Here is a 112,907-nt window from a genome sequence, read left to right as displayed (position 1 = left end):
AGCTTGATTTCTATTTCCTCCTCAAGCTTAGATCCAATTAATATGCTACTGTTTTACGCAGACCTCATCTTGACTCAAGTCATCTGCACATTTCCCTCACTGCAGCTACCATCTGAAGAAAAACAAATCCATATGTTTCTTCGTCTTTTTAAGCAGTTCACGCAACAGTGTGCAACTTAGAATCTAAACTCTGTTTTCCGGTGCTACTCTGGGATGGCACCTTCCAGCAGTGGCCTTAAGGAAGAGATGCAATATTTCCTGGTCTTTGGGTTTTGGGTCTTTTTATTCAAGATGAAAATAATCAGTGCGAAGATACATGGATAGTGACTCAGGATCTAAAATTAACAGTCCTTAACAAAATGAAATCCCGGACAGAGAATGAACTATTGCTCCTGTACATCTTGGGCTGTTAACAATACTTTTCACTGTATCTCGGTACACGTAACAACAATAAATCAAACTCAAACTCAATGCAACACTTTCTGGGGAAGGAGAGTGATGTGAAGGGAAATGCACTTTCTGAATATTGCTGATAACGTATTGGTGGTGGTTATTGCAATAAAAGTATGTCTATTGCAAAGATTGTGGGTATAAGCAATACTCCAGAGACTTGAACACAGTTTAGGCCAACACTCCAATGCAGTTCTGAAGGAATTCTAAGTCAAAGATCTGGTCTTTTAGTTGTGATGTAACACTGAGGTCCTGCCTGTCTTTTTGGGTGGGCAGAAGTATTCTCGTGCCACTAGTTAAACAAGAGCAAATGAATTATCTTAGTGTTCTTTATATAGTCAATTTATCTCAGTCAAAAGGCAAAAAAACCAATGATTTCTTTATATATTTCATTGTATTTCGTGGCATCCTGCTATGTGTAGGTTAGTTGTCACATTTCATATGTTTGAACAGTGACAACATTAAAATGATTCAGTTGGTTATAAGATGATTTGAGAACCTTGAATTTGTGACCATTGCTATGCAAATACATGTTCTTTCTTCTTTTTAATGAAATTCCTTTCCTCAGGGTCACAATTGTTTGTCCAGTTCAGGTTTCAACCAATAATACCTCACCTGAAATGTCTATACACTTTCCAATTTGATGCCGCAAAGGCGCATTGGATTCAGATATTTCAGTATAAAAACAGTGACAGGTACAAATTGGCTGCTTTGCCCCTAGTAGCTGCTTCAGTTGAACATCTCAAAAGACTTGCTTCAATATTTTCTTTCTGAAGTGAACGGGTTGAAAACTTGAAGTCATGTTCAGCAGCTATGATGGTTTCTGAAGATGAACAGTTGGATGTTGACCCCACAGATGGATTTAGAAGCAGACCAGTTCCTCGGACTGAATGAAGATTTCTTTATTTCATTTTTATGGGATTACAGACTGCAGTTGTTGGTAGCCAGGTTCATTTCAGTGATTGTTTGACTGGTTTTTGATTTGAACACCTTTGATTAGTTGTCAGAGAGAAAATCTAACTCACATATGTTCTACACAAGTAGTTCAGCTGAGAATGATACTGTTTTCAAAGGTTCCAATGAGGTCTCCCCACAAAGTGTCTGTTTCCATCCGGACCTTTTATAGAGCTCAAAACTTAAAACTAGCTGCTTTCCCACATAACCGAATCATCTTCGATATTAGGTATGGGGTTTGCCCAGATCTGGAGCATCCAGACCCTTCCATTATCTTGTAGTTGAGATAATTATCCTTTTAACTGTCTCCTTCATTATTTTAAATGGCTCCAATTCTCACAGGTTTGATGAGATAGGAAGAGGGGAAGGCGTTGTCAATTAGTTTCTGTTTAGTTCCTGTAGAAATGTTTTTAAATTTCAAGAAGTCTTGTGATCCCTCATACGTATAGTTTGGTTCCATTCACAGTTGAATTTACTTGGAAATCAGGTGCTTTTTGCAAGTTATTTTGTATTGACTGTGTCCTTTTTAAAGACAGATTAGGATGCTTCCTGAAATATGTAACATTATAATGACCCATACATGGCAAAGGGTTAATCTTGAACTATGGTCCACAATAGAAATTCCAGCAAGATCCCAATGACAGGCACATCTGAGCATTGTGCTCTAATAATAGTTATAAATTGTCAGTTTCTGATTTTTATTCATCCATTGGAGGAGGCACTAAGTAGATAAAAAGAATTTTCCCCCAGAGTGAAGAAAGATTGATGAACAAATCTCTTTCAATACCAAATATAAATATGGGCAATAATAATGCATTTTATTTGTCTTACTTACTCTCATCTTGAAGTTGTTTTTACGCCTTTGTGAATTCTATCATTCAATTATCTCCTTTCCTCTGCCGAATTGCAGACCATTTCCTTCTCTCCAAGTCCACTTTTCCAAAGCTCTGTTATTGAATACAAACTCTTGGATAAAGTTTTCCACACCTGGCAAGACATTGTCTCAACAGATGCTGCCTGATCTAGTGGGTGTTTCCTCCACTTCCTATTTTTATTTCAGTTTTTGAGTCTGTGGTATTTTGTTTCTTGAAATGTTTGAACCAGTAAGTGATAAAAATATGTAGAAAGCATCTATGACGGTTTCAGTAATGAATAAGCTGAGATGCAGACTGTCACGAAGATGAAGGTGGATGAATAGTATGGCAAGATCAAAGTTCATCTCAACGTTAAACTTTAGATCAAGAATGAAAACCGTCTGATTCATCCTGAGAATGCATTTAATGAAGGGGTGAAGTGACTGACAAAGGGATTGGATTGTAGATAGATTTAAATGTGATGGCTTTTAGTATTCTGAATACAGAAGTGAAAGAAGTTATGATTAGTCTGAGACTTAGTATTCAATAAAGGGTCCAAATGTCATTTGAGAGCTCTGCAGAAATAATAAGAAATAGGAACAGCAATAGGTCATATGATTCCTTGACCTTATTCCATTTGTTAATCCGATTATGATGATCCCTGCCTCAACTCCAGTTTCCAGCACTATAGGAAAGGGAACAATGGATAGTATTGCCTTGAGACCAGTAAGGAGGGATTCCGTGATCAGGAGCGAGATGGGGAAAAGAAGCTGAGACTGAGGAGACTGAGAGAGTCTTGAAAAGTGAGTCTTGGGTGGGTGGGGAGTCTTATAAAAAGTCAGTGTGAGCTTTAGGCAAATATGATTTACCTGAAAATAAATAGATATTTGCACAAAGGTTTGGAAGATTACTTCTCTTTTAAATTGTAACTATTCTCCAGGCAGCGCTATTTCCTCTGTCAGCTCCCTGTGAAAAGTGAATAGAAACATATCAAAATGCATGCAGATGAGACATTTATTAAGGTGTCAATTGTTCTTTTATTAAGCTGAAACCTAAAAATACTTCAAATGATGATGCAGTTTAGATCCATATCATGCTTTTCAATTTAAGACTTAGCTAGGCAAACCTACATGCATTCAAGATGGGGTTTCACAAACACCCTGTAAAACTGAAGCATAACATCCTTACTTTTATGTTTAATTCCTCTTGAAATAAAGGTTAACATTCCATTAGCTTTCTTAATTTTATGCTGCACTTGTTTACTCACTTTTTTATAACTTGCATTACAACACCTAGACCACTCTGCACCTGTTCCCCTTTCAAATAATCCTCTGCTTTTCTATCCTTCCTGCAAAGTGAAAAAACTTCATATTCTCCCACATTATACTCCACCTATCAGATTTTTGTCCATTCAATCTACCTATATGTCCATCTGTTTTCTCTTTATACCTCTTCAGAACAGTTTTCTCCTTGTCTTTGTTCATCTGCAAAGTTAGCTGTCTGCCCTTTGCTCCCCTCATCTAACTCATTGATAAAAATTTGTGAAAAGATGAGACTTTAGCATAGACCCCTGCAGGACTTCACTTTTCCCTTTCCTGCTAATCAGAAAAAAAATTATGCATAATCAATATTTTCTACCAGTCAACGTTCTGTCCATGCTGATGTATCAACCTCTGCACCATGAGCAGAGGTTAATATGTTAGTTTACGTAATCATCTTTGATGAGGCAATTTGACAAATGGCTTCTTGAAATCTAAGTATGGTATGTCTACAGGTTGCTTTTAATGCTCACTGCATGTTATTCATAGAGTCATAGAGATGTACAGCGCAGAAAAAGACCCTTCGGTCCAACTTGTCCATGCCGACCAGCTATCCTAACCTAATCTAACCCCATTTGCTAGCACTTGGCCCATGTCTCTCTAAACCCTTCCTATTCATAAGCCCATCCAAGATGCCTTTTAAATATTGTAATTGTACGAGCTTCCACCACTTCCTCTGGCAGCTTATTCCATACATGTATCATCCTTTGTGTGAAAAAGTTGTCCCTTAGGTCCCTTCTATATCTTTCTGGATTAGTGGTGCTGGAAGAGCACAGCAGTTCAGGCAGCATCCGAGGAGCAGTAAAATCGACGTTTCGGACAAAAGCCCTTCATCAGGAATACAGGCAGAGAGCCTGAAGGGTGGAGAGATTAGTGAGAGGAGGATGGGAGTGGGGAGAAAGTAACATAGAGTACAATAGGTGAGTGGGGGAGGGGATGAAGGTGATAGGTCGGCGGGGGGGGGAGGGTGGAGTGGATAGGTGGAAAAGAAGATAGGGAGGTAGGACAAGTTATGGGGACAGTGCTGAGCTGGAAGTTTGGAACTGGGGTGAGGTGGGGGAAGGGAAAATGAGGAAACTGTTGAAGTCCACATTGGTGCCCTGGGGTTGAAGTGTTCCAAGGCGGAAGATGAGGTGTTCTTCCTCCAGGCGCCTGGTGGTGAGGGAGCGGTGGTGAAGGAGGCCCAGGACCTCCATGTGTGACAAATGGTAGTCTGTGACTACCTGGTCAGGTCCACGCCCCCCTACAACCCACCCTCCCATCCTGGCACCTTCCCCTGCCACCGCAGGAATTGCAAAACTTACGCCCACACCTCCTCCCTCGTCTCCATCCAAGGCCATAAAGGAGCCTTCCACACCCATCAAAGTTTTACCTGCACATCCACCAATATCATTTATTGTATCCATTGCTCCCGATGCGGTCTCCTCTACATTGTGGAGACTGCACGCCTCCTAGCAGAGCGCTTTAGGGAACATCTCTGGGACACCTGTACCAATCAACCACACCGCCCTGTGGCCCAACATTTCAACTTCCCCTCCCAATCTGCCGAGGACATGGAGGTCCTGGGCCTCCTTCACCGCCGCTCCCTCACCACCAGACGCTTGGAGGAAAAACACCTCATCTTCCGCCTCGGAACACTTCAACCCCAGGGCATCAATGTGCACTTCAACAATTTCCTCATTTCCCCTTCCCCCACCTCACCCCAGTTCCAAACTTCCAGCTCAGCACTGTCCCCTTGACTTGTCCTACCTGCCTATCTTCTTTTCCACCTATCCACTCCACCCTCCCCCCCCGACCTATCACCTTCATCCCCGCCCCCACTCACCTATTGTACTCTATGCTACTTGCTCCCCACCCCCATCCTCCTCTCACTTATCTCTCCACCCTTCAGGCTCTCTGCCTGTATTCCTGATGAAGGGCTTTTGCCCGAAACGTCGATTTTACTGCTCCTCGGATGCTGCCTGACCTGCTGTGCTCTTCCAGCACCACTAATCGAAAATCTGGTTTCCAGCATCTGCAGTCATTGTTTTTACCCTTCTATATCTTTCCCCACTCACCCTAAACCTATGCCCTCTAATTCTGGACTCTCCCACCCCAGGGAAAAGACCTTGTCCATTTACCCTATCCATGCTCCTCATGATTTTATACACCTCTGTAAGGTCACCCCTCAGCCTTCGATGCTCCAGGGAAAACAGCCCCAGCTTATTTTGTCTCTCCCGAAAACTCAAATCCTCCAACCCTGGCAACATCCTTGTAAATCTTTTCTGAACCCTTTCAAGTTTCACAACATCCTTCCAATAGAAGGGAGACTAGAATTATTCCCAATATTCCAAAGGTGGCCTAACCAATATCTGAGGGTTGACTGTAGGAAGTGCAGCTGTCAGGTTTATCTGAAAACCAAAGTGGCCACAACATGACCTCACAATGCCTATACTCAATGCTCAGTCCAATAAAGGAAGGCATACCAAAGGAAGGCATAATCCTATCTACCTACAACTCCACGTTCAAGGAGCTATGAACAACCTGCACTCTGAGGTCTCTTTATTCAGCAACACTCCTCAGGACCTTACCATTAAGTGTATAAGTCCTGCTTTGATTTGCCTTTCCAAAATGCACACCTCACATCTATCCTTCAAAGAACTCAAATAAATTGGTTAAACATGATTTTCCTTTCACAAAACTAGGGTGTCTCCTCCTGATTACCTTGAATTTTTCAAAGTGCCCAGCTATAACCTCTTAATGATCAATTCTAATACTATACACATGACAAAATAGCAAGCTTGTTGGCTTATAGTTTCCTATTTTCTGCCTCCTGCCTTTCTTGAATAGGGGATTTACACTAGCTCCTTTCCATTTCAGAGTTTAAAGGCTTTGCCAAGGTCCCTCAAGAAAGGTTAAAATTAAAACGTCTGATAGCGGGGTACTATATTGGCATGGATCTAGAGTTGATTCAAAGACAGAAAACAGTGAATGGGAATAAATGGGTCTTTGATGTTGACTCCTAGAGTACTGCGAGGATCCGTGTTTTGGCCTCGCTATTTGAAATATACAAAGGTGACCACAATGAGGAAAGCAAATACAAACATAGAATGGTTTTCAGATAATCCTGAGGCTGCACTTTCTACACTCCACTCTCAGATATTGAATAAGGCAATGGATTCCATTGATATACCAAGCATCTGCTACAGCAATGCCACAGTTACTCCTAGAGTCTACACAGAATCTTTGTATGTTTCTAAATCTCTGCTAGCAAGCTACATAATAGGATTCCTGAGATCATTATCCAAATGCTTTGCATTCACAGGTTGATATTATACAACCACACTAGCTCTACTTCCACATCTGCATTTTTTTGGTTTCCATGCACTGTTTTGCTAACAACATAATGATCCCTAATTTACATTGTCTGTTGTCTCTTGAATAATATGTCTATGCCGCTGAATCCACAGTAGAGTGGAAATGATTGGGCAGGAGAGTAATCAGCACTGTTGCAGGAGGCTGCAAGCATTGCACTGTCTTTCTCTATGGTATATTGATAATATATTGAAGAGACATAAACACCAGTAATACTATCAAAATTTATTTTCAGTTATATTGCAATTTTAATATTGCAAAATGTCACAAAATACTCCACAAAATCATAAGTCTAAGTAGATTGTCATTCTTGATGAAGGGCTTATACCCAAAATCTCGATTCTCCTGCTCCTCAGATGCTGCCTGACCTGCTGTGCTTTTCCAGCACCACACTCTCGACTCTGATCTCCAGCACCTGCAGTCCTCACTTTCTACTAAGTACATTATCAGCCAAAGGAAGAAATATTGTAAGAGGATGTAAATGGTTATGACTTTAAGAACTTTAAAGTGACATTTAGAGAAGGAATTTAGAGGATAAAATTGAGGAAACTATTAGTTGAACGACAGCAGGGGAATGCACTGTGCAAAAATGATGGTTGGTATCAGAGTTGTACATGTTTATAGAGATAAGGAAGGGAGTAGCCATGAAAGAATAAAAATTCGAGAATAAGAATATTTATTGTGAGGTATTTAGTGACAGGAAACGAATATAGGTCAGCTAATATGGGGTTAGCAGGATAGTATAAGACTGGATATAGATATAAAAGCTGAAATTTACAGAGCATGGAGGCTGTAAGATTGACCAGGAGAGCTTTGTAGATGACAAATTTGTGGATTATGGTTTCATCATTAGACTTATTAATGGAGGGATAAAGTCTGTTGATGTTACAGAGTTGGAAGTAGGTGTTTTTGCAATGTGGAAGATGTGAGGTCAGAGGATTGAGGCTTAAATGTAAATGAGATGCAGGCTATTTGATTCAACATAAGATGACTGCATAAGGAATGAAATTGTCGTGAAAGGCACAGGCTTGGTAGTCCTCTCAAATGCTAGCTCCTTAGCTGCAGGCACCTCATTATATCTTTGCTTTGCCTGTGCATTTTTGGATGGTCTGATAGATGCAGGCATTAAAAAATCGGTTGCAAAGCATAGTGGGAATTGCAAAGTCTTGAAAACAAACTTTCAAAGCAGCCTCTGCTCGCAAACAACATTGTAGCTGCTGTAGTGAGATTCAGAGGATTATCTGAGACCTCCAGATTGCTAATTTTGTGGAAGTAATACCACACTAACATCTCCCTGAAGCAGACTGTGCAAGTGCAGAAGTGCGTGAGTTAAGGGAAGGAGATTGGAGGAGTGTAGAGGGTATAGTGGAGGCAGCAGGATTAGGACATGATGAATGCAAGAGATTTGTCACACATAAAGAGGGTATGCAGGGAGAGTTGGTTGAGGAAATGAGAGTGAAGATGCAGGGAAGGTGGTTAGACAAGATGGTTAATGGGGAACAGGATAGGAAGAGAGCAAATATACATTACAGGTTGAATTTACTCTGCACCCACAACTGCTCTCTTCTTTATCAGGTTATTATTCCCTTCATTCTGAAGAAGTGGGAGAACTGGTGGTGTAGTCACATCAGCACTGGATTAGCAATCTGCAGTTTTAGCTTAATGGTCGAAAGACTGGATTCAAATTCCACTGTAGAAGATAATGACATCTTAATTTATGCAGATCTGGAATAAAAAACTAGCCTAAAGGTGACCATACCACTGTTGACTATTGTAAAACCCTATTTGGTTCACTGACCTCATTAGGGAAGGAAATCTGCTTTCCTTACCTGGCCTGACCTACATATGACTCCAGGCCCACAGCAATGTGGTTGATACTTAAATACCCTCTGGGCAATTAGGGATAGGCAATACAGTTTAGCTTAGCCAATGATGCCTATGTCCAATGAAAGAATAAAGTCAGAAGTCACATGGCACCAGGTTATCGTCCAGTAGGTTTATTTGAAGTCTTCACCTGACAGCAAACAATGCTGTAGGTAAGGATAAAGCTCTCAGTTACAGCCATATACCAGTCATGTTTGGTAAATGCAAACATCTAATTCAGATCTCTGGAAACCCTCAAATGTGCATATGATAGATGCAAAACCAGAAGCTAATGTTATCAAGCAGAAACATCAAGTGTTGTACTTAGTATGATGACAAGAAAATAGCTCATGGAGGTGAACAGAAAAGATTTCATAATGAAAAGAATACTTTTAGTTTTCAGACTGTGGACTTGAAAAAGGGAAACAATACTAGTTTATGACAAGAGATTGTGGAAGAAATTGTTGCAGTTTTAAAAGATGAGCTACTGAAATTCATTGTGTATTGTATCTTACAATGTTGACTTGTACAAGTGGTGGGGACATTGTTAGCCACCTCAGTTCTGTGTGTGAGTGTCCAGGGGCTGTCTTGCCCAGTGTCAGATCTTTTTCAACCAGGACTATTTGTACGCATTCAGGAGTACTAACAGTTATAATCTCTTGACTGGCTCCTCAGTCAAGTGGCTGCAGCTTTATATTTGGACAGTATGGCAGGAATCATCCAGTCTGTGCAGGAAAACAAAATCTTTCTCTCCCTCTCTCCCCCACCTTTTGTGAGTAGAGAAGTAAAAGTATATTCCATGCAGCGAGCTACTCTCTCTCTGCAAATACCCTCTTGAAAGGAAAAAGGGATAACCATCTCTCAGTGGTTAGCACTACTGCCTCACAGCTCCAGGGTCCCAGGTTCGATTCCAGCCTCGGGCGTTGGCTGTGTGGAGTTTGCACATTCTCGCCGTGTCTGCGTGGGTTTTCTCTGGGTACTCCGGTTTCCTCCCACAGTCCAAAGATGTGCAGGTCAGGTGAATTGACCATGCTAAATTGCCCATTGTATTAGGTGTATTAGTTAGAGGGGAATGGGTCTGGGTGGGTTACCCTTCGGAGGGTCGGTGTGGACTGGTTGGGTCTGTTTCCACACTATAGGGAATCTAATCTCCAAAAACACTGAAAAGACAAATTTGCAACTGGCAAATGGAAAGTTGAGAATCAATGTGTCCACAACCTTGCATTCTCCTTGAAAAGTGGACAGGAATCAAATGGGAATTGAGATAAATGCCTCATCGATGGTGCCAGAATTGTGCTTCACTGACATTCTTTTCTTTCAGTCTTCCCACCTGTAATATTTGTGCCCCGTTGTGTCTCTTTGTGTAACTGTTTGAATGTGTGTGGGATTTTTTTTCATTTTTAGGGGTAGAATTTGAGTTCAAATGTTAGAAGTTAGTAACTTGTATTCCTTTTCTGCTATCAGTTAAAAACAAATTTTGCAATAAATTGCTGTTTTCTTGTTGAGTAGAGATAAGTGATATATTTTAACGTGGGTTCATGGTCAGGCAACTGGAAATTTTAGATAGTTTGATTAAGTCTTTGCACATCTGTGATGGGAACAATGGAGTTTGATTTCCAGGTGCACTGTCAATATTCCCTTATTACTTTTTTTGGCCCATGGACCTTTGTGCACTACATTGATTTCCAAAACTAGATGTCAGTGCATCGGCACATTGAGTAGCATGTGCAGAACCTTGACCACATGACTGAACAGCTTAGAGGCAATATTTTGCATCACCCCTGTGAATAGTGACAATATGAACAGGTAAACAAGGTGCAGGACTAGGCCATTTGGCTCCTCAAGCCTGCTCCACCATTTACTAAGATTGTAGCTGATCTGATTATAGCCTCAAATACATATTCCCAACTACTCTGATATTCTTGCACTCCCTTGTTTAGCAAGACTCAATCCACCCCTATCTTAAAAATATTCAAAACACGCAAAGATATTTTGAAAATAAAAATATTCCATTACCTTTTCAGGAAGAATGTTCTGAAGACTCACAACTCTCTGTGAGAAAAGAAAAATCATCTCAGCTCTGTTTTAAATCAATGGTCATTTAAAAAAACTAATTAATGGGTTGTGGACATCGCTGGTTGGGCCACAATTTATTTCCCATCTCTAGTTGCTCTTTAAAAAGTATTTTTAAACAGCAATGGCCTAGGTTATTAACCCAGATAATGTTCCAGGGTCCCAGGTTCGAACTCCACCATGGCAAATGGTAGAATTCAAATTCAATAAAAATCTGGAATTAAGAGTCTAATGATAACCATGAACCCATTGCCAATTGTTGGGAAAATCCCATTTGCTTCACTAATGTCCTGTAAGGGAGCAAACTGCCATCCTTACCTGGTCTGGCCTATAACAGATTCCAGACCCACAGCAATGTGATTGTCTCTTAATTGCCCTCTGGGTAATTAGGGATGCCCACATCTTGAGAAATGAATAAACAAAAGTCTAAATTCTCCACAATCTCTCCAAATCTACTCTGTCACGTTTCCTCAGGATCTTTTGTGTTTCAATCAAGTTGTGTTTTACTCTTCTGAGCTCCAGTGAATACAAGCCTGGCCTATCCCACCTTTCTTCATAAAACAACCCACCCATTCCAGGTATTAGTCTGGAATGTTCTCTGAACTGTTTCCATAATGTTTACAACCTCCCTTACACAGGGTGACCAATACTGCACACATAATTACAATATCCACAGTAAAAAATGTGAGTCTGAGATTCATAGCTTACTTTCATCATTGATAAAGCTGTAGCAATTTCTGTCATCCCAGAAGGACAACATGAGAAATCACAAAGTCAAACTCCCTTTTGCAAAATGGCAGTGGAACTGAATAGTTATTCCAATAACAGTATTCCTGTGTTTGGTGAAGTTAGTGTTCGGGTGGAGTATGATACTACATCTTTTTTCTTGTAATTGGAGCAAACAAAATCTCTTCCTAATTAGAAGAAATTTACTTCAAAAGATTGTGCTTTAAATTGAGCTGAGTTATTTACAGTACAAATCAGCAAGAATATGTTTGGCTTTGAGAAAGTGCTAAGAGAGCACAAAGTGGTCTTTGAGCATTGAGGATCAAATGATAAAATTGGGATCACAAGTTCAAGGGCAAGATAAAGTGTAATTTACAACTGACATTTTACAAGGCTAGGCTAGTGTCTTATGTACAGTTAGAAGCAGTTAATAAAGAACTGAATAGATTAGAAAGAACATGGGAATTCTAAAATAAAGAGAATTAATTGAGCCCCATGTATTGTCAGATTTAAAGAAGCAGACTATTCCATTCTGATTTTTGGAGGTTGCAAGCAAATGATAAGTGAATTGAGAATAACACCCACTGTTTACCAATTAAGACTTATTTGTATTTTAGCCAAGGATGGCACGGTGGCCCAATGGTTAGCACTGCTACCTCACAACACCAAGGACCTAGGTTTGATTCCAACCTTGGGTGATTATCTGTGTGGAGTTTGCACATTCTCCCTGTGTCTGCATGGGTTTGCTCTTACTCTCCAAAGATGTACAAGTTAGGTGGATTAGCCATGGGAAATGTAGGTTACAGGGATAGGGTAGGGGGGTGAGGTTGGGTGGATCCTTGGAGAGTTGGTGTGAACTCGATAGCCCAAATGGACACTGGGAATTCTGTGATATAGATAGTGTTCAGTAAGATAGATTTATGAAGTGTATATTTGCAATTAGAATTAACTGGCAAGAGCAAGGAATTGATGCAGGGTTTGTTGTTTCCTATATGTTAGCCCACATAATATGTACCACAGATAGTCAAGTTCTCATTGAGTTAAATTGTTTGAAGTTTACTTACCACACTCACTATTTATAAACCTACAGTATCACATCCTTGTCTGGCTTCTGTGCTTACATGCAATTGTACATTACACAGACATACCTAATTGACTGAAAACAGTTGACTGACTTAATCACACAGAAAGAAAGAGTCTGAAAGTGAAGTGGGTGCCTTTAGACAAGAACATCACATGCTGATGTTATGTAACTGCCTTATAGCTGAAGCTTTGCCTGGCCACTTGTTATTTCCTGCGATCGTGAAAACCATTTGTATGTGGTCTATCATATTTTGATATAGATCTTGCAGAGTTACAACTTGCTTGCCTTTGAAGATTGCATTCTTGGAGAGGACCAGCTCATCTGAGTGACAAGAACAAATGTAACCACTCAGGAAGCTGTTGGATGCGTTCAGGCCACCCGCTGATGATGATCTTTTTGAGCTGTTGCAGCTGGCCACTCCTTGGTTGCTGAATTTGCTCTGCCCAGCTACAACCAGAATATGTGAAATCAGTGTTGTTTTCTGGAATCTTGATTGTTGCAATTGATAAATTTGTTACCTCTTGACTTTGCTGCTGTGCTTACAAGCCATGGGCAAAACCTTGGCAACTTCTTCAGCACTGTTTCTTGATTGATTTTTCTTCACACGCTGCTTTGGGAAGGAAAGAATGTTTTTTTCTTCTGGTTGATAGCTACAGCAAGTGGAAAAGTCTCATCCAAGCCCTCTACCAAACTGCCAAACTTATTAAATTTTGAGAAGTTAGTTTGAAATTTATGGGTTTCCAGAGCTATTTGTGTCTGATAAACATTTACACATTGTAGCTGAAGAGTTTGAAATATTTCTAACTAAGAATGGAGTCAAACACGTTTTGAATGAAATTATCACCCAGCATCAAATGGCGCTGTCAAAGGATGTGTGCAGATCATGAAAAAGGTGTTTGTTCAGTGACAAACTAGACAGTCATTTCTATGTATCCCTTCAATGCAGGGTAAACGAGAATCACCACGCAGCCCAACTTATATATTAGTCATACACAACTTAGGTATTAATGGTTAAACATACTCCTCGGTTAAGATTTATTTTGCTCAAACCTGACATCAATAGAAAATAAGAAAAGTACCCAAGTGAAGACATGTCACAATGTTCAAAGCATGAAACCTAAAGAGTTCAGTACTAGTTGGAAGGTCATTATGAAAATAAAACTGAGATAGTAAGGAGAAATATGTGATCAGAGCTTTTGTAACGAAGTAGCATTCACATATCTAATGAAGATTGGAGGGAGACTTCATAATTGTCATTCAGCAGGTCTGGCAGTTATCTGTGGAGAGAGAAACTAGCAGTTTTGAAGAAGACTCATACTAGACTTGAATGTGAACTCTGTTTCTCTCTCCACAGATGCTGCTTTCTCAAGTATTTTCTTTCTCCTGTATTTTCTGTTTTATTTCAGGTTTTGAACATCCACAGCATGTTTGCTTCTACAAGTGCCATGTAGCTCGTATGCTTGGCGAAGGAAATATGACAAAGGGGAAGCAAGTGAAAATTCTTATAATCCAAATTATCACCTTCAACTTATCTATTAAGCATGAGTATCCGACTGAAGGTCAATTACCTGTTCAGAATTTTCCTTAAACTTTTCAAACCTGAATTAATCCTTTGTGCAGAAATCCACAGAAAGTCGAGTAATTTTTAAGTAAGTATTTTACAGTGAATCAGTTTCCATTGTCTTTATAAAATCACTTCTTAAAAAAAATTCTAAACTCTCGAGAAATAGACTATGTTTTTCATTAGGTATGATATCTTGTATTCTTGGAGTCAATGTGCATGCATTATTTTACCTCTTAATGTGTGTGTTATATTTTAAGTGAGGAGGGAGTGTAGTTTGTTTCAAAATTTGGACTTTGTGTTTTGTTAGTCCTTTTTCTGTCTTCTATGACAGAGAGGTGTAAATGACGTTCATTTAATAATAGCTTCCTGCTGTTATATGTAAGTTAATCTCACTCAGTGCAATATAGAGTCATACAGCACAAAACAGACTCTTCAGTCCAATTGGCCCATGCCAACCAAGTTTGCTGAACCAAACTAGTCCCACCTGCTTGCGTTTGGCCCATATCCTCCTAAATCTCTCTTATTATATAGGCCCCCATGTACCTATCCACATGTTTTTTAAATGTTGTAGCTGTACCTGCATCTATCAGTTCCTCTGGCAGTTCACTTTCACATAAATACCACCCTCTGTGTGAAAAGGTTGTCCTTCAGGTCCCTTTTAAATCCTTCTCCTCTCACCTTAAAAATGTGTCCCCTAGTTTTGAGCTCCCCCACCCTCCGGAAAAGACCTTTGTTATTCACCCCCTCATGATTTTGTAAATCTCTCAACCTCTTACGCTCTAGAGAAAGACATTCCCAGTCTTTCCTTATAACTCAAACCTCCAGTCCTGGTAAACCTTTTCTGAATCCTCTCCAATTAAATAATCTCCTTCCTACAGAAATTGCTGGAAAAGCTCAGCAGTTCTGGCAGCATCTGTGGAGAGAGGTTAGAATTAACGTTTCAGGTTGAGTGAGGAAGGGTCACCTGACCCGAAACATTAACTTTGATTTCTCTGCACTGATGCTGCCAGACCATTTGAGTGTTTTCCAACAATTTCTGTTTTGTTTCTGATTTACAGCATCCACAGTTTTGGTTTTAATATTTGTTCTATAGCAGGGCAACCAGAACAGTACACTGTACTCCAATGCCCTGTACAATCTCAATGTGATGTCCCAGCTCCTATACTCAAAGGTCTGAGCTAGGAAGCCAAGGATGCCAAATCCCTTCTTAACCATGCTGTGTACCTGTGACACAACTTTTAAAGAACTATGTGTCTGACCCCTCGGTGTTTTTGTTCGATAACACTACCCAGGGTCTTACTATTAACTGCATGATTCCCTCCCTTGTTTGTTTTACCAAAATGCAATACTTCACATTTATTCAAAGTAAACTCTCTCTCATAGTCCTCAACCAATTGGTCCAATTGTTCAAGATCCCTTTGTAATTTTAATATACATTAATTATCAAATAAATTGCTTTGTCCTGATACCAGGCTGCATGATGGTTAATGCATCTGTACGCATTCGGTCAACACTCCTGATGGGTGCCTTGTAGGTAATGAGTTAGTTTATTTGTGGAATTTGGAAATTAACCACTCATGGTAGCCTTTGAATAGTTAAAATAACTCTGGCATTTACATGATTGCACCAGTTGTATGATTATAGAAGACTCAGTGATAGATGATAATGCCATTGATTGTCATGCACAGGTGGCTAGAGTCCCTCTTGCTGGTGATGCTCACTGCCTGATGTTTTTATGACATGAATATCAACTCTATCTGGACATGGTCTTGCTTCAGGTGGGTGTGGACTGCTTTGTTTTATGAAGAAATATTAATGGAACTTAACATGAGCAAATGGCTGCATTTCTGATCTTACACTTATAGGCCATTAACCTAACAGGTGAAAAAAAATGGGAATAGGACACTTCTCTGAGGAATTCCTGCTGTGTTGTCCTGAGACTGAGATTATTGGTTCTCCAACAATCACAACCATATGCAAAATGAAAAACGTAGAAGGAATTGAGAATGACTATGAACACATTTCTTCGAGTTAAGAAAGGATAGCAACACTTTAACTTTGTCTTTTGTTCTCATATAGAAGGTCCACCATAATTAAGAATGAAGCAGCATAGAAACCTTCTTCCTCTCATTAGTTGCTTTATTATCCAACACCATTCACGTAGCACTGTAGCATTTTCCTCATCGGTGATTCAGTAGTTAGCGCTACTACCTCACAGTGCCAATGACCCAGGTTTGATTCCACCATCGAACAACTGTCTGTGTGGAGTTGCACATTCTCCCCTTGTCTGCGTAGGTTTCCACCAGGTGCTCTGGTTTCTTCCCACAGTCCATAGATGTGCAAGTTAGGTGGGTTATCCATGAGAAATGCAGGGTTACAGGGATAGGGTAGGGATATGGGTCTGGGCAGGATTCTCTTTGGAGCGTAAGAATGGATGGGCCGAATGGCTTGCTTCCAAACTGTAGGGAGTCTATGAATTCTCTGGTTGTGGGATCATAAGAACAATAGCTTGTGTTCATGTAGCTCCTTTAATGTAATAGAACATTTCAAGGCACACACAAAGAGGAAAGAGAGGTGGAAAGGGCTCAAAAGGGAATTCCAATTTAGGTCCTTGACATCTGAAGGCATTGTCACCAATGCTAGACCAATTAAAATCAGGGATGGTTAAGTGATCACAATTGGAGGAGTGTCATTATCTGGATGGTGGCAAGCGTGGGGACACTTCCAAACTTATGGCTTTGCCTTCAAAATGCATTAATTGAAACTAGGCGTAGACTTACAAAAAAATTTGGTGAAAGGAAATTTCTGATTCCTTTGTCAATCTATGAAAGCATTAGCCAGTTAGTGACTGTGTCCACTTTCCAGCAGTCTTTAAAGTTGTGAATCAAAGCCACCAGCTCTGGTTGGAACCTGTTTGCAGGTGATTTTCAACCTCTCCACCGCTGCCCCTGAAGCAAAGATACCAGCTCTCTGGTCAGAAATATATTAAACCAAATTCCCATTCGTTAATATTAAACGCTTGACAATGTCAAAGATTTGTGTTTGCAAATTAACAGTTCAAAGTTGATGGCCTAATTACTACTTCAGACAGTTATTGCGTGAATCACAAAACACTAAAACTTTCAAACATCTTTCATAGCTAATTTAGTTGTTTTCACCTACTGACAAAATATTTTGTGCCATCTTGGCAGTCACTCCGAAAAGCTGGCAAATATTTTTAGCAGAGACAGTATGTTTTTGTCATGCACCTTTCTGGAATCAAAAAGAAGGTAAAATCACAATGGTCTTACCAGACCATAGGGCTGCTCTCTCATTGGAGAGAGAGAGAGAGAGAGAGAGAGAGAGAGAGAGAGAGATGACTGGTGATGGTTTACGCTGAGGGTTACCATGCCTCAGGAAAATGGGAAGGTTGAGAAGGAGAATACTTCATGGTAACCTTAACTGGTGTGGGAATTGAGCCAATGCTGTTGGCATCATGTTGCTTTGCAATCTAGCCATCCAGCCAACTGAGCTAATTGATCCCCAGAACATAATTTTGCTGCAGAACTGGAGAATGCTGTGATTTCTGATTGTGCTGCCAACTTTCAATGTCTGCAAGATCAGTGTTTCCTCAATTGGCAAGATGTTATCCCAAAGATTTTTGTTTGTGGCACTGAGAGATTGACCACAGTTTGCCTGTCATTGAGTGACACGTTCTTTGTGGAAAAACATAATCCAAGCGATCTGGTAGCAGATACCTCCTTAACAATTTTATTTTTCATGAATGAATTTCTTTGCAGAAGTGACAAAGTGCTGACTGAAACCCCAGCTGTTAACTTCAAAAGAATAGAGTGCATTTGAATTCTTTGAGAAAGTGATCGAACAGGTGGATGAGGGTAAAGCGGTTGATGTGGTGTATATGGATTTCAGTAAGGCGTTTGATAGGGTTTCCCATGGTAGGCTATTGCACAAAGTACGGAGGCATGGGATTGAGGGTGATTTAGTAGTTTGGATCAGAAATTGGTTAGCTGAAAGAAGACAGAGGATGGTACTTGATGGGAAATACTCATCCTGGACTTTAATTACTAGTGGGGTAATGCAAGAATCTATTTTGGGTCCACTGTTGTTTGACATTTATATAAATGACCTGGATAAGGGCATAGAAGGATGAGTTAGTAAATTTGCGGATTACACTAAGGTTGGTAGAGTTGTGGTTAGTGACAAAGGATGTTGTAGGTTACAGAGCGACATAGATAAGCTGCAGAGCTAGGCTGAGAGGTGGCAAATGGAGTTTAGTGCGGAACAGTGTGAGGTGATGGAAGGAGTAACAGGAATACAGACTATTGGACTAATGGTAAGATTCTTGTAGTGTAGATGAGCAGGGATATATCGGTGTCCAGGTACATAGATCTTTGAAAGTTGCCACCCAGGTTGATAGGGTTGTTAAGAAGACATATGGTGTGTTAGTTTTTATTGAGAGAGGGATTGAGTTTTGGAACTATGAGATCATTCTGCAGCTGTACAAAACTCTGGTGCGGCCACATTTGGAGTATTGTGTAGAGTTTTGTTCACCATGTTATAGTGAGGAAGTGGAAGCTTTGGAAAGGGTTCAGAGGAGATTTACTAGGATGTTGCCTGGTATGGAGGGAAGGTCTTACGAGGAAAGGCTGAGGGACTTGAGGCTGTTTTCATTAGAGAGAAGAAGGTTGAGAGGCAACTTAATTGAGACATATAAGATAATAAGAGAGTTATATAGGGTGGACAGTGAGAACCTTTTTCCATGGATGTTGATGGCTAGCATGAGCTTTAAATTGAGGGGTGATAGATTTAGGACAGATGTCAGAGGTAGTTTCTTTACTTGGAGAGTAGTAGGGGCATGGAACGCACTGCTTGTAACAGTAGTAGACTCACCAAACTTAAGGGCATTTAAATGGTCATTGAATAGGCATATGGAGGAGAATGGAATAGTGTAGGTGAAATGGGTTTCAGATTGGTTTCACGGGTCGGCGCAACATTGAGGGGCGAAGGGGCTATACTGCGCTGTAGTCTTCTATGTTTGTATGCATTCGGTCAAACTAACACAGAACTAAAGGTAGTCCACAAAAATATGACTCACTGTCAGTAGGTGCATCAATAAACAACTATTAAACTGTGGAGAAGTAAGGAAATCTATAATCCTCAAGTACACCAGGAAATGTCATTATTAAACCTTCAGAAATATAAAAAACCTACTTTGTTGTGTTCAGGAAGAAAATGAGAAGGAATTAAGGAACAGGTGAAGGGGAGCGTGGAAGACAATGAGAAATAGCTGAAAAAAAAGCTTGTGAGAAATAGACTTTAATCATGAATGATTATGTCCTCCTCCATCATACATTTTATGAGTTTTTACTTGAAGTTGCATGATATTCCTCCATTGCACATTGCATTCATATTCTGAAAGGTTGACAGCTGATCAGTCTCACAGTTGCACTTGAGTCAGCTATAGGGCCTGTAATTTGGATTGAAGCTCTGCTGTGAATGATGTAATACCAGATGGAGAAGATCAAATTCCTGTGGTGTAGTGCTGGGAGGGTGGGTTGATAAAACATTGGCTGGACATAATCTGCTTTACTCTTCCAGGATTTCACCTGCTGCCATTTTCACTCCAGGTTTTTTGGAAGTGTAGAGAGTACAGGCATGAGGCATCTTCGTAAACATCAAGGTGATCTATTTGGACTTCAGTAAGGCGTTCGACAAGGTTCCCCATGGGAGACTGATTAGCAAGGTTAGAGCTCATGGAATACAGGGAGAACTAGCCATTTGGATACAGAACTGGCTCAAAGGTGGAAGACAGAGGGTGGTGGTGGAGGGTTGTTTTTCAGACTGGAGGCCTGTGACCAGTGGAGTGCCACAAGGATCGGTGCTAGGTCCTCTACTTTTTGTCATTTACATAAATGATTTGGATGCGAGCATGAAAGGTACAGTTAGTAAGTTTGCAGATGACACCAAAATTGGAGGTGTAGTGGACAGCGAAGAGGGTAACCTCAGATTACAACAGGATCTGGATCAGATGGGCCAATGGGCTGAGAAATGGGAGTTTAATTCAGATAAATGCGAGGTGCTGCATTTTGAGAAAGCAAATCTTAGCAGGACTTATACACTTAATGGTAAGGTCTTAGGGAGTGTTGCTGAACAAAGAGACCTTAGAGTGCAGGTTCATAGCTCCTTGAAAGTGGAGTCGCAGGTAGATAGGATAGTGAAGAAGTCGTTTGGTATGCTTTCCTTTATTGGTCAGAGTATTAAGTACAGAAGTTGGGAGGTCATGTTGCGGATGCACAGGACATTGGTTAGGCCACTGTTGGAATATTGCATACAATTCTGGTCTCCTTCCTATTGGAAAGATGTTGTGAAATTGAAAGGGTTCAGAAAAGATTTACAAGGATGTTGCCAGGGTTGGAGGATTTGAGATACAGGGAGAGGCTGAACAGGCTGGGGCTGTTTTCCCTACAGCGTCAAAGGCTGAGGGGTGACCTTATAGAGGTTTACAAAATTATGAGGGGCATGGATAGGATAAATAGACAAAGTCTTTTCCCTGTGGTCGGGGAGTCCAGAACTAGAGGGCATAGCTTAAGCGTGAGAGGGGAAAGATATAAAAGAGACCAAAGGGGCAACTTTTTCACGAAGAGGGTGGTACATGTATGGAATAAGCTGCCAGAGGAAGTGGTGGAGGCTGGTACAATTGCAACACTTAAAAGGCATTTGGATGGGTATATGAATAGGAAGGGTTTGGAGGGATATGGGCCGGGTGCTGGCAGGTGGGACTAGATTGGGTTGGGATATCTGGTCGGCATGGACGGGTTGGACCGAAGGGTCTGTTTCCATGCTGTACATCTCTATGACTCTATAACTCTGAGAAGATCCAATCAATTAATTGATATCTCAACATGGCTTTAATTAAAAAGAGGTGAGTGTATTGCCGCAAGTTACGAGCAAAAGCTGTCAATGAACTGTAGAGGCATGTTACAGCATGTACAGGGTGTAAAAACATTATGTTATCATGGATTAGGCATTGGCTGGAGGTGATCCAATTGAAACAAACAGGAATCTTAAGGGGCTTGACAGAGTAAATGCTGGAAGAGTAGCAGACCTAAGGGCATAGTCTCAGAATTAAGGGGAGCAAATTTAAGATTGAAATAAGGAGGAATTTCTTCTCCAAAGGTGAAGTGTTGAAACTCTTTGCTACAGAGTGCTGTGGGAGCAGAGACCTTGTGTATATTAATGCTGAGATAGACAGATGCTTCATCAGTATGGGATTCAAGGATTATGGGGAAAGGATAAGAAAGTGGATGTGGGGAATGGCAGGTCATCCATGGTCCAATTGAATGGTGGAGTGGCTTGAAGGGCCAAACAGCATACATCAACTCCTATTTCTTATGTTCTTTCCTTTAAACATTGAACTCAAAACATGAAATGTTTCTCTATCCACAGAAGCTGCTGGATCGGAGTTTCTCCAGATTTTGCTGTATTTATTTCAGTTTTTCCTTTTAATTCACATGGGATTATGGGTGTCCCTAGCCCAAACAGCATTTATTGTCTATCCCTAATTGCCCAGAGGGCAGTTGAGAGTTACTGTGGGTCTGGGGTCACATGTAGGCCACACCAGGTAAGGACTGCACCTTCCTTTCCTCAAGGACATAAGTGAACCAAATGGATGTTGATTTCCCCAACAATAATTTCATAGTCATCATTACGTTCTTAATTCCCAATTTTTTTTTTAATTGATTTCAAATTCCACCAACTGCCGTGGCAGGATTTGAACCATGATTCACTGGAATATAACCTTGGTCTCATGGATAATAATGATAATACCATTAGGCTTACATCTGCAGTACTCAGCTTTTGTTTGAGGTTTGCCCACAACTGTGCCTGGCCTTGGTGAGACAACATCTGAAGTACTGTATACTATTTTATCTCATTTGAAAATGGACGTAGTTATGCTAAAAGCAGTTCAGAGAAGGTTCACTCGTCTCATTCCTGGGATGAAATGATTATCTTCTGAAGAACTCATTTAAATTTAGGAGAATAAATAATGATCTTATTGAAACTTATGAGATCCTGATAGGATGGATAGTGTAAGAATATTTCCTGTTGTGGCAGTGAAACCTAGAGGATGTAATTTAAACATAAGAGGCCTCCCTCCCTGAGATGGGGATGAGGATAATTCATTCTCTCAGAGAGTTATTAATCTGTAAAATTCTCTTCCCTGGAAAATAGCGGAGGCCAGGCCACTGAAATTTTTCAAAGCAGATTTTGACAGACAAGAGAGTCAATGACAGTGGTGGGGGAAGGGAGTAGTGACAGGCAGGAAAATGGAGTTGAGATCACATCTTAATCAGCCATGACCTTATGGAATAGTGGAGTAGGCTCAATGTGTCAAATGGCTTACTCCTTTTCCTATATCTATATTCTCAAATGGCAATCCTTTTCTGAAAGTTTCCCACAGCCTGGAAGAGTGGGATTGCATTTCCCTGTCCACTAGGGACTGCTGGAGCCTCCAATAAGATACCAGCCACACCCCTCCATCTTGCTCCAGTGGTGACTGGTTCAAACCTCCAACCTTGGCCCTGGTTGGTGCCCTACAGTTGTGTGCTTTTCCACTCTCGCCTGCTTGCAAGACCCCACATTATACCCATTGGTTTAGAACAGGAGCCAGTGTGGAGAAGTGCTAATGAGACCTGGGCAGTCTACCAGCTTCAGCGCTAATATCAGTTCCAATTAGGGGCAGCATGGTGGCTCAGTGGTTAGGGGCGGCATGGTAGCTCAGTGGTTAGCACTGCTGCCTCACAGCACCAGGGTCCCAGGTTTGATTACAGCCTCGGGCGACTGTCTGTGTGGAGTTTGCACATTCTTCCCTTGTCTGCGTGGGTTTCCTCTGGGTGCTCCGGTTTCCTCCCACAGTCACAAAGATGTGCAGGTCAGGTGAATTGGCCATGCTAAATTGCCCATAGTGTTAGGTGCATTAGTCAGAGGGAAATGGATCTGGGTGGGTTACTCTTCGGAGGGTCGATGTGGACTGGCTGAGGGAATCTAATCTAATCTAAAATTACAACCAAAGCTTCCTGTGCACCTTGTACCATAATAGTCTTAGTTCCCTAGTTCTGACCATCGTGCATTCATGCAATGATCATCATGTCATATCCTTCAAGTTGAATTTGAGCCTGCAATTCATGCATTTGTATTAAGAGCACTTATTTGGTCATGTGCTAAACTGTTCTTCAGCTTAAATGTATTCCTCACAGACACAGTAATTCCCTCTATTATCTTAATAGTTTTACAGCTTCCACTTAACCTTTTATGCCAAAAGCATACGTTTTAAACTTTATCTCTCGTCTGTTCCCTTTTTTCAACTATTGTCCAGATTACCTCTACTTTCGTAGCCCTTTCCATATGCTAAAAGTTGTGAGCTTGTACTTGTCCTTTCCACTGGCTCTCTGATCCCAGCCCAATTCAGCCTGTCCCAACCATGCATTTTGTTCCCTTCTTACCACTCTGCAAAGAAATGGAATACCTCTTTCCACAACACTCCTTTGGTCACCTGTGCACTTCACTAATATCCTGCACTAATTTTCACATAACTTGGTTAATAACTCTTAATTCTTGATTTTAGCTCCTAGATCCTGATACTCTCCAAATGGGGCCTCAAACTTCTATATGCTATTCATCCCAACGTGAATCACAAAGATTGGATCTTTGTCCTTCTGTTAAATATCCTTTCAAATCAGTCTCCTATCAGACAAGTAACATATCAAATAGAATCCTTTGTGAACAGGCTGATGAATCCTACCTGTCCCCTGAATTCTTATGTCTACCATATTATTCTTCTCCTATGTTTCCCCTGTTTGGAGAACTTGCAGCTTCAACATTCCAAGGCCTGTACTCAGCTGTCCCTTTGATAATCTTTATCCTTATCTTCACAGGTAACATGGGCATTGTATCTGTTGGAAAAGCAATAATTTTAGTGGAATAAATCATACTTCTGCAGCTGTACCAAGATGGTATTTTGTCTTCCTGCTGCCAGGGTTAAGGCTGTTACTGAAAGGCTGCGGGGCACTCTTAAGGAATAAGGATAAACAAGCCACAGCCCTGATCCACACCAGTATTAATGACATCGGTAGAAAGGAGGAGATTGTCCTTCAGCCAATATTTAGGGAAACAGGAAGGAAACTCACATGCAGGACCTCAAACGTTATTCTCTGATCGATGAGCTAGTGAATACAGAAATAAGAAAATAGAGTAGTTCAACGCATGGCTGAAAAGATGTCGTAGAATTTAAGGATTCCTGGGACTTTGGGACCAGTTCTGGAAAAGATGGGTCCTGTATGGGCCAGGCAGTTTGCACATAAATATAGCACAGACAGATTTCCTCTGGGGCGATTTACATGTGCAAGTTAAACTAACATATGGAAACCGGGAGGCAATATTAGATAGGAACTTCAAGGTACACAGAGAATTGGGAGGCACAAATAGCCCCAGAGTAGGAGACAGTAATGTATTTAATGGGATCAAAAGAGGATGTCGCAAAGTCTGAATCTAGGGTTAGTGGGCATTTAGGTAAAGATATGAAGTATGGTGACATGGAAATATGATGTAGCAATAACCAATACCCGACTCAGAGAAGGGTAGAATTGAGTGCTAAATTTTCCTGGATACAAGGTGTTCAGGAAAGGTTGGAAAGGAGGGATAGTTATATTGGTTAAGGAGAACATTGCAGGCTGCAGAGAGAGAGAGACACCGAGAGAGAGAGAGGGGTGGGTGGGGGGCAGGGATTTCTCAAGGGTGACATAGTATCAAGGATAGATCTAATGGCCAGTGCAAGTAAACAATAGATGCATCTTTTCATTGCCACCAGCTGTTGGGAAAGACATTAAGGAATGAATTTACGAGGAATTCTTGCAGAGAAGTGCAAAAGTTATTGTGTAGAAGTGGGTGAATTTAACCCAAGTGTACAGAGCAGGAAAGTGCAAGCATTTTTTGAGTGTGCTCAGAAGAATTTTCTAAATTGATATTTTGAGTTCAACAAGAAAGTAGGGATCACTGGAATGGAGGCATCAAGGGTATGGCTCATAATGCTTAAGGGGATCCTGAAATTTATAGATTGGACCATAGCGCACAAAAGAAAGGAAGTCATGGGCCTGCACTGAGGAAGGATAAAAAAACTTCATTGGTGCAGAAAAATGTCCTGGCTCTACGGATGAAGCATTTCAGTTACACAACCAAATTGAAGACACTGAGCCTATTGACCCTTGGAAAAGAGATCATTGACTGGAGATTGGATGGAAGCATTCAAAATTCTGAGGGATGAAATTATGAGACAGGAAGAAACTAATCAGACTTGTGGAAGGACTGAGAATCAGAAGATCCTGATCTTAAGATGATTATGAAGAGGAGGAATGGTGACATGAGGAAAGGTTTATTTATGTAGTGAGTTGTTTGAATCAAGAGTGCATTGACTTCAGGCTTGTTCTGTAATTTAATAGAATCATAACTGATTGAATTATGGCTTCTACTTTCCTATATCCTTTGACTGCCATGTCAATCAAGAATACATTACAGAGAGTAAGGCAGCAGTGGTGAGTGTAGTGGCCATCCCTAAGCAGAAGGTGCGGGGGAATCTAAAAGGACCGATGGTGGATAAATCATTCGGACCAGATGGATACACCCTCGAGTCCTGCAGGAGATAGCTGTGCAGACTGTGGAGGTATCGATGGTAATTTCAGGAATTACTGGAATCAAGGTGGGTCCCAGAGGACTGGAAAATAGCTAATGTAACAGCCCCGTTTAAGAAAGAAGGGAGGCAGAAGTCAGGAAACTATTGGCTGCTTGATCTGACCTTGGTCATTGGTTTTATTTTAAAGTTCAGTATTAAGGAGGAGATTGTGGAATATTTGGAAGTGCAGCATAAAATGGGGCACAGTTTCATTAAGGGGAGGTCATGCCTGACAAATCTGTTGGAATTCTTTGAGGACGTAACACGCAGGTTAGAAAAGGAGACCCAGTGGATGCGATCGATTTTGATTTCCAGAAGGTCTTTGACAAAGTGCACCATAGCAGGCTGCTGAATTAGATAAGAGCCCATGGTGTTACAGGCAAGAAATTGACAATGGATAGAGGATTGACTAATTGGCAGAAGGCAGAGAGCGGAGATAAGGGGGTCTTTTTCAGGATGGCAACAAGTGACTAGTGGAGTTCCACAGGGGGCAATATTGGGACCACAACTATTCATGTTATACAATTATGATCTGATCATAGGAACTGAGGACATTGTTGCTAAGTTTGCAGATGACACAAAGATAGGTGGAGGGATAGTTCATGTTTCGGAAATGGGGAGGCTGCAGAAGAGACTTGGACAGTCTAGTAGAGTGGACAAAGAAGTGGCAGAAGAAATACAATGTGGGAAAGTGTGAGGTTATACACTTTGGTTGGAAGAGTAGAGGTGCAGACTATTTTCTAAACGAGGAAAGGCTTAGGAAATCTGAAGAACAAAGGATCTTAGGAGTCCTAGTTCAAGATTCTCTTAAGGTTAACATCCAGGTTCAGTTGGCAGTTAGGAAGACAAATGCAATTCTAGACATACTGGCACTGGAACGTGTCCAGCGGAGATTCACACGGATGATCCCTGGAATGACAGGTCTAACATATGAGGAACGGCTGAGGATACTGGGATTGTATTCGTTGGAGTTTAGAAGATTAAGGGGAGACTTAATAGAGACGTACAAAATAATACATGGCTTGGAAAAGGTGGATGCTAGGAAATTGTTTCAGTTAAACGAGGAGACTAGGACCCGTGGACACAGCCTTAGAATTAGAGGGGGTCATTTCAGAACAGAAATGCGGAGGCATTTCTTCAGCCAGAGAGTGGTGGGCCTGTGGAATTCATTGCCACGGAGTGCAGTGGAAGCCGGGACGCTAAATGTCTTCAAGGCCGAGATTGATAGATTCTTGTTGTCTCGAGGAATTAAGGGCTACGGGGAGAACGCTGGTAAGTGGAGCTGAAATGCGCATCAGCCATGATTGAATGGCGGAGTGGACTTGATGGGCCGAATGGCCTTACTTCCACTCCTATGTCTTATGGTCTTATGGTCTATAGTGTTCATTTCATGAGGGCTAGAATACAAGAACAGAAATGTACTGCTGAGGCTGTAACAGATTGCATTTGGAACATTGTGAGCAGTTTTAGGCTCCATATCTAAGGAAGGGCTTGCTGGAGTTGGGGAGGGTCCAGGGGAGGTTTACAAGAATGATCCCCAGGATGAAGAAGGGCTTGTCATATGAGGAATGGTTGATCACTCTGGGTCTCTACTCAATTGAGTTTACAAAGATGCGGGGGAATCTGATTGAAATTTATAGAATACCGAGTGTCCTGGATAGAGTGGAAGTGGAGAAGATATTTCCACTAGTCGGAGAGACTAGGACCCGAGGACATAACTCAGTTCTAAAGGGTCGTCCCTTCACTCTGAGGCTGAGGGGGAATTTCTTCACCAAGAGGCTGGTAAATCTGTGGAACTTATTGCTGCAGAGGGTGGTGGAAACTAAGTCATTATTTGTATTTAAGACAGAGCTGGATAGGGTCTTGACTAGTTAGGGGATCAAGGATTATGGAAAGAAGGCAGGAGAATGGAGTTAAGAAACATAATTGGCCATGATCGAATGGTGGAGCGGACCAGATAGCCTGAATGGCCTAATTACGTCTCTATCTTATGGTTTTAGAATATTAGTTGTTAGTTAATTTTTAAATCAACTTGTTTATACACACCTCTGGCACAGGTGGGACAAACCTAGGTCTTCTGGCTGAGAATCAGGGACACTATCACTGCACCTCAAGAGCTCTCATTCATGAATACACAACAAATGGGTAATCAGTTCCAGCCAATTAACAATTAACTACAACTGACAATTTCTGCTAAGTATCTCACATGCTCTTTTATTTCTTAAAAGTTTTAAATTAAATTCAAAGTGTTAAACTAAATTTGAGTCTGAGATACACATGTTTACCTGAGAATTTCTACCCCAACTATATTACCAAGTGTTGGATTCTGTTCATAAAGCACTTCTTTAATCCCTAATCGGCGCAGTCATACAAACGAGGAAATGTAGAATTTGCTTCCCCAAAAGATGGTAGGTACTGGGCTTATTGAATGTTTAAAGACTGTCATTATTTGACATTCATTAAATATAAATATTGTTAGACGTATCACAAGATATGATATAAAGTGCCGGTAACTGAAGGTAAGGTACAGATGATCTAATAAGATCGTACAGTAGGCTGAAAAGGTCAAATAGTCTATTTCCCTTTGGTTATATTAGAAAAAAAGAACCACATTTGTACAAATTATGTAGCTCAAAGCTCATTGAATTCTACATTTGGATTTGAGTTTCCTGAAATCAATTTCAATAGACTTTTGCAATCTCACCCATTCAATGCCAGATTTATACCGAAATGGTACAAATTTATTGATAGCCAAATGGATTATATCTGTGTTTCTAAGGCTGCCTGGAACATGAATTGCAGACAAGGCACTTTCCGTCTGCATCAGTTCCAATGTAAACACATCTGAAGGTCTCGCAGGAAGCAGCTCAGAGTTAAAGGCTTCCCTTAAGGCAAAACAAAACATTAGAGCGCAGGTGCTCCAGATGAACCCAGTTATAATGCAGGGGAAAAGTAACCAAAGCAATTTTTTTTCCAAAAATGTAGGAGTACCAAAAGATTTTTGGGGACAGATGTTCATCTCATGGCCAACTGTTCAACTCTTGTGAACTTGTATTTGTGGAACTACAGGAATCCAATTGATACCCAAGGCCTGCCTTCCTCTATCACGAAAAGCCAGTAGATAAAAGAAACCTGGAGCTAATCTTTACACAGTTTCATCTTTATTTATAAAGCTACACAATATAAGCATAGATTTCGGAACTCAACAACCGTTGTTTTAGTCTTTTTTTATAGAGGCCTCAGATGAATATCCAGTTAAATACCCTTCATCAACAATTTTTTAAAAATATGGATAATATGTAATTAACAAGTCTGATTCAATCTAGCCACGAAACATTCACAGTACTTCTTAAACATGCAAATGTTGGCCTTATGCCAACTTTCAGAAACATATTAAAAAATGGGCAGAGAATATATCACTTCATCCAAGTGTGCCATATTTGACTGGCTTTAAAGGGACCATGGAAGGGTACTCAAAAGCAGTCCCATGAAAACACCAAAATATTTGAAAAGAATTCAGAAGTAGTGAATTCATACAGAGCGTCATGTTATGTTACAAATGCAAAGTTTCTAAGTATAAAAGATCTTATTAGTTTCAGACTGTGTTTACATTTATATGGATTTCAACAAGGCCTTTGATAAGGGCTAACATGGGAAACTGACAAGCAAGACAAAAGTTCATGGGATTCAGGTTAACTTGACACGGTGGATCCAAACAAAACAAAAATGATGGATGATGGAAATCAGGAGCAAAATCAGAAATCGGCAGAAAATCTCAGCAAGTTTGGAAGCATCTATAGAGAGAAAGCACAGTTAACGATTTGAGTTAGTTCAGAACTGATGGATCCAATACTGGTTTAGTGACTGGAGACAGAAGGTCGTGGTTGAAGGCTGTTTGTGTGACTGGACCCTGGTGGGCAGTGGTGTACCACAGGGATTAGTGCTGGGTCCCTTATTGTTTGTGATATTCATAAATGATGTAGATTAGAATATGGGAGGGATAATAAATAAGTTCTGGATGACACAAAGATTGGCCGGGTGTTGACCATGAGGAAGAACCTGTTATAATACAGAAGGATATAAATGAATTGTTTAGATGGTATTTAATCCTGATAACTGGGAGATGATACACTTGGCAAAAAAGAACAAGGCAAGAGAGTACTCAGTGAAAGGCAAGACACTAGGAAGCTCAGAGAAACAGAGGGATAAGGAGGCACTGCTCCATGGATTCCTGAAGGTGACAGACAGCTAACAGGGTAGTTGAGAAGGCATATAGGTGTTACCGTTATTAGTCATGGCATTGATTATAAGAGCAGGGAGGTCATGTTGGAGCTTTGATTAGGCCAGAGCTGGAGTACTGTGTGCAGTTCTGGTCACCGTACTATTGGAAGGATGTGAGGGGGTGCAGAGGAGATTCACCAGGATGTTGCCTGGAATGAAGCATTTCAGCTCTGAAGAGAGGTTGGATAAGCTTGGGTTTGTTTCCTTTGTAGCAGAGAAGGTTGAGGGGAGACCTGATTGGAGTGTATAAGATCAACAGGGACATTGCTAGGTTGAATAGAGAGCAGCTATTCCCCTCAGTCGAAGGGTCAATAAGGGGATATAATCTTAAAGTGAAATGCAGGAGGTTTAGAGGGGGTTGAGGAAAAACACCTTATCACCCAAATGTGGAGAGAGTTTGGAATGTGCTGCCTGGGAGGGTAGTTGAGGCAGGAAGCCTCACAACCTCAAAGTACTTGGAATAGCCCTTGAAGTCATTACGTTCAAGACTATAGTCTGAGTGGAGGTAAATTGGACTAATGCAGGTAGTGGTATATTTTGAGGGCACAGACTTGATGGGTCAAAAGGCCTCTACTGTACTGTTGGATACTATGACTATGTGTCATATTTTGGGCCTGCCTCTTTAGATTAAAATGGAGGAATACATGAGTTACATGACCTGTTCACATCCTGGCCCAACAACAGCTTGGGTGGCTTGGCTGTTAAATGCAAAGGGAGGGATTTCAAATTGCCTTATTGGGAAAAAGATGCAAGATATTTACTTATATACACAATAGCAAATGTTTCTGTGCTAATTACCAATAGATTCTTCTGCTCCTAGTCTCAGAGGTGTTAGAAATGTTAGGTTTTCTAAATGCTTATATTTCAAACTATTTGATTCCAAGATAGAGAGTGTGCGTGTGTGTGTATGTGTGTGCATGCACGCACGTGTCGGAGGAATGAAAGAAACAAATTGATATTTCTACCCAGATACAAGGTCCATGTGATTCAAGTTGCCCTGAGTCACTCCGTTCAGTGGCTATTAGGTTTGAGCAACAAATGTTAGTCTTGTCAGTGACACCCACAATTTCTGAAAGATTTAGTCTCTATTTTACGTGATGGAAAATGTGAATGGCAGCTCATGCATGGCTTGAATAAACTAAGTTTGTGAAATAGGCTAAAAGATATCATTTTCATTGAGAGGGAGGAATTGCAAGCGTACCTCTCCCCATGGTAGTTATTCTGGGGATTAGAAGTTAAAGGAAACAAGCCATTGGAAGCTGAGAATAATTTTATACTGGTTCCTGGACAATGATGTGTCCACTTAAGGGTGAAATGTAACAGCGGATTTTTGGTTATTTTAAAAGAGTTTAATGAAGGATCTTTTCTGTAGCTTAGAGTACAAATTTTCTACTGAATAACTTTTAGAACATGCCACTTTCAGTTTGCTTATTCCAATGAAAGTCTTAAAATCTTGTTGAGTGACTCTTTCAGCTGTTTACTGAAATTGAAGTATCTCTTTAAAAATTATTAGCTTTTACTGGGCTGGTAACAGTTTGAGCAAATAATGCTTGTTTACAACTCTGATTGCTCTGCTGCTAGTGGCTGAAATTCAGAATGTATATATACTCCGTCTGACAGATGGGCTGGCCAACCTCCCAACAGGAAGAAGTTGGACAAATGGACTCTTGAAAGGTGCTGCTGAAAATTCTGTTGAAGAAGCGCTGTTTGCTATTATTCATTGTCATGTTGTATTAAATGCCCAGATGGATTATATAAGTTCCTATCTCTTTTCACAGTGCGTAGTTAATAGAGCTGTTTATAGCTATAAAAATACAATAATACTTTCCTCAATTATGCCTAGCTGCTACAGCCATATGTTTGTAAACTGAGCTCCCGGAGCACATCAAAGAGGTCCCTGAGGTCATCAGGTTTCAGTCCATCTGTCATTAGAATTTTTTATTTGGTAACTTACTACCATCCCATTTCTGTTGGTGTATACTATTGAAACAGATTTTCTTCAACAGTAAGATTTTCTGTTGGCAGATTTCGGTGTGTAATGAATGGGCAGTGCATTAATATTTACAGGAAACATTTCCTTCACCCGTTAAAGAGAAAATTGCAAATCACTACAACAATAAAAAAACTGTCCTTTGTCAGACTGCTACAATGCTGGATTAGAGCCAGGGCCAAAGAGAAGTAAGGCACAGGAAAAATGTTTGGATTTCACAAAAGTTTCCAGCTGAGACAGAGGGATAGAGAAATGGGGAAAACAGAGGGACATAAATACATAGGCAGAGAGCGTGATTTTAACTGAACCTATCAAGTTGAAAACTGATCAAATTAGATGGGCTGCTCATTACATACCCTGCCCGATTTTACTTTCTATTGAAGTCAGGGGAAGTTAAAATTGGGCAGATGATCTGATTCCATCCATTTCCTGTCAGATCCATGAAAGTGAAAGGGATTCTTTGTTAATTTTAATCTAATTTAATACTTTGACAAGAAACTTCAATATCAAAAGCACGCAAAGCTTCTTTGAAGGATACGGATCAGAGTGGGTGTTGGAGACAGAAGCAGGTTGAGGATGGTGTTTCTCTGTCCTTCTGACAAAAGGCAAAGCACATGGGAGTAGGTCAAAGGTTAACAGTTATGTAAGTGAAAGCAGACTGAAACAGAGGGGAGGATGCAGAGTTGGATATGTCATTTGGGGGAGAAGAGCTCAGAGATAATAGTAAGAGTAAAAGGGTCAGAGAAGGAAGGGTAGTGGTAAGATTAACAGAATAGAGTTGTATGGGATCTAGGGGTTGAAGGGAAAAATGAGTGATTGGGTCGTGGGAATAAGAAGGAAATGACTGGGAAACATATTTTCCCATTGCCTTCATGTCACATGAAACTCCTTTCCTATCTTATTTATCCTCAGATGGTGATGGCTAACACAAGGGGACACAGTTCTAAATTGAGGGGTGATAGATTTAGGACAGCTATCGGGGTAGTTTCTTTACTCAGAGAGTAGTAGGAAGCATGGAACAGCCTGCCTGCAACAGTAGTAAACTTGCCAGCATTAAGGGCATTTAAATAGGCATTGGACATACATATGGTTAATAATAATGGAATGGTGTAGTTTAGATGGGCATCAGATTAATTTCACAGGTCAGCGCAACATCTGAGGGCCAAAGGGCCTGTACTGCGATGTAAAGTTCTATATTCTATATTCTATGAACCAACTCTAATTCAAAGAAGACAGAGTCTGAAAGAAGCACAAAAGAGTTAACAGAAGAAGAGGACGGGAGAACCAGACACTGGTTAGAATGGCTTACCTACATATGGATTTTTTTGTTTTTGAAATGTTGATCTGGGAAAGCTGCTCCCTCGGGTCCGGCCAGGTTGGCTATTAACAAATTGATTCAGGGGCCACAGAGGGGTATATTTTACACCTGACTGCCTGCCTCCCTTCCGCAACCATGGATTTGGAGTATGTTCTCTCTGCTCAAAACCAATTTTTAATATACATTTCGTAAATGTCTTTTGAGCATTTGATTTTCATTAAGTGGACCTTTAAATGGGATTTCAGTTCCTAATTGTGCCTTTGTCTCATTTATTTTTAAAGAATATAAAGAGAAATTTACAATACCCCTTTGAAGAGGATAGCACATATTTAGTTTGATAATTTAATTATTATTTCCCAAAAAGACTATGAAGAAGCACTCCTTTACTACAAGTGCTTGGTGTAGTGGCTGGATTCCTTTCATGAGATGTGCACAGTGCTAGTAAAGCCAGCATTTAGTGACCATTCCTAATTGCCCTTGAAGTGAGTGACTTGCTGGACCATTTCAGAGAGCTGTTTACAAGTTAAATGCCAGTCCAAGGATAGAAGATTTCCTTCCCTATAGGATATTCGTAAACCAGATCAGTTTTGACAATTGATGATAGTTTTCATGGTCACTGTTACTGAGGCTTGTTTTATATTCCATATTTATTAACTGATTTCAAAAAGTGTCAGCAGTTGGAATTTGAACTCATGTTCGCAGAGCCTGCCTCTTAGTAACCTTTGAGAATTGCTGACAACATAGAAAATGAGGTCCTTTGGATGTTAAGGCCATAATCTTTGGTGAAAATACAGATGAATGATCTGCAAGGATGAAACCAGAAATGGGATTTACAAGGATGGTACCAGAATAATATGGGTATGGTTATGAAGATTATGATTGAGAGGTTAAGTTCCTTTTTTTCTTGGGGAATGAAGGCTAAGAGATGATCTGATAGAGTTATTAAGATTATGAATACAATACTTACATTCAGAAGAGAATAGCTAGAAGCTATCAATATAAAATAGTCACCAAGAAATCCGATGGGAAGTTCAAATAAAATTTCTTCACTGAACAGTTGGTAAGAATCTGAAATGCATTATAACAGGGAGTGACTGAAATGTATAATATTAATACATTTTAGGGGAAACGAGTCAAGCATATGAGAGCACATTACAGGCTCAGTGGTTAGCACTGCAGTCTCACAGCGCCAGGGGCCAGGGTTTAATTTGAGCCTTGGGCAACTGTTTGTGTGGAATTTGCACATTCTCCCCGTGTCTGCATGGGTTTCCTCCGGGTGCTCTGATTTCCTCCCACAGTCCAAAGATGTGCAGGTTAGGTGAATTGGCCATGCTAAATTGCCCATAGTGCTCAGTGCATTAGTCAGGAGTAAATACAGGGTAGGGGAATGGGTCTGGGTGGGTGACTGTTCGGAGGGTTGGTGTGGACTTGTTGGGCCGAAGGGCCTGCTTCCATACTGTAGGGAATCTAATCTAATAAAATTGAGAATTATGTGATCAACTTAGAGCAAGAAAAATGGGTGGAATCTGAAGTGGAGCATAAATGCTGTCAGAGACTGGATGGCCTATTTCATTGCTGTATCTCCAATGTAATCCTATTTGAATATTCAAATGACTTCGCTACCAGCGACAGTGGAAAACCCCAATTGCTTTCAAACGTGCCTGGGTGAAATTCAGAAAGGAGCAGGATCATGTTGGGTTCCTGGCACAATGTCACTTTTAAGAGATTTTGCTGCCTGCACCCACCAAAGCTTGCCTTTCCTGCCTGTAACCATTGAGCCCAGATCTCTGTTTTGTTGTTTATTGAAAAATGTATAAAGTCATATGGTAGGAAATAAGGAATGAATTACATTTTACGCATCAATTATTGTCTACCTTCAATGCCACTTCACTTGAGGATTACACCGAGAATAGAGCCATGGGAGCTGGTCAACAGCTGTATAAACCTTCTCCTTCCCATCATCTTCTAATCAAGCACTTAAAATCAAAATAAATCATGAATGAAGCAACTTAATATGTCAAAGAAAGTTCCAAAGCATGGATGATAATTTATCTTTTGAATGTTTAAAACTACAATTTTAAAAATCTTTGCCTCATCAATTATAGCATCCGCCTTTGTTGTGCAGCAATGTATTGGTCTCTCATAAAAATTTAAAGTTCTTGATGTCTTACGCACGATTTGGATGTTGCCAGGTTTATTTTCGACCTGTTCACACCAATGTCTAATCACTCCTGAGTGTAAAACTTCCACTTTAAGATATTAATATTCACTTTCTCTTCTGAGTTCACAGCTCAAATAGTACTTAGCTCCCAAAAAGAAAGATGCTGTAACATACAAAAAGCAAGAGTCACTGGACTCAAAATGTTAACTCTGTTTTCTCTCCACAGATGCTGCCAGATTTGCTGAGTTTCTCCAGAAATTTCTGTTTATGCGTGTTTCAGATTTGCAACGTTTGTAGTTCATTATTTATTTTATGCTGTAATGTTTGGCTGTATTTTGTGAGGTATGGTAACCATCGTTATATTGCTGCTACATTCTGACTTTTGTATGTAAAGAATGATAGAGTCATAGAGTCATACAGCACAGAATGTAGACCCTTCAGTCCAACTTATCCATGTCAAAGAGGTTTCCCAAGCTAAACTAGTCCCGTTTTCCTTTGTTTGACCATATCCATCTAAACATTTCCTATTCATGTATCTGTGTATATCTGCACAGTTCTGATGGGAAACTCTGACCAGAGCTCCAACAGAAATGTGGAGTGAACTTTACATGGGTCAGGTCCCTCATACTGCAGGACAGATAGGGGAAATCAAACTATGCCACCTTATCACAGCAAATGTTGCTGTATTCTATCATTTAATGCCTAGCGCCACATTACAGTATGTTGAGGGCCAGTTTAATTGTTACCCAGGAGTTAGGAAAAGTTAAATAATTGAAACCTAGTCCAGATAACTGTTTACTTGATTGCAACAGAATCCTTCAAATTCTGATTTAAACAAATACTACTGGAGAGTTCCAGATATAGCAGAATTGCCCATCTGAATCTTCAACTTTCCAAGCACTTCCTTCAGAGTCTGCTAAGCTGGGAATTCTACAGGTCCCCACATGCAACTCCCATCTACAGTGCAAAAGCAATGATCCAGCCATTGGAAAATCTGAGCTGTTATCTCCAATTCAAAACATCCTTAGTAACTTCTGTTCTAGTCTGTGGCTTCTTGAATGTTGTGTCTGAGGACGAGCACAATCTTGTTAAGCAATTAACTAACATGTGTCTGGTGACTTTGTAAACTCCAGCAAATACAGGGCAAATGGATCTTACATATCTGTTACTTCAAGCTGTGCATTGTACAATTAGTCTTACAGTCACCTTTAATATTGCATGTACTTGCTTATCTGCATACTATTCATATTTCAGGAACACAGGAAAATAAATGTGATTTGCAATGTTAATTGTGTATTAATATTGTACAAGTGTAGACAGGCCTTAAAATTCACTTAAAATTGTGGCACGAGGGGCCTCCCGTGGTAGTGGCAGTGGTGGCAGTGTCGGTGGACTAGGAGACCCAGGTTCAATCTCATCTGCACAAGATGGTTGTAATAATGTTTTTGAACAGGTTGATTAGAAAAATAGGCTAAAACTGTGGCTATTGAAATATGAATAGAACTCATTTGGGTTATGTCATGTCAATCCCACAATCAGAAATATCTGGTATAGAGCTCGCTCAATTGCATAATCTTGCTTAAAATTCATAAGAAAGGTACTTAAGAAATAATCAATGAGGCATTATTAGATTAGTAACAGAATGCCTATCTGTTTTCCAAAATCTATGAAAGAACATAACTTGGATTTTAACAGATTGTGAGAATGATTAACAAATTTCAAGTTGTGGATCCTTGGATCAGTATTGATCAGTTTAAATTGTTTGATTGTGCAATATCTGAGCACAATGATAGGTCTCTGGTTCTAAATAACACTCGGTTCTCAGAGAGGAAGACTGTGTTAGGGGTCAGATGTTTCTTACCCTGAATAATATTCCTGGGAGACAATCAATTACTCCTGCCTTCTCAGAACAAATGTGATGTTCCATGGGCTCCATGACAATCTGCCAGACAACTTGCTAAGGCAAGTAGTTTTGGACAGACGGCAGATCTTGACTTTACCCAGTCAGAACATGATTGCATCCACTTCAGAAAGCCTAATACCTTTTGTCAGAATGTTAGCCAAGTATTTATGGCATCAGGTGATAAGAATCAGAGGGAGGAAGCAAATTATCTTTAAGCAACATCAACAACTCACCCATTCTATTTGTGAAATTCTGCCAAAAATGCTGGTGAGATCTTAAGATGTCATTGTCGCGGATCTCACGGTTTGAGACAAAAACATTCATATTTTCATACGACATTTTCGAGACCTGTTAACAGATTTAGTAATATTGTGAAAAGGATAAGTGTTATCATAGACAAAATTACAGAGAACTTGTTCAGGACTGGACTGGGGATACCAGCAAATTTTCTTATTTTCAAATGGAGGGGAATTTGCCGATTACTTCAAAGACGTGTGAAAATATGAATATTACAGCTGAAAGTCTTTTGAAAATAGATGCTGTGAAAGGAATAATGATCACAGATGCAAGTCATCATTTGATTCACTTAACATCAAAAGTGGCTGAAGAAACTGAATATTGCAAATGCAATGGGCACTGACAATATTTTGGGCAGGGTTTGGAGGGATATGGGCCGGGTGCTGGCAGGTGGGACTAGATTGGGTTGGGTTATCTGGTCGGCACAAACAGGTTGGACCTAAGGGTCTGTTTCTGTGCTGTACATCTCTATGACTCTATGTGCTCCAGAATTTGCTGTATTTTGAGGCAATCAGTTCCAATACATGTACAACATCGGTGGCTACCTGAAAAAATGGAAAATTGCCCAGGTATGGCCTGTCCAACAAATCAGGATGAATCCAATCTGGCCAATTACAACCCATCTGTCTACTCAATCATCAGCAAAGTGATGACAGGTATTGTCAACAGTGCTATCAAACAGCAATGACCTGCACAGATACACCCAGTTCATATCTTGCCAGGGTCTCTCCACTAAGGGCCTCATTACAGCCTTAGGATTTCAATCAAGTATAAAAAAGCTGAATTCAAGACATGAAGGGAAGAGTGACTGCTTTTGATATCAAGGCAGTAATTGTTCGATCATGACACCAAGGAACCCGAGAAAAACAGAGATCAATGAAAATTGAGGGAGAATTCTCCACTGGTCAGCGTCATTTTAAGCACAAAGGAAATGGTTTTGGATGTTGACGGTCTAGTATCTCAATCATGGGACATTACCCAGCAGAAAAACTTCAGTGTCCCAGGCCCAACCGACACAACTGCTTCACTAATGGCCTTTCCTTCATCATAAGGTCAAAATGCCAGTGGATGCATAATGTTCAGTTCAATTCATGTCTCTGCAAATACCAAAGAAATCTTGTCCACATGCAGAAAGACATGAACAATGTTCACAAATGGACTGATCGGTGGTAAGTGATATTTGTGCCACACAAGATCCTCCCAATGACCATTACGAAAAACATAGTAACCCTCTCCTCTTGACATTCAATAACATTGTCGTCCCTGAAATGCCAATATCAACAGCCTTGGAGTTACCACTGACCATTAACTGAATACTATGATTGTAAGTGCAGATCAGAGACTAGGAATACCGCAGTGAGTAACTCACCTCCTGACTCTCCAAAGCCTGTTCACCATCTACAAGGCACGAGTCATGAATGTGATGGAATATTCTCCACTTCTAAGATGAGTGCAGCTCCAACAACACTCAACGGGCTGGTCACCATCCAGGCCAAAACAGCCCATTTTATTTGGCCGGGCATCAGTTTAATCATCCCCTTCACCAGCAATACACAGTCGCAGCAGTTCACCCAGTCTGCTTCCAATTAAATGACCTCTACCACATAGAAGGTGCTTGGGAACACCACCACCTTCCAGTTTTCCTCCAAGGCACACACCATTCCTGACTTGTGACTAAATGATATTTCTTTACTTTTAAAGTGTCATGGGAAATAGAAACAGAAGTGGACAGTTCAGCCCATTGAGCCAGCTTCACCATTCAAAATTACCATGGCCAATTCTCTAGTTCAACACCATGTCATCTTCTCTCCTCATACCATTTGATACCTTTAGTGTCCAGGAATCTATTTCTTTCTTATACATATGTAGTGACTTGATCTCTGTGATATTCTGCCATAGAGACTTCCACATGTTCACTACTTCCTGATTAAAGGCATTGCTCATCATCTCAACCCAAAGTGGCTGAAAGCATATCCTGAGACTGTGACCCATTGTTCTGGATTCCCTAGCCAGATAAAACATGATCCCTTCATCCAGAATGTCCAGCCCGCTCAGAATTTTAATGTGTTTCAATGACGTCTCCTCACATTCTTCTCATACCCAGAGTTGACCCAATCTCTCCAGTCACCACAGGATCAGTCTGTTGAACTGGCTTACCATAATCTTCTCAAGGACAGCTGGGGATGTGCAACAAAATGACAGTGCTGCATATATTTTGTGAAAAGAAGTTAAAAACTAAAAGATTTCACTCTAGTTGTTTAGATGACTTTGTCCAATCAATGAGTGGGGACATTTCAAATTGCCCTTTTACTGTGTGATTGTCCTTCTGCTAGAAGGTTCTGCAATTCAATCAACATTTCTTGCACTTTTGAACATTTTGCATACTGGCAGATGAGTTTTCACTAAGACGAAGGCCTTAGAGAAAATCCTAAAAGCTCTGAGAAGTCATATGAGACTATGCAGGACAGAATTTAATTCAACAGATTTGGCATATTGTAGAAGACCGAGTCACAGGGAATGGGATGACCCAGGTAATAAAGGTCATGACCATAACAGAAAACGTATGAAACATCACAAGCAAAATGTTAAAGTTAATTCTTTGCAACTACTTAGAAGTAATTACAAAATCACGTGCTGACAAAAATAAACATGTTATTTTGTACCTCAAGTGCTCATGTGTCTTGTGATGAAGGTACTGAGGAACAAAATGCAATAGGTCAAAGTTTAGATAATGGTACTGTAAGAGGTCATGACACACAGAACAGCATCAGCACACCTAAAGACCAATTGCCCAGACTGGGTCCTCAAATTACATATTTAAATGAATGGATACGACAATGTGGGATGTATACGGATCATGGCCTGGTAATTTTACATATTGGTTAAATTCTCTGGCAGATGGCCCAGAAGCAAGTCACATGGACTGGCAGAATGATGTGGTAGCTGAGAATATGAAATTGCAGTGCAAATCTGTAGTGGATTAAGAAATTATACAAATTGTGTCAGAGAAAGACCATGTACCGGAAAGGATCCTTTGATTATAGTGGTAATGCTGATAGACATAAAAGTGCATTTAAAGGTCATGGCTTGGATAGGTTAAACAGTGAAACAAAGACTACTGAACAAGCTCAGAACCAGGAATAATAGATGACCTTGTGAAGTTTTGTTGGATAGATGCCAATAAATGTTAGGATAAACTAATAAAAGAGGCAAAAAAAAGGGAATTAGATTGTTGGAGAGAGTTTGCAGCTTATGCTGAGGTACAAAGGAAGGGACAATAAAGTGTTTCATACAGGTGGGTTTGGGTTGAAAAATCCTTATTGTTGAAAGTTAAAGCCACGGTGAGGATATTAACTAAGGATTTGAAGAATACACATGATTGAATGGACTGTCTTCCCACTGCTGATAAGGTAATCTTTCAAAGTGTTTTCAATCTTGTGGCCTCCAATACATGGGAAACATGGAAAATTAACAGAAAAGTCACATTTCTGCAGTGTGATACTTTTCTGAGGGATGAAGCAGTGTTCCCTGTAATTTTCTTCTTGGCTGTGCAGGCTGAGATCCCTGTGCAGAAGTGACTTCTCAAATGGGAAAGCTGGGTTTGGTACGTCAATGCCAATCTCAGTGCATAAAACCTTGGAACAGCTATGCACATACACACTTGAGGGGTTTCAAATATTTTGAATGATAGCAATTACATTTTTCAAAAAAACCGGAGTCAAAGCTGTAATAAATATTTATTTTATTTCAAGCATTCCAATCACACTATCAGTAATTTCCTTAATTACTGATTAAGGTAATTAGTTAAAAGAGAATGCTCTGCTTTAGGACAAACCAGCTGCACTCTAACAGTTGCTAACCTGATAACTTGCATCCAGAGCCTTAGTATTTTCCCAGTTGACTGTTCTATGTGCTGAGAATGCCCTTCCTCGGCTAAGGTCAACTATGTGGAACCTGGTCACATTGTATCAGGACATTATCAGCTACAAAAGAATTTCAAGCAATTCAACATGGGCCCTGAAGTCTATCTATGGTGAATAGGTCTGGATTGTTTAATGGCAAAGTGAGGTAGGTGAAATTCATGGGGGTCTATCGGGGCAATGGGAATGGGTGGGAGGCCATGGAGGATATCAGGCTTCTTTGTGGATTGGTGGGAGCAAAGGTCACCATGGACAATATGAGCCATCAGTTGGAGATATTGGGTTAGTATACATTGTCATGGATGGGATCTGGGGAATGGGTGGGGGTGAGTGGATTTGAGCTGTGGGGGATAGACTGTCTAATATTAGGCAAAACAACTTGGGTAAAAACTCAGAACAAAGGTGGACCTTTTAAACTGCCTGTCTGTCTTATTACTCAGAGGTCCCTGTGACAGCCTCTCTGTCCAGTGCCAGTGAGCTTGACTTCATTTTACACCCTTTCTGACCCCAAGGAGTGATGATTCTCCCACCTGAGTCGGTTTCTTCCATTTCAGCTGTGGTGAACCAGGAGATTTCCCAATTCCAACCACACGACCTGTGTGTGAAATTCCAGGCCTGTATGTTCGGTATTGTTCATTGTTGAGGCTTGAGACAGACTCAGTGCCTTAGCACCCTGCTACATATGGTGACACATCCTTTAAGACTGAAAATCAACTGAATACAAAATTCATCAACACCCTGGACTCCAAAGAAATTAAGGGAACGACTGAGAGTGATTGGAATGCCTGAAAACTACTGTGGGAGTTTAATGGATGTTTTGAGATAAAATCCCACCCTATTTCTCTTCTATGTAGGGTTTCATTTTATTGCTGGACTGTCTGTTGCTTAGCTCTGATTTGTTGTGAAGTGGAGGCTATTTCAATTGAAGCAAGTAGTTAAAAGAGAATGCTCTGCTTTAGGACAAACCAGCTGCACTTTAACAGTTGCTGTACTGATAACCTGCACCCACAGCCTTAGTATCTTCCCTGTTGACTGTGCTATGTGCTGGGAATGCTCTTTCTTGGTTAAGGTCAACTATGTGGAGCACGGTCACATTGTATCAGGGCATTATCAGCTACAAAAGAATTTCAAGCAATTCTTTCAGATCAAAACATGAAATGAAGGAATTTGCACTTTAACTGTATCCTCTGAACTCTGCTGAAGAAATGAATGAGCAACTTATCTATTTTGAGCAAGCAAACTAAAGTAATTAACAATAAAGCTGTTTCCTCCTTTTTGTAATGAAACGTTTAAAGTTGTTGCTGTAATAGGCTTTGTCATGAATTCATGGCATGTTCATGCCCATAATTTCAGATGTAGCCACTTCTAGGTTTGCAGAGTGTTATTCAAGGAATCTCAAGTAAAGAACTGAATAAGCTGCCAAATGGAAAGAGTGATAGTGGGGAAAACCAGCAGCTCTTTCAATCTATGCACTCACAGGTCAAATCGGTGGGGGCAGAAATCCTATGAATCAACAAGAAACTGAGAAAGAAACTAACAAAAATGACCCCAGATAACGGTAACTTTTTTCTGTGCTGTAAATATTTTTAGATATTGGATTGTAGAACTATAACAGCAGTTTGAAATAGAATAGTGTTGGGGCATAGGGGATAGGACACTTAAAGATCACAGAATATATAGATTTTTTAAAAACAGCTAAAGGAAGTATAACAAAGGAAGGTAACATGAGAAATTTTAGAAACAGGAAATGCCCATTTGTCCTAACAAGTATAATCTGACCGGCAATTGAACTCCAGATGTTGCAGTGATAGCACCAATCATTGTACCATCATGAAGTTATAGCACTAATTACATTTTTTAATAAAGTAATTCTTTCAAACATTTAGTAACAGTGATCTTCCACTTATTTGCCTTTGTATTGGTTACTAGTTTGAGATATTTGGAGCTTTGGAAATTGGAAAACATGAACTTTGACCATTAGAAACATGTCCTCATTATTCACTGGCTTGATCTCAGAGGGAAGCTACAATAATGATGTGTACCTTCACCATACTAATCATTCAGGTTTTGGGAAGAAGTCTCACCCAACTATCCATATATTACAAATACATTACAAAGGGAAACTGCTTATACTTGCAGGTGAAAAGTACCTAAGAAACCAAAAACATTTCTAAAGTAGTTTTAGAAAGTATTTCCTGAACTAATTTAAAAATTTTGAAATTAATGTGTATTAATGTGTATTAATGTGGGCCTGAAAAATAAGAAGCATAAAATCCCTACAGCGTGGAAGTAGGCCACTTAGTCCATCCTGACCCTCTGAAGATCATCCCACCCAGGCCCACCACCCCATCCCTATAATCTGCCTAACCTACACATCCCTGGACACAATGGGCAATTCAGCATGGCCAATCCACCTAACCTGCACATCCTTGGACTGCAGGAGAAATCTAGAGTGTCGGGAGGAAACCCACACAGACACAGGGAGAATGTGCAATCTCCACACAGACAGACATCTGAGACTGGAATTGAACCCAGGTCCCTGGCGCTGTGAAGCAACAGTGTTGACCACTAAGCCACCATGCCACCCTAAGAGCTCATGGGATCCAGGGGAAAACAGCAATTCTGATTCAAAATTAGCTCAGTGTCAATTCATAGAAATTAATCAGAGTTTTTGTTACAGGAAGGCTGTTTCCAATGCAGATCTATGTAGCCTAGGTTTTTGTGATGCATCACAATGATTTACATTTAATTCATTGTGGACATGATTACAAAGTTTTGAGATAATTCAAAAATTAGAAAAATGTGGTAGATAGTGGAGAAGAAAGTTATAGAATGCAGTAAGATATCAGTAGTCTGGTCAGATGTGCAGAGAAGTGGCAAATGGAATGGAATGCAGCCAAGTGGGAGCTGACATTTTTGTTGGGGGAGGTGAAAGCAAACAGCCAAGAGTACATAATAAATGGTAGGTTCTGGGAAGTGTATGGGAGTGTATGAAGTCCATATCCATTCATCCCTGAAGGCATCTGGGCAAGTCAATAAGGTGGTTAAGAAATCATACAAAATACATGCCTTAACTAATTTCTTCTGCTTCTGTAAATTTCTAGGATTCAATAAATTCTATGATATTAGTAAGAAAAATGTGTCAATTAAATGTTTGACAATTATGTGAAGCAGATTGCATTAAGAAGCATTTCAGTCTGAAATTTGGTGGAGTGGGGTGTTATATTGCTCACTGACCATTACATAGTTTGCCTGCAATTCCAGGGTAAGCTTTTAGTCCCTGGATAAAGGTTGGACTGGCGCAGGGAGAGGAAAATGAATTCCATGCCACACTCAGACGCTTCTGGTTGTTACTCACAGTTTAATCACTTTGGGGTCTCCAACCAGGTGAAGACCGATGTTGTTTTGATTTTGTATTGAACATGTTGGAATATTAACGTAATAAATCAATATCTTCCAGAAAAAGGAAATGAAACTTTTCACATCAGAATGGATCATTATAATGGCTCAACATGCGATGAGGCTCAGGAAGTAAGATTAGCACTGCTGCCTCACAGTGTCAAGGATGCAGGTTCGATTCCAGCCTTGGGCGACTATGTGTATACATATTGCATGTTCTCTCTGTGTCTGGGTGTGTTTTCTCCGGGTGCTCTGGTTTCCAGTCCAAAGATACGCAGGCTTGGTGGGTTAGCAATGGTTAAGAATCTTGTGAAGGTTCCCAGGGATCGAGTGGGTCTTTGCAGACTCGATGGGCTGAATGGTATCGTTCTGCACAGTAGGGAGTCTGTGAGTTTGTGAAAATGCCTGTCGAGCAACAATGACTTGCAAATGCTTCAGCAGCAAAGTTTAAAATAATAAAAAAAAGACTTTTCAATATTAACCTTGTTTCTTTCCAGGAAATCGCAATATTTTTCCAATGTATACATTCTGGAAAGGGAGAGAAAAATAGCAGGGAGGAGAAAAGAAAGTAAGATGTTACGAAAAATCATTGCATGTTTTCAAAATCTCAAATGTCAACAATTTACTATGTGTTCGGCTGTATCTCCACTGCCTTTCTGAACCAGAAAAATTGATCACATTGCATAAATCTAGATCTTCTTATTACGTGGTATTTATGACATATTATGTTAACTTTAACTTTCTCTGGGATTATTAACGTGCACACATGCAGCAATATCTAGAAACTCATGAGGTTAGGAAAGGTTAGGAAACAATGAAAATGCATACATCTTCTAGTTATTAATGGCAACTGGCAAATCACAGAGTATACCATCCTTTTCAAAAGTTGATGGATGGTTTTCATTTTAAGGATTAATATTTTTAATCTTCTGCAGCAAATTTCGTGTCATCATGTCAAATTAATACCGAGTATATTTTCAATTCAAATAGCCCATTCATTCACCCATTTGTTTATGAAACACAGAAAATCCATTAATACTGAGAGTTGACACTACTATATCTGTAAGGATATATGTTTCTTTTGTGTTACAGCATGCTGGCTGGGTGGTTTCACATTTCTAATTGGAAATACTTGATAATTAAGCAAGCTGGGGTAACAGAAACCAACTAATACTGGAACCATTTCAGCATTAAGGAGAAAGCTGTGTCAGCTTACAAGTAGTAATGTAGGTCGGAGTATTTATAGAGTCATACAGCACAGAAACAGACCCTGTGGTCCAACCAGTCCATGTGTAGTCCCAAATTAATTTAGTCCAACCTAACCCATATCCCTTCAAACATTTCTTATTTATGTAATTATCCAAATGTCTTTTAAATGTTCTAAGTGTGCCCGTATCCACCACTCCCTTGAGAAGTTCATTCCACACATGAACCATTGTTAAAAACGTTACCCCGAAAGAAATTTTTTATACAACTTTTTAATTCACAGCTAGTCTGCTCATATCATCTAGATCTGTCCAAGAGCTAAAGGCCAAAATGGAGTAATTGATGACATCTTCATAGCTTCTGAAGTGACCTCTACTATATAATTAGAATAAAAAGACATTAATAGGGTTCAAGAAGGATGAAGTATCAACTCCAAGAGAATTGAACAGTCTGTGTATTTCTTTTTACTGAGAGCTATTCATCTTTACTGATACATATCAGCTGCAGACTGTCAACCCACTGGAGTGCAGATTTTTATTGTTGTTTATAGGATTTAAGTGTCATTAGCATGGTCAGCATTTATTATTCATCTGTAGTTAGCTTTAGGAAGGTAACGGTGAGCCACTTTCTTGAACTGCTGAAACCTATGTAGTGCAGACATAGCAGTGATGTTAGCAAGTGAGTTCCAGGATCTTGAACCAGTGACACTGAAGGAGCAGTAGTAGCTTTCCAAGTCAGGTTGGTGCATGACTTGGATGGGAACTTGTAGATGATGGTGTTCCCGTGTGTATGCTGTGCTTGTCCTTCTTGAGGCTAGAGCTTGTGGGTTTGGAAGGCACTGTTGAAAGGCCCTTGGCAAACTTCTGCAGTACACTTTGCAAATGATGCAAATTGTTGCCATTGTGCAGCAGTGAAGAAATGAAGGTTTAATGTGCTGCCACTCTATCCTGCATGGTGCTGAGTACCTTGAATGTTTTTGAGAATTCACTTATGTAGATAAGTGGAGAGAATTCCAACGGACTCAGACTTATGTCTTGCAAATGGCGGACAGACTGAAGAGTCAGGAAGTTACTTGCTAAGAATTCCATGTGATGAAAATGCCCCTGGACATCAAGGGGAAACGGCTAAATGTGATCTTGTTGGAGATGGTCATCGCTTGCCACTTCTGTTGTGCAAATGTTATTTGCAAATTACTAACACAAGATTGATTCATGTACAATACTTGCTACAGACCAGTACAAACTGCTTCAGTGTATGAGGAGCTGTAAATGGCACCAAAGACTCTGCAATTATAATCAAATATCTCTACCTTTGGCTGTTTTGTGGAGGAAGTTCAATGATGAAAGAACTGAAGATAGCTACATCTAGAACACCACCCTGAGGAAGAGCCTGTGGCGATACACTGGGACTCAGATGACTGACCTCCAAAAATCATAAGCATCTACTTTTGTTCTTGGTGTGATCCAACTAGTGGAAAGCTTGTTTTCCTTGATTCCCATTAGATTAAATCTTGCTAGTGCATGACCCAATCAGTGCCATTTTGGGGTGGCTGCCCTCATTCTCTGACATACTCTACTCATTATTTCCCTGCCCCACTCTTCTGCTTCACTGTTTTATTTGCATCCTCCCTCTTGCTGAATACCTTCGAACCCCTCAGTCAAACCCAGGTTTCAGGAGAGAAAGCAGCAAAATGGTGAGTGAGCGAGTTGGACAGGGAAGCAATGAGGAGTAGTATTGGGCAGAATGTGAGCAACAGAGTGTTCTAAAGACTCATCACCTGCTGTGAAAAGTGTCATTTCTTTACTAAATATCATGGACTGTCACTTTAAGAATCTGACCATGTGATGTCATGATGACATCATTGGCCGTTCTGGGTAGGAAGCAGTTGAGCCAAACCTTGTTGTTAGTAGACGGAACACCTCCATAATAAAACTCCTGCTCTTGTTCCTGGTGTTCTCAAATGTAATAATAAGAATTCCACAACAAAAACAGTTCTAAACAAAACAAAATGAATTCCACTTTGTCTCTGTTTTAAATAGGCAACCATATTATTTTTAAACAGTGACCTCCGTAAGATGAAACATCCTCTTCACATCTAACTACTCCTTTTGCGAGATCTTTGCCAACTCACTAAACTTACCTAAAACCCTTGGTAGCTTCTTTGTGTTCTCTTCACATTTACTTTCCGAGCTATCTTAGTGTCATTAGCAAATTGGCAACAATACCTTCCACTGCTTCATCTGGGCAATTTGTGTAAACTATAAACAGTTGACATCCCAACACTAATCCCTTTGACACACCACTTCAGTTCCTGGAGGCAGTCGGCGAGGTCACGAGGTTACATATTTGGGTGGTTGCTTTACCTGAAACACAACTCAGGTAGTGTCTCCCACCCATCCTCGTCTTCTAATAAAAAAAACGTTCTGTGCATCGGTTGGGAAGGTGACAAGTGTTTTCTTTTGTGTTTCATTTTTTTAGCTGTCTATTTGGGAATTTGGAATAGTGGGAATGGAGGTTAGGGCAGTTGAATGTTCCTCCTGCAGTATGTGGGAGGTAAGGGTCACCTATAGTGTCCCTGCTGACTTCATTTGTGGGCAGTGCACCCAACTCCAGCTCCTCGAGAATTGTGTTGGGGAACTGGAGCTGGAGCTGGATGAACTTCGGATCATTTGGGAGGCAGAGGGGGTTACTGAGAGGGGTTACAGGGAAGTAGTTACTCCACAGCCACGTGAAGAAGGTAGATGGGTTACCGTCAGGCATAGGAAAGGGAACCAGCAGGCAGTGCAGGGATCTCCTGTGGTGATTCCGCTCAACAACAAGTGTACAACTTTGGATACTGTTGGGGGGGGGGGAATCACCAGGGGTAAGCTATGGGGCACAGGTCTTTGCGCAGAGTCTGTCCCCATTGCGCAGAGGGGAAGGGGGAAGAGGAGTCACTAGGGACTCCACACTTAGGGGGACAGATAGGAAGTTTTGTGGGATTGAGAGAGTCTCACGATTGGTGTGTTGCCTTCGAGGTGTAGGGGGTCGTGATGTCTCTGATCATGTTTTCGGGATCCTTGAGGGGGAGGGGGAGTATCCCCAAGTTGTGGTCCACATAAGCACCAATGACATAGATAGGAAGAAAGGTGGTGATCTAAGGCAGAAATTCAGGAAGCTAGGGTGGAAGCTTAGAGCTAGCACAAACAGAGTTGTTATCTCTGGTTTGTTGCTCGTGCCATGTGCTTGTGAAGCGAGGAACAGGGAGAGAGCGGAGCTGAAAGCATGGGCTGCAGGGATGATGCAGGAGGGAAGGTTTTGGATTCCTGGATAATTGGAGCTCATTCTGGGGAAGATGGGACCTCTACAAACAGGATGGTCTTCACCTGAACCAGAGGGATACCAATATCCTGGGGGGGGATGTTTGCTAATGCTCTTTGGGGGTGTTTAAGCTAATACAGCAGGGGGATAGGAACCTGAATTGTAGAGGGATAGGTTTACAAGGTCGCAAGAAGGCACCAGCAATAAGGAGGTTGGCTCGAAACGTTTGTACTTCAATGCCAGGAGCATCCGGAGTAAGGTGGTTAACTTGCAGCGTGGATTGGTACCTGGGATATTGATGTTGTGGCCATTTCAGTGACATGGCTACAGGAGGGACAGGAATGTTTGTTGTAGATTCCAGGATTTAGATGTTTCAGCAAGAACGCAGAAGATGGTAAAAGAGGTGTGGGAGTGGCATTGTTAATCAAGGATAGTATTACAGCAGCTGAGATAATGTTTGAGGATTCATCCATTGAGGTAGTTTGGTCTGAGGTTAGAAACAAGAAAGGAGAGGTCACTCTGTTGGGAATTTTCTATAGGCCTCCGAATTGTTCCAGAGATGTAGAGGAAAGGATGGCAAAGATGATTCTTTGAACAGAGTGGCGAGGAGAGAGGGCAGAGAGAAGCGAGGGCTGCCTGGTAAGTCTGTTTTTTCCACTTAAAAAGGGACTTACCTCGAGAGTCAGGCCTCCATTTTGAACATAGCAGCGAGAAGAGAGGATGGAGAGAAGCGAGGGCTGCCAGGAAGTTTTTAAGTGGGTCCGGGATGTTGCTGATCGGGTTTACAAGATTCTGAAAGGGAAGAGTGAGCAGCCAGAAATCGTGGTACATATTGGCACCAATGATATAGCCAGGAAAGGGATTGAGGATCTGAAAAGTGACTATAGAGAGTTAGGTTGGAAGCTGAAGAGCAGGACAAGTAGAGTGGTAATCTCAGGTTTGTTACTGGTGCCACGAGACAGTGAGGTGAGGAACATGCAGTGAGTGCAGCTTAACACGTGGCTGCGAGGCTGGTGCAGGAGGGAGGGCTTCAGATACTTAGACCATTGGGATGCCTTCTGGGAAAGGTGGGACCTGTACATGAAGGACGGGTTGCACCTGAACTGGAGGGGCATAAATGTCCTGGGTTGGAGATTTGTTCGTGTGGTTCGAGAAGGTTTAAACTAGTTTTGCAGGGGGGGGGGGGGGGGGGGGGGGTGGGAACCAGAGCTAGATATCTGAGATGGGGGTAGTTGTAGATGGGCAGTGGCAGGATGTAGTGAATCTATCAGGAAGGTTTTTCACGTGGTGAAACAAAGAGATCGGTGAAAGTGTGTCTGCTTTAACGCAAGGAGTGTCAGAAATAAGAGTGATGAACTTAAGACATGGATCAGTATTTGGGACAATGATGTTGTGGCCATAACTGAGATGGGGGTTTCACAGGGGCAGGAGTGGTTGCTAGATGTTCCAGGGTTTAGAACATTTAAAAAGAACAGGGAGCGGAGAAAAAGGGGAGGGGGTGTAGCTTTGCTAATCAGACAGTGCATCACAGCTACAGAAACAAAGGTTGTCGAGGAAGGTTTGTCTGCTTAATCAGTATGGGTGGAAGTGAGGAACAGCAAGGGAGTAGCCACCTCATTGGGGGTTTTCAACAGACCCTCTAATAGCAGTAGGGAGATCGAAGAACTCATAGGCTGGCAGATTTTGGAAAAATGCAGATGTAGCAGGGTTGTTGTTATGGGTGACTTCAACTTTCCCAGTATTGACTGGAAGCTCCTTAGTACAGATGGTTTGGATGGAGCCATTTTTGTCAGGTGTGTTCAGGAGGATTTCCTTACTCAGTATGTAGGCAGGTCGACGAGGAGGGAGGCCATTTTGGATTTGGTGCTCGGCAATGAGCCAGGAGAGGTGTCAGATCTCACAGTGGGAGAACACTTTGGTGACAGTGACCATAACTGCCTCACATTTACTGTAGCCTTGGAGAGGGAAAGGAGCAGTTACCAAGGGAAGATATTTAATTGGGGAATATGAAATTATGATGCTATCAGACAGGAGTTGGGAAGTACAGATTGGGAGCAATTGTTCCACAGAAAGGGCTCAACAGAAAAGTGGAGGCTGCTAAGGAGCAGTTGTTGTGAGTGATGCACAAATTTGTTCCTCTGAGACAGACAAGAATGAGTAAGATTAAGGAGCCTTGATTACAAGAACAGAGGAGCTTCTCGTCAAAACGAAGAATACAGCTCATGTAAGGTGAAAGAAGCAAGGATCTAGGACAGCTTTAGACGATTACAGGCTTGCTAGAAAGGAACTCAGAAATGGACTGAGGAGAGCCAGGAGGGGGCACAAGAAAGGCTTGGCAGGAAGGATTAGGGAGAACCCAAAGGCATTTTACTCATACCTGAGGAATAAAAGAATGATCAGGGAGAAGGTCAGGCTGGTCAGGGATAGTGTAGGGAACGTGTGCTTGGAGTCTGAGCAGATAGTGGAAGCCCTAAAGGAGTTTTTTGCTTCAGTTTTCACTAATGAAAGGGACCTTGTTGTGAATGAGAACTTCAAGGAGCTGGGAAACAGGCTTGAATAGATCAAGATTGATGAAGTTGATGTGCTGGAAATTTTGGCAAACATTAAGATTGATAGGTCCCCAAGGCCAGACCAGATTTGTTCTAGGCTATTCTGGGAAGCAGGAAAGAAGGTTGCTAAGCCACTGGCAAAGATCTTTGCCTCCTCATTCTCCACGGGAGTCGTACTGGAGGATTGGAGGGAGGCGAATGTTGTTCTTCTTTTCAAGAGTAATAGGGAAATCCCTGGCAATTACAGACCAGTCAGTCGTGCGTCTATGGTCAGCAAAGTTTTGGAAAGAATTCTGAGGGATAGGATTTATGACTATTTGGAAGAGAATAGAGTGATTAAAGGCAGTCAGCATGGCTTTGTGAGGGGCAGGTCGTGCTTCACAAATCTTATTGAGTTCTTTGAGGAGGTGATGAGACAGGTTGACGAAGGTCGAGCAATGGATGTGGTGTATGTGGACTTCAGCAAGGCATTTGATAAGGTTCCCCATGGTAGGCTCATTCTTAAAGTCAAGAAGTATTGGATACAGGGAGATTTGGCTGTCTGGATTCAGAATTGGTTAGCTGACAGAAGGCAGAAAGTGGTTGTAGATGGAAAGTATTCTGCCTGGAGGACAGTGGTGAGTGGTGTCCCACAGGGCTCTGTTCTTGGGCCTCTGCTCTTTGTAGTTTTTATAAATGACTTGGATGAGGAGGTTGAGGGGTGGGTTAGTAAATTTGCTGATGACACAAAGGTAGGAGGTACCTTTGATAGTATAGAGGGCTATTGCAGGCTGCAGTGCGACATAGACAGGATGTAGAGCTGGGCTGAGAAATGGCAGATGGAATTCAACCTTGATAAATGTGAAGTGATGCATTTTGGAGGGTCGAACTTGAATGTTGAATATAGGATTAAAGACAGGATTCTTGGCAGTGTGGAGGAACAGAGGGATCTTGGTATTCAAGTGCATAGATCTCTCAAAGTTGCCACCCAAGTGGATAGGGTTGTTAAGAAAGCATTTGGTGTTTTGGCTTTCATTAACGGGGGATTGAGTTTAAGAGCCGCAAGGTTTTGCTGCAGCTCTACAAGACCCTGGTGAGACCACACTTGAAATACTGTGTCCAGTTCTGGTTGCCTTACTATAGGAAAGATAGAGGCTTTGGAGAGGGTGCAAAGAAGGTTTACCAGGATGTTGCCTGGACTGGAAGGCTTGTCTTATGAAGAGAAGTTGACCAATCTCGGATTTTTCTCTCTGGAGAGGAGGAGGAAGAGATGTGACCTGATCGAGGTAATGAGAGGCTTGGATAGAGTCAATAGCCAGACACTTTTCCCCAGGGCAGAATTGACTGGCACGTGGGGTCATCATTTTAAGATATTAGGAGGAAGGTATAGAGGAGACTTCAGAGGTATGTTCTTTATGCAGAGATTTGTCAATGCAGGGAATGCATTGCCAGCAGTCGTGGTGGAAGCAGAGTCATTAGGGACATTTAAGCGACTGCTGGACATGCACATGGATAGCAGTGAATTGAGGGATGCGTAGATTCGGTTATTTTATGTTAGATTAGGAATATTCCTTGGCACAGCATCGTGGGCCAAAGGGCCTGTTCTGTGCTGTACTTTTCTATGTTCTATGATTCTCAATAGGAACGTGAGTAACAGGGTAGTTGTTATGGGGGATTTTAACTTCACCAATATTTACTGGAATACTATAGTTCAGGTAGTTTAGATGGGTCAGTTTTTGTTCAATGTGTGCAGGAGGGTTTTCTGACACAATATATAGACATGCCAACAAGGGGCGATGCCATATTGGTACTGGGAAATAAATCCAGCCAAATGTTAGATTTGGAAGTAGGTGAGCACTTAGGTGATAGTGACCACAATTCGGTTATGTTTACAATAGCAATGGGCAGGGATATGTTTACACCACAGGGAAAGAGGTATAACTGGGGGAAAGGCAATTATGTTGTAATTAGGCAAGATTTGGGTTGCATAGGATAGGGAAGGAACCTCAAGGGATGGACACACTTGAAATGTGGAGCTTATTCAAGGAACAGCTTGATAAGTATATACCTACCAGGCAGGGAGGTAGTTGTTGAGAGAGGGAACCATGGTTTACTTAAGAAGTTGAAGCTCTTGTCAAGAAAAAGAAGAAGGTTTATGTGAGGATGAGGCATGAAGGCTCAGTTAGGGAGCTTGAGAGTTACAAGTTAGCCAGAAAAGATCTAAAGAGAGTGCTAAGAAGAGCAAGGAAGGGACATGAGAAGTTATTGGCAGATAGGATCAAAGAAAACCCTAAGGCCTTCTATAGGTATATCAGGAATAAAAGAATGACTAGAGTAAGACTAGGGCCAATCAAAGATAGTAATGGGAAGTTGTGTGTGAGCTCTGAGACATAGGGGTTAATGAATACTTTTTGTCAGTATTCACATTGGAAAAGAGCAATGTTCGTGAGAACATGGAGATCCAGACTAATAGATTAGATGGGATTGAGGTTGACAAAGAGAAGGTTTTAGGAATTTTGGAAGATCTGAAAATAGATAAGACCCTGGGCTGGATGGGATTTATCCTCAGATTCTCTGGGAAGTCAGGGAGGAGATTGCAGAGCCTTTGGTTTTGATCTTTATGTCATCATTGTCAACAGGAGTAGTGCCAGAAGACTGGATGTTAGCAAATGTTGTTCCCTTGTTTAAGAAGGGGAGCTGGGACAGCCCTGGTAATTATAGGCCAGTGAGCCATACCTCAGTTGTGGGTAAGGTGTTGGAAAAGGTGAAAAGAGATAGGATTTATAATTATCTGGAAAGGAATAATTTGATTAGAGATAGTCAACACAGGTTTGTGATGGGTAGGTCATACCTAACTAACCTTATTGAGTTCTTTGAGAAGGTGACAAAACAAGTGGATGAAGGTAAAGCGGTTGATGTAATGTATATGGACTTCAGTAAGGCATTTGATACGATTCCACATGGTAGGCTATTGCACAAAATATGGAGTTTTGGAATTGAAGGTTATTTTGCAGTTTGGATGAGAAATTGGGTAGCTGAAAGAAAACAGAGGGTGGTGGTTGATGGGAAATGTTCATCCTGGATCTCCGTTACCAGTGGTGTGCTGCAAGGATCAGTTTTGGGGCCAGTGCTGTTTGTCATTTTTATAAGTGATCTGGATGTGGGCATAGAAGGTTGGGTTAGTAAATTTGCAGATGACACTAAGGTCGGTAGAGTTGTGGATTATGCCGAAGGATGTTGTGGGTTATAGAGAGACATAGATAAGATGCAAAGCTGGGCTGAGAAGTGGCAAATGGAGTTTAATGCGGAGAAGTGTGAGGTAGTTCACTTCAGAAGAAGTAACAGGAATGCAGAGTACTGGGCTAAGGGTAAAATCCTTGGCAGTGTAGATGAACAGAGAGATGTCAGTGCCCAGGTGTATAAATCCCTGAAAGTTGCCACCCAGGTTGACAGCATTGTTAAGAAGGCAAATGGTGTGTTGCCATTCACTGGTAGGGAGGTTGAGTTTCAGAGCCACGAGGTCATGCTTCAGCTATACAAGACACTGGTAAGGCCGCACCTGGAGTATTGCATACAATTCTAATCACTGCATTATAGGAAGGATGTGCAAGCTTTGGAAAGAGTTCAGAGGAGATTTGCTAGGATGTTGCCTGGAATGGAAGGAAGATCTTATGAGGAAAGCCTGAGGGAATTGAGGCTGTTTTCATTGGAGAGAAGAAGTTTGAGAGGTGACTTAATCGAGACGTATTGGATAATCAGAGGGTTAGATAGGGTGGACAGTGAGAGCCTTTTTCCTCAGATGGTGAAGGCTAACATGGTATAGGTTAGATGGACATCAGATTAATTTCACAGATTGGCGCAACATCGAGGACTGAAGGGCCTGTACTGCGCTGCAACGTTCCATGTTCTATGTACTTGTTACACTCTGTCCACCTGAAAAAGACCCATTTTTGCCAACTCTTTGTATCTATTAACCAGCCAATCTTCTATCCAGTATGCTACCTTATACACAATGAGTGATAATTGTCTGCAATAACATTTGATGTACCACTTCATCAAATGACTTCTGGATTTGTGTTCACAATAGGATCAACCATGATCTTATTAAATGGTGAAGCAGTCTCAAGGGGCTTTGTATGTATGTATGCATTTGTTTTAGGCATTGCAGTTTGATTTATCCTGTCAACAACAGTGAAGACAAAAATGTCATATTGATAAAATAATGCAATGATGGTTAGGAATGGGGTTGGGAGCATGGTCTACATTTTTAAAAGACAGGAGGAGAATTGGACAGAGAAGAATTCAGCAGTATGTGTGAACATTTGAACATTGTAGCAATACACAAATCAGCAGGTAGTCCTTTTAGGAACATTATTTTGGAGAGAAAAATCAAGTTGTGATAAACAAATCTTTCAAATAATTTAGCTGACGAGCTGCATTGTATATTTTCAACTACTTTCGATTGGACACTACATACAAAAATCAAACAAATGACTGGTTGGAGTTTACAGAATGGAGGCAGAAAAATATTAAGGCAGAGGTTTCAGGAAAGATTGGTAGCGTTTTGTGGTATTGTAATAGGCCGTCAGAAAATAATTTTACTCGGGACATGAACAAGAAGGAAGGGAAGAAGGAAGGGCAAAACGAAAGAAGAGGGCCAGGGAAATGTATAGACGCTATTGGCAACACGATCTTCCGACTTGGTAATCAAGCCATTTCAGTAAATTCCACACAGCTGACTTGCCCTGATTACACATTGATGGAGCCTAAACGGACAGTGGGTATTGAAGGTGCACCATGCATTTTTCACATACATATGTTGGACTTTTATGGATAATAGGTTGTGGCAGACAATGGTTTAACAGGGAATGGACCAAGTGAATGTGAAGATTGGCTTCGAACTATTTATCACAAAGATCAAGTATCAAAGTTGGGACTAGATTGGTGAACATCCAGTCCCTGTACACATCGATCTGCCATGACGAAGGTCTCTAAGCCCTCTGTTTCTTCCTCTCACGCTGTCCCTTCCACCGACACCCTCATCTGCCTGGCTGTCCTGGTCCTCACCCTCAACAACTTTCTTTCCAATTCTCCCACTTCCTCCCACATGGGACTCAGATATGCCTGCCTGTTGTTGGAAATGTGGAATAGTCCATCTTCCGCAGTTACAATGGCACCACCCCCCTATCTGTTGCTCCGCTACATCGATGACTGTATTGGCGCTGCCTCATGCTCACACTAGGAGGTTGAACAGTTCATCAACTTTATCAACACCTTCCACCCCGACCTCAAATTCACCTGGATCATCTCAGAAACCTCTCTCCCCTTCCTGGACCTCTCCATCACCGTCTTTGGCGACTGACTAACCACAGACATACACTACAAGCCTACCAACACCCACAGCTATGTAGACTACACCTCCTTCCATCCTACCTCCTGTAAAAACACCATCCCTGAGCCTGAATTCTTCCACCTCATCTGTTCCCAGGATGACCAATTCCACCTCAGAAAGTCCCAGATGGCCTCCTTCTTCCACAATCTCAACTTCCCTTCCCACGTGATTGACAATGCCCTACAGCGCATCTCCTCCACTTCATGCACTACCACCCTTGAACCCCACACCTCCCAATGCAACAAGGACAGAACCCTCCCGGTCCTCATCTTCCACCCAACATACAACGCATCATCTACCGCCACCTCCAAACGCACCCCACCAGCAGAGATGTATTTCCCTCCCCACCCCTATCAGCGTTCCAAAAAAGCCATTCACTCCACGACTCCCTCATCAGGACCACCCCCCAACTCCCCCCTCCCCACCAGCCCACACCCCACTTCTGGTACCTTTCCCTGCCACCTCAGGAAGTGCAAAACCTGTGCCCACACCACTCCCTTCACCTCTATCCAAGGCCTCAAGGGATCCTTCCACATCCATCAGAAATTTACCTGTACCTCTACCAATGTCATCTACTGCATCCGTTGCACCTGACGTGGTCTCCTCTACATCATGGAGACAGGACACCTTCTTGCAGATCGTTTCAGAGAACATCTCTGGGACACCTGCACCCACCAATCCCAGCGCCCCATGGCTGAACACTTCAACTCCCCCTCCCATTCCTCAAGGACATGCAAGTCCTGGGCCTCTTCCATCATCAAACTGTTACCACCTGATACCTGGAGTAGGAATGCCTCATATTCTGCCTTGGAACTCTGCAACCACACGGGATAAATGTGGATTTTAACAGTTTCCTCATTTCCCCTTCCCCCACATTATCCCAGTTCCTGATGAAGGTCTCATGGTCAAAACGTCGATTCTCCTGCTCCTCGATGCTGCCTGACCTACTGTGCTTTTCCAACACCACTCTAATCTTGACTCTAACCTCCAGCATCTGCAGTACCCACTTTCACCTTTACAGGATACATCCTCGGCACATTCTTGTTCTGCTGTAAAGTTACTGTTTCTCCAATTCCACTATACTTTAACTCAGACTTACTCATTCTTTCTGCCCTTTGCTACTGTAATAAATCATGTCCCCTAGATTATTATTTATTTCTGAGGGATGCAAGACTCACTGAATTTCACTGAAACCTCAGCATTAAGGAATTCCCTTCTACTTGCATGTAGGGCATTCAAGTGCTTAGAAAACATGATCCCTTCCCTAGCCAGGGGATGATCATCCATTGTGGATTCAAAATAGTATGTGGTAATCCCAAAAACAACACTTGCCTTCATTGCTCAGATCAATGATTATAGGAATTGGGATGTCATGTTGAGGTTGTACAGGACATTAGTGAGGCCACTTTCAGGGTACTGTATACTGTTCTGGTCACCCTGCTTTGGAAGGATTTTATTAAATTGGAGGGGGTTCAGTGAAGATTTACCAGGATGTTGTCGGGACTGGAGGGTTTGCGTTATAAGGAGAGGTTGGATGGGCTGGGAGTTTTTTCACTGGAGCAAAGAAGGTCGAGGTGTGACATTATAGAGGTTTGTAAAATCATGAGGGGCATAAATACAATAAATAGCAAAGATCTTTTCCCTAGGGTGGGAGAGTTCAAAGCTAGCGGGCATATTTTTCAGGAGAGAGGAGCAAGATTTAAATGGGATCTGAAGGGTAACTCTTTCACACAAAGGTGGTTTGTGCATGGGATGAACTGCCAGAGGAAGTGATAGATGCAGGTACAGTTGCAACATTTAAAAGACATTTGGATTGGTACCTGAATAGGAAAGTGTTAGAGGGATTCGTTTGAGAAACTTGGTTGGCATGGACGAGTTGGACGGAAGGGTCTGTTTCCGTGCTGTATGACTCTATGACTCTATAATTTATATGGATTGTACCCCTAACCATTTGCAATGAGTTATTCTAATTTACTGCCCATGCCAGGTTAGATGTTTGTACAAGATACGATTGGTCCACTAGGTTTTATGAAGCATCTCATTTACTACCATGTGGTTTTCTTCACACACTACATTATCAAAGTGACTTTCTGTTGCCATGTCCACCACCACAATGATCATATATGTGTCATTATAAAACTGCACCTCGTTTCTTCAGAAGTTTGCTCATGTACTCAGTTTGATCTCTATCCATTTCTCCATTAACTTATCCACTGCATTTTTTTCTCTTTATTTCATATTATTGTGGATTGATGAAATCTAATTGCCCAGATTGTCTACAAATTGAATAAATTGAGAATTATTAATGGATGAAAACAGAGAGGTCAGGAATAAATGGGTCATTCTCAGGTGAGGAGGATGTGACTGGTGGGGTACCTGGAGTCAAGATTGGGTGTGGGGCTCCAGGTTTTCACAATCTGTATCAATGATTTGGATGTGGGGATGAAATGTAATATTTCCATTTCGCTAATGATACAAACCTAGGTGGGAATGAGAGCATAGAGAAAGTTACAAACAGATTTCAGGTGTGTTAGACAGGCTGAATGAGTGAACAAGAGCAAAGCAGATGGAATTTAAAGGGGAACAATGTGAACATTGCCACTTTAGTAAATAAACATAGATGCAGGATATATCTTAAGTAATGAGAGATTGCTAAGTGTTGATGTTGAAAGGAAGTTGAATGTTCTTGTTAATAATTCACTGAAAGCTAACATGAAGGTATAACAATCAATTATGAAGGCAAAATGATATGTTGACCGTTATGGCAATATGAGTAAAGATATCGTGCTGCAGCTGTATCAATGCTTGATGAGACTGCTTTTGAGGTATTGGATCCAGTTTTGGTCTCCTTACTTTAGAAAAGATATACTTAGCGTAGACAGAGTCCACTAAAGTAATTCCTGTGATGGTGTGATTGTCCTACAAGGACAATTTGAGGAAGCTGGCTCCATATTATCTCAGGTTTAGAATAACAAACACTGATGTCTTTAAAGCAAAGAAGATTCTTATGAACGTCAACGATACGGATGCTGGGGAACTGTCTGAGTATTTGGAGAAAGTGCAGACTGCAGTTGCTGCAGATCAGAGTCTAAGTGTGGTGCTGGAAAAGCACAGCAGGTCAGGCAGCATCTGAGGAGGAGGAGAGTCAGCTTTTCAGGCATAAGTTAACATGTTGTGCGCATTCCTGATGAAGGGCTTATGCCCAAAACTCTGATTCCCTTGCTTCACGGCTGCTGCCTGACCTGCTGTCCTTTTCCAATGCCACACTATCTGAGTATTTGCACTACCAGAGGACGCAGCCTCAAAATAAGAGGTAGATCATTCAGCACAGAGGAATTTCTTCTCTGAGGGCAGTGAATCTTTGGAATTCATTGCCTTTGAAGGCTGCCAATGCTCAGTCATTGAGTATATTCAAGGCAGAGATAAACATTGAAGTATTTTGTGAAATGTGAATAGTGCCAGCAAATGGCGTAATGGACAAAGACCAACAGTAATTAATTTGAATGGTGAAGCCATTTTGTAGAATTGTCTTATGTGCACCATAGAACTTATCCTCTCCGCATGCACAGAGCTTGGTATGGCAACTGCTCTGCTCAAGACAGTAAGAAATTACAGAGAATTGTGAACACAACCCAGTCCATCACACAAACTAGCCTTCCTTCCATTGACTCCAGCTCCAATTCCTGCTGCCTCAGGAAAGCAATCAACAAAATCAAAAACCATTCCCACCCTGGTTATACTCTCTTCCATCAGGCAGAAGATACAAAAGTTTGAAAACATGTACCACCAGATTCAAGAACAGCTTCTTCTCTACTGTTACCAGACTCATGACTGGACCTCTCATATTAAAGTTGATCTTTCTCTGCACCTTCTCTGTAGCTGTAATACTATATTCTACATTCTGTTTTATTATCCTGGTGTAAGGTATGATTTGTCTAGATAACACGCAAAACAATACTTTTTACTGTATCTTGGCACATGTGATAATAATAAACCAAATTAGGGTGAGCAATCAAATGGCCATTCTTGTTATTTCTTATGTTTCTGTAATCCTGTGAGGCTACAGAATTGATGAAATATTATTCTGCTAATCATGACAACTCACCACACCTCATTGATGCCTAATTTTGAGGTTCTCATTCTCTTCTGAGTCCATCTGAAAAGGCAGAGTATCATGCTATACGATAGAGGAGGTCCCCAATGTGAAAATGGGGCATAGTCTCTACAATGCTTTGCAGTGATCACTCCTACCAGTTGTCATGGATAGACGATTGTGAGAGAGATAGTGGACAGATAGTTCCCTTGGTTCTCTCACTATTTACTGCTAGTTCAGTCTGGCAGATATGTTTTTCAGGACTCGGCCAGCATTGTCAGTAATGTTGATCCCAAGCCCCTTTTAGTATTGAACATTTAAGTTCCCCCACCCCTACCACCTCAATTTGTTTTTGTAAACAGTGTTAAACATAAAGGAGCACTAATTCGTCAAGGAGGGAGATGTGCTGTCCACATTTAAGCTGATGTCATAAGACTTCATGGAGTCTATTCCACGCCATCCTGAAGGTATTTTATTGTACTGACTCTTGAGACAGGATGTTGTTAGAGGAATGTATAACATTGGCTGTATTGTAGGATTCAGTTGGGTCGCATGGTGGCACAGTGTTTGGCACTGCTGCCTCACAGTGCCAGAGACCTGGGTTCAATTTCCACCTTAGGCAACTGTCTGTGTGGAGTTTGCACATTCTCCCCGTGTCTAATTGGGTTTCATCTGGGTGCTTCGGTTTCCTCCCACAGTCCAAAAATGTGCAGGTCAGGTGAATTGGCCATGCTAAATTGCCTGTAGTGTTAGGTGAAGGGGTAAATGTAGGGGAATGGGTCTGGGTGGATTGCTCTTTGGAGGGTCAGTGTGGACTTGTTGGGCTGAAGTACCTGTTTCCACACTGTAAGCAATCTAATCTAATCAGTGAACGGATTATGTTAGGCTGTTACTCTCCCAGTTTTCGCAGAGATCTCCAGATATTAGTGAGGACAACTTCCCAGGATCAACTGGATTGGATATAACTCTGATTTTTCTCTCTCATGCTTGGGTCAGTGCCTGGTAGTCCATCTGGTCTTAGTTGTATGAAATCGCTACAGGAAAGTCAAAAAGAAATGAGTCACTTGTTAGGCAGTTTCAGAGGTCGGTCAAAAGTCAACCACATTGCTGTGGGTGTGGAACGACATGCGGGAGACCACCCCAACAAGAATGGGAATCAAATACTATGCTATTGGCAGGAATGTGATTCTTACCAGCAGTCTGGCCAACTGTATACTGACCTCACCCCAGCCTCTCGAGAAGAGTCCATGTTTCTGTAGCAACATACACTTGTACATGCATATTGTAGGCTGGAGCTGTGGATAGCGATGGCAGAGGTTCTAGTTTTTTTTCCATCAGTTGGGCTGACCAGGACTCCCTGTCACCTTTACTGTCTACCGTTGGCATGTGCCGGAAGTATTTAGCTGTTGCTAGTTAATCTGTTTGGCCACATCATGAATGCATAATGCTTAACGTTTAAACTGTTACATCAAGTCCTGGAGGGGAACATGAACTTGCAGTTTCTAACTCAAAGCCAGGGATGTTATTATTTCACCACAACACAACAGTAATTTTTAAGTGATGATTTCTTTGCCACTGACTCCACAGTCAAAAATAAACAATATTTTCCTGCGATTATCAAATAATTTCATAACCTTAAAAACCACAAATAATGAGAATCATCCCAACATTTCAAGTCACTCCTCCTGAATGTAGTTTTTCATTTCTGTTATGTTCTGGTGAATCTCTGGATGATGTCTTTGATTTGAATGTCCTTTCTATTCCCAAGACTGCATGCAGTATTCTAATTGTGACCTGGCCAATGTTTTGTAGTTATTAACACATATTTTACTCTTACATATTTTGTGTTCCTATAGTTTTCATTGGCTTTTTTTATTGTTACATTCTGCATGCACTTCAATTTACAAGCAATTGTTTTAATAATTCTTAGGTCTCTGTTTTTCCACATGTTTAAATCACTTTCTAAGAACTTATACATTTTTTAATCAAAATATATTTGAGTGATAAAAATTGTTTTGACAAGCCAACACAAATAAATTTCTAGCCTTTCCAATGGGTTGAACAATGTATGGTCTGGTTTCATAAACCTGCTGGGCAAGGTGAAAAACAGCTCCTCTTTTCCTCGGACCACTTCCATCTTTCTTTTTGACCCTATGAATACTTCAGCTACACATGGCAAGTTGCTCTGACTTGAGAAAATACCCTATGATCTGCACATCATAATTAATTATACAAAGTTCCATAAACCACATTTGTTCCCACATCAGTTAATCCCGTCTTTTTAAAAATTCTTACCTGTAATATCGTCATTGCTGGCAAGGCTAGTGTTTCATTGCCCATCACTAATTGCCCTTAAGTTGACAGGGAACCACTGTTAAACTACTGCATTCCGTCTAGTGCAGATACATGAGTGACAGTGAAGGATCAATTAGTCAGGATGGTGTCTGACTTGGGGTGGAACTTGCAGGAGCTGGTATTAGCATGTATTTGCTGTCTTATCTATCTAGTTGGTAGAGATTGTGGGTTTGGAAGGTTCTGTTCAAGGACCTTTCTTGAGTTACTGCGTGCACTTTATAGATGATATACACTGCTGTCATTGTGTATCATTGGTGGAGGGAATGAATGGATGTTTAATTGATGGGTGGAGTGCTAATCAGGCAGGCTGCTTTATCCTGGCTGTTGCCTAGATTTGTAAATGTTGTTGGAACTGCATTCACCTTGGCAAGTGGTAAGTATTCCATCACACTTCTGGCTTGTGCATGTAGATGCTGAATGAACCCCTGAGGAGTAATGAGGTGTGTTATTCATTGAAGAATTCTCAGCCTATGACCTGCTCTTGTAGCCACACTATTAATATGGTGTAGTCTGCGATGTAAACATTCTAGGTTTTTTAAATTTTATATCACATAACTACTGATTGCACCACACACGCAACTCTCATTCTGGGTCTCCCCTAACCTGGCCAACACCTTGCCTCCTCTTCCAGATTTCCTGTTTGCCAAAGACATGGGAACCTATAACCAATGTAGTGTTAATGTAGTGGAGATTCAATGACTCCACCATTCATGATGATATGGTTGCTATTTTACTTTGGTCTTTTTGAGAAATGGGTTGATGTTATGATCCTCTGTTATCTCCTATTTCCTTTTATTTTCTTTGCATATATAATGTTATCAGTCTTTTGAATGTATTTAACTACTGAACTCTGGGCAACAGAATTCTACATTTTGACAAATAACACCTTTTGAATGAAGGCATTTCTCATCCCAGTCTGAATGGATAACTCATTTCGAAACTGTGACTCCATGTTCTATGGACGATCCAGGGAAAGCATCTTCCCAAAAACTACCCTTTATCTCCTGAAGAATTGTACACATCTGAACAAGATCACCACTTGGCCTTTTGAACTTTGAATATTATAGTCCATGCTTATTCATAGGATACTCATGTCCCCTCACAGGAACATCTCCCCATTTCAGGAATTGATCTGGTGAACATTCGTTGCATTCTAGGGTAAGTACACCCTTCCTAAGACAAGGACACAAATTCTGGTGTAGGTTCACCAGAGCCCTTGACAACTTCAATAAAACCCAGCAACACTGCAACATGAAAAAAGGGTTAGACCATTTTTAAAATAAATCCCTTGTGGAATTTGGGCAATGACGCCTAGCCAGCACTTTTTGTCAGTCCCCAGTTGCCTCTGAGAAGGTGGTGGTGAGCTGCTTTCTTGAACTATTACCAACAATTGACCCACAATGCCATGAGGGAAAGAATCTCAGGATGTTGACCTGGCCATAGTGAAGGAACAATAATATATTTCCCCCTTTAAAACTGTTCCATCAATTAATGCGAATCATGCTGACTGCCTTTAGCCTTAATCACTAAGAGATTTAATGATAAAAATATATGAATTACAGCTTTAGAATTAATTTATCATCAAATGTTACTTGTAGGAAAGAGCTCCAAACTTCTATCTCTCTTTGCATTGAAAAGTGTTTCCTGATTTCAGTCCTGAAAAGTCTGGATTTAATTTATACCCAATGCCCCTCATCTTAAACTCCCTAACTAACAGAAATATTTTCTAAGACAACAGGCATAGAGTTAATAGGTTAGGATTTGTTATGGAAATGACCAAACCCCCTCAAGATATGTCAAGGAGATAGTCCAGACCCTTAAATAAGATAAAAGTTAGGTGCTGCATTCCAGATGTGATTCAATTCATCACACTATTAGGCTTTAAGCAAAATGCACTTTATTCTTGCACTATAGTTAAAATACAAACAAAAGAAAGAAGAATTGGTCTAACTTTACTCTGTTGGAAAACCTAATAGAGTAATATTTGAATTAACTACTAAACAGCAACTGTTCTAATATAGTAAGATTCCATAATACACCCTTGGCAAAGGCAAATGCAGTAAAATTGATTGTCTCACATGTTCCTCCAATCCAGGAGAAAAGAACTCTATGACTATGACTTTAAGAGAGAGAGAGAAAACTCAAGATTTTTTCCTGAGGCAGAGAGATGCATTTCAGCCTCCACAGCTAACTTCAAAGTCCCAACAACTGAAAGTTAAACTAAAGCTCTAGTTCTGTGGGAATCTGACTCCACTCATTCATGTTGCTTCTAATGTTCTAATTTTAAAAAACTCCAGGGCCTCAAGCTGTTTACTTTATTGTCCTTGAATATTCAGCTCAATGCCTCTGTCTTAAAACTTCTGTTTAAAAAAGGGACAAAATACATATTTTAAAGCCATAGCTTCAACACAGATTAGAAACAAGTAGATTTAGCCAGTATGGCCTCTTTCAAAATATTGCGTCCAGTTTTGGTCACCCAGTTATAAGAAGGATATTATTAAGCCGGGAGGGCTGTGAAGAGATTTACCAGGATGTTGCATTATAAGGAAGGTTTGCGTTATAAAGAAACGCTGGGACTTTTTTCACTGGAGCATAGGAGGTTGAGAGGCAACCTGATGGAAGTTTATAAAATAATAAGGGGTATAGATTAAGTTACAGGTAGTTGTCCTTCTCCTGGGAGTTGGGATTTCAAGAACATAGGGCACATTTAAGCTGAGAGGAGAGACATTTAAAATGGACATGAGGGGCAAATGTTTTACACAGACGCTGATTCGTGTGTGGAATGAACTTCCCGAGGAAGTGGTGGATGTAGGTACATTACAAAGTTTAAAAGTCACATGGATAAGTATGTGAATGGGGAAAGGTTTGAAGGGAAATGGGCCAGGAGCAGGCAGGTGGGTCGAGGTTAAGTTGAGATGATGTTCGGTATGGACTAGTTGGACCAAAGTGTCTCTTTCCATGCTCTATGACTAAATCAAACAGTGACTTTGAATGATTAACTGCAGGCACTAAACATCTGAGCTAACCCACCTTCACTCTAACATTATAATCCCACTCATAATAAAGGCCAACCCATTAATTGCTTTCTTAATTCCTTGCAGTACCTGTGTGTGATATTTCTGTGATTCATACAATAATAGGATGTCCTTCTGATTACCAGCATTTACTGGATTGGCATAATTTAAAACTTGACATTTAAAAACATTGCATTCTACTTCACGTTCTTTCCCATTCAGTTGGCTCTTACAAATTATTTTACAATCTCTGCATCCTCCTCACAGTTTAGTACGCTACCTAATTCCATATCATCAGAAAAGTGTTTGTTGCCCTCATCTAATTGACTAATATAAATTGCAAAAGGCTGAGACCCCATTCCTAATCCTTGTGGAATATCACTTAGTGCCTATCAACACGTAAGTGACTCACTTACTTTAACTGTTTGTTTTCTATCCATTAACCAATTTGCAAACCATGTCAATGAGAATCAGGGGAAAACTTCATTGTGTGGATTCATACCTGGTGCAAAGGAAAATGGTTGTGGTTGTTGGTAGTGAGTTGTGTCAGCTCAGCTCCAGGATATCGCTGCAGGATTTTCTCAGGGTGGTAATCTAGGTCCAATCATCTTCCCTCCATCATTAGGCCAGTTCATTGGGGATTTTTGCTAATGATGGTACAATGTTCGGCACCACCCCTCAGATACTGGAGCAGTTCATATCTTTGTGCAGTAAGATCTCAAAAACATCCAGGCTTCAGCTGATAATTGACAAATAATATTCACGCATTACTGACCAACCACTTTCAACCCTCTGGGAGTTACCATTGCTCAGAAATTGAATTGCTCCAGCCAAGTAAATGCTGTGTTATAACAAAATGTCACAGGCTGGAAATTCTGTGGTGAGTAACTCACCTCCTGTCTCTCCAGAGCAGCTCAAGGGACAAGTTAGGAGTGCAGTGGAATACTTGCTACTTACCTGGTATTTAACAATACTCAAGAACATCAAGATATCATCAAGACAATGCAGCCTACTTGATTGGTACCTTACTCACTACCTTCAACATTCACTCCCTGCATCACGAACACACAGTGACGGTAATGGATTCTATCTACAAGATGTACTGCAGCAACTCACTATGTCTTCTTTGATAGCACCTTCCAAACTGATAACCTGTACTGGAAAGAATAGTGCAGCAGATGCTTTGGAGGCTTGGCCAACAGCAAGTTCTCCTCCAAGCCACTCAACATCCTGACTTGGTATGGTATTACTATTCCTTCACTGTTACTGGGTCAATATTCTACAATTCCTTTCCAAACAGTACTGTTGGTATACCTAAGTCCCATGGAGCATCACCATTTTTTCAAAAGCATTTAGTAATGCTTACCTCACATCCTGTGAAGAATTCTTTAAAAAAGTACAACCCTTAATCCCATAAATTCTAATTTTCTGTAATAACCTCTTACATGGCGCCTTATCGAATTATTTTTGAAAGTCAAAATACACTGTATATACTCATCTATCTTGCTAGTGACATTTTCAAAAAACAATAATAGATTTGTCAATCATGATTTGCCTTCAATAAACAATGTGACTATGTTATCACATCCCTAATAATAGATCCTACCATTTTTCATACAATTGATGTCGGGCTTCTCTGTTTTATCTATTTGTCTTTCCTCAAAAAGCAGTCACTTTTGTTACCTTCTAAATCAAGTAAACCATTCTAGCATTGGGAACACTGGCAATTCAAAACTAATGTCTCCACTATCATAGTAGCCATCTCCATAAAATCCCTAGAGTATAGACCACATGTGCAGGGATTTGTCAGCTTTCAGTCCTTTTGATTTCTTCAGTATTATTCTTATTCATACTAATATCCTAACACCCTTCATTTCAATTTGATACTTGATGCCTCACTACTTTTGGAAAATTTAGATATTTTCTACTATGAAAACAAACACAAAGTATTTATTTAACGTCTGTGTCATTCCCTTTCCATGCATTATAGTTTCACCTTTCTTTGTACGAATGCACCTATAATTACTTATGCAAATCTCTTCTGTTATAGAGACCAATACACACTTTTGTTTTTAGTCTCTATTAGTCATAGAGTCATAGAGAGGTATAGCATGGAAACAGATCCTTCGGTCCAACTCATCCATGCCGACCAGATATCCCAACCTAATCTAGTCCCACCTGCCAGCACCCGGCCCATATCCCTCCAAACCCTTCCTATTCATATACCCATCCAAATGCCTCTTAAATGTTGCAATTGTACCAGCCTCCACCACATCCTCTGGCAGCTCATTCCATACACATACCACCCTCTGCGTGAAAAAGTTGCCCCTTAGGTCTCTTTTATATCTTTCCCCTCTCAACCTAAACCTATGCCCTCTAGTTCTGGACTCTCCGACCACAGAGAAAAGACTTTGTCTATTTACCCTATCCATGCCCCTCATAATTTTGTAAACCTCTATAAGGTCACCCCTCAGCCTCCGACACTCCAGGGAAAACAGCCACAGCCTGTTCAGCCTCTCCCTATAGCTCAAAACCTCCAACCCTGGCAACATCCTTGTAAATCTTTTCTGAACCCTTTCAAGTTTCACAACATCTTTCCGATAGGAAGGAGACCAGAATTGCACGCAATATTCCAACAGTGGCCTAACCAATGTCCTGTACAGCCGCAACATGACCTCCCAACTCCTGTACTCAATAGTCTGATCAATAAAGGAAAGCATACCAAACGCCTTTTTCACTATCCTATCTACCTGCGACTCCACTTTCAAGGAGCTATGAACTTGCACTCCAAGGTCTCTTTGTTCAGCAACACTCCCTAGGATCTTGTCATTAAGTGTATAAGTCCTGCTAAGATTTGCTTTCCCAAAATGCAGCACCTCGCATTTATCTGAGTCTACTCTTATGTCCTATTTTCTGGTCATTTATCAATTTTTTCATTTTTGCTGAATTTTAAAATCCCCTTTCAATCTTCAACTTTCTACTCGTTTTAGCAAAATTACGGATTTATTTCTTTAATATTTGTATTGATGCTAAATCTTTAATTCTCCATATTGAACAATTTTTCTCATGGGTTTTGGTTTCAGGAAGGAATGGTTAATGGTAATGGATTAAAAGTGATTAAGAATGAGACATGTTCTTCTTGAGATCAACTTCTCTTTTCTTCTTTATTCTTCCTAAGTCAGCATTTGTTGACCACCCCTCATTGCCCTAAAGCTGAGGGGTTGACTGGGCATTTCAGAGTGTAGTTAAGAATCAACCATATTACTGGGAGTCATGTGTAGGACGGACCAGGTAAAGGCTGTATGTTACTCTAAATAGTTCCAATCAACATCCAGTTGTTGAGTCCTCTGTTGGCCACCCCTGCAAGGTTAAGATAAAGCATCAACTGGAGCTTTGAGGTCACAATGGCACTACTGGAGTCGAAACAGCATAACATATTGATCAAGGCCGCAGTCTCCTAACTCTGCATATCTCCAGTACATGCTCATGCCCCAACTACACAGTATCCAGCCTAGTTCACACAAGGAGAAAGTGAGAAAGTGAGGACTGCAAATGCTGGAGAGTCAGAGTTGAAAAGTGTGGCTCTGGAAAAGCACAGCAGGTCAGGCAGCATCCAAAGAGCAGGAGATTCAACGTTTTGGGCATAAGTCCTCCTTCAGGAATGGCACAAGATATAATTTCACACATAAGACGCGTTCATGTTACCGAGGAAAAGAAAACAAAGGAACTGAATTTTGTGGCTTCTAAATCAATTCACTTTGGTTCTATTTTAAATTAAACTGGATCTGGTTCTGAAGGGCACACAAAAATACACAATCTGAAGGATTGCTTTTAATTGAGTCCGCTGAATGGGAATGGCATGACCCGATAGTTGAACTGGCAATGAGTGTTTCTTAGGTCATTAATGATGTGGACCTATTCACCCACCCTTTCAGCAACACAGTATCTGATCTCATGGTTGAAAGGTGGCCAATGCTGGGACCAGAATTTTGAAGGGTTTTTGACATACCTGATTGATGAGAACTTGGGAAATGGTGGTGCAATAGCTCTGTATGGCATTAGTTCAGTTCTAAGAGATGATCTAAACATGAAAGATAAAGATATAAAGATATTTGAGTTGAGGTAACAAATAGCAAAGGTCACTTGCAGGAGTAATTTATGGACGGGGAGAAAGTGAGGTCTGCAGATGCTGGAGATCAAAGTTGAAACTTTATTGCTGGAACAGCACAGCAGGTCAGGCAGCATCCAGGGAACAGGAGATTCGACGTTTCGGGCCTGTGCCCGAAACGTCGAATCTCCTGTTCCCTGGATGCTGCCTGACCTGCTGTGCTGTTCCAGCAATAAAGTTTCAACTAATTTATGGACGCCCTAACTGTAGGACACAGAATACATGAAGGACTAAAGGAGCATGTATTGCAGTAATCAGGGTAAATACATGCAGATCAACCAAGCAGATTGGCATTGATGGTCTTGAAAATCTGTTCATAGAGTTATTTTGGGATAATTTCCTTGATCAGTATTTGCTTGGGCTAGCCACAGAGCTTTATCCTATAGATTTTTAAGAAGACATTTAATAACTCTTAGCAAAGATTTATCTCAGAAAGAAAGCAAGGCTCTTTGAGCAGAACATGACTTAAGGAATTTTTATTTCTCTCAGAAGGTTGTTAGTGTATGGGATTCTCTTCCCCTGAAGGCCATGGAGGCTGGATCTTAAACTTTTTGGAAGTTGAGTTAGGTGAGATTTTTGATTGACAGGACCAGATGAGACCAGAACCAGATCAGCCATGATCTTGTTGAATGGTTGAGCAAGCACCAAGGGTCAAATGGTCTACTCTTTCTCCTAACTTTGATGCTAGGAAAGGTCTCATTAATATGCAAGGATACAGGCACCAACTAGGAATGCAACTGCGGTTTCTGTGAAGGTCATGCAAGTTGTGCACACAGTAAAACCAGCCCACAAGGAGGGACAAACCCATAGCAGGGGTCACGAATGTAGGTGCTTTGTGGACTAGGAGGAGCACACATTACGCATGAAAAACCAGGTTGCCTTGGGCATTGGTTCTCATCATTTAAGTTAAGATGATAAATTTAGAAGGGGAAACATAAAATGGGAAAGAAAATGCTGCATGTATTGCTTGGGTTGAATAGCCTGTTTCTGCATTGTACATCTTACATAACCTTACGAATTTGGAATTTTTTGATTTCAGAAAATCCTTTTCCATAAGTTGAGTACAAATTTAAGAAAAACAAGAGAGAACCGGTCAAGTATACGTCATGGTTTGGATCCTGTGACAAGGGTACTGCAATAGTCAGAGACCACAGATACTTGTCAACTGCTTCTGAAAACAATAGAAAACAGACAGAGAATGAGAGAGATAATCAATCATAGAGTCATAGAGATGTACAGCATGGAAACAAACTCTTCGGTCCAACTCGTCCATGCCAACTAGGTGCTCTAAATTAATGTAGTCCCATTTGCCAGCATTTGGCCCAAATCCCTATAAACCCTTCCTATTCCAGTACAATCCAGATGTCTTTTAAATCTTTTAATTGTACCAGTCTCCACCACCTCCTCTGGCAGCTCATTCTGTACACGCACTACCCTCTGCGTGAAAAGGTGGTCCCTGAGGTCCCCCTGAAATCTTTTCCCTTTCACTGTAAACCTTTGCTCTCCAGTCTTGGACTCTTCCACCACAAGGAAAAGACCTTGTCTGTTTATCTTATCCATGTTCCTTATGATTTTATATACTTTTATGAGGTCACCCCTCAGCCTCTGATGCTCCAGGGAAAACAATCCCAGCCTACTCAGCCTCTCCGAATAGCTCAACCCCTCTAACTCTGGCAACATCCTTGTAAATCTTTTTCTGAATCCTTCCAAGTTTCACAACATCCTTCCTATTGCAGGGAGACCAGAATTTAATGCAGTATTTGGAAAATGGCCTAATCAATGATCTCTCCACGCTTCCGGCTCACTGCCTTTATTCCTGATGAAGGGCTTTTGCCCGAAACATCGATTTCGAAGCTCCTTGGATGCTGTCTGAACTGCTGTGCTCTTCCAGCACCACTAATCCAGAATCTGGTTTCCAGCATCTGCAGTCATTGTTTTTCCCTAATCAATGTTCTGTACAGCCCCAACATGACCTCCCAACTCAGATATTCAGTGCACTGACTCATAAAGGCAAGTGTACAAAAGGCCACATCGGTGGTAGGTGAGAACCCCACTGGTCCTCACATACCACCCCACCAACCTCCAGATACATCGTATCATCCTTTATCATTTCTGCCACCTCCAAACAGACCCCACGACCAGGGATACATTTCCATCCCCTACCCTATCAGCGTTCCGGAAGGACCACTCCCTCCGCGACTCCCTCGTCAGGTCCACACCCCCCACCAACCCAACCTCCACTCCCGGCACCTTCCCCCTGCAACCATAAGAAATGCAAAACCTGCGCCCACACCTCCTCCCTCACTTCCCTCCAAGGCCCCAAGGCATCCTTCCATATCCGTCACAAATTCACCTGCACCTCCACATACATCATTTACTGCATCCGCTGCACCCGATGTGGCCTCCTCTACATTGGGGAGACAGGCCGCCTACTTGTGGAACGTTTCAGAGAACACCTCTGGGACACCCGCACAAACCTACCCAACTGCCCCGTGGCTGAACACTTTAACTCCCCCTCCCACTCCGCCAAGGACATGCAGGTTCTTGGCCTCCTCCATCGCCAGACCATGGCAACACCACGCCTGGAGGAAGAGCACCACATCTTCCGCCTAGGAACCCTCCAACCACAAGGGATGAATGCAGATTTCTCCAGTTTTCTCATTTCCCCTCCCCCCACCTTATCTCAGTCCCAACCCTCGGACTCAGCACCCCCTTCTTGACCTGCAATCTTATTTCCGACCTCTCCACCCCACCCCCTCTCCAGCCTATTACCCTCACCTGTCGCATTCCCGACGCCTCTCCCCCAAGTCCCTCTCCCTACCTTTTATCTTAGCCTGCTTGGCACACCCTCCTCATTCCTGAAGAAGGGCTTATGCCCGAAACATCGATTCTCCTGCTCCTTGGATGCTGCCTGACCTGCTGCGCTTTTCCAGCAACACATTTTTCAGCTCTGATCTCCAGCATCTGCAGTCCTCACTTTCTCCCTTTGCACTCCATTTTAGTAACATCATTCCTATAGCAGGATGACTGGAATTGTATGCAGTACTCCAAAAGTGTCCACGCCAATGTACTGTACAGCCTCAACATGATATCCCAGCTCGTATATTCAATGGTCTGACTAACGAAGACAAGCATACCAAAATGCCTCCTTTACCATCCTGTCTACCTGTGATGCTACTTTCAGAGAACTATATACCTGACCCTCTCGGTCCCTCTGTTTGACAACACTCCCCAGGGCCCTACCACTAACTGTTGAAGTGCTGTTCCTTGGTTGTCTTACCAAAATGCAAAACCTTGCATTTATCGAAATTAAACTCCATCTGCCACTCCTCGGCCCATTGGCTCAGCTGAGCAAGATGCTGTTGTATTCTTAGATAACTTTCTTCAGAGTCCACTATAGCACCAAATTTGGTGTCAACAGCAAACTTACCATGCTTCCTATATTCTCATCCAAGTCATTTATGTAAATGACAAACAATAGAGGACCCAGCACTGATTCCTTCTGCATGTAAAACAATTTGAAAATCCTCAAAATGCAGAGAAAAAATTCCCACCTACTCCCCAACACCACAATTTTACAATTATGCCAAAGATATTTTCCTTTCCTATCAAATCTTTAGGTTTGGCTTTATTGCTTCTTCTCAGTTCCAGTTCCCTGAGATATGAAGCCTTTTTGCTTGACACTCATCCAACTGAGAACTGAAGTAGAGAAGAAAGATTTTAAAAAGACATGGGCGGGGTGGGGCAACTTTTTTTTACACAGAGTGGTTCGTGTGTGCAATGAACTTCCAAAGGAACTGGTGGATGTGGGTACACTTACAACCTTTAAGATATATTTCGGTAAGTACATGAATAAGAAAGGTTTGGAGAGAGCTGGGCCAACTGCAGGCAGGTAGGTCTAGTTTGGTTTGGGAAAGGACTGGTTGGACTGAAGGGTCTGTTTTTGAGCAGTATGACTCTATGACTCCATAACTCCCTGGGGTAGAGACCAGGGACATACAACCTTGTTGTATGTTTCAGTAAGGTCAATTTTTGTTCTTTTAATCTTCAGACTACAGGCCAAATTTACTGTCATCATTGGACAATCCTCTCACCGTAGGGACAAAGCTAGTGAACCTGTTTTGCATTGCCCCTATGCAAGTATATCCTCCCTTAAATGTGGACTCCAAAATTGCACATAGTATTCCAGATGTGGTCGAATTAAATCCTTGTACAATTATACCAGATTATTTTATTCCTGTACACCAATCCCTTGCAATAAACATCAACTTGCCATTTACTTTCTTAATTGCTTTCTATGTATACATGCTAACTTCCAGTGTTCCTTCCAGTCCACACATAAGTCATTCTGAATATCAACACTTACAAGTTTCATGACTTTTAAAAAATACCCTGCTTTTCTCTTCTTATAAGCAAACTCACATTCCCCCACTTCAGCTGCCACCTTCCTGCCTACTCACCCAGTCTATCATTGGTTAGGTCACTTTTGGAATACTGCATTCAATTCTGGTCTCCTTGCCACAGGAAAGATGTTGTGATACTTGAAAGGATGCAGCTTTGGTGGTGTGATGGTCCAGCCAGGATTCCAATGGCCCTGGGTCCAACGGCTTCAATGTCAACTTTCTGCAGCGGTGGAGAATGTGGGTCCTGTCTTCTCCTTGAAGATAGACTTTGTCTTAATTTTTAAATTCTTTTCATATATGATTTCTGTTATTAATATAGGTACCAGAGTATAGTGACTTAAATACTGTTCGCTGTATTTTGTGACAATAAATTACTTTTCTATTCTATAAACTACTCAGTCAATGTTTACTGACACTCATTATTCCCAGTCTCCACACTTACTCGTTCTACTGTCTGACTGTAACAGTGAGAGACTAAAGCTTTCATTGATGAGATCAAGCTGCCTTCTGGGTATTCCAGATTCCTGAAGAGTTGAAAACCAGAACTGAAGGCCCCTTTTTAGGCTATGCATGGGATCAATGCACATCTATAGCAAACACAAAAATCATCTAAAAAATAGCTTGACTCCATTTTGGGTCAGACTTTCTTCAGTTATCCTTGAAATGCAAAACGTCAACATATTATGTTCAAATTGGGCAACAATTTAATTACTAATGCATAAATGAATTATGAATAGGACTAAGTGCTTCAGCCCCTTGAGCTTGCTTCACCATTCAACTTCATTTTCCCATCTATCTCCAATAACCTTTGATTCCCCTGTCCATGAACAACTACCTACTTCTGTCTCAAAAATACTCAATGACCCTGCCACACCATTCTCTGAGGAAGTGAGTTTCAAAGACTTTCAACCCTCTGACAGAAAAAAAAGTCTCCTCATTTCTGTATTTTATAATATAGTTCCTTTATTTTAAAATAACATTACCTACTTTAAGTTTCTGATATAAGAAGAGACATTCTTTCAGGATGCATACTGTCAACTCCCTCAGGATTTTGTTTGTATCAATAAGATCACCTCTTATTCTTCTCAACTCCAACTTATCCGAATTTTCATAATAACCATCCCATCCCAGCTACTCATGCACTCTCACCATCATTTCCCTTATTGATATCTTCTGTCACCTCTTTTAATTTTATCTCATGCTCCCAAACCTTGTTGCTCCCACTATTTAGTTTACTGCTTTCCCTGGTGAAGCAATTATATGATTCATCAGTTTTATTTGTAAGAGTTCTGACCTGTTGGAGTAACAAGGGGATTGGATAAAGATAGGGGCATGATATAATATATGTAGACTTCCAAAAAACCTCTGATAATATGCCAAATAATGGATCTGTCAGCAATATTGACACTTCAGAAAAAGGAAGAAAATTGGCAGCACATTCACTGAATAAGAAACAGAGAATAGTTAGAATCACTACAGTGTGGAAGCAGGCCATTCAGTCCACACTGACCTTCTGCAAAGCATCCCACCTCTATAACCCTGCATCTCCCATGGATAGTCCACCTAGTCTGCATCCCTCAACGCTACAGGGCAATTTAGCATGGCCAGTCCACCTAACCTGCACAGCTTGGGACTGTTGGAGGAAACCACACAGACAGAAGGAAAATGTGCACACTCCACACAGACAGTCACCCAAAGGGAAATTGAACCCAGGTCCCTGGCACTATGAGGTAGCAGTGTTAACCACTGAACCACCGTGCTGCTCTAGTTGCATTCCTGACTGATGAAAGGTAAATAGTGGAGTCACCGGTGGGTCAGTATTTGAATCACTGCTTTTCTTGATTTACATTAACGACCTAGACAATGGTGTGCAAAGCATATTTTTGAAATCTATCAATGTCACAAAACTTGGAAATATTGTCAACTATGGATATCATCATTATGCGTGCGGACACCTCCCACCATGTATGTGGCAGGTACTCATGCGACTCAGCCAACGTTGTCTATCTCAAACGCTACAGGCAAAGATGTCCTGAAGCATGGTACATTGGGGAAACTGAGCAGACTATGGCAACGGATAAATGGGCACCGCACAACAATCAACAGACAGGAGTGTTCCCTCCCAGTTGGAGAACACTTCAGCAGTCCAGGACATTCGACCTCTGACCTTCGGGTGACCATCCTCCAAGGCGGACATTGGGACAGGCAGCAGAGAAAAGTGGCCGAGCAGAGGCTGATAGCTAAGTTCGGTACCCATAGGGAGGGCCTCAACCAGGATTTGGGTTCATGTCACACTACAGGGTGACCACCATTGCACTATACACACACACACACAGACATGCACACAGACACTCACATACACTCCTACAGTCACACGCACTCCTACACTCACACATGCACCCTCTCACAGACCTAAACCCTTTACACTCACACACACATATAAACTATTTCTCACAGACACTCGCAACCCCCCATCCCAGACACACACACACACCCCTACACTCACACATGCACTCTCTCACAGACTTAGACCCCTTTACATTCACTCACTCACACACATGCACATATACACATATACATTTGTGGGGTGAATTTGTACTTGCAGAATTACATTGTACTTTGCTCAAAAACTGCATGAATCCATGTAAGACTCTGTTAACTCAGTTTTTAGATTAGAATCAGTCTAAACATGATGGCACAGACAACAACACACAGGGGGCTAACACCTTCAACACATTGTCTGGGCTGATGCCAGTTGTTAAATTTAATCTGAGAATGTAACTTTAAAAAAAAAGGTTTTGTGATTTACAGAGGAAAGAAGTGAAACTAACATGGTCATCCTAACAGATGGTAGACTTAACAAACTATCAAGGTATTTTTCAATGTACAATTTCAATTACATTACACTGTAAACTTTTGCTATAAATTCTGTGTCATACAATTATGTACTCCACAACCACTTGATGAAGGGGCAGCGCTCCGAAAGCTAGTGTTTCCAAATAAACCTGTTAGACTAAAACCTGGTGTTGTGTGATTTTTTTTAACTTTGTACACCCCAGTCCAACAGTGGCAATTCCAAATCATGAGGAAGATAGTGGTAGACTTTAAGAGGATAAAGACAAGCCAGTAGATTTGAGGGGGGACAAGTGACAGATTAAATTTAACATGGAGAAATCTGAAGTGATACATTTTGGTAGAAAGAATGAGGAGAGACGTTCTAAACTCAAGGAGATGATTTAAAGGAGCAGAGGGATATGTCAGTGACTATGTATAAAACATTGAAGATAATGAGTCAGGCTGAGAAAGTCATTAAAAAGGTCTTTGGTATGCTGGGCTTTATAAGTATAGGCATGGAGTAAAAATGTCAGGAAATTACGGCAAAGCTTTGTAAAGAGCAGTTCAGTGTCCATTGGATTATAGTGTCTTAGTCTGGGAATCACAATTTAGGAAGGATGTGAAGAATTCAGAGAGGATGCAGAAAAGATTCATGAAAATGGTTGCAGCAGGGATATGGAACTTCAGTGATGGCTACATTGTAGGAGCTGTTCACCTTCGAAGAAAAGCAGGTTGAGAAAAGATTGACAGAAGTACTCAAAATGATGAGGAATCCGGGCAAAGTAGATTGGGAAAAGGGTTGAGATCTAAGATGACACTGATTAAAAGTGAATAACACAAGAATCAAAGATGACATGGAGAAAAACATTTCTACTCAGTGAATGGTTACAAAGGAATGTACAGCCTTTTGTGTGCGAGGCAGACAAATTGTGGCTTTCAAAAGGGAATTGATAAAATCCAGAAGAGAGAGAATTTGCAAGGAAATGTAAAGGTGAATTGCAGAGAATAGACACAATGGGCTGAATGGCCTCTTTATTTGCTATAAACATGTTTCTACGATTTTGAGGCCTTCTCAGCAAAACTATAGCTACATATAAAAAACAATCTTGTGACTGTAATGCTAATACTCAAATAGAGATCGATGCCTATAATCCTATGTGGACTATGGATAATTATTTCATTATCAATGCTTCAGTAACCCTAAAACATCATGAAATTTGGACTGCATCAAATCCTTGCTCTAAAATAGAAACATTATCCAATCAGAGAAAAAAATATTTGGTCCTCCTTACATAATAAATCGACTTTGACCTTTTAAACCACGTTAAAAAATGTTGCTGCAAATTCTCATTTGAATAAAAGTTCTGTCAAACTTTGGCAGTCTTACTCCTGGAAAAGTAATTTTTCACACCTTGATACATTTTACTACACGTTTGAGTAACACAAGCCTTCTTTGGTATAGTATCCATCTCAGTGACAAATTTTGTCATGTGTTTGTCAGGCTTCTAGAAGGTTCTGCAAAATAGGTAGACTTACCAGAAAATTTCTACAACTCAAATCCAGACACTTCTTTCTGTAAAGCTACATCTAGTGGCAAGTGAATGAATTTCAACTTATTGCCTCATGGGAAGGTTTGGATACAAGCTTTAATATGAATAACATACTAATTTTTTATATATTGTAAAGGAGATTTAGATTAGGTTCCCTACAGTGTGGAAACAGGCCCTTCAGTCCAACAAGGCCACACTGACCCTCCAAAGAGTAACCCACCCCCACTTTGACTAATGCTCCTAACAACAATGGATAATCTAGCATGGCCAATTCACCTGACCTGCACATCTTTGGAATGTAGGAGGAAAGTGGAGTACCCAGAGGAAACCCACACAGACACGGGGAGAACGTGCAAACTCCACGCAGACAGTCGCCCGAGGCTGGAATCAAACCTGGGACCCTGGTGCTATGAGGCAGCAGTGCTAACCACCGAGCCACCGTACCATCCCAATTATGAAAGTGAACATCTCTGAATTTTTCTAAGTTGACACTTTGCATAGCATTAATGTCTCATTATTTTTACATAATTACAAACCAATCGAACAGGATGAAAATATATAGGAACATGTCGATGAGAAGAGCACAGTTAACAGAAACACTCACTGAGAGTCTGGAAGAACATGTCACACCATGAAACCCAACGTAAGGAGTGGTCAAACTTCCACTTTGGCGTTGTTAAAGAGAACTGGTGATTGTGAGGCTGACTGCACCAACATGCATCCTGATGCTTATTTCAAAGTTAATATAAATGTTGCCTATAAATGTTTTTTTTTTAAATCGATATCTGCTCCCTTTATTGGGATTTGATTTTCTGCTAATAGTTCTGGTCTAATAACAGAGTGACCCTCGTGCTTCATTCTCTTCCAGTCGACCAAAGGTTTATAAAAATTTCTTAATTGTTGAAGTTGAGCTCTTCTGTCTTGTTGATGAACTGTAAATGTCAGCCACTGCTTTCTGTTCTAGAATTCATTGTGGTAAGGAAGAAATGAATCAGACTACACATGTATTAACCTTTTGTTATGTCAGTTTGGTCAACTATTGAACTATTATGTTACCATTATTGATTTTTAGTCCATTGCAAAGTGAGAAGTTTAGAAAATGTAAAAAATTAACAGATCATTCAATGAGTAATATTTCAGAAATTGTATCCACCATGACTCAAAAGTGTTGTTAGCCATTGATGCTGTCAAAATGACCAGGATTCACCTGCTGGAAATCTTCGTCACTGTCTGGGTTTATGGGAGATTGGCAGATTTATATTTGACTGTGTGGATATGCGGGGGAAAGGCACCTTCACTCCATTAAGCATATCAAGGGTTCCTGTCAGGCTTGGTAAGGGTAGGCTACGCAAGGTCTATGCAATCATTTGTTTCTTATTCAGAAGCCTCAGCCCAAACTATGGAATATAAAAGGCCAGTTGGCTCCCTTTGGTAAGTTTTGTTCAGGGATCAGCCTAAGATTTAAACCAAGATCCCCAGGTGACAACAAGTCTTTCACTGAATAATCTCATTTCTCTGGCTCTGTCAGTTGCTCAGTACAAGCGTACAATGAGGGAATTTTCACTCTGGCAATTTCCTCCTTCCGTCCGCATAAGGGTTCTGTATGAGGGAGACAGAGGCTTCTGCCTGGAACAAGGCCCGCCATAGAATCTTTCTCTAGGCCCATGAATCATCAGATTTTGCATTCCTCCTCACATTCAATAATGATAACACAGAGGGGAAACACATCTCAATAGGACCATTTTGAGTGATGCTACACAGACCTTTGTTGACTCTTCTAAGCTAGAAGATTGTAAGTCTTTTGGTAGGAGAGACAGCCATTAACCAGAAACATTAACTCTGTTTCTTTCACCATAGGTGCTGCCGGACCTGCTGAGTATTTCCGGCATATTTTCTTTGTGTTTATCTAAAGGAAACTTGTTATCTCCAAATATGCAGAGCAAAGATCGTCCCAGATAAAGCAGAGCTGAGAAAGTCAGTTGGAAGACTACTGTGGGTATCTTCACATTCATAAGAAAAATCTGGATTTGGGAAAATACATGTGATTAATATGATTTATTTGTTGGAGAAGGATAAGGGGGAATTGTGGGCAAACCAGGAAACCATGGAAATGGAGCATCATGACAAAGTTGCAGGGGTGGATTTCCGAGGACCAGACATCTGCTATTAATGTGTAGATTAGAGTTGCAAATGGAATCCTGCAAACTCCACAATGTAGCAGACTCTGAAGGAATTGTGTGGAAAAATGAAGATCCCACTTCCTTGCTGCTGCCTATACCTCCCACGTTTCCTTTCTCTGCACCTGACCTGCCACCCCCCCTCACCCCCCACCTCCTCTGCTGCTGCACACACTGTCCACTTTCCCTGCTCTCCACATGGCACCCTTCCCTTACTCTGGATCCAGTTGCCCCTTCCCCCATGACTGTGTCTGCTGAGCTCCCAATGCCCCCTTCCCCCTCTCATCACCAGACCTGTATACTTTCACTCCCAGTAGGTCTGATATCAACTTGGACCTAACTACATGCTTTCCCCAACTGGATCTGATTTCTCCTGCACACTCTGATCTACCCTAAACAGTGCATCTCTTACTTTGCACCCTTTCTACCTTGTATCCTGTCCCCTTACCCACTTGGCATCCCAATTCTACCCAGCTGGCACTTCTGGCTTTTCTACCTGATACTTTAGCACCCTACATACTCACGGGCTTTCTTCTTAGCTGGCACCTTACCCCTCTATCCACCTGGCACCATAGCCTCCCAACACCTTAACCTCATGTTTACCTCTACGTGTTGACGGTTTGACAGTAGCTGTCAAAGTGGCTGTCGGGACTGCTACATTTCAGAAAATGACTGCTATGAAAAGGGGGCATGGTTTGTCATTCCCTGACAGTGCACAATGAAAGGACTGTCTTGATGGAAGTACAGCACAGCATTTCTGAGGGAGGCCTGTGCAGCAGCTTCTCTCAGAAATATGGGTTCCTTTCTTTTGTAAAAATGGAATGGAGCGGTGATTTGTATGAGATTGCCATGTCTTGGAAAATCTGCCCCTTAGTTTCTGGAACCAGCATTCATTCCTGAATGTTCTGCACTACAGAGAAGCCATCTCCAGTCACCCATTCAATAATTCTGCCGTCATATACCAATCTGTCACTGCCTTTCTTCTGATCTTTGGCAACGTTATAGCTATTCATCACAGAATATCATCAGCCAGATCTGCATTTAAGATACACAATCCCCAAAGGTTCCATTTGAGTACATTGTTCTCCTCCTCCAATATTTCATTCTTTGGCATATTTGTAAGTTATGAATCATACTATGTAATTTGCAGATCCAACTATTTGTATCACACTGAGCTGGTAAGTACAAGTGATAGCATGTAATAAAATGTCTCAATTTTTGCTGGAGGTGTCAGATTGAATGATTTTAGCATTTGCACCTTTCTCTTTCAACAGCACCTTTTTTTTCTCTGATGATTACACAGAGAACAAGGAAGGAAAATGTATCAACATCCCTACTGTCTGTGTCTTCCTTGTGGCTGATTTATGCCAGGATTTCTCCAAGAATGAGCTCAAAAAAAGAGAATCTGCAATGTGTAATCATTAGGGCTTTGTTGGCACAAACCAACAGTGGATGCACTCCTCTCAAGTTTTAATACTGCACAACGTTGACAGAGCGAGTTCTGCTTTATCTCCCTCTCTTACATTCTGCCTTCTGTATCCTGTCTGTGTTGGGAATTGTTTGCAATCTTAAGTCTTGTCAAAGACTATTTAATTTGATGTCATTGGGAGAATATTCATCACGTACCCTAGACAACTCTCAGAAAACTGCTGATGTTTTGATGCAGTGCATGACTTGGAGGATGTGTCCATTTAATTGAAATCTTCTATATACAACTGTGACTACATTTAGTATTAAGGGTGATACCATTGGATTTCTGAATGAAGTTTTAGGACAAATTAATGCCTAAAATGTGAAAATCATTTTCTAATGTCATAACATTTCACTTTGGTAAACTTATTAAACTTCACCCTGCTCCTTCAGGTTTGCTATCTGCTTGCTTCCTTCCTTACGGTTCTGAGCACATTACTTGTTAGTGTCTTGTTACTTCTATCACAAGGTCCAACCTTCCAATGCCCACTGGTCTCCCAGCGACAACTCATTAATTACTGACAGCTCTTAAACCATTGTTCAGTTTAATCATTCCCTGATGAATCGATCATGCAATTTGTGGTGGGGCATTTTTTTATCTATATTTTTCGGCATCATCTCACCTAGCTGCATCTCTGATAGCAAGTCTCAAAATACAGAATTTCAGGGCCTACGAGAGGATTTGGGTATTTTATAAAATTTGGAATGGCAGTGGTGGTAACATTGATTAGTCCCTGGCTGTTATTTTCAGAGATCAATAAAGCTCCATTCTACACTGGTGTCCACTACAAAGGAAACATTTCAGAACAGCTTTTTCCCTGCTGTTGTCAGACTTATGAATGAACCTCTCAGATATTAGAGCTAATCTTCCTCTGCACCTTCTCTGTAGCTGTAACATTATGCTTTCTGTTCTATTACTCTGATGTACTTATGTAAAGTATGATTTATCTGTGAGAACACAATACAATACTTTTCATTGTATCTTGGTACTCGTGGCAATAATAAATTAAATCAAAAATCTGCTTTGATTTTGCCACAAAAATGTGTTACCACATATCATTAGAAATTGACTTACGTATCTCAGGTCAAAATGCAATATTCTTTAAACATCATTCTTTTATGTAAGTACCCATGTGTTCCGACTTCTATAACTCAGAAACCAAAGGCAGTCTTCTGTTAGCCCCGAATAAGAAACCTTCACCATCCATTCCTTACTTCTCCCTTGTATCTGTGAATCAATTGTCACCATATCATCACAAACACTCTCTCAATACCCGTGGTGAAAGTATTCATGGTAGGTCAAAATTTGATAATGTAGGGAGTGAGATTGAGGATGTTGTGGAAAGTAAACATGAGAATGAAGTCATTACAAAAGCACATTGATGAACTTGAGTCTGATTTTCTCTCTTGATTCATCACTGTCATCTTTATAATCCGTGAGGTAGTAGATATGTTTCCATCTCTCTCTGGCATTTCATCATTAAATTTCTCCACACATTGATCTGAGTTAACTTCGATACCTTTAGAATGCAGTGCCAGGACCAGAAATGACTTTGTACAATTAGGCTGGTTGTATACTTCAAGAAATCTCCACCGGTATTTGTATTTCTTCTTCACCTTCTCTGTCCAGTGCTCAGTTTTGGTAGCTCTCTATCTGCTCACTTGTTGTGTATCTCTTTCACTCTCCTCTGTCTTCAAAGGACAGTGTCCTGTCTCTCAGAATGGTCAGACAATTGTTTTCTGAGCAAAATTGTCTGCCCTTGTCTTTCGAATGTAAATTGTGCTGGGGATCATAATCCCTTCTCCACTGATAGTTGCAATATGAAGATCTTGTTTTATTGCCCATCACGTGATGATCACTAATGCAATAATACATTACATACCCTCTGCTAGAATGGCTGAACATAGATAGTGGGGTGACAATACATACTTAATACTCACAATTTTAAATGATTTGAACTGTGTGGTTCATGGTCAAAAACTGTCCATTCTGAGACACTGAATAAACTGAAAGTAGCATTCATCATGTCAGTGATGGCTACACTCATTGAGTTACTCAGTTATTGGACATTAGGAGATTAGAAGATCTGTCACAAGGATATAACCTTCCCTGTGAATCAGTCAGTTGCTAGCACCATCCAAGGAGTGGATGGAATAATGTGTGCATATCGAAGCTTGCTCCATTGTTGGGTGTGGTACATTTTCATGCCTGTTTCATCCTTGGCCAGTACATGGATTCAATAGTTGGCCACTGTGCGTGTTAAATGTATAAGTAACCCTGGTGTCATAAATCCATCATTTTCTGGCATAATGCTTTCAGTATTTGGATATTTGCCTTTTATCATAGCATATCTCGAAAACAAATATAAACATACGAACTGTGAGAGATTACACGATACAATGGAAATAATCAGTAATCAGAGAAATCATCATTATCTTGGATCTGAATTCATTTTCTTTAAAATGAGAGTGTTATGAATTACGTCTTTTGGAGAATATGTGCTGGTATCATTTCATTGTCAACTTGCTATACTTGAGTGAGTGATATGTTGGAAACAGTTTTTGTCGTATCCATTCTTGGTATATGAAAGAAAAATACTCAGCTGTAGCAGGTGACTCCTTGACTACTTTTGCCCTACAGGTTCACAGGCGCTGAGGATGAAGATAGACTTTTGGTGTCAATATATCTTCCCGGTCTCTCCAGTTGGAAACTCTCCTTAGCAGACATTTTCAGACTGTTAGGACTTTATGCAGTGTTTCCAGATATTTTCTCTGGATAACATGTACTGAGAAACCCAGAAGGGGCCAGTATAGTATGATCCCTTCATAGTAGCCATGACCTCTACAACAGAAAGTCTCAAAATGTTTTTATCAAACCAATTAACATTTTAAAATGCCTCAAGGTTATTTTTATTCACTCATGGGACACGAACGTCACTGGCTGGGCTGCTCTTCCACTTAACGTCAGTGAGAGACAAACAGAATGTTCAGGAAAATTATGTTTCAGTGTTTCTGTGGAGGATAATATAATTGAATCATTGAATCCAGAATTCCTACAGTGCTGAAGGAGGACATTCGGCCCATTGTGTCTGCACCAACGCTTTGAAGAGCACCCTACACTGACCCTATCCCCGTAACTCTGCATTTCCTAAGGCTAATCCGCTTCTCCTGCACATCACTAGTCACTACAGACAGTTTCAGTGTGGCCAATCCACCTAACCTGCACATCTTTGGACTGTGAGAGGAAACCAGAGCACTGGACAAAACTCGTGCATATATGGGAACAATATGCAAACCCATGAATGACTGGAAGTAAAGAAAGACAGTGCAATCCTCCCATCTTGGTCATAACAGGTTATAGATGTTGTCAGATATTGTCATAATTGCAGTGAAACATCAGTGTGGATTCAGAAACAATTTCAAAATGACAGGGCTCAGCTGGTGCAGTTAATTACACCAATTGTTTACCTTGTTTGTATCATAACCACATTTCTTCTCATCTCGGCAAATTATATGCTTACCACAACATTTTAAAATAATTATTCTTTTCCATTGATTTTATAATAATTCATCCCATTTTATGTTTCAACAGAACCTATTTTAAAAGCTTGCACTGTCTTATGGGATAAGAAGTCAGTATGATTGTGACAACACATTTTGCTGTTGTCATAGCAATAACATTTATGGCTGAACTCTGACAGCGATGTGAAATCACAAAGCCTGTGGTTGACTTTTATGTTTTTCTCCCATTTCAACCTTTATAAAATTCATTCTCTGGGCTTGCATGGTACAATACTGATCCATATAGACAAAGGCAATCTCAAATTTGATTTTTGGTCTATGATGACAAATAATATCTCCCTTGGCGTGACCAAGGGGGCATTGCAACTGGCTGTAGTAGTGTTGTACTGGGAAATAGTCATTGCTCTGCTGAAAGGCTATATTTGTGAACTCCAGCTAGGGATCAGACTTATTGGTGATGACCACAATTATTGCAATGTTTTGTAAACAGTCCTTGCCAATGTTCACTGGAGAGAAAGATTTAATTTGTGATGAAATTCAATAGCCTTCACCATGACGTTCAACATCTATACCTTTAATTCATTCCACAGTCTGAACTTATTTTCAGCATATGAGTGCATCAAACAAGAGGCTGTTGCAATTTGCCAGATGGAAAGTGATGGTCACTGCATTAATCAGTTACCTAAGGCAACTCAACCAAAGTAATCCAACTGATGACTTCTTCTAAAGAGTTAATGTAGTCAATTTTGGAGTAATTTAGGTTTAAGTAAACCAACAAGTTCAGCCTTGTGATGGACATATGACTCTAACCTACCACTCCAGAAATGGTGTCTAAACGGGTTTGTTCATCTTCTGGCAAATCTAATGTCACTTGTGCCAGAACTTCAGGCTGACTGAGGAGAGGGCATTGTTATCTTTGAAGACAGCAATCTCAACCGTTTCTATTCTAAAAATGTTCCTTCTGCCAAACTTTCCCTCAAAATGTGCATTGACCTGTTTATTAAAACTGCTTTGTGCACCAGAGTTCAACAAAGTCTATCTCAAAAAATTCTCAATCTGTTCTCGTCCTCAAACTTGACAAGAGAGTATTGTAAACTGCTGCTGAGCAATCAGATGACTTGCAAAAGATACTCTGACCACTTTGATCTTTCTTGGTATGTATGTCAGTCCGTACTTAGTTAAATATGTTTCGGAGTTGCCACATGATCCATATTATAGAGAAAGCAATGCAGGGGAGCCTTCCTGCTTACATTACTTACGGATGCAACTCATTGATTCCTCCGTATAGCTGATCACATATTGCTTTGAAAAATGGTAATTTTGCACCAACTTCCAGGCAGATAAATAATGTTGATACATTGGATCTTCCAAAAGCACTACGTAGCTCTCAGCTTTCTGTCATCCAGCATCTCACCTGTAAGTGAATGAATTAACATGCATCATGCAGCTATTTAGTGTTGGAAGAATTTGAGGCGCAAAGCCTTTTAGTGTCAACAAAATTCAAGTTCTAAATTGCAGCTTGAATACATGCTGTGCTGGAGAGGAGGCATGCTTGATAAGCAAGTTGAGGTGTCTGAGTACCTTATAACAGGTAACCAAGTAAGCCCTTCTGTAATAACTATTTGAACACCTACCTGGTATATGGTAATCATTGGCAGCTTTCTTATCTGCCATATTTTACAGGTTTTCCGCCACATTCTACAGATGCCGGTTGCAACATTGAGTCAGAGTCCACAAATGCATACTTCACTATGAGCAAGTCCTCCCTACATCATCTTATGGAGCTGCAGCCCCAATCTAGCCTGTAAAAATCTGAGGTTCAACTGCTGAAGTATAAACTGCCCTGGATAGTCAGCTTTCTGTCTTGGCACTTTGACCTGAAATGCTTTTCTTTTCTTTCAAATAAAGATATATCTTGCTTAGCTGTGCAACAGATTGCAAACAACTTTGGAATTTCGGATGGGAAATATTCTGTAGAATCTGTACAAACCAATTACCTTTCAAATCACTTATTATAATACCAGAATTACATTTCAAGATATCTATACTTCCACAGCTAATTAGTAAATTTTTCGAATTATATGAAGAGAAAGTATTATGTTTTGTCAACAGTTAATGGATAATGATGATTTTTAAATGTTGAGATCCTTCTGATAGCTACAATCCAAAGGATTTTCTAATATCCCTTGCTTGACGTTTGCAGAATGTTCTCCTGGTTGAAGCATGATTCCTGGTTAATCAGGTTATGAATGACTGTTTCCTAAACATTTCCACAGAAAGTATTTACTATTGGGTTCATTGGTTCTGCACCACATGCATGCTGGGTGAATGGGCATGAAAGTGTTCTGAGTTGGCATGAAAAATATGATATGCCATTTGGGTGAGGGTCATGGACTGACATGAGGTTTGGTTAAAGTAACGAGGGGATCTGAAGAAGGCCTACAATTTAAGAAAGAAAACTGAGACATAATCCCAGAATTCTGAGGGAGGTCTTTTAAGCAGCCCACTTTGGGACTCAGTCCTATGGCTATCTCCAAATTATATCTGGGGTAAACAGGCCTGACTCTATCCTCCACATATACTGCTGGAGCAAAGGTTGTACCTCCTGGGACACTTGCTCCCGAGGGGGGAAATTTCCTACTTGATGTGACAATCTGGCTTAACTCTCTTCAAAATGTACTTGTGTTCTTTTCAAGTCTTATCATTTCACCACGGATTATATCATCAAAAAAACTGAAATATATTACTCTCTGTGCCTTCATCTAAGTCATTACATTAATAAGGGTTGTAAATAATTGAGTCAATGCACTGAGTAAATGATTTTTCACACAAAGAATGTGAGATGTATGAAACTCTTTTCCACAAATGGCATTTGCTTCTGTCTTAGTTGTTAATGTTAACCAAAGGTATTAAGGGAAATAGGGCAAAGGCAGTTCTATGGCATTTGACATGACCTTTTTATATGGCAGAACAGCTTATGAGGATGAAATGACACTTCAGTTCATATATTCATGTGTAGTTCTCTTGAATATCAGTGATTTCAAATACATATATTCAGGCTAATCAGCTTATAATGAATAAGCAAATTTGCATTTTGTTACATGAGATTCCTGGAGTGCTATATTTATGCTAGGAGTTAGAATTATAATTCCATTAATGACTCATTAGATACTGAAAATCAGTTGCTTTGGCTGTGACACAATTTCATACCTTTTTTTAACATAAATGGCCCAAGATTCTGTGTCAGCAACACTGAAGGAATGGCGATATATTTCCAAGTCAGGATGGTGAGTGGCTTGAAAGGGAACTTGCAAGTGGTGGTGTTCCCATGTCTCTACTGCCCTTGTCTTTCTAGATGGTAACTGTCACGGATTCGGTGCTGTCTAAAGAGCCTTTCTGAATTTCGACAATTTTATAGATGGTACACATAGCATTGGTGGAGGAGGGAGTGAATATATGTGGATGTGGTACCAATCAAGGGGATGCTTTGACCTGGATGGTGTCAAGCTTCTTGAGTGTTGTTGGAGTTGGAGGATGATCTTAAAATGAATACAAATAATTTTGGGACACAATTGAAGAAAGTAATTGACTAACAAACATAACTTTCTTTGTGACCACCAAGAGGCAAATAGACTTGATCTTCACAGCAAGACATTTCCAAGAGAAATGCATTATGCAGAAATAACCTTTACACATGGCCTTCTCTGATCTTGCAAAGAATTTGTCTCTGTCAGCCAACAGGAATTATGGAGCAATGACATTTCTTAGGTCAAACATCACTGCTGGTATGAAATGGCCTGTGTACTTTTCTATAAGTATGAGCTCATGTAGCTTAAATCACAAAGGCTGGATTCATGTTGAGACAGAACCTTGAAGTTTATTGACAATGTTAATGGCTTACACTGTTATGATATCTCAGAATTCCACAAAGTCTGTACTTAATGACCATTACTGTTACATTACATATACATAACTGACTGACTGAACACTCATTACTCACTCCATTGCACCGGGCAAGGAATGACTGAAAGTGAGGACCTTTATGCTACAGCATAACATGCCATGATGTCATCTAAATTTCTTAAACGTGAACTGCCTGGTTGGAGTGTACACAATAATGCAACAAGATGCCTTTTTCTCTGTAATAAATAGGAATTCTTTTCTGATAAATATGCACAAGGATGCATATAGATATATTATCTCTACACATTAAGATAACACATTCACAGATGCACAACACAACCAATATCTAGTTCTTATCATGACTTGACTGTGTAGCTTTGCTCTGCAGAGTGCTGTCTATTATTGCAGATGGATGTGTATTGTTTGTTGCAGATATGTTGTCTGGCATGATATCTGAGTCTTCATCATTATGATGACTGGTTGATTATATGCAATTTGAGTATGTCACCTACTTCTTTGCAGAACTTGATCATTGCTCATTACGCCATATTTGACCCAAGCTGGCCAGAACAAAGTGCACCCATCCATGAACTGACATGTTTGTACAAAAATCTCAAGCTCTTATATATTACCTTGGTTCAGGTTGGGATAACATGAACACTCATGCTCCTCTCCCATTTCTCCCTTGTTTCCAGCAATGCACTGTGCACATGTTATTGGGTGGCGAGAGTGTGAGAGAGAGGAACTATGTGGATCTGTCTTCCATGACAGCTCTACCTGTGAGAGTAAACCGCTGATTGAGGAGTAGCAAGTATCTCATGTCCAATGGAAAGTTCTCTTGATTGTTAAGATTAATGGAGATGACACATTTCACAGAATTTGTTGAGATGTTTGAGTTTCTTATTGATTCTGGGCCAATAAACCAATTCATATGCCTAAGTCATGTTTTTTGCCTGTGTCCATGTGTGACCTTAACGTATATGTCTTGTTTATCTTGACATACAGCGTGTTGTATTACCACTTCTTTGCCTTGAAAGATTATACTCTTGGAGAGTTCTCATTTGTCTCTGAATTACCAGAATAATTGTGCCTGATTGTGGTCCTGCTGAATTTGTTCAGAGTACGTGTTGATGATGACCTTTCTGACCTATTGCTATTGGTCATTGTGTGATATAGCTTGCTAAATCTGCTTTGCTCAGCTGTGACCAAATTGAATGAAATTGGCGTTGAGACTATCTTCCACCTCAGAATCAATGGTAGGTCTAAAGAAATGTATTTGTTCTTCGTGAGGTTGGAAGTCAGCTAACAGTTAACATCTGAAATAATCATCTGTGAGCCTGGTTGTATTGTACTTCTAAATTGTACCTTTGATCTTCACAAGGAGTCATTAGAGTCACGGAAGTGGACTTGTCGTGGGCTTTTGACAGATTATTTCTAATGGTTTTCATCAAAGAGAACAAAAGAATGAACATTCAACCAGTGTGTATGAAGTTGTTGTTTTCCCAAAACTAGATGAAGAGTTTCACATTTAATGTTGGATTGGTTTGCCTGAGCTGCCATAGGGCCTTAGAACCAAATGCAATTGGCTTACCATCCTGCAATAGATATAGTACATAGAACATAGAAAAGTACAGCACAGTACAGGCCCTTCGTCCCATGATGTTGTGCTGAGGATTAATCCTAATCTAAAATAAAATAACTGAACCTCCATTCCCCTCAATTCACTGCTGCCATTGTGCATGTCCAGCAGCCGCTTAAATGTCCCTAATGACTCTGCTTCCACTACATCCGCTGGCAACACATTCCATGCGCTCACAGCTCTCTGTGGAAAGAACCTACATCTGACGTCTCTCTATACCTTCCTCCAAACACCTTAAAGGTATGACCGTTTGGGGCAAACATGGCTTTCCCCCTGGGGAAAAGTCTCTGGCTATCGACATAATCCATCCCTCTCATTACCTTGTACACCTTGATCAGGTCACCTCTCTTCTTCCTACTCTCCAGAGAGAAAAGTCCAAGCTCAGTCAACCTCTCCTCGTAAGTCAAGCCCTCCAGTCCGGCAGCATCCTGGTGGATCTCCTTTACACCCTCTCCAAAGCCTCTGTATCTTCCCTAGAGTAGGGCAACCAGAACTGGACACAATAGTCCAAGTGTGGTCTCACCAGAGTTTTGTAAAGCTGCAGCAAAACCTTGCAGCTCTTAAACTCAATCCCCTGTTAATGAAAGCCAAAACACCGTATACTTTCTTAACAACCCTATCCACTTGGATGGCAACTTTGAGAGATCTATGCACTTGAACACCAAGATCCCATTGTTTCTCCACACTGCCAAAATCCTGCCATTAATCCTATATTCGGCATTCAAGTTTGACCTTCTAAAATGCATCACTTCGCATTTATCCAGGTTGAACTCCATCTGCCATTTCTCAGCTCAGCTCTGCATCCTGTCTATGTCGTGCTGCAGCCAGCAATAGACCTCGATACTGTCAACGGCACTTCCAACTTTTGTGTCATCGGCAAACTTAATAACCTACCCCTCAGCCTCCTCATTCAAGTTATTTATAAAAGAGCGGAGTCCCAAGAACACTCACCACTGACCTCCACGCTGAATGCTTTCCATTTACAACCACTCTCTGCCTTCTGTTAGCCAACCAATTCTGAATCCAGACAGCCAAATCTCCCTGTATCCCATACCTCCTGACTCGATGAATAAGCCTACTATGGGGAACCTTATTAAATGCCTTACTGAAGTCCATGTACACCACAAGCACTGCTCGACCTTCATCAACCTGCCTCGTCACCTCCTCGAAGAACTCAATAAGATTTGTGAGGCATGACCTGCCCTTCTCAAAGCCATGCTGACTGCCTTTAATCATGTTGTGTTTTTCCAAATAGTCATAAATTCTATCCCTCAGAATTATTTCCAAAACCTTGCTGACAACAGGCGGAAGACTGACTGGTCTGTAATTGCCAGGGATTTCCCTATTACCCTTCTTGAAAAGAGGAACAACATTCGCCTCCTTCCAATCCTCAGGTACGATTCCTGTGGAGAGTGAGGAAGCAAAGATCTTCACCAACAGCTTAGCAACCTCCTTTCTCGCTTCCTGGATCAATCTGGTCTGGCCCTGGTGACTTATCAATCTTAATTTTTGCCAAAGTTCCCTACACATCAACTTCCTCAATCTTGATCTGTCTAAGCCTGTTTCCCAGCTCCTCAAAGTTCTCATTCACAACAAGGTCCCTTTCCTTCGTGAAAACCAAAGCAAAAAACTCAGTTAGGCTTTCCCTATCTGCTCAAACTCCACGCACAAGTTCCCTATGCTATCCCTGATCAGCCCTACCTTCTCCCTGATCATTCTCTTATTCCTCACATATATGTAAAATGCCTTTGGGTTCTCCCTAATCCTTGCTGCCAAGCCTTTCTCGTGCCCTCTCCTGGCTCTCCTCAGTCCATTTTTGAGCTCCTTCTGGGCAAGCGTGTAATTGTCTAAAGCTGTGTTAGATCCTGGCTTACGTAAGCTGCCTTCTTTCTTTTGATGAGAAGATCCTCTGTTCTCATCAGCCAAGGCTCATTAATCTTACCCCCTCTTGCCTGTCTCAGAGGAACAAAATTACGTATTACTCACAACAACTGCTCCTGAAACAGTCTCCACTTTTATGTTGAGCCCTTTCTGTGGTACAAATGCTCCCAATCTATACTTCCCAAATCTTGTCTGATAGCATCATAATTTCCTTTTTCCCAATTAAATGTCTTCCCATGGCAACTGCTCCTTTCCCTCTCCATGGCTATGGTAAATGTGAGGCAGTTATGATCACTCTCACCAAAGTGTTCTCCCATCGCGAGGTCTGACACCTCTCCTGGCTCATTGCCGAGCCTCAAATCCAAAACGGCCTCTCCCCTTGTTGGCCTGTCTACATACTGAGTAAGGAAACCCTCCTGAACACACCTGACAAAAACGGCTTCATCCAAACCATCTGCCTTAAAGAGGTTCCAGTCGGTATTGGGAAAGTTGAAGTCACTCACAACAACAACCCTACTGCACCTGCACTTTTCCAAAATCTGCCGGCATATGAGTTCTTCGATCTCCCTACTGCTATTAGAGGGTTTGTAGAAGACCCCCAATGAGGTGGCTGCTCCCTTGCTGTTCCTAACTTCCACCCATACTGACTCAGTAGACAAACCTTCCTCGACAACCTTCATTTCTGTAGCTGTGATGTACTCTGTGATTAGCAATGCTACACCCCCTCCTCTTTTTCCACCCTCCCTATTCTTTTTAAACATTCTGAACCTTGGAACATCTAGCAACCACTCCTGCCCCTGTGAAACCCACGTCACCATTATGGCTACAACATCATGGTCCCAAGTACTCATCCATGTTCTAAGTTCATCACTCTTATTTCTGACACTCCTAGCGTTAAAGCAGATACACTTTAATTAATCCCTTTGTTCCATCACATGAGAAACCTTCCTGATAGATTCACTACATCCTGTCACTGCCTCATCTACAACTACCCCTCCCTCAGATGTGTAGCTCTGGTTCTCACCCCCTGCCAAATTAGTTCAAACCCTCCTGAACCACTCGAGCAAATCTCCCACCCAGGATATCTGTGCCCCCTCCAGTTCAGGTGCAACCCATCCTTCTTGTACAAGTCCCACCTTCCCCAGAAGGTATCCCAATGGTCTAAGTATCTGAAGCCCTCCCTCCTGCACCAGTGTCGCAGCCATGTGTTAAGCTGCATTTGCCGACTGTTCCTCACCTCACTGTCTTGTGGCACTGCTGGCAAACCTGAGAATATTACTCTATTCATCCTGCACTTCAGCTTCTCCTAGCTCTCTGTAGTCACTTTTCAGATCCTTAATCCTTTTCCTGGCTATATTATTGGTGCCAATATGTACCACGAATATCTGGCTGCTCACCCTTCCCCTTCAGTATCTTGAAAACCGGATCAGTGACATCCCGGACCCTGGCACTGGGGAGGCAACATACCTTCTGGAAGTCCCGTTCCTGACCACAAAATCTCCTGTCAATCCATCTAACAATTGAGTCCCCTACCACTAGCGCATTTCTAGTTTCCCCCCTTCCCTTCTGAGCCACAGTGCCAGGCTCAGTGCCAGAGAGCTGACAACTATAGCTTTCCCCTGCTTCATCGTCCTCTCCAGCAGTATCCAAAACAGTATACTTATTGCTGAGGGGAACAGTTACAGGGGATCCCTGCTCTGTCTGTCGGTTCTCTTTCCGCCCCCTGACTGTAACCCAGCTGTCCTTATCTTGTGCCTGAGGAGTGACCACCTCCCTGTACATCCTCTCAATTTCCCCTTCAGCCTTCTGGATGATCTGCAGTTCATCCAGCTCCAGCTCCAGTTCCCTAACTCGGTTTTCGAGGAACTGAAGTTGGGTGCACTTCCCACAGATGTGGCCCGCGGAGACATGTGTCATGTCTGTCACCTGCCACATTCTGTAGGAGGGACAAGCAACTACCCTAACCTCCATACCTCTCTACTCTGAAAGCCCATACAGTACTAAACAAGAAAAAAAAGAGAAAACCTGAAAACTGACCGAATCTACAGACTCTTATTAAGAGGTGGTGCGTGGGAGGGAGGCCCTATAGTGTAGGGTCTTGGGTTTAGATCACACCCTCTTAAAAAACACTTACCTTCCCAGCAGACTCTGCTTCTTCTGCTCTCTGCTCCCATTGCCCAAACTCGAAAAGGGGACAACTTTTTCACACAGTGGGTGATGTGTGTACGGAATGAGCTTCCAGAGGAAGTGGTGGAGGCTGGTACAATTACAATTTTTAAAAGGCATCTGGATGGGTATAGGAATAGGAAGGATTTGGAGGGAAATGGGCTGGATACTGGCAAGTGGAATTAGATTAGGTTGGGATATCTGGTTGGCATGGACGAGTTGGACCGAAGGGTTTGTTTCCGTGCTGTACATCTCTGTGACTCTATAAATCTAAATGTGTTTTTCAATGTGACGTCCTGTTAAATTTTAGCACCTTGGCAGTAAATGCAAGCCAAAAGGCCTTTCTTATATCTTTCCCCTCTCACCCTAAACCTCTGCCCTCTAGTTCTGGACTCTCCCATCGCGGGAAAAGACTTTTCCTCTCTATCCTATCTATCCCCCTCATGATTTTATAAACCTCTATAAAGTTACCCCTCAGCCCCCGATGCTTCATGGAAAATAGCCCTAGCCTATTCCACCTCTCCCTATAGCTCAAATCCTCCAATCCTTGTAATTCTTTTCTGAATCCTTTCAAGTTTCACAACTTCCTTTCAATAGGAAAGATCAGAATTGCACACAATATTTCGACAGTTGCCTAACCAATGTCCTGTACAGCTGCAACATGACCTCCCAACTCCTGTACTCAATACTCTGACCAATAAAGGAAAGCATACCAAATGCCCTCTTCACTACCCTTCCCATCTGTGACTCTACTTTCAGGGAATTATGAACCTGCACTCCAAGGTCTCTTTGTTCAGTAATACTCCCTTGGACCTTACCATTAAGTGTATAAGTCCTGCTAAGATTTGCTTTCCAAAAATGCAGCACCTCACATTTATCTAAATTAAACTCCATCTGCCACTCCTCAGTCCATTGGCCCATTTGATCAAGAGCTCGTTGTGATCTGAGGTAACCTTCTTTGCTGTCCACCACACCTCCAATTTTGGTGTCATCTGCAAACTTACCAACTGTTCCTCTTATGGTCACAGCCAAATCATTTTTATAAATGCTGGATGTTAAAGCATGAAAATGAAAATGAAAAATATGCTCGAGATTTTCTTGTCATTTGTATGATGTGCTTTCACAAGGAGGAGATACAAAATTCAGATGGGGAAAAAAGTTAAAGAAACTGAGATGCCATTGTCAATCAGTTTTGTCTTGTAGTACTGATGTCATTTATACATCTTTTATTTTGGTAGGATCAGGTCTAAGGTTGAGAATTTGGTATTTCATATACAACATATGTCCTCATCTAACTGTGTCACCTTAGAAACCAGTCTTCTGCAAATGTAAACAAATCCTAGATGAGAAGTATAGAAGTCACAATGTGTATTGAACAAGTGTCAAATGAACCCAATTATCAGTGCGTTGTTTTTGAAAATAAGGTTTTGTTCTAAGAAGAAATGAAACCTATCCTTCAAATAGTGGTGGGCAAGGTGACAATGGTTATCGAATGTTATGAAAGTAACTGTCCCATGGCCATTGGCAAATATTAATTAGACAGGTCATTGAAATAGCATTGATGGCCAGCCCCCAAAGTAAGAAATATTAATAGGGACAGGAGGGGAAGAAGGGGCAAGACGATGCAGGGAGATGAACTGTAACATCTCCTTAGGGACGACCAGGAGTTTCCCTCTATCAGCCTGAGGAAAGAACAAAGACTCTTGGTACTTAGATGCTGCCAGACTTGCTGTGTTTTTCCAGCACCACACTCTTGACTCTAATCTCCAGCATGTGCAGTCCTCACTTTTACCCACTCTTGGTACTAAGACCACCAAAGACCACCACACAAATTAAGAGGACCACTGGGACATGGGAATGTGCTTCCTCTACTCCTCTATTCTCTGGAATAGCTCCAGCATCAGTAAAGTGTTCTCATGCCACAATTTGCATCTTTCCTTTCTTTGCCAAATAAACTAATGTACAGCATCTAAACTGTTGTTTTTCAATAAACTATCAGAAAATTATTAACAATCGACAACTGTCTACATTAATTCTGATCATGAACTCCCTTAAATTAAGAGTAATTTAAATTGAATCAAAGAAATTGATTTGGCTCATGTGATTTCACATCTGTAATGCATTGTAGAATTGGATTTAACTCCAATCTTTCAGTTTTTCAGAGGGTCAAAGAGTATATTACATTTCCTCTGGTGTTCCTCAACTATTACATTTCATATAAATTTATAAAACATGAGGGGTACAGATAAGGTTAATGGTAGGTAATTTTTCCTAGGATGGGGGATTTCAGACTGGGAAAAGGAGAGAGATTTAAAAAAGACATGAGGAGCAAATTTTCACGTGTGTAATGAACTTCCTGAGGAAGTATGGATGTGGGCACAATTACAAAGACATTTTTAAATCTTTAAAAGGTTTGGAGGGATATGACTGATGGGACTGGTTTAATTTGGGATTATGTTCGGCATGGACTGGTTGGATCAAAGGGTTCGTTACCATGCTGTATGACTCTATATCAATGTTCCCAGAGTACCGCAGCTATGTCCAGCTGTGCAGAATTTGGAAACAGCTATATCCTCCAGTGCAACTGTCCCTGAAACCAGTTGCCCTTGCTCCTTCTAGGTGACTTAAATTATTTTTGTTCATTCATGGGATGCGAGTATTGCTGGTTAAGCTCATCCTATTGCTTTTGAGAAGATCATAGTGAACTGCTTTCTTGAACCTCTTCAGTCATTGGAGTGTAGGTGTTCAGAGTGTACTGTGGTAGTACCGTTAATGAAGGAGTTTGAGGATTTGGACCCAGTGATAGTGAAGGAGCGACAATAATTCCAAGTCAGGATGGGATGTGGCTTGGAGGGGAACTTGCAGATGGTGGTGTTTCCATGTATTTACTCCCTTTGTTGGTAGGAGTGGTGATAGTGTGTGAGGTACATATGGGGATCCAGAAAGTAACTAGCCTTTTGTAAACATAAGCAAATCCCGATATGAGAAATACAGAACTCATGAAGTGTACTGAACGAACAACAGTTTATTTGGTGTCAAGTGTATTCAATTATCAGTGTGTTGTTTTTGAAAGTAGGAAGGTTTCGTTCTTAGAAGCTCTTCTACAATTATGTTTATGTCTGAGTGATATTGGAGAGGGAGCAGGCAGTGTCCATCATTGCTCTCGATACCTTTCCAACTCCATTTTCATTTGGACCCTTCCCATATTCCCTATTCCCACTCACCCCCTCAGTTTTGATGTTTCACATTGTCCATAATGGGCTTTGCATGTAAACCTCGAATTGGTTGCATGGGCGATAACTGATGGTGGTGGTTAATAGTTAAAACCAAACAAAAATGTCACGGGGATTTGCTCGTGGGAAAGCCATTTGGTTGGTGGGATATAAAAAAGGTGGACCCATTTAAACAAAACCGAGCAAATGAATTTAAAAAGAAACAAACCCTATAACAAAAAAGTAAAGCAGACCCAAACTTGCTTCTGAGCCAGGAGGTCCTCCTGGACAGTGTAATTCATTGCTAACAGGTTAATTAGAAAATACCTACAAAGCAAACCACACAGCCGCCCCCCCCCCTTTATTTAAAGAAAAGCAGCTCCAGGGATGAGTCCGCAGAACTGTCTGTCTCAGGCTGGGACTAATCTCTGTATATCATAAATAGTGGCTCTGTTTTGCTGTTCAAAAATACACTATATTCCTTTCCAGTCAAAAATCACACCAACACCAGGTTATAGTCCAACAGGTTTATTTGGAAGTACTAGGTTTTGGAGCGCTGCTCCTTCATCAGGTGATTATGGAGAATAAGATTGTAAGACACAGAATTTATAGCAAAGGTGTACAGTGTGATGTAACTGAAATTATATATTGTATGAATGTATGAGAGACGGTCTGAGTGTGTGTGTGTCTGTCTGTGTGTGTGCGCCCGTCTGTCTGTGTGTGTGTGCCCGTTTGTCTGTCTGTGTGTGTGTCCCCGTCTGTCGGTCTGTGTGTGTGTATAGTGCAATGGGGTCACCTGTAGTGTGACATGAACCCAAGGTCCTGGTTGAGGCCATCCCTATGGGTACCAAACCTTGGATTCATGTTACAATACAGAAGACCCCATTGCACTATATACATATACAGACAGAGACACAGACAGACAGACAGACACACACACACACAAATACACACACACACACACACACACAGAGCAAAAACAGTTTTTCACAATCCCTGCAGCTTCTGCTACTGAAAACTAATATAGAAACTAAAAACTAGAAATCCTGGTCTCTGAGAGCTGGCCACACCAATCCAGGTGCTTCTGTTGCTCCAAACTTAAAAAAAAGGTTCAGTTTCATATGTTTCATCACCATACTAGGTAACATCATCGATGAATCTCTGGTGAAGGCTTCACCGGAGGCTCACTAATGATGTTACCTAGTATGATGATGAAACATCTGAAACTGAACCTTCCAGCTCAGTGAGCAAACTCACATCCAGAAACTCAACCAGAGCTACAAATCTTTTCGAACCTCGCTTTAAAAAAAGGCCTCCCAAGCTGTTTACTTTATGGGTCTACATTCGCCAACTTGGCACCACTGTTTTAAAACCTCCCTTCCAAAAACAAACAAAGTTACCTCTTGAAGCACCATCACAGGTGAACAAAGTATGAGGGGCATTGATAAGGTAGATAGGGAGAAACTGTTCCCCTTATTAGGGGTCAATAACAAGAAGGTACTGTTTTAAATTAAGGAGCAGGAGGTTTAGAGGGGGTTTGAAGAAAATATTTTTCACCTAGAGGGTTGTGAGTATCCGAAACTCACTGTCCAAAAGGGTGGCAGAGAAGGGAACAGTCAAGACATTGAACAACTATTCAGATGAACACCTTGAAATGCCATGGAATACAGCACTGTCAGACAAGTGTTGGAAAATGGGATGAGAATAAATGGATGGCATAGACACAATAGGCTGAGGCCCTTTTTCCATGCTGAAAAAAACTCCTTGACTCCATGATTTTGTATCTGTGCCCAATGTCCTTGGAGTGGGAGCATCTGGTGTTGCCATGAGGCCTTCCCTGATCAGTCAGCACCAGATGGACTCGAGTGTGTGATCAACATAAAACAATACAGCACAGGAACAGACCCTTTGGCTCACCATGTCTGTGCTGACCATACTGCCATTCTAAACTAATTCCATCTCTTGCATATGGTCCATATTCCTCTATCCCCTGCCTGTTCATGTGTCTATCTAAATGTGTTTAAACATTGCTATTGTATCTGCTTTTATCAGCTCCCTTGGCAGTATGTTCCAGGCACATACTACATTCTGTGTAAAACATTTTTAGCTCCCAAATGTTGCAGGATTAAAAGGGCTTTTATTTTTATTGTCATTTCTGGTGTCTAGGTTGATGCTGGTTTACCATTTGGTCACATTACTTTGTTGAGACTTCATAGCGACAGGTACAAATGCATGACTTTCTCTGCCATTTCAGAGAGCATTTGAAAGTCTATACATTGCTCTGGAGTTACATGTAGGCCAGATCAGCTAAGAATGGCAGATTTCCTTCCCTGAAGGACATCAGTGAACTAGATGGGCTGTTCCTAACAATCAACAATGGTTTCACAGCCATCAATAGATTCTTAATTGCAGATTTTTAAAATTGAATTCAAAATCCATCATCTGCCAAGGTGGGGTTTGCACTCAAGTCCTGGGAGGAATTAGTTGACTTTCTGGGATAATAGTCTATCAATAATAATAACGAGGCCATTGTTTACTCTGGCTTAAACACCAGGTAAAACATTTTGCTGGCAGTTCATAAATTTTCTTTACTTTTAAACTTAATTTGCAGTCTTTAGTAGGGGCTCTTTTAAAAAAGGTAGTATTATTTGTATTGATTACACTTGTTTGCAAATTAAATTGCAGCACGGTTACTCAGTGGTTAGCACTGCTGCCTCACAGCACCAGGGACCCAGGCTCGATTCCAGCCTTGGGTGACTGTCTGTATGGAGTTTGCACATTCTCCCTGTGTCTGTGTGGATTTTCTCCGGGTGCTCTGGTTTCCTCCCACAGTCCAAAGATGTGCTGGTCAGGTGAATTGGCCATTCTAAATTGCCCATAGTGTTAAGTGCTTTAGTCAGAGGGAAATGGGTCTGACTGGGTTTCTCTTCGGAGGGTCAGTGTGGACTTGTTGGGCCGAAGGGCTTGTTTCCACACTGTAGGGAATCTGATCTAATCTCTAAAAAATATGTCGAGTTCATTTCAATAGTAGTCGGTTGTTCTCTGGTATTTTGTCCAATATGAATCCTTCAGCAAGGGTATGGACAGTGAGCATGCATTATCTAGTCAGCTGTACTTTTGACCTCACTTATAATGTGTCACAGGATATTAATAAGAAGTTCTTCCTTTCTTTTCCTTTATTATTCCCCATCTAGCATGAGACCAAACTGTAGTGCATTCTCAAAAAACTAATCCCAACCATGATTAGGTAACCAAACAGAGACAAAAGATTGCATGTGGGTCTTCCTAGAATTCATTGATTAAGACTGCATCAAATATAATATTTTTCTGCTAACGTTTGTTTATTCATATTATTAAGGAGAAAGTGAGGTCTGCAGATGCTGGAGATCAGAGCTGGAAATGTGTTGCTGGAAAAGCGCAGCAGGTCAGGCAGCATCCAGGGAACAGGAGAATCGACGTTTCGGGCATAAGCCCTTCTTCCTGAAGAAGGGCTTATGCCCGAAACGTCGATTCTCCTGTTCCCTGGATGCTGCCTGACCTGCTGCGCTTTTCCAGCAACACATTTCCAGCTATTCATATTATTAAGCTTGTTAATGTCTTTAAGGTTAAAGTGAAATGAGTGATGGTTATTTATTGTTCATCACACATATATAGTAACACTGGATGTGGACGAATCAGCAAGACTAAGTAGCCAATAAGGAGAAAGTGAGGTCTGCAGATAAGTAGCTAAGTAGCCAATAAACTCTATCCACATTTCTCATCTTCTTTCTCAGCAATTGGCACGAATCCAAATTGACATTGCCCACTGAGCCATTGATATTTTTGGAAACTTGAATCATCAAACTAAATCCAATTGTACATTTTTTATCCTTACGTGCTCCAGTTGTATATTATTGCATGGCTAAGTTACCATGGCAAAGTTACCATGGCAATTTGCCATATTAAAATTACTAGCATTGTGTTGCAGCACCTGGACACGTTACAAAATGAAAAGTGAACTAATGTACTTTTGTACAATACAAATTGAATATGGTCTATCTACAGTAGACACAGAATGATTATTCCTAACAATAATTGTTCATTGTGCTGGCAAGAGCATTGGAAATATCAGGACTCTGACACTTACTTAAAAAATTATTGTATCACATTTCCAGATTTAACTGAAATTAAGAATTTTCTGAACTCCTGGCAACAATTGTGGGACAGATTGAACTGGCATGCTGAAATGAACAGATTTTCTGATGTGATATCAACAAGTCCAAGACTCAAAATGTCTCATGGTTCAGCTGTCCATGGTAGAAATGTTATTGACATTTTTTCAAGTGTCATCCAGTTGGAGTGACAATTTTAATTTAAAATCTGGCCCAAAGGATGGATATAGTCCCCTTAAAAAAGAAATACATAAGGTGGAATTTTTCCAATACTCCAAGTGTGGCCTCACCAGCATCCGATACAGCTACAACATAATCTCCATGTTTTTCAACTCCATCCCTCTCACAATGAAGGACGATATTCCATCTGCCTTTTTAATTACCTGTGGCACCTGCAAACCAACTTTTTGTGATTCACACATGAAGACATCCAAGTCCCTCTGTACAGCAGCATGCTGCAAGGTTGCACCATTTAAATAATAGAGGAGAAAGTGAGGTCTGCAGATGCTGGAGATCAGATCTGAAAATGTGTTGCTGGAAAAGCGCAGCAGGTCAGGCAGCATCCAGGGAACAGGAGAATCGACGTTTCGGGCATAAGCCCTTCTTCAGGAATGAGGAAAGTTTGTCCAGCAGGCTAAGATAAAAGGAGGGACTTGGGGGAGGGGTGTCGGAAATGCGATAGGAGGAAAGAGGTCAAGGTGAAGGTGATAGATCAGACTGGGGTGGGGGCGGAGAGGTCAGGAAGAAGATTGCAGGTTAGGAAGGCGGTGCTGAGTTCGATGGATTTGACTGAGACAAGGTGGGGGGAGGGGAAATGAGGAAACTGGTGAAATCCGAGTTCATCCCTTGTGGTTGGAGGGTTCCTAGGCGGAAGATGAGGCGCTCTTCCTCCAACCATCGTGTTGTTGTGGTCTGGCGATGGAGGAGTCCAAAGACCTGCATAACCTTGGTGGAGTGGGAGGGGGAGTTGAAGTGTTGAACCACAGGGTGGTTGGGTTGGTTCGTCTGGGTGACCCAGAGGTGTTCTCTGAAACGCTCCGCAAGTAGGCGGCCTGTCTCCCCAATATAGAGGAGGCCACATCGGGTGCAGAGGATGCAATAGATGATGTGTGTGGAGGTGCAGGTGAATCTGTGGCGGATATGGAAGTGTCCTTTGGGGCCTTGGAGGGAGGTGAGGGGGGAGGTGTGGGCGCAAGTCTTGCACCTCCTGCGGTTGCAGGGGAAGGTGCCGGGAGTGGAGGTTGGGTTGGTGGGGGGTGTGGATCTGACGAGGGAGTCACGGAGGGAGTGGTCTTTACGGAATGCTGATAGGGGAGGGGAGGGAAATATATCCTTGGTGGTGAGGTCCGTTTGGAGGTGGCGGAAATGACGGCGGATGATGCGCTGTACATGGAGATTGGTGGGGTGGTAGGTGAGGACCAGTGGGGTTCTGTCCTGGTGGCGGTTGGAGGGGCAGGGCTCAAGGGCGGAGGAGCGGGAAGTGGAAGAGATGCGGTGGAGGGCATCGTCGACCACGTCTGGGGGGAAATTGCGGTCCTTGAAGAAGGAGGCCATCTGGGTTGTACGTTTTGGAACTGGTCCTCCTGGAAGCAGATGCGGTGGAGACAAAGGAATTGGGAATATGGGATGGCGTTTTTATAGGGGGCAGGGTGGGAGGAGGTGTAGTCCAGGTAGCTGTGGGAGTCGGTCGGTTTGTAGTAGATGTCCGTGTTGATTCGGTCGCCTGAGATAGAAATAGAAAGGTCGAGGAAGGGGAGGGAGGAGTCCGAGACTGTCCAGGTGAATTTGAGGTTGGGGTGGAAGGTGTTGGTGAAGTGGATGAACTGTTCAACCTCCTCGTGGGAGCACGAGGCAGCGCCAATACAGTCATCGATGTAGCGGAGGAAAAGGTGGGGGGTGAGGCCAGTGTAGTTGCGGAAGATGGACTGTTCCACATATCCTACGAAGAGGCAGGCATAGCTGGGGCCCATGCGGGTGCCCATGGCTACTCCTTTCATTTGGAGGAAGTGGGAGGATTGGAAAGAGAAGTTGTTCAGGGTGAGGACCAGTTCGGTCAGTCGAAGGAGGGTGTCAGTTGAAGGGTACTGGTTGGTACGGCGGGAAAGGAAGAAGCGGAGGGTTTTGAGTCCTTCGTGATGGGGGATGGAGGTTTACAGGGACTGGATGTCCATGGTGAAGATAAGGCGTTGGGGACCGGGGAAGTGAAAATCATGGAGGAGGTGGGAGGGCATGGGTGGTGTCCCGAACGTAGGTGGGGAGTTCTTGGACTAAGGGGGACAGGACCGTGCCGAGGTATGCGGAGATGAGTTCGGTGGGGCAGGAACAGGCAGAGACAATGGGTCGGCCGGGGCAGTCAGGTTTGTGGATTTTGGGCAGGAGGTAGAAGCGGGCGGTGCGGGGTTCTGGGACTATGAGGTTGGAGGCGGTGGATGGGAGATCCCCCGAGGTGATGAGGTTATGGATGGTCTGGGAGATGATGGTTTGGTAGTCCATTTTGCTGTTATTCCTATGAAAATGGATGACCCCACATTTACCAACATTGTACTCCATTTGCTAGTCCCTTGCCCACTCACTTAACCTATCTATATCCTTCAGCACACTTTCAGTGTCATCTGCACACTTTGCTCTAGACTCATTTTAATGTCATCTATGAACTTTGACTCACTTCACTTGGTCCCCATCAATGGAATCATCAATGTAAATTGTAAACCATTGCAGTCCCAGCACTGATCTCTGAGACACATCACTAGTCACTGATCGCCAACCAGAAAAATACCTATTTATCTCCACTCTTTTGTTTCTGTTAGATAGCCAATTTTCTATCCATGCTGATACATTACCCATGATGCTTTGCACCTCCATCTAATGCAGCAGCCTTTTCTGCGGCACCTTGTTGAATGCCTTTTGGAAATCCAGATACATCACATTCACCGGTTCTCCATTGTCCACCGAGATCATAATGTCCTCAAAGAATTCCAGTAAATTAGTTGAACATAATTTGCCTTTCATGAACCCATGCTATGTCTGCCTGATGGGACAACTTCTATTGAGATGCATCGCTATGTCTTCCTTCATTATAGATTCAAGCATTTTCCCTACTACAGGAGTTATGCTCACAGGCCTATACAAACCCACCTTTTGTCTATCTCCTTTTTTAAACATTGGCATCACATTTCCTGCTTTTCAATCTGCTGGAACCACCCCAGAATCCAGCAAATTTTGGTAAATTACCACAAGCACACATGCTATTTCCTCATCCATCTTGTTTAATACTCTGGGATACATTCCATCAGGGCCAGGAGACTTGTCTACCTTTAGCCTCATTAGTTTGCCCAACACTACTTCTTTAGTGATAATGATTGTTTCTAGGTCCTCACCTGCCATAGCCTCATTTGCACTTGGCATGTTATTTGTGTCTTCCACTCTGAAGGGGAAGACATACAATACTTTTCTTGGCCATTTCCTCATCTCCCATTTTTAGATCCCCCTTGTCATCCTCCAAAGGACCAACGTTTTCATTTTATATATTTGTGGAAACTTTTGCTATCTGTTTTTATATTCCAAACTAGTTTACTGTCATAATCCATCTTACTTTTCTTTATAGCATTTTTTGTGGCTTTCCGTTGATCTTTAAAGGTTTTCTAATCCCATAGTTTCCCACTAGTCTTTGCCACATTTCATGCATTTGCATTTAATTTGATACGCTCCTTTACTGCCTGGTTATCCATGACTAATTATCCCTTTTTTTACAGTCCTTCCTTTTCACTAGTATATACTTTTGCTGAGCACAGTAAAATATTGCTTTGAAAGTCCTCCATTGTCCCATCATAGAGTCGTTGCTTCCAGTCTATCTTAGCCAACTCTACGCTCATCCCATTGTAGTCTTCCTTGTATAAACACAAGATACTGGTCTTGGATTTTACCTTCTCACCCTCCATCTGTATTTTAAACTAAATCATTCCGTGATCGCTTCTTCTGAGAGGATCCCTAATTAATGAGATCATCAGTTATTTCTGTCTCATTACACAGTTTAAGATCTAGGATAAAAGGCAAAAATGAGGACTGCAGATGCCGGAATTCAGAGTCTAGATTAGAGTGGTGCTGGAAAAGCACAGCAGGTCAGGCAGCATCCAAGCAAGAGGAAAATCGACGTTTCGGGCAAAAGTCCTTCATCAGAAATGAAGGCAGGGAGCTTCCAGGGTGGAGGGTGGTGGGGCTGGGGAGAAGGTAGCAAAGAGTACAATGGGTGGATGGGGATGGGAATGAAGGTGATAGGTCAGAGAGGAGGGTGGGGGAAGGTAGCAAAGAGTACAATGGGTGGATGGGGGTGGGGATTGTGATAGGTCAGAGAGGAGGGTGGAGCGGATAGGTGGGAAGGAAGATTGGCTGATAGGGCAGGTCATGAGGATGGTGCTGAGCTGGAACATGGTTCAGGACAGAGGAGATGACCTGGGGGTTGCAGTGAGAGAGAGACTCACTGAGATTCTTAGGGAGAGAGGAGGTGAACTTCTTCAAGGTAGGCATCCTTGCAAGAGGATTCGCAGTACGGTTAAAATTAACTAGGCAAAAGTGAGGACTGCAGATGCTGAAAATCAGGGTCTACCCATTGTATTCTTTCCTACCTTCCCCTACTCTCCTCCCTGACCTATCACCTTCATCCCTACCCCATCCCCTCTGATTTTAATATAATTGAATTCAACATTGTTCTGGGGGTTACCATTGGCTAGAAACTTAACTGGACTAACTTCAAGAGTAAGTCAGAGACCACAAATTCTACAGTGAGTAACTCACCAGAGCAGATCAGAGGCCAGGAATACTACAATGAGTTACTTATCTCCAATCTCCTCAAAGCTTGCCCACCATCTACAAGGCACAAGTAAGGACTGTGATTGAATACTCCCCACATGTCTGGATGAGCACAGCTGCAACAACACTCAAGATGCTTCACACCATCCAGGAGAAAGCAGTCAGCTTGATTAGAACTACATCCATAAATATACTATAGTAACATGCACTATAGAAATGTCCTAACACTCCATCCATACTTATGACCACTATCATCTAGAAAGGCAAAGACAGCATAGGAATATCACTACCTGCAAGTTTGGCTTCAAGCCATTCGCTATCTTGACTTGGAAATATATTATCATTCTTCAGTGTCACTGGGTCAAAACCCTGGACATCTCTCAACAGCATTGTTTTTTTAAATTTAGTAATGAGATGTGGATATCACCGAATGGACCAGTGTTTAAAGTCCATCCCTAGTTGCCCTTGAACTGTCTACTCATGTAGGTTTAGCTATACCATGTGGAATTCAGTGATGCAAGGAGTCAGCTGATCATTACCTTCTCAAGGCCAATTAGGGTTGGGCAGTAAATGCTTTCTCAGTCAGACACCCCATATCCTTTAACTAAAGAAGAAAAATCCAAATGATGGATGAACTACTGAGCCAATTCATGAGGTTTTTCCTCGTAGTATCCATCATTTAATTCATAAGTTATCGATAATTGACTGCAACTTTTTGAATAAATCATGTTTAATTTATGTTGATTCTGGGTTTTAGATTATCAGGGTTAGCCAAAGTAATATTTATGTTTGCAGTGCTTTGGTCTTGCAGAGTAAACATTCTTTTGTTTAAAACCTTGGAATCTTGTGACTTCATTCTTTCAAAAGCTAACTGAGATTTGAGGCTTTTTATATGGCTCAATTGAGATGATAACAACCAAACATGGGTGATCCATTTAATTTGTGCTAGGTATTGATCAGGTCACTTCTGACAATTCTCCAGATCATCATTGAAGCAATGCTATGTGATCTTTGATGTGCAACTGAGAGACGATTCAGGGCTTTGAAGATGAGATTTTTGTTCTTGAGTCACTAGACTTAAACTCACAAAGGTCTGACTCGGGGGCAAGTATGCAATCAGCTGAGCCAAGGCTGATAATTGTGTTAAAGTTTGTAAAAAGACATCATATGTCATTATATCATTATGTTATGAATTGTCTTTGCCAGGAACATTAAGTTTGAGTTACAATTAAAAGGCACTGAAAAACTGAATATTTTATGCAGAGACCAATAATGCATCCTAAAATGCCATTTTCATTATATATTTCAATACATTTCCTTCTCTGTTCATTGCCATCAACGGAAGCATTGGCCTAATGGTATTGCTGCTAGATGAGTAAGGTTATGTTGTGGGGACTTGGGCTTGAATTTCACAATATGGTGGAATTTGGATTCTATAACAATCCAGGATTAAGTTTAATGATGAGATGATTGTTTTAAAAGTGCATCTGGTTCACTGACATCCTTTAGAGAAGGCAACTATCATCTACAACAAAGTGGTTGCCTCTTAAATGACTGAGCAAAGCACGATCCATGTGAAACTCTACGGGCAGTAAATGGAGTGATAGTCACTTGTTTTCATTTAATTTTTTTGGTGTATCTCAGATTAATCAATAAATATAGTTTCCAATATGTTTGGCCAGTATCTTAAGTAGTGTTACAATTTGTTAATGGAATCTTCTATATGCTCCTTTTCAATCCAGCGGTAAACTTGAAGTTGCCATAATTGAACTGGACTATAGGGCTGCTCTCTAATTATAGAGGGACAACTGGTGGTGGCTTAGATATTTCTAATCTGCTGTTACACATTTCAGTGGGGGGGAGATGGAACGTAAACTTGGGCCTCCTGGTCCAGAGGGAAAGGCATTGCCCCTGCACCTGAAAAGCCCCCTGAGGGTCACCGTGCCTCAGGCAAGGTTGAGAACAGTAATTCATGGTGACATGAAACTACGGATGCTGGAAATCTTTCGCAAAATTGATGCCAACAGCATGGGTCAATTCCTGTACTGTCTGAGGTTACCATGAAGGACAACAGAAATTGCTAGAGGCCTAGCAGATCTGGCAACATCTGTGAAGTGAAAGCGGAGAAAACCAATATTTAGAGAAACCCTACCTTTGGGAACTTCAGCAATTTCTGTTTTTATTGTAACTTCAGACGTTATTGGAATCAAACCAGTGCTGTTGGCATCACTAATCAGCTGTCTTGCCAACTGAGCCAAACTTATTCCTATCCCCTGCAATATAGTGTGCCCCATCACTGACAATAACACAAACATAGAAATTCCTGGAGAAATCAGCATGTCTGGCAGCATCTATGGCAAGAAAGCAGAGTTAACATTTTAAGTCTGGTGACTCTTTAGCAGAACTGTTGGCAGTTAGGAAAAAGTGGCATTTCCGCTGCAGATGAAATTGGTTGGGGTAGAGGGGTGTGTGGAGAGTTGAGTGGATACGTGGAGATTGAGCCCACAGACAGAGATATGAAAGGGGTAGGTAAACACAGAGACTATGGATAGCAGGCCAGGACAGAGGAAAAGCTGAATAAGTGATAAAAAGAGCTAAGAGTAGGAGGCAATGGGTGAGCTGTATTGAATGCAACCCATATAGTGTGATAATAGGCCAAGGAATAGGTGAGAGTGCTTTACTGTGCTAAAAACAACCTCTGACATTACAAAGTCTCGAAAGTTATTGAACTTGATGTTGAGTCCAAGAGTCTGCAGAGACCCCAAGTGGAAAATGAGATGTTGTTCTTCAAGCTTGCGCTAAGGTTGAAGAAATGGTGACATGAGAACACATTAGTGTATTGAAGTCACAGACAATCTGTTAGGGGGTGGCACAGTGGCTCACTGGTTAGCACTATTGCCTCAAAACACCAGGAACATGGGTTCAATTCCAGCCTCGGGCGACTGTCTGTGCGGAGTTTGCACAATCTCCCCATGTCTGTGTAGATTTCCTCCGGACGCTCTTGTTTCCTCCCAGAGTCCAAATATGTGCAGGTTAAGTTGACTGGCCATGCTAAATTGTCCCGTAGTGTTCAGGGATGTGTAGGTTACATGGGAAATGCAACGTTACAGGGATGGGCTGGGTCTAGGTGGGATGCTCTTTGGAGGCTTGGTGTAGACTTGTTGGGCTGAATGGCCTGTTTCCGCACTGTATGTATTCGATGGATTAACTGGAAGCTTGGGGTCATTTTTGTCGATGGAATATAGGCACTCCACATAACAGTTATCCAGTCTATACGACAAGGTGGTTCAGTGGTTAGCATCGCTGCCACACAGCATCCGGGACTTGCGGTCAATTCCAGCCTCAGTTGGCTGTGTATGGAGTTCGCACATTCTTCCTGTCTCTGCCTGGGTTTCCTCTGGGTGGTCCAGTTTCATCCCACAGTCCAAACATGCACAGGTTATGTGGATCAGCCTTGCTAAATTGTATGGATGTGCGGGCTAGGCGGATTAGCCATGGGAAATGCAGGGCTACAGGAATAGGGTGACGGGGGTGGGATGCTCTTTGGAGGGTTCGTGTAGACTTAATGGGCTTATGCCTGAAATGCCGACTCTCCTGCTCCTCGAATGCTGCTCAGCCTGCTGTGTTTTTTCCAGCAGCACACCTTTTGACATTTGCTTCCTTCCACACTAAGGATTTTCCCTCCCCCACTGCAGATGATACCAAATTGTGTACAGTGAATGCAGCAGACTGGGCAGAGGTGAAGTGCAGGCTGCTTCACCCGCCATGTCTGTTCCTGGGGCCTTGGGCGGTCAGAAGGAAATAAACGAATAGGTGTTGCACCTTCTGCGATTGCAAAGGGAAGCTGCGGTGGGGAGTGGTATTGGGAACGGAGGATGTGTAGGCCGGAGTCATAAAGCGC

General features: G+C 41.5%; 1 long non-coding RNA gene across 1 annotated transcript; it reads left to right on the top strand.

Moving 5' to 3' along the window:
* Positions 1–15,949: 15,949 nt before the first annotated feature.
* LOC148150085 (uncharacterized) lies at positions 15,950–75,902 on the top strand. Its single transcript, XR_015756818.1, has 3 exons — positions 15,950–16,019; positions 45,733–45,803; positions 75,816–75,902. It is a non-coding gene; the product is annotated as an uncharacterized LOC148150085 (long non-coding RNA).
* Positions 75,903–112,907: the final 37,005 nt, after the last annotated feature.

This window comes from Chiloscyllium plagiosum, unplaced genomic scaffold, assembly GCF_037043375.1.
Source record: "Chiloscyllium plagiosum isolate Xiang-an unplaced genomic scaffold, Cpla_swu_hap1 HiC_scaffold_4, whole genome shotgun sequence".
NCBI classification, from domain to species: Eukaryota; Metazoa; Chordata; class Chondrichthyes; order Orectolobiformes; family Hemiscylliidae; genus Chiloscyllium; species Chiloscyllium plagiosum.
This window is presented reverse-complemented; position numbering and strand designations above follow the sequence as displayed.